Source organism: Oncorhynchus gorbuscha, linkage group LG04, assembly GCF_021184085.1.
Source record: "Oncorhynchus gorbuscha isolate QuinsamMale2020 ecotype Even-year linkage group LG04, OgorEven_v1.0, whole genome shotgun sequence".
Classification (NCBI taxonomy): Eukaryota; Metazoa; Chordata; class Actinopteri; order Salmoniformes; family Salmonidae; genus Oncorhynchus; species Oncorhynchus gorbuscha.
In genome coordinates, this window is record NC_060176.1 from 69,406,420 (window position 1) to 69,550,598 (window position 144,179).

Sequence of the window (144,179 nt, forward strand, 5' to 3'; positions counted from 1 at the left end):
CTTTTATTTCTTATTTCTCATGCAAGCATTTCACTGTACTTGTGCATGTGACCATAAACTTGAACTTGAACTAGCACACAACTATAAAATGGCCTTTAGGTAACATCTATCCCATATGAAAGAGGAGAATGAGGAGAACGAAATACATTATAGTAAGCAACCTATGAGGGAGAGGAGCGGCCAGGGGGGATCCAGAGGTCAAGGCTTAAATGGCTGAGGTCAGAGGGTCATGACCCCCTGTCTGGGGATCCCTTAGATCACTGAAAGGTTGTTGAACATGTGTACTCAGAATGGGAGATGAATTGGGATAGAGACAAGTGTAGGTTTTTTTCGGGGGGAGTTTGGCCATCGGATGTGGGCTGTGAACATGGACAATTGCTGTGTTAATCAAACCTGAATATGTTGGAAGTCCTAATTATTGAGTGGTTATTTTGATAAATACAGGACACCCCAACAATATGTTTGTTTTCAGAATTTAAAACAATATCATTTAGATGTGGTAATGTCTTGTAGCCACTCCCCTACCTAAGTGTTGTCAGCCCAGACTGGTGTTGGTGCTGCATGGTGCTGGTGCTATGTCAAGGCCCTGTCTGTGTCCAAGCAGGTAGGGGCTCAGGCCCGGCCAGGTTAGCGCAGCGCACCGCTCTCTCAGCAGGCAGATTAGAACACGTCCCCCCGCAACCCGCTTTCATCTACGGCCAGCTCTCCAGCAGAGCACAGACATGAGACAGATCAGCTTTCTAGATTTTTCCTCACCCCATCCTCCTCCTCCCTCTACCTCTGCTCACACAGAGAGGATAGAGAGCTGAGGCGCGCGGGGACAAACCTGGCGCCGTGAAAAAGGAGGAGGAGGAGAATCAGGGGTGGAGAAGGAGAGAGAAAAGAGAGAAAAGGAGAAGCGTGCATTGTGCTTTTCAAACGGATGGTAAATGATTTGGTGGGATTAGTTGACAATTATACGGTGGGGTTTAATCAATTGGGCCCATTCACAGTGTGGAGAGGGCTGATCCTGCAGTACAAAGGGTCTGGCCGTAGGGGGGGCGGTACCTGAGAAAGCACTGGCCTGGTGTAAGTAGCATGGGGCACACTCCCCTCTCTCACACGGCATAGGAGCATATGGCCCCGCTCTGAATTTATTAGCTGGCGGATTAAAGGCAATCCCAGAGCCCTAAGGGCCCCCCTCCTAAAACCTCGTCACCCCCAGGAGTAGGGTTGACTGACAGGGGACATTGTGTGAGGTACCCAGCTTGTCCCAACCCTTACTTACCCTGTCACATGCTCCTGTTTGATGAGGTTATTTGGAGGAGAAACCTGGTTCTGACCAACCATCTACATCAGTGGTCACCGACCTTTTCCTAGTCAAGATTACTTTCTGAGCCAAAATGCAAGTCGAGAGCTACCGCTCAGATATACTTTTAATGTTACTTAAAAAATGTAAGCCTATGCAACATTAACCTATTAAAAACAGTACTGTAGCAATAAGGTTTGTGTAGTTGGCTATTGGCCCAACACATTATCACTGCATATTGGCTTTGCTTGAATTGCCTTGCCAATGCATTGTTGTTCGGACCAATTCAAAAAATATACATATTCCAAATTTGAGGTAGGCTATATGATCAGATGTGAGCATACATTCAAATAATTCGCTTTTTTATTTTAATTTTACTGGGCTGAAGGTGCCTGCAACTGATGGTCAGTCTCGGTGGAGGGAGAGAGCAGCAGACTGAGGGTCCGCCTCTCAGCATCCCTCCTCTCTCTCTTTCCTCCACTGACACTGACCAAAAAGGGACACCGTCTTCCAGCTGATGGCATTATTTCTGCCTCATGCACAAATTCATGTTGTTACTCATATGAACAGAGAAAGTGAAATATTCCTTGATATTAAAAACGAAACAAGCCCCTAACAATAATAGCGCAAGCTTATAGATCCACTTTCCTACACATTAATTGCTGCTGCAGTGCTTGTTGTAGCACTGAGTGGAAATAGGAAGAACGCGCTTTTTATGGCTTCTAAAAGTGCTGAATACAAAGTGTTGACAGTTCTGAGTAAAAACTGAAACACAGTCATAAAATCAGCAGCTCTTTGCTGTTTTCGTTGACATTCTCTCTAGTCATGGTTTTAAAAGTTTTGAAATCTCACAGTATGAACTTTGCTTTCTTGTACGCCTGCTATGTTACTGCAGACACGTTAATCTAAGACATCTGATTGGCCAGCGGTAGGCTTATAGTGCACTTGATTTGCTCTCCTGCCCCGCCGGGAAGGCAAAGTTTGTACCTCCAGACACATGAAACAGTTCAAAATGGGAACACTTCTCCTACCAGTCACACAGGGCAGCTGAATCGGCCAACAGCGTGAGACGAATAATAAAAGAACAGGAACGCAAAGCTACATCCATCATGTCTGAGGACTTTGTTTTGTGTTCTAAATGTCTCATTTATTCATACAAAACCTAGAGTTTGTACTGTATTTCAACCTTTTTCTTAAAAACATGTTGTACCTAGAGATTTTATGCTGAGAGGACTAAGTGCACCTGAATGTGCCCACTGATTATCCCTCTGGATATGAGGGCTAATTAACATCTCATTGCTGCTCACCAGGCCTGCTCAACATGGGGACTGCAAGTAGAGAAAAGGCCTAGTGGCCATGGGGTTGATTATAGGGCCATTATGCACCGTTGTATTCAGTGACTAGCTGAGTAAGGAATTAAGAGCTTGATGGGAGCAGGGAGGGGCTTGGTGCTGGAGGGAGTGTGGGTCTGTGTAGCAGTGTAGCAGTGTAGGGTCTCTGACAGGAGCTTTAGCTGAGGGAGGTCACCCGGTAGCCCCTGCCTGGCCTGTCTGAGTATTCATGGGGAGATTTGGTGAGAGGGGAGCCTCCTCTCTAAGACCTCATTTGATCTGGAGAGTGGCAGGTGATCCTCCGGGTCTTTTTATGTGGCACCACGGGGGTCCTTGACCCTGGCAACCTCCCTTACCTGGTGCCTGTCAGCACACCTCATTAAGGGGGAACAGAGGGGCTAATACAGCCTTCGGTGCCCACCCATAGTGGAGCTACACCCGGTCTCACAGGGTACAGAGTCACTGGGTCAGCTACACACTGTGACGGTGGGGATTCTTGGGACCTACTCTGCTAATCCCCTCACACACTGTGCAGACCCAGAAGTCAAGGCAGAGCAGAGAATGCCATCCTCTTGGTTCTTAAAACAGGATTACAGGCCCAGCAGGGGTGGGTCTTCAGGAGCCAGGACTCACGTCGGAGACCACAGATAGATCATACCTAAGACTACAGACAGGACCTTAAAAAGGGACAGAGGTGCTCAGCCATCTCCTCCATCTCCTGAGACCACTGACCTCTAATACATGACCCACCACAGCCCCACAAGACTGACGGCCAGTCACACCTTTTTCAAAGCGTCCATTTTGGGGCCGTCTCTGCTAATGTCTAGAATCCTGTGCCTGTGTCTTATGGTTGGTTACCTCCGGGTGTTTGTTCACTTCCAAGAAAAAGGGCTCGTTAGTCGAGCACTGAGCGGTTGATTTTTAATGAGAGGGGAATTTCTCTTCCCTCACCCCCTTTTTCTCAACAGGTGCTCTCTCTATATCTTATCTTTAAAACCCCTCGCTGGTGTTCATGTGTCTCGTCATTGCGAAGTGAGCAACGGCTCCTTAGAGAGGCTGGTGTCTTTGAGCGCCATTGATAAATGCTCTTTGAGGACAGGAGAGAGGCAACAACACTTTACATACAAAGCAAAGAAACCCTGTTTTCTACACAAACAGTAATGCCATGGAAGAAAATTGCCTTGGTGGCAGTTCATATTAATGGATGTAAATGGCCCCCTAATGGTCAAGTCTTTTCTCTCACAATCCACCGCCAACCACCTGGGCTCAATCAGTTGCTTGTGTGTTTTGCATATCACCACCGTCTTTCTTGACACTACCTCACCTTTCCAAACACTTCGGGAATTCAGTATCGTTAAAAGCATTTCTCATGACAAAATTTGCCACGATATGGGTTATGCTAGCTATTTCAAGAATTAATAAAACATTTATAAACATGGCATGGCAGATGCATTCAAATCATATCTTAAAAGTTATTATCTTTAAAATGTCAAATGTAGGCTAGATATTTTATTCCTCATTGGAATTGATGGTCAGCAGCATGCCTAATAAGACATAGCTGAAAATGGCCTTGGATATGCTTACAATGATTGCAATGCTAAACCTTTTGCCCACTGTAGTGCATTTAGCTTAATGGGAGTGGATGATCATAATGATAACCATTGGCAGAGTTTGAATACATCCACACACGTTAACATAACAGAGTAGCTTAATGCTAAACTTTTGGTTAATTTGGCTGCATTTGCTGCCATCAACGGCTTAAACCTGGCAAGAATCCATCTCTCTTGTCATAGTTCTCTCTCTCTTGCTAACTATCAGAGCCCAGTCAAATCGAGTTAGCTGGTCAAATCTGGTTAACCTCTCTTTAGCGTCGACCACACTTTTAATTCAGAGCCTCATTTCATCAGCACCATGCCCGGACGTGTCGGCATGCCAACACTGACGTTCCTGACCGCGGCTCTGATCCGTATCTGGCAGGGTCAGCCCGGATCAGGATAACGGCCCAGTTTTTGGGCCATAGGATGTGGGTATGTGATGAGGAGAGGAGTCACTGACACTCCTGACACTCCTTCACTGTGACATGTGTGTTCAGAGGTCCCCACGCCCTGTCGTCCCCCCCTCTGTGTCACTTTGGCTGTCACTGGGGGTGGATTGTGTGACAGTGTATCCCTGTTTGTGCTCCCAGGGAGTGGGGTGGAGGGGGTGGCAAGGGCCATGTCCTGGCTGCCAGTCACTCCATACAGGGTTGGGCCTGATGGAAACACACACACTCCCCCACCTCCACCATATCATCCTCTCTTCACCACCTCCTGCCCCAAGTCACTCTGTGATAGGTCTAACCTCAGGCTCTCCCATTACTCAAAGTCCACCTCAGCTGGTGACCAAATATGTGCATGACCAGACACGTGCCAAAAGACAACAAGGACGGACATACACAAGTGTACGAGTGAGTGCCCGCACGCATGCACACACACCGTTATCTCACCGAAAGCCTGTTGGCTACCGCACCAGTCCATTTCCATTGGAGAAAAATGTCGTAGTCAGGTACATTCAGGGAGCACATGAAGGAGAGATACTTATTCTCTCTGATGTTGATACTCTCTCTACTGTTGCCTTAGGGCACCTTCACCTCAGCAGGGACTAATAGCAAATCAAAGCATAAAGGGGCTCATATAAGGCTTTAAGGCTATGCAATAAGCACTGGCTTAACTCACCGTGACACACAACAAGCACGACTACTGTCAAACCTTCAGACTACAACTCATACAACATTCTTTTGATACAGCCATGGCTTCCATACATTATGTATATGTATACAAATTAACTTCACATCCACCACAATGGCTTTAGAATGAAGAATATCTTGCCTCAGCGGCCTGTAAATTCCTTTGAGACATGACCAATGCAAAAGTCACTCACAACACTAAACCTGAGCTGATTTGGCTGAAAATTGTTAAAGCATGGGTATATACGTAGAATGTATGCACACATGACTGTAAGTCGCTTTGGATAAAAGCGTCTGCTAAATGGCATATATTATTATTATTATTATTATTATATAGGATGTACACATTGGAGCTTGATTTACACTTAATTAGTGAGGGAAATTAATGTATTTCTGATTCATCTAGATTTTCCTGTTTCATATTTTGCTAATTACTATGATAAAGACACAGGCACAACGGTGGCAGCCAGGTCACCCACGATACAAGTCAGTATTCGACATCCTTCCATGTCTGAGGACGGTGGGAGATGACGTTGAAACGGGTCACTAGGGGCAACAGTGAGCGTTGTTACCTTCAAGTAACCTTCAGTTAGTGCTAAATACGGCTGCTAGAATCCTGACTAGAACCAAAACATTTGATCATATTACTCCAGTGCTAGCCTCTCTACACTGGCTTCCTGTCAAAGCAAGGGTTGATTTCAAGGTTTTACTGCTAACCTACAAAGCATTACATGGGCTTGCTCCTACCTATCTCTCTGATTTGGTCCTGCCGTACATACCTACACGTACGCTACGGTCACAAGACGCAGGCCTCCTAATTCTCCCTAGAATTTCTAAGCAAACAGCTGTAGGCAGGGCTTTCTCCTATAGAGCTCCATTTTTATGGAACGGTCTGCCTACCCATGTCAGAGACGCAAACTCGGTCTCAACCTTTAAGTCTTTACTGAAGACTCATCTCTTCAGTGGGTCATATGATTGAGTGTAGTCTGGCCCAGGAGTGGGAAGGTGAACGGAAAGGCTCTGGAGCAACGAACCGCCCTTGCTGTCTCTGCCTGGCCGGTTCCCCTCTTTCCACTGGGATTCTCTGCCTCTAACCCTATTACAGGGGCTGAGTCACTGGCTTACTGGGGCTCTCTCATGCCGTCCCTGGAGGGGGTGCGTCACCTGAGTGGGTTGATTCACTGTTGTGGTCATCCTGTCTGGGTTGGCCCCCCCCCCTGGGTTGTGCCGTGGCGGAGATCTTTGTGGGCTATACTCAGCCTTGTCTCAGGATGGTAAGTTGGTGGTTGAAGATTTCCCTCTAGTGGTGTGGGGGCTGTGCTTTGGCAAAGTGGGTGGGGTTATATCCTTTCTGTTTGGCCCTGTCCGGGGGTGTCCTCGGATGGGGACACAGTGTCTCCTGACCCCTCCTGTCTCAGCCTCCAGTATTTATCCTGCAGTAGTTTGTGTCAGGGGGCTAGGGTCAGTTTGTTATATCTGGAGTACTTCTCCTGTCCTATTCGGTGTCCTGTGTGAATCTAAGTGTGCGTTCTCTAATTCTCTCCTTCTTTCTTTCTCTCTCTCGGAGGACCTGAGCCCTAGGACCATGCCCCAGGACTACCTGACATGATGACTCCTTGCTGTCCCCAGTCCACCTGACTGTGCTGCTGCTCCAGTTTCAACTGTTCTGCCTTATTATTATTCGACCATGCTGGTCATTTATGAACATTTGAACATCTTGGCCATGTTCTGTTATAATCTCCAGGACTGGCCACCCCACATAGCCTGGTTCCTCTCTAGGTTTCTTCTTCTAGGGAGTTTTTCCTAGCCACCGTGCTTCTACACCTGCATTGCTTGCTGTTTGGGGTTTTAGGCTGGGTTTCTGTACAGCACTTTGAGATATCAGCTGATGTAAGAAGGGCTATATAAATAAATAAATACATTTGAAGTAGGTTTCTGTTTTGCTAGGGCGTTGTGGATGGGCATGGTGGATGGGTGTAAGCATCTGCCTCTGGTTAATGCTTAAACTTAGCCTTAAACATTTCAAAATTTGGTGTTTGGAAGAACTTCTAAATGTGAAGTTTGAGAAACATGGATGAATGTCTAATTCTGATGTGAGACTGTGTGAGCTAGTTGAATGTATATCTGTCTCTTGTGCGAAAGGTTGCATGTTTGAATCCAGTGACAGAATGTTGTTTTAGAGATTTTGTTTTAAGCCTAAACTTATCCCTAACCTTATGATTTGATAGATAATGCCTAAACTTAACCCTAACCTTAAGATTTGGTAGTTAATGCCTAAACTTAACCCTAACCTTAAAAATTCAGAGTTATTGCCTAAACGTATTAACCTGAAACACTTTGAAATTTGACATTTGTAAGAACACGGATGAACGTCCAATTTTGACATGAGTGTGAGAGCTAGTTTGATGTGTATCTGTCTCTTAATGCTGTATTGTTCTACTCCTCTTCATAAATACATTGTGGGTGGGTGGATATTTGTATAACACCCATGTGTAAAGATGTGTAAATGTGTATATGCACGTATGTGATCAATGGTGATTAATTCAAGCATACCACCACAAATAATGGTAACTAGGGTTGTAGAATTCGGGGAACATTCAATAAATTTCAAGGGTCTTCCCAAAATCCCGGTTGAAGGATTAACAGAATTTATTGGAAAAATTGGGAATTTATTGAAAGTTCCCGGAATTCTACAACCATAATGCAAACACACATTGTCTTACATCCTGTTCATTGAGTTAACATAAGTAGCTCCAACCTGAATCAATGCAAATACCACAATCAATTATAGTCTTTAAAATAACTGGAGGCTACTGATGCTGCAGGTGTGAGTCATGCATGCAGAGAGACAGCGTCAGGCGACCTGTGAGTCTCAACAACATGAGTGGGTGGAAGAGGAGCAGAGGGTAGATAGTTACAGTGTCTGGGAGGCTCCAAGGCCTTGGTGTAGGTGTAAGTCTCTGAGCGCGCACGTGTGTGTGTGTGTGTGTGTGTGTGTGTGTGTGTGTGTGTGTGTGTGTGTGTGTGTGTGTGTGTGTGTGTGTGTGTGTGTGTGTGTGTGTGTGTGTGTGTGTGTGTGTGTGTGTGTGTGTGTGTGTGTGTGTGTGTTGTGTGTGTGTGTGTGGTTGCGTGTGTGTGTGTGTGTGTGTGTGTGTGTGTGTGTGTTGAATTAAGCGAGCTGCAGGGTCTGAGTGTAGGTGTGGTACCCTAACTCTTCTCTGATAACTGCGTAGGTTGTGTTAAATACACTTCAGCCACATCCCACAGCCACTTTACCATACAAGATTTCGCCTGAGGGGCCTCTTTCTCTGACTCTCCCCCCATCTATCTCCCTCCTTCACCTCATTTTCAAACACGTACATTTCCTCTGAAGGAGGATGCCTAACCCCTTTCAATAGTACATCTTTCCTTTCCACACTTTATTTTGCAATACAGTATGTTGCATTCCTTTGCAGCCTAGTGCCATTGTGAAAAATACAGGAATCCACTAAATGGAGGAAACATCCTCTAGTGGGATTGTCTATTATTTACAATATTATCACGCCAAAGGTAAAGCTAGTTAATATTCAATTATCTATAAGATGTCCATCCAAATAATGTCTAGTGAAATGAAACTAACTTCAATGTATTTCCTAACAGCATAATTAAGATATTGGTTAATAATTAGTAATGATGTGATCAAACTATTACAAAAGCACACACAGACAAATCATAGTCCCATTACATGTATTGATTATAATTCACATTATTCATATTGATCCAGTAATTGAGATGTAGGCCAATGTTAGGCCAATGTTAGGCCAATGTTAGGCCAATGTTAGGCCAATGTTAGGCCAATGTTAGGCCAATGTTAGGCCAATGTTAGGCCAATGCACATCGGCTTCTGTTGTTGGAATAGGGAAGGAGCTATTTCATTGTTGAAAATGTTCACTCGTAGGCTACAGCACAAATTACCAGGTTTTCATTATAGCATTTTAACTCTGCATATTATCAATCCAGATACACATTGTAGTAATGCATGAAATAACTGGTATGATTTTATCATTTTGTAAAAGCCATTTTAGCATTTAAATTGATGAGTGATGCAACATAAAATTCAAAAACAAAGATTGTGTGCAATAAAGGGAGAGATCTGCTATAGCACAGAATGTGATGGATGCGATCAGCAGATAGAATAAGGTGGTTTTGATCAGGAATTTTTGTCAGGATAATTGTCAGGATTCACTGTTTGGAAGATGACTGACAAAAGGAACAATTTGACACTGGTATTTGTTGGGGAAACATGAATATCTGTCAAACCTCCGTCAAACAAAGAAATGTAATATTTATGGATTTTTGAGGGATCTCTCTCTACACACACACACACACACACACACACACACACACACACACACACACACACACACACACACACACACACACACACACACACACACACACACACACACACACACACACACACACACACACACACACACACACACACACACACACACACACACCCTTGTTAATAGCCACATTATTGTTAATTTATTGTGTATTTGTTTTTCCTTTAGTTTATTTGGCAAATGTTTACTGGTTGGTTAAGAGCTTCTAAGTAAGCATTTAACTGTTTTACTATTGTATTCGGTGCATGTGACAAGTAAAATGTTATTTGATATTGATTCAGATATTCACAAATATGCTAAATGCGAACTTTCTGCATAAATGTATTAACATGTAAAAATGCTTGTTTACATAACAATGACAAGTGTCCTCTAAAGTCATCTCCTCATAACGTGAGTTTCATCAAAGCAACACCATATGGTGTCTAAGATCATCTTAATTCTGATCCTAAAAGGAGGCAAATACAAAAATCACACATTTCGCTGAAATTAAATTGAAAGGATGCAGCCACTGAATATAATCTCCAGTATGTATTCAGATTCAGATCCTTCTCTATTCCCTTTAGTGGCAAAGAGAGAAAAACACACCAGAACCTGAACATTCTTCAGTTGAGTTAGATGAATGACAATTTGCAAATGTTGCTAATTTTACAGTATCAGCCCAACTGGAGAGCTGCTCACTTTCAGAAATCATTCATTACAGAAGCTGATTAAAAGGTATCATTTAAATGTGAAATCACTTTTTAGATTTTTGCCTATATATGGCAACCAATGACAACCTCTATGGTAAATCTTATCAAATTAAAGCTCAGCAATCGTTTACCCTTGGCTTCACTTATTCATCGCTATTTCCTAAACTTGCACTTTCTCTTGGTATCCAGCAAACAATGAACGTGTGCATTTGAGAGTGTTGCATAAAAACACAGGATTACAAAAATACTAACTGAGCAGACGGATTCATCTTTTAAAATGTATTTACAGACAAATTAAAGTCTTCCTGTGAATTTGTTATTTTTCAGGCTATATACACCCCGTTGTCTATAGAAACATTGTGTGTGACATTGGATTGTGAGAAATTATCTACATAATAATGAAAAAATAAATACATATATATCTAAAAGAAAGAAACTACAGTGAGAAACTACTCTTTTCCTGAGCGGGGGGTGGGGGTCATTCTTGTTTAGGGGGTTCTGGCACAGGGTTTTTGTTGGTTTTAGTTTTTCACCCTCAATCAATACCTAACAGGAAGAGCATTAATCAGGTTTTTCATGTGGCGGTACAAGAGGTGGGCCGGAGTATTGTCCACAATTGAAAGGCTGGCCGGAGGGCCGTCCTCTGGCGTTTCTTTACATTCACCTGCTGGGCCCTATTCGGAGAGAAAGGGACAGGGGAAATGAATAAAGACCACAGGCAAAAGGGTCCGTTAGACGGGACTGTGGTTTAATGAAGGGCTACTTGTAAATCTCCATAGTGGCCCACAGTGATGGCTGTTTGTACATCTATGAAAGCTTCCCTCTCTCTTTCCCATGGCTATTCAGACACACAGAGGACCTGAGACAAGACCAACAGGGCTGCCCATAACATAACTATGAGCTAATGATATGCTACTCTAATGTGTGGGAGAGAGAGAGAGAGAGAGAGAGAGAGAGAGAGAGAGAGAGAGAGAGAGAGAGAGGGGGGAGAGGTGGGTGTCTAGGGGGAGTGAGAGATAGATCAATGGTTAATTGACAAATAGAAAGACATATTTCTGATCTAAAGTGTCAAACCTATTCTTATCATACTGTGATACTTTAACATAAATATGTGTAGGTTTTCATGACATTCATAGCAGACATATGGATTGATGTAAGCTATAAGCTTCCTAATTTCTGCATGGTCATTATTAACTTCTATGTTATCCATAACCATATACACCCCACACTGGAGAAATGTTCCAGTAAAAGTTGACAAATGCGTCCTTGCATTCCTTTACAAAGAGTATTGTCCAAAGCATCAGGCACCCACACAACAGTACTGTGACACCATCTAGTGGTTATGAAATGTAATGTAGTTATCACTAACGCTGGGTGACATTTGCCTTTGTGGAGGTGCATTATCACACATGCACACACAAACAACAGGAAGTTGGTGGGACCTTAATTGGGGAGGACAGGCTTGTGGTAATGGCCGCAGTGGAATGTGGTGGAATGGTATCAAATACATCAAACACATGGTTTGCATGGTTTCCATCTGTTTGATGTCATTCTATTTGCTCCATTCCAGCCATTATTATGAGCTGTCCTCCCCTCAGCATCCTCCACTGACACAAACACACACACACTTTTAATGAATTACTGACTGGCTGAATACCCGTGGCACGAAATATGATGCCAAGTTTTCAAACTACCGGCAGTTTCTTTGAGAAGATATATAAAGCGATCTGTGCATTTGAACAACACTATATATACACCTATTTCAGTTTTGAACAGATTCGTCATGAATGAACTAGTGCACCTGAGAGACGCAACAAGTATGTAGATGCAAGATTTGAAAACACATGATCTAATTATATACAGTGCATTGAAAAAGTATTTCCCCCTTCCTGATTTCTTATTTCTTTTGCACATTTGTCACATTTAAATGCTTCAGATCAAACACATTTTTATATTACACAAAGATAACCCAAGTAAACACAAAATGCAGTTTTTAAGTGATCATTTGATTTCTTAAGGGAAAAAGCTATCCAAACCTTCATGGCCCTATGTGAAAAAGAAATTGCCCCCTAAACTAATAACTGGTTGTGCCACCCTCAGCAGCAACAACTGCAATCAAGCATTTGCGATAACTGGCAATGAGTCTTTCACATTGCTGTGGAAGAATTTTGGCCCACTATTCTTTGCAGAATTGTTTTAATTCAGCCACATTGGAGGGTTTTCGAGCTGATGGTCAGACATTCTCCTTCAGGATCTTTTGGTAAAGAGCAGAATTCATGGTTCCATCAATCACACCAAGTCATCCAGGTCCTGAAGCAGCAAACCAGCCCCAGACCATCCCACTACCATCACCATATTTGACTCTTCGTATGTTCTTTTTCTAAAATGCTAAATTAAAATGCTAAATTACTTTTACGCCAGATGTAATGGGACGCACACCTCCCAAAAAGTTCAACTTTTGTCTTGTCAGTCCACAGAATATTTCCACAAAAGTCTTGGGGATCATCAAGCATTTTTGTTTTGCCAAAAGTGAGACAAGCCTTTATGTTCTTTTTGGTCAGCAGTGGTTTTTGCCTTGGAACTTTGCCATGGATGCCATTTTTACCCAGTCTCTTTCTTAAGGTTGAGTCATGAACACTGACCTTAACTGTTGTTGTGGGTTCTTTTGTGACCTCTTGGATGAGTTGTCGCTGCGCTCTTGGGGTAATTTTGGTAGGCCGGCCACTCTTAGGAAGGTTCACCACTGTTCCAAATTTTCTCATTTGTGGATAATGGCTCTCATCGTGGTTCGCTGGAGTCCCAAAGCTTTAGAAATGGCTTTGTAACCCTTTCCAGACTGATAGATGTCAATTACTTTGTTTCTCATCTGTTCCTGGATTTCTTTAGATTGTGGCTTGATGTCTTGCTTTTTGAGATCTTTTGGCCTACGTCACTTTGTCAGACAGGTTCAATTTACGTGATTTCTTGATTCAACAGATCTGGCAGTAATCAGGCCTGGGTGTGGCTAGTGAAATTGAACTCAACTTTCCAAAAATGTGATTAACCACAGTAAATTCATGATTTAACAAGGGGGGGGGGCAATTACTTTGTCACATAGGGCCATGAAGGTTCGGATAGCTTTTTTCCCTTAATAAATAAAATGATCACTTAACAACTGCATTTTGTGTTTACTTGGGGTTTACTCTTTGTGTAATATTAAAATTTGTTTGATGATTTGAAACATATGACAAATGTGCAAAAAGAAAACGAAATCAGGAACGGGGTAATACTGTCTCACAGCACTGTATATAGCTAGCTAACATAGTGTCACAAAGCATGATGCACAAGCCAGTTAACTTTCATTCTGTAATAACTCCATATTTCTGAGTCAGACACTAGTTTAGAAAGACTTGAAAATTGGCATGGGAGCTAACTAGCTAGCAAGCTACCAGCTAGCTATACCTAGTTTCTTATCAAACGTGGATAAATGAATCACATGACCAAATAATCTACCAAACTATTTCTCAATGTTTCTCAAAATTACTGTAGCTGGCTAGTTAATTTGATCATGATAAAATTGGACATGCTTTTTTGTCCTACCAGCTCCCCAAGAAGGTTCTAGCTAGTGTAACCATCTGTCCCTTGAGTCTTGTGGGTGTATACTGAACAAAAATATAAACGCAACATGTAAAGTGTTGGTCCCATGTTTCATGAGCTGAAATAAAAGATTCCAGAAATGTTCCATAAGCACAAAAAGCTTATTTCTCTCACATTTACACACAAATGTGTTTACATTCCAGTTAGTGAGCATTTCTCATTTGCCAAGATAATCCATCCACCTGACAGGTGTGGCATATCATGAAGCTGATTAAACAGCATTATCATTACGCATGTGCTCCTTGTGCTGGGGACAATAAATGGCCACTCCAACATGTGCAGTTTTGTCACACAACACAATGCCACAGATGTCTCACGTCTTGAGGGAGAGTAAAATTGGCATACTGACTCCAGGAAAGTCCACTAGAGCTGTTGCCAGAAAATGTCATGTTAATTTCTCTACCATTTCTCAACGTTGTTTTAGAGAATTTGGCAATATGTCCGACGAGCCTCACAACCGCAGACCACGTGAACCACGACAACCCAGGACTTCCAAATCCGGCTTCCTCACCTGCGGGATCATCTGAGACCAGCCATCTGGACAGCTAATCAAACTGTGAGTTTGCACAACGGAAGAATTGTTCCACAAACATTTAGAAACCGTCTCAGGGAAGCTCATCTACATGCTCATCGTCCTCACCAGGGTCTTGACCTGACTGCAGTTTGACCTCACAACCGACTTCAGTTGGCAAATGCTCACCTTGATGGCCAAGTGGAGAAGTGTGCTCTTCACGGATGAATCCCGGTTTCAATTGTGCCAGGCAGATGGCAGACAATGTTCATGGCATCGTGAGGGTGAGTGATTGCTGATGTCACCATTGTGATCAGAGTGCCCCTTGGTGGTTGTAGGGTTATGACAAGGGCAGGCATGAGCTACAGAAAACCAACACAGTTGCATTTTATCGATGGCAATTTGAATGCACAGCGATACCGTGACGAGATCCATTCATCCGCCATCATCACCTCATGTGTCAGCATGATAATGCACGACCCAATGTTGCAAGGATCTGTAAACAATTCCTAGAAGTTGAACATTTACCAGGTCTTCCTTGGTCTGCATACTCACCAGACACGTCACCCATTGAGCATGTGTAGGATGCTCTGGATGAACGTGTGCGACAGCGTGTTCCAGTACCCGCCAATATCCAGCAACTTCGCACGGCCATTGAAGAGGAGTGGGACAACCTTCCACAGGCCACAATCAACAGCCTGAACATCTCTATGCGAAAGGAGATGTGTCACACTATATGAGGCAAATGGTGGTCACAGTTTTCTGATCCATGCCCATACCTTTTTAAGGTATCCCAAATCAAATCAAAGTTTATTTGTCAAGTGCGCCGAATACAACAGGCGTAGACTTTACAGTGAACTGCTTACTTGCAGGCTCTAACCAATAGTGCAAAAAATGTGTTAGGTGAACAATAGGTAAGTAAAGAAATAAAACAACAGTATAAGGACAGGCTATTTACAGTAGCGAGGCTATAAAAGTAGAGAGGCTACATACAGACACTGGTTAGTCAGGCTGATTGAGGAAGTATTTACATGTAGATATGGTTAAAGTGACCATGCATATATGATGAACAGAGAGTGGCAGTAGCGTGAAAGAGGGGTTGGCGGGTGGTGTGTGGTGGGTGGTGGGTGGCGGGACACAAGGCAGATAGCCCGGTTAGCCAATGTGCGGGAGCACTGTTTGGTAGGCCCAATTGAGGTAGTATGTGCATGAATGTATAGTTAAAGTGACACTGCATATCTGTGACCAACAGATGCATGTTGCTATTCCCAGTCATGAAATCCATAGATTAGGGCCTAATGAATTTATTTAAATTGACTGATTTCCTTATATGAACTGAAACTCAGTAAAATCAGAAATTGTTGCATGTTGCGTTTATATTTTTGTTCCGTGTAGTTGTCTGGTTTATCAGGTCCCAGGCTCCCATGACTGTTATGATTATTTATTTACAAGTTAATTAAAATTATGTTTTTGCTTTCACGCCATCTGTACCTAATAGAGCAGATCTGGTCTGACATGCGGAAGTGGCGTCTGGCGCAAGACACTCATTGGGAGGGAGACTAGAGCAGACCCAGAAGTTCTGACTGAATGGACGCACAATTGAGCACCCAAGGATGATCCATTTACTTTGTGCTGTTATAATTTATACTATGAAATCCAGCGATTTCATTGGGGCAGTTCCTCCTCATAGCAAATAGCTGGCAAAACAATCCAAGCAATGTTCGCAAGATGTGCTATGCACCCACAGAGGCAGAATTGCTGCTGCTGACTGTCACTGACTGGCAGAGTAGTAACCAAACAGCTTGTTTTGAACAACAAAATTTTTTTTAACAGGAAATTGTACACATTTACCACACTTTTATGAGCATTTAAAACATAATATATGAATTACATACATGTAGTAACCAAAAAAGTGTTAAACAAATCTAAATATATTTGTTATTCTTCAAAGTAGCCACCCTTTACCTTGATGACAGCTTTGAACAGTCTTGACATTCTCTCAACCAGCTTCACCTGGAATGCTTTTCCAACAGTCTTGAAGGAGTTCCCACATATGCTGAGCACTTGTTGGCTGCTTTTCCTTCCCTCTGCGGTCCAACTCATCCTAAACCATCTCAATTGGGTTGAGGTCGGGTGATTGTGGAGGCCAGGTGATCTGATGCAGCACTTCATCACTCTCCTTCTTCAGCCTGGATGTCTGTGCTGGTTAAGTGTGCTTTGAATTCTAAACCAATCACAAACAGTGTCACCAGCAAACCATCCTCACACCATCAGACCAAAGGACAGACTTCCACCGGTCTAATGTCCATTGCTCGTGTTTCTTGGCCCAAGCAAGTCTCTTCTTCTTATTGGTGTCCTTTAGTAGTGTTTTTTTGCAGCAAGTCAACCTTGAAGGCCTCATTCATGCAGTCTCTTCTTAACAGTTGATGTTGAGATGTGTCTGTTACTTGAACTATGTGATGCATTGATTTGGGCTGCAATCTGAGGTGCAGTTAATTCTAATGAACTTATCCTTTGTAGTAGAGGTAACTCTGGGTCTTCCTTTCCTGTGGCGGTCCTCAATAGAGAGTTTCATCATAGTGCTTGATGGTTTTTGAGACTGCATTTGAAGAAACATCCAAAGTTCTTGACATTTTCCAGATTGATTGACCTTCATGTCTTAAAGTAATGCTGGACTGTTGTTTCTCATTGCTTATTTGAGCTGTTCTTGACATAATATGGACTTGGTCTTTTACCAAATAAGGCAATCTTCTGTATACCACCCCTACCTTGTCACAACACAACTGATTGGCTGAAACACAAGGAAAGAAATTCCACAAATTAACAAGACACACCTGTCAATTGAAATGCATTCCAGGTGTGTACCTCATGAAGCTGGTTGAGAGAATGCCAAGAGTGTGCAAAGCTGTCATCAAGATAGAGGGTGGCTATTTGAAAGAATCTCAAATATAAAATACATTTTGATTTGTTTAACACTTCTTTGGTTACTACATGATTTCATGGGTTATTCATAGTTTTGATGTCTTCACTGTTATTCTAAAATGTAGAAAATAGTAAAAAAAATAAAGTAAAAAACCCTTGAATGAGTAGGTGTGTCCAAACTTTTGATTGGTACTGTATAGATAGATATATATATATTTTAACCCCCTAGTGTCGATGTCCGCCTCAGAGAAAATCGAATTAGCATAATAAAAAAATCCACCTTGAAATCGTCTGTTTAAAATAGAAATACTGTATCCGCAAGGGCTCAATCTCTGGCTGCTCAATCCACCGCATCCGCCAATGTCAGACCACGAGACGAGAAAGTATGTTGTGTCCGAACGGTTTGGCCTACAAACTATGTATGACCACTATATTCAAAGATGAGACTCTCACGAAAACGTACATGCCGGTTGTTTTGATCAAGGACGCTCGCTCAAGCTTCACTAGACCAGCCGGTACCAGTTTTAAAAAATATGTAAGTATGTATGGAAATAGTTTAGTGTGAAAATAATGTGTTCAATATTTGGAAAAATAATGATAATTATAATTTACTGATATTTCTTATATATATCTCAGATATAGTACACACTTCAAAACAAACTTCCTATAGGCTAATAGCAGTAAGGCCAAATTCAATATTTAATCAAATAATTTATTTTTTATTTTTTTATCCCGTAATGGTGTCTGTCGTAAGATTCTAAATCAAAGAGCTAAATGTCTTTGTAATGACCACCTTAAAACAATTCACCAATCACAAGTGTGGCAGTGCCCCAATGGGCGGGCACTACTTACAGGATCAAATAGCATACCATTTAAGGGAAAACGCTCCTCAATACGCAGAAACAAAGCCTTTGCTATTGAGCGTGCACGCGGTGTGAGAATGAGTACTGCCTAACTTCATGTATCAATGTAGCCTACAAAATGCAGAAATAATGTGTAACATACATTTTTCTACATGTAGAAGTAGGCCAATAACAACTGAATTGTCTCAAATATGGTCAAATCAATCTGTGATACCCTGGAATTGTTTGAACCAAATCAAGCAATTAAGCAGAGCATTGTTGAATTGGACTTTAAGAGGACATATAATTGGTGGACCTATTAGTGTCATAGGTTAATTCAAGTTGTCTTTGTAGTTAGTGAAAGGGATAGGCCTACTTTCAAAGCCTACAATAATATGGCATATGCACATACCTTATTTTTATTTAAATAATTCATTCATTAATTTATTCCCTCATTCCCAGATGATCGGAACAAAAATGATGACAATTATGCTTCAGTGTGCTCTTTTTGGAAATTAATATCATTCTAAATCCCTGCATGAGCAACAGACCTCAGATAGAAGCATTCAATTAAAAACGAATCTAATAAAATATGCATTGTATTATATGCCAGTTTAATAGACCATATGCTTAACTTGGTCCCAGGATATCATATGCTGTTGTTTAACTTGTCTCAGTCTTTTTAGGTGTTCACGAAAAGGTTAGGACTTCCATTTGTAACATTTATCAAATAAAATCGCCAAACTTCTAGTGTTTTTAAAACAATTCAAGTGTTCTATTAACGTAGCATTTGTCAGGGGAAACAGGGAACTGGTGGCTTTGATGGCTGATTCTTTTTCTTGAAGTCCCTGGAAGCCTTCATACGTGTTCAGTGGGGAATCGTCACTGACAATGTAATGCTTTCAGATGTGAGGGAGAGGTTATTTTCAGATGTGAGGGAGAGGTTATTTTCAGATGTGAGGGAGAGGTTATTTTCAGATGTGAGGGAGAGGTTATTTTCAGATGTGAGGGAGAGGTTATTTTCAGATGTGAGGGAGAGGTTATTTTCAGATGTGAGGGAGAGAGTATTTTTCCAATCAATCAATTTTTCCAATCAACACCCAGCTTCTAAACCTAGACTAAAAAACCTGACTAGAGACTCGGGGTAGTCTATACCCTCCATTTACAATATTATAAAATACTGTAACCTAAATATTGAAAACAAATGCATGTATGTCATGTCTTAGATTAGCCTAAATATTTAAAACTGATAGTATTAGGACATGCCTAATACTAGTCTTTTATTTTTTGCAAAAATAAATCTAAGCTTCACCACATGGAATACAGCAATTACAATATCAGACAGAAGTACCCTACACTACAGACCAGTGGAGGCTGGTGGGAGGAGCAAAAGGAGGACGGGCTCTTTGTAATGGCTGGAATGGAATTAATGGAACGCTATCAAACAGATCAAACATTTGGAAACCACATGTTTGACTCCGTTCCATTAATTACATTCCAGTCATTACAATGAGGCCATCCTCCTATAGCTCCTCCCACCAGCCTCCACTGCTACAGACACATGGAACACATATGGCTTGTTAATTGCCGGGAATTTGAAGTATTGATATGTCATAGCAATAAGGCTATACAAATGATTCTCATGACAATTCAAATAAGGATAACAAAATGTAGCTCTAACAAAAGGTTTTGCTTTATATTAATATGCGTGTAGATATGCAGATAAGGATGTCAGGATAAGCCTGCAGCAGGCCTACTCTACCTGGCATAGGTGGGGGATCAATCATCGCTATGCGTAATTAATAGGCTAATCAGGTACTGTAATTCATCAACCAAACAATATCTTAACACAGAAACTGCTCTATTCGAACACTTGCATACCGAGGTTTTCAAATAATATATTTCTGAATAGATTTTCTCTGCACTTCTCTGCACTTGGATATGCCCTTCACGGTTTGGCTATTCCTATTGTCTTCAAGCCAAGTAGCCTATATCCCGACTCAATCTCCATTCCAGTACTCACTACTCATCTACAAGAGGATCCTAATCAAGATGCCTATATTTATTTTGAATCAAAATAGTGAAGAAAACAAAACCACAAGGAAAAGGACATAGGTTGCATAGCCTACCTATACTCTATCTTCATTCAGTCAACCTTGTGGCTCTTCCCAATGGATCCTCTCCATATCACTCGCACGCACGCACGCACGCACGCACACACACACACACACACACACACACACACACACACACACACACACACACACAAAGAACACTGCACAAGCAGGTCGTACATTACTCAAGCATTAGGCTTGGGCGGTATACCACCTTTACATTTGTTCACAAACATTATTTTGAGAATGTTTACAAATACCACATGGTGCAAACATGGTGGCGATCAACTGTTGAGCAGCACAGGAGAGATGATTAAGTTACGCTTGAAATTCATGACTAATGTGTGCCAGCTAAATATCTTTTAACTATAAGTTTGCTTCAGCTATGCATTTGGTTTGCTAACTTGCAGATACCGCCCAATCCTATCAAGCAACAGCCTACATGCATCCATGTTGTGAAATGGGCTGGCTATTTGGAAAGGTGGGGACATGGCACTTTGATATAAAGGGTAATTTGGGAGACTGTAGGGGCTGTGTACTGTGAAGGATTGGACTGTAGGGGCTGTGTACTGTGAAGGATTGGACTGTAGGGGCGGTGTACTGTGAAGGATTGGACTGCAGGGGCGGTGTACTGTGAAGGATTGGACTGCAGGGGCTGTGTACTGTGAAGGATTGGACTGTAGGGGCTGTGTACTGTGAAGGATTGGACTGCACGGGCGGTGTACTGTGAAGGATTGGACTGCAGGGGCTGTGTACTGTGAAGGATTGGACTGTAGGGGCTGTGTACTGTGAAGGATTGGACTGCAGGGGCTGTGTACTGTGAAGGATTGGACTGCAGGGGCTGTGTACTGTGAAGGATTGGACTGCAGGGGCTGTGTACTGTGAAGGATTGGACTGTAGGGGCTGTGTACTGTGAAGGATTGGACTGCACGGGCGGTGTACTGTGAAGGATTGGACTGCAGGGGCTGTGTACTGTGAAGGATTGGACTGCAGGGGCTGTGTACTGTGAAGGATTGGACTGCAGGGGCTGTGTACTGTGAAGGATTGGACTGCAGGGGCTGTGTACTGTGAAGGACTGGACTGTAGGGGCTGTGTACTGTGAAGGATTGGACTGCAGGGGATGTGTACTGTGAAGGATTGGACTGTAGGGGCTGTGTACTGTGAATGATTGGGCTGTGTACTGTGAAGGATTAATTACAGGGGCTGTGTACTGTGAAGGATTGGACTGTAGGGGCTGTGTACTGTGAAGGATTGGACTGTAGGGGATGTATACTGTGCAGGATGTGACTGCAGGGGCTGTGTACTATAAAGGATTGGACTGCAGGGGCTGTGTACTGTGAAGGATTGGACTGCAGGGGCTGTGTACTGTGAAGGATTGGACTGCAGGGGCTGTGTACTGTGAAGGATTGGACTGCAGGGGCTGTGTACCGTAAAGGATTGGACTGCAGGGGCTGTGTACCGTGAAGGATTGGACTGCAGGGGCTGTGTACTGTGAAGGATTGGACTACATCTTTCTCCACTTTTCACTCGGGATGGAGAAGGTCTGAGTGACAGAACACAATATGGGCTTCAGCCTGTGTTCACACACACACACACACACACACACACACACACACACACACACACACACACACACACACACACACACACACACACACACACACACACACCTTGAATCATGGTCTCTTACGCAAACATTTCTAGTTGGTCTACAGCTAACATTCACACACTTATGGCTCCATTCAAGAACAAAAGCAGAAACATTGCCATAGCGAATTAGTCTTCCGGGTGAATGTGTTGAAAAATTCCATCCAATAAATTCTCCATTTGTATATCTGAGAGGGGATTCTTGAGTGCACACCAAACCATTGTCAACCAAGGATGACTCTATTAGACTTCTATTAGACTGTAGCCCATGTGATTTCAGCAAACCCTCAAAGTCAGTCTTTTGATTGAATCCTGAAATGAGTTGAAATGTGTGAAATATCCTGCCAATAGGTTGACAAGAAAAGGCTGGCTTAGGGCTTCTTAACATTCCCTTTAGGATGTGAAAATAAAAGACTGGCCTTGGGGTTCTTAACATTCCCTTTAGGATGTGAAAATAAAAGACTGGCCTTGGGGTTCTTAACATTCCCTTTAGGATGTGAAAATAAAATACTGGCCTTGGGGTTCTTAACATTCCCTTTAGGATGTGAAAATAAAAGACTGGCCTTGGGGTTCTTAACATTCCCTTTAGGATGTGAAAATAAAAGACTGGCCTTGGGGTGCTTAACATTCCCTTTAGGATGTGAAAATGAAATACTGGCCTTGGGGTTCTTAACATTCCCTTTAGGATGTGAAAATAAAAGACTGGCCTTGCATTCCCTTTAGGATGTGAAAATGAAATACTGGCCTTGGGGTTCTTAACATTCCCTTTAGGATGTGAAAATAAAAGACTGGCCTTGGGGTGTTTAACATTCCCTTTAGGATGTGAAAATAAAAGACTGGCCTTGGGGTTCTTAGCATTCCCGTTTGGATGTGAAAATAAAAGTGTGTGTGTGTGTGTGTGTGTGTGTGTGTGTGTGTGTGTGTGTGTGTGTGTGTGTGTGTGTGTGTGTGTGTGTGTGTGTGTGTGTGTGTGTGTGTGTGTGTGTGTGTGTGTGTGTGTGTGTGTGTGTGTGTGTGTGTGTGTGTGTGTGTACAGCCTGTGTGCGTGTTCTGTATCGCAATAAATTTGAGGAAATTAAAAGCCAGCTATTAATTCTGCTATGTTGGATGGAGATATGGATGGATGGATGGATGGATGGATGGATGGATGGATGGATGGATAGATGGATGCATGTGTGCACCTATGCACCTCACACAAAGTCGGCCTGTGTTCCTCATTTAGTTACTGTACAGCTGGGGAGCTGGCACACAGCGTATTCAAATGTCTCTGGATTTGAATGGAGAGGAGGTAGACACAAAGCTCAATTAGGGAGAGGGGTGGAGGGGGAGTGGTGGCTGTCTGAGGGGGAGGGGAGAGAGGGTGTTTAATGCCAAACTGGCTGGCTGGAGAAACATACACACTCAGACACAGAGATACACATATGCATTACGCACAAACACACACAGCCACTCATGGTCACCATGGCAACTACTGCATCAATGGTGAGTGTGGAAATTAAAAAGGGGTGGGTATCATGGGGAGCAATAATTAATATTCACATGAAGGGAATTTAAATAAGGAAAATAAGGAATTAAATTAGTGTGTCTAAGGATTAGGAATTGATACATACTATACACAAAGCATAATTTCATACCAATCTCAAACAAAATGGTATATCATATTCTGCCTCAATGACCACTACACATAATTGAATTGCATCCAATAATTCTGAGGAAAATGAAGGACAACCATGTAAACTACAACAACAAACCCAAAGATAGGAACTCATCCTTTCCGTCTGCACTCTCATCATCATCATCATCATCAACCTGCTCAAATCCTGGTCCATAATAAATGCAGAATTCATCACTGCCACCACCACAATCATCCCCACCATCATCATCACCACCACCATCATCATCACCATAACCATCATCACCACCTCCACCACCACCATCATCATCCTCACCACCTTTACCACCACCATCATTACCACCACCATCATCATCACCACAACCATCATCACCACCACCATCATCACAACCATCATCACCACCACCACAACCATCATCACCACCACCATCATCACAACCATCACCACCTCCACCACCACCATCATCACCACCTCCACCATCATCATCCTCACCACCTTTACCATCACCATAACCATCATTACCACCACCATCATTACCACCACCATCATCACAACCATCATCACCACCACCACAACCATCATCACCACCACCATCATCACAACCATCACAACCTCCACCACCACCATCATCACCACCTCCACCATCATCATCCTCACCACCTTTTACCATCACCATAACCATCATTACCACCACCATCATTCCTGTAAAATGTTTCCTCATAATAACCCTAACACTGACTGGGTCCACAACATGAGGCTGATTGGTCGAGTATAGGTAGCTAGACTACCCTTTGAACATGGTAACCACCTTACAGAGGACATGTAGCTTGTTTAGAGAACACTTAGAGCTTCTCCATGCATAAAGAATAAAAAACAGTAGGCTAGTAGTTGACGTGCTCATTTCAATCATATAAAACATATATTCAATTTAAATAGATATCCTTTAGGCTCTGGTATTCAGTTTTGTGGTATATATAATGCTAGTAAAATATGTATGAATCAATCATTCGGATAGCAATATTCACTACAATCAAATCACGATGACAAGATCACAAAAGCAGCATCACACTAAAGTATAGCCAACAAGGCACTACCCATTCCCCACTATCATTGCTATGTCGTCAGTTGACACTCAAATTTGTGCTAAAATAGTATCTCATTCTCTATGTGAGACTCTGGAACCAGCACTGTCACTGCCTCAAGCTTTTTATATGAAGAAATGTTTTTACATCATGCAGCACAGGCGAGAGCAAACGCAGTTCATTTCCCACTAAATGAGAGTAACTCAATCAGGGTATTGCTCAGATCATTTGGCTGATGTGGTGATGCCAAAGCAACCCTGCTTGATTTCCCACCACACAGTCTGTCAGAACACATAGATACTGCCTTTAGTCACACAGACAGTAATATGTAGAAGACTCTCGCTCGCTCTCTGTCTCTCTCACACACAGTTTTATGGTATAATGCTAGTAAAAATATGTCAATTTATCCCTGTGATACACACACACACACACACACACACACACACACACACACACACACACACACACACACACACACACACACACACACACACACACACACACACACACACACACACACACACACACACACACACACACACACACACACACACACACACACCCTCCTGTCAGTCAATGTGTGTATTAATGATTTTGTTGCACAAAAATAAGTTACACACAATTAGAATACAAATAGGGAAACTAGGCATCACGATGTTAGCAATAGGAAATTGTATAGATGTATGCTATATGACTTGACACAAAACAGAGAGTAAGCTCATCATTGTTGTTTAGTCTGCTAAAATGTTAAATGCAAATGTTCCTCTAATTTCTCACTGCGGAATCGTGCTTGAATAGGGTAATGCAACCTAAACGCATAGCTGCATGTTATCAAAAACAGAACAACCACCTTTAAGTGAACACGGACACACACTTGCGCGGGCGCACACACATGCACGGACATACGCACACAATAGACTATAAAACGCTGCTACGGGCTCATCAATAATGCATTGCACTTCATGTTTATGCAATACACAGGGGGGGAGCAGTGGGTGTAGTAGATACAAGCTCCCTACATATCACGCCATACTAAAACCATATCTGTAAATAAAACGCTCAAACGTTAAAGTTTGAATATTTACCGCCGATTGAGAGCGCGTGCAAGAGTGATGAAGATAGAAAAGTGAGTTTCACATAGGCCTACCTGTTAAAGCATTTCCTTTGATTTGGTTTATGCAGGCTTTAAGGCTTCATGATAACACCGCACACACGATATACAACTGTAGTGCCATGGTGATATGTAAATGATTGGCTCTCGCTGAAGGCAAGTACATTTATTATTCGTAAATTACTAATGTTTATGCAAATGATGGTGTACGGAATGACTGAGTAGAGTGGGGGTTGGGTTAACCTTTCATTCTATTATAGTAAACATTTTATTTAAATTGCTGATTTTCCTCTTTCAATGCATACCTTTCTCAGATACAATCAAATGAACCAGTTTTGCATATATTGCTTTGACTGACTATAGGCTAATTGATTTCCGTTTTATGTTTAGTCTATAGCCTATAATTTCAGTTGGGAAGGATCTGACAAATAAGCAAATAAAATTGTTCTCCAAAAGAGCAAGACTAGGCATCCTCAAAAGAAAATAAAGTAAAATGGAACATTTATTGGAATAATAAAAACGAATCACTATGTGCTGATAGACAGTGCCTAACAACAACTAACCAATCCTCTTAGCTGATGCTAAGTTTTTGCCCAATTGAATAGCCTACCACTGGGTATGTTAAGTTCTACTTTAGCCAAGAATATAGTTTTTGTATGTATCCACACCTACCAATCTTTACATTTCTACCATTCTTCTTGGCTTCTCTCTCTCTCTCTCTCTCTCTCTCTCTCTCTCTCTCTCTCTCTCTCTCTCTCTCTCTCTCTCTCTCTCTCTCTCTCTCTCTCTCTCTCTCTCTCTCTCTCTCTCTGTGTCCTTTACAAAAAAAGATTGCAGTTTTGAAACTACAGTAAAAGTGCTGTCACTGCAGTCGACTGTGGTATTTTGGACGCAGTTATTGCAGAATAACTGCAGTGTACAGCAGGTACACAGCTAAATTACTGCAGGTACACAGCTAAATTACTGCAGGTACACAGCTAAATTACTGCAGGTACGCAGCTAAATTACAGCAGGTACACAGCTCAATTACTGCAGGTACACAGCTAAATTACAGCAGGTACACAGCTAAATTACAGCAGGTACACAGCTAAATTACAGCAGGTACACAGCTAAATTACTGCAGGTACGCAGCTAAATTACTGCAGGTACACAGCTAAATTACTGCAGGTACGCAGCTAAATTACTGCAGGTACACAGCTAAATTACTGCAGGTACACAGCTAAATTACTGCAGGTACGCAGCTAAATTACAGCAGGTACGCAGCTAAATTACTGCAGGTACACAGCTCAATTACTGCAGGTACACAGCTCAATTACTGCAGGTACACAGCTCAATTACTGCAGGTACACAGCTCAATTACTGCAGGTACACAGCTCAATTACTGCAGGTACACAGCTCAATTACTGCAGGTACACAGCTCAATTACTGCAGGTACACAGCTCAATTACTGCAGGTACACCGCTAAATTACTGCAGGTACACCGCTAAATTACTGCAGGTACACAGCTAAATTACTGCAGGTACACAGCTAAATTACTGCAGGTACACAGCTAAATTACTGAGAGAGAGAGACAGGGTAAGGTTTAAGAGGACTGCTCTAGATGTAACATAGTAAATCAGGCACACTCCAATTAGTATGGTACTGTATGTTAAGTTTGGTATGGAATGTATTCATTTGTGGACGTCCATCATCCATTTTGTACAATATGTTGCAAATTACAATTTGTTTGATATGTTACGAATTACAATTCATATGATATGTTTAGAATTTGAAAAATGTTGTGGCTAACGTTAGCTGGGGCAAGGTGGCCAGTGGTGGAAAAAGTGCCCAACTGTCATACTTGAGTGAAAGTAAAGATACCTTAATAGAAAATGACTCAAGTAAAAGTCACCCAGTAAAAGTCTACAAGTATTTGGTTTTAAATATACTTAAGTATCAAAAGTAAATGTCATTGAAAAAATGCACTAAAATATCAAAGGTATACGAGAGGCGGGCACACTGCAACACTCAGACATAATTTACAAACGAAGCATGTGTTTAGTGAGTACGCCAGATCAGAGGCAGTAGGAATTACCAGGCATGTTCTCTTGATAAGTGTGTGAATTTGACCATTTTCCTGTCCAGCTAAACATTCAAAATGTAATAAGTACTTTTGGGTGTCAGGGAAAATGTATGGAGTAAAAAGTACATTATTTTCTTTAGGAATGTTGTGAAGTAAAAGTTGACAAAAAATATAAATAGTAAAGTACAGATACCCCCAAAAAACTACTTAAGTAGTACTTTAAAGTAGTTTTACTTAAGTACTTTACATCACTGTGGGTGGCTAACACTTGCATTAGCAAGGTGGCTAATGTTACCTAGGCAGCTAACATTAGCTAGGCTATGTGTTAGGGCTAAGGGTCAGGGGAAGGGTTAGCTAACATGCTAAGTAGTTGCTAAGTTGCTAATTGGCTAAGATGCGAAAGTTGTCCATGATGAGATTCGAACACATCTTCCAATGTGGTTGCTCAGTGGGAGGGATGTCCTTTCTTCCAGCTTCTGTCATTCTGTGCGTATTATTTTTGTTTTATTTATTCATAATATAAAATGTTCAATAACTTACCTACATTAGACATGTCTAACAAAACTAAACTAAGGTTTAAACAAGAAAATACTTGTAAAGGTTGTTTTTGGTGGAAGAAGGTGAGGACCAAGGTGCAGCGTGGTATGTGTCCATGTTCTTTCAATGAACATGGAAATAACAAAAACAAAGAGAACGACCGAAAACAGTTCTGACTGGTGCAGCCACACAACAGAAAACACAAAACAATCACCCACGAAACACAATGGAAAACAGGCTACCTAAATATGGTTCTCAATCAGGGACAACGATTGACAGATGCCTCTGAGAACCATACCAGGCCAAAACACAGAAATAGCATATCATAGAAAAACTAACATAGACAACCCACCCAACTCACGCCCTGACCATACTAAAACAAAGACAAAAGAACTAAGGTCAGAACGTGACAATACTAAATACATACAAAAAATATATTTTTTATGTAAATAACAAAAAATATCTCAAATAAAAATATATTTTTTAAAAGAATGACAATTCTCGTGTAATTGTATACACTCAGACAAAAATCTCATTATACTGATTCAGGAAGATGTTATTATTATTTGTAACAAGATGATTAAGTTCAATCAAAAAAAATGTAATTTTGTAATAGAATTCTGGAATTTTTGTTTGTGTATAAAGCAACAATAATAATAAAAGGCACAAGAATGTCAATGGTGTTGCTATCATTGCAATAGTAACATATCCTTCATGTCAAAACCATGGGTAGTGTTCAAAAAGGTAAATCATTATTCTGCAAGGTTTTCACAAAAATCTATCACAGTTTTTACATTCATAGAACAAGTGAGTCAGATTCTGTTTAGCAGAAAACGCAGATATCATCAACAGCCACAAATTGGGAAACATAGAATTACATGGATATATCTTATGTTGAATCTTAAAGTGCAATTCCTTAAATTTGTTTGGTAAAAAATATTTGTATGGCATCAACCAAGCTTTTTTTCCAGACAATGTCCTGATTGAGTGGTGTCTTACTCTTTAAAATACATTACACAAATTCTTGATATTTGAGAATGTAACTGAAATAACTTGAAAAATATGTATTTATTCTTAAAATACTATACGTGCTTTATATACTGTAATTATGTGGATAACAGGGTGGACAATACCAGGGTGGTCATTTTGAGAAGAAATGTGCAACTATGCTCCAAGTGATTGTGATGAAGCTAGGATAATGGCTGCCACTTGAAAAGGAATTTGCATTGTTTGACAAATATATTTTGAAATTATGAAATTCGATTAACGTCTTTTGTAATTTTGCTTAACAGGGTGGACATCTTATGCTTTCCCACATCTTAACACCAACATATAATGAAAATGTAATGGTATGAAATCTTGATACTCACCAGGTTCACCACAGTTGTTTTCCCGCAACGGAAGTGACGTAATTTCCTGTTTGTGATCTCATTGTAGAAAATATACAGTTGTGCAAAAAAGTATTTAGTCAGCCACCAATTGTGCAAGTTCTCCCACTTAAAAAGATGAGAGAGGCCTGTAATTTTCATCATAGGTACACTTCAACAATGACAGACAAAATTAGAAGAAAAAAATCCAGAAAATCACATTGTAGGATTTTTTAATGAATTTATTTGCAAATTATGGTGGAAAATAAGTATTTGGTCAATAACAAAAGTTTATCGCAATACTTTGTTATATACCCTTGGTTGGCAATGACAGAGGTCAAACATTTTCTGTAAGTTTTCACAAGGTTTTCACACACTGTTGCTGGTATTTTGGCCCATTCCTCCATGCAGATCTCTAGAGCATTTAAAAAAATTTTTTACCTTTATTTAACCAGGCAAGTCAGTTAAGAACATATTCTTATTTTCAATGACGGCCTGGGAACAGTGGGTTAACTGCCTGTTCAGGGGCAGAACGACAGATTTGAACCTTGTCGGCTCGGGGGTTTGAACTCGCAACCTTCCGGTTACTAGTCCAACGCTCTAACCACTAGGCTACGCTGCCGCCCCAACCACTAGGCTACGCTGCCGCCCCAGTGATGTTTTGGGGCTGTTGCTGGGCAACATGGACTTTCAACTCCCTCCAAAGATTTTCTATGGGGTTGAGATCTGGAGACTGGCAAGGCCACTCCAGGACCTTGAAATGCTTCTTACGAAGCCACTCCTTCGTTGCCCGGGCGGTGTGTTTGGGATCATCGTCATGCTGAAAGACCCAGCCACGTTTCATCTTCAATGCCCTTGCTGATGGAAGGAGGTTTTCACTCAAAATTTCACGATACATGGCCCCATTCATTTTTTCCTTTACACGGATCAGTCGTCCTGGTCCCTTTGCAGAAAAACAGCCCCAAAGCATGATGTTTCCACCCCCATGCTTCACAATAGGTATGGTGTTCTTTGGATGCAACTCAGCATTCTTTGTCCTCCAAACACGACGGGTTGAGCTTTTACCAAAAAGTTATATTTTGGGTATATAGCAAAGTATTGATATAAACTTTTGTTATTGACAAAATACTTATTTTCCACCATAATTTGCAAATAAATTCATTAAAAATCCGTGATTTTCTGGATTTTTTTCATTTTTTTTCTGTAATAGTTGACGTGTACCTATGATGAAATTTACTACAGGCCTCTCTCATCTTTTTAAGTGGGAGAACTTGCACAATTGGTGGCTGACTAAATAGTTTTTTGCCCCACTGTACTACCCACCACTGCGACCTGTACGGTGGGAATCGAGCGATTTTTGCAATTCGTTCCAGTCACAGGCAGCAGAGAACTGGAATGAAAGGCGGCCAAATAAGGGGTTGGCTTTAGGGATGATCAGTGAGATACAACTGATGAAGGGCGTGCTACGGATGGGTGTTGCCATTGTGACCAGTGAACTGAGATAAGGCGGAGCTTTACCTAGCATGGACTTGTAGATGACCTGGAGCCAGTGGGTCTGGCGACGAATATGTAGCGAGGGCCTGCCGACTAGAGCATACAAGTCGCAGTGGTGGGTGGTATAAGGTGCTTTAGTGACAAAACGGATGGCACTGTGATAAACTGCATCCAGTTTGCTGAGTAGAGTGTTGGAAGCAATTTTGTAGATGACATCGCCGAAGTCGAGGATCGGTAGGATAGTCAGTTTTACTAGGGTAAGTTTGGCGGCGTGAGTGAAGGAGGCTTTTTTGCGGAATAGAAAGCCGACTCTTGATTTGATTTTCGATTGGAGATGTTTGATATGAGTCTGGAAGGAGAGTTTACAGCCTAGCCAGACACCTAGGTACTTATAGATGTCCACATATTCAAGGTTGGAACCATCCAGGGTGGTGATGCTGGTCAGGCGTGCGGGTGCAGGCAGCGAATGGTTGAAAAGCATGCATTTGGTTTTACTAGCGTTTAAGAGCAGTTGGAGGCCACAGAAGGAGTGTTGTATGGCATTGAAGCTCGTTTGGAGGTTAGATAGCACAGTGTCCAAGGACGGGCCGGAAGTATATAGAATGGTGTCATCTGCGTAGAGGTGGATCAGGGAATCGCCCGCAGCAAGAGCAACATCATTGATATATACAGAAAAAAGAGTCGGCCCGAGGATTGAACCCTGTGGCACCCCCACAGAGACTGCCAGAGGACCGGACAGCATGCCGTCCGATTTGACACACTGAACTCTGTCTGCAAAGTAATTGGTGAACCAGGCAAGGTAGTAATCCCAAAAACCGAGGCTACTGAGTCTGCCGATAAGAATATGGTGATTGACCGAGTCGAAAGCCTTGGCAAGGTCGATGAAGACTGCTGCACAGTACTGTCTTTTATCGATGGTGGTTATGATATCTTTTAGTACCTTGAGCGTGGCTGAGGTGCACCCGTGACCGGCTCGGAAACCAGATTGCACAGCGGAGAAGGTACGGTGGGATTCGAGATGGTCAGTGACCTGTTTGTTGACTTGACTTTCGAAGACGTTAGATAGGCAGGGCAGGATGGATATAGGTCTGTAACAGTTTGGGTCCAGGGTGTCTCCCCCTTTAAAGAGGGGGATGACTGTGGCAGCTTTCCAATCCTTGGGGATCTCAGACGATATGAAAGAGAGGTTGAACAGGCTGGTAATAGGGGTTGCGATAGTGGCGGCGGATAGTTTCAGAAATAGAGGGTCCAGATTGTCAAGCCCAGCTGATTTGTACGGGTCCAGGTTTTGCAGCTCTTTCAGAACATCTGCTCTCTGGATTTGGGTAAGGGAGAACCTGGAGAGGCTTGGGCGAGTAGCTGCGGGGAGGCCGGGGCTGTTGGCCGAGGTTGGAGTAGCCAGGCGGACACCTTCAGCTGCGGAGACTTTGTAATGCAGGTTTGATAGTTATATTTTCAATAATGAATGGTTGGCTGTTATGTGACAATTGGGTCAAAAGCTATTTTATTATTTGTGGTAGATGGCCAAGGAAGTTGCACAAAACTTCCCCAACATCCCCTCCCATGGAGCAACTGCGAAAATAAATGGCTGAGGATATACTAAAAATGTCTGGTATGTAATGACATTTAATTCAAAGTAAATGTAAATTCTTTATTTTTATGTAGTTGTGTGGGACAGCAATATGTTCAGTTCATGCCTATGATTTCAGAGTTCAACAAAGCCAACAACTGCTTCATGTGTGCCACTGATAAAGAACCTGGATGTGGCCCAAAGACTGACTTGGTTAATAAGTTTATTTAACATGTTTATAATCGTTTGACAACAGTGACTGCATGTAACACAATTCATGATGTAACACGATGGATGACTAATTTGTCATTCATCAAACTGCATTTATATTTGATATTATTTATAACGTGTTACTCTTTGTTTTGTTTTGATTGAATGTTTTGCATGCCAACGCTGGTTCCATGTGCTGTTCCTAGGAATGAAGACTGAACAGAAAGAACAGAAACTGGGAGTGCTGTTTTTGTTGTTGAAATGTATGCTATACCCCATCCACACTAAAGAGGCTCTGAAATGTACATCAAACAGGGATACAGATAAAGTTAACACTGCGAAATCTTTCATAATTATTTGAAGTTAAGTGTCTGACATGTTTGAAAAGATTAAAGGTCTACAATTTCTGTTTAATTTGTCAATATAACATTTTTATTCATTGGTTTACTGGCCACCATGACTGTGGTTACATGTTCAGTATATGTATTGACCAGCAAACCCACTGCAGCCTACCTCACTAGCTCACTCTCCAGCCCTGCTTTGGACAATGAATAGCATGACTCCCGTACTTTGCCCTTTTCCTTTATGGTTGATATTAACGACGAAAGGAGATATTATCTGTCTCTCTCCTATTGTGTACCGCTGGAAAATAAGTACTTAGAACTACCAATTATTATAGATAAATATTAAAGAAAAGGGTAAACACAACACTGGACTGAACCCCCTAATTGTCAAACGAATATTAATGTACAACAATATAGAATATACATGACGAGAGGTTAATTCCACTGCACGCTTCTTAGGTGTGTAATTGACATGATCAAGTAGCTATTGATATCTGAAACGATGAAAAATGTACGATACACTGTGTGATTTTACAGTACAACAACAAGAGTGCGCACTATAGAAGGATAGTGGACATTCTGAACCTTGTTTGAAGTCATTAGGTCACATGACCAAGGAGCTATTACAATTTAAATTCTTGAAAAATTCATGTCAAATCTTGTGAGATGAAAATGGACAAACTAAAGGGTGTGCAATATGGAAGGGTAGTCAGTGGACATTCTGAACCTAGTTTGAATTCATTATGTCACATGGCCAAAGAGCTATTGAAATTTTACATTTTGAAAAATGTATGTAAAACGTGTGACATGAAAATAGACAAACTAAAGGGTAGGCAATGTTTAGGCCCACTCATTGGACATTCTGAACCATGTTTGAAGTCACTAGGTCACATGACCAAGGAGCTATTGAAATTCTAAATTTTACAAATTAATTTAAAATCTTGTGAGATAAAAATTGACAAACTAAAGGGTGTGCAATATAGAAGGGTGGTCAGTGGACATTCTGAACCTGGTTTGAAGTCAGGTCACATGACCAAGGAGCTATTGAAATTTGAATGTAAAAAAAGTGTGTACTTTGTTTACGCCCCCTAACTAATTCAACGAGGAATACAACATGCTGCTCACATTTCCACATATTTATTAGCTTTGGAAAGCTAATTAATGTCCAAATCGTGAAAATAAGACCTGTGCAATGTTGTGCGCTATTTTTCCAATATCATGACACTTATTTGGAGTCTGTGGCTCAAGTGGTTTGAAAGTGCGAATATCCTACTTGAAACTGTTTTTTTTTTACCTCGGTGAATTAAGATTATTTTAGAGCTACCATGCATTTGGGAGACCCAGCCCAGTTTGCTTCATTGAACTATCTAATAACGGTTTCAATTTTACAGGCAATGTACTGTCCCATGCTATTTTTGGTGGCTAAAGAATTTGCTAGCTTGCTAGGTAACTTACCTTGAACATATCATGTCTGGTGTCAGTATCTTCGATTCAATGACATCCCGACAACCTACATGTTCTGTTATGTGCAGAGCTTTACCATGTTTCACAATAGGTCACAGAGAAAGTTCTGGACATTCGACAATGAAGAAAGTATGAAACTGAGATATGAACCCAACTGGGAAATATTGCAACAAAATGCTCACCAGTGGGAAGGTAAAATATTTTGTAGCATGTTACATTACATGTGATAATGAGTCACAGTGTCTAGTTTTTTTTAACTACAACTTTATGATTATATTTGCCACCTCCCAACGTTGTCGTCTCTCATCCTTTCCTTTATCCCTTCCTTTAAAAAGCCTGGGGTTAGTGACTCTCATGAGGAGGACGTCCTCTTCAGGCACTACGAGAAGAGACTGCTTGACTTCTGTAATGCTTTCAAGCCTGTGATGCCCAAGTCTGTTGTGGTATGTATTTTGTAAAGGTACACCTCATCACTCATGGAAATATACTGCATGTAAACTGAGAGAATCTGTAGGGACTGAATGGGATGCATAGGATGAGGCAGCAGTAGTTCCGGTGTTTGTCATCACTGGTTATTTGGACTAATCAAGATTTTGCAGTTGTTGGCATCTTTTGAATGTTTAAACAGAAGGAGACATTATGCCCATAACTTGCAAAGAGAGAAGGTCTCCATCTCTTCTCTTAACATGGACCCAGAACTTAATTGAGCAGCTGACCAATTATGTGAGCCTTTAGTTCTCAGTTAACAGACATTAGGGTACACCGTAAATCCGACCTAACCAGTTTTATGTAAGAGATTAACATTGCAATCATCAACAGGGTACAGCCATCATGTATTTCCGGAGATTTTACCTGAACAACTCACTAATGGAATACCACCCCTAGAACAATCATGCGAGTGAGTAGTCAAGGGCTTGATTTTGACTAGTACTCCTATATTGTTATATTAAGAAATACAGTATATAGGCTCCTCTGATTACTTCTATTCAGGTAGCTACAGATACACTTGATTTCTGAACTAACCTCCATGTCTCTCTCCTCATGCTCTCTTCACAACTTTTCCTTCCTCTGCTCTATTGTTTTGCTAACTTCCCACTCTTTTCATCCTACCTCTTCCCTGGCTTACCTCTTTTTTTCTCTTTCAGGCTGACCTGTGCCTACCTGTCCTGTAGGTGGATGACTTTAACGTGTCCAGCACCCAGTTTGTGGGGGATCTTGTGCAAGAGTGCGGCCGGACAGGAGGGCTCTGGAGCAGATCTTGGAGTATGTGCTCCTTCTCATTCAGCAGCTCAACTTCCACCTGGTGCTACACACCATTTACACTGATGGAGGGCCTGCTCATAGACCTCAAGGTGGGTGGATGGAAATGGAGATACTTACCAGGTCATTGAAGCTCAGTAGATACAGCAGATGAACATAACCTAATGAAGTGTGTTGCTGAGATTTAATGACCGATTTTGCAGACTTGTAGGTGTGTTAAATCTGTACGAATAGAAAACCAAGCAGGTTAGGCTTCAGATAACAGCCCTGTATTGGTGACCTTTACCTCAGACAAGACACCCTCTTCTGGAGAACCCAGTCTCTGAGGAAGAGTGCTGATGACTTCCTGACTCGGGCTACCCTGACGGACACTGGCCTGCTGTTTCCCCCATCTGAGATCGCCATGACGGCCATCCTGAACAGTGCGTCGCAGGCCGGCCTCAGCATGGAGAGGTAGGCCAGCACCAGGGCTCTGTTCTAGACAAGAGCATGGCCCCGTTTCAGAGGATAAGGGCTGAAATGGAATGAAGTCCTAGCCAACATGGCCTCGAGGACTGCAAGTGGCAACTAACATACTTTCATAGTGTATTGTAAAGCAGGGTAGTAATTCTCACGTTTTCATTCAATGCAGTAATCTATTAAGTTTCAAAATAGTTTTGTTTTCCACTTTGTTATAGCTATCTGACAGAATGTATGGGACTGAAGGAGGACAAAGAGACTCTCTTAAAGATGTACGATGCGATGATTCCAATTCCAACCACAAGGTGGAAAGCTTGATCAAAGTTGACTGCAAATCAAAATTATACAAATGCTTTTCATGGTGTTTCACAGACAATAATTTTCTTTTTACACAGGGATAAAAACTCATGAAGAAGCATGAATTTCTGAAACAAGAGGTGAATGCTTACAAAATGAAGCTTTATTAATTTTTTTACTTTAGTTTGGTAAATATATTCTTAACTCTTCTTGAACTGCACTGTTGGTTAAGGGCTTGTAAGTAAGCATTTCATGGTAAAGTCTACACTTGTATTCGGCGCATGTGACAAATAAAGTTTGATTTGGAGAGGGCCCATGCTGACTTTGGCACAAACGCCAACGTGTATGTTTGTAAACACGGAGTATACAAAACATGCTCTTTCCATGACATAGCCTGACCAGGTGAATCCAACTGAAAGCTAGGATCTCTTATTGATGTCACTTGTTAAATCCACTTCAATCAGTGTAGCTGAAGGGTAGGAGACAGGATTGAGACAGGATTTAACATAAAGATGTTAGAGTTGAGACATGGATTGTGTATGTGTGCCATGGATTGTGTATGTGTGCCATGAATTGGCAAGACAAAAGATTTAAGTGCCTTTGAACGGAGGTATAGTAGTAGGTTTGTGTCAAGAACTACAACGCTGCTGGGTTTTTCCACACTCAACAGTTTCTTGTGTGTATCAAGAATGGTCCACCAACCAAAGGACATCCAGCCAACTGTGGGAATCATTGTAGCCAACATGGGCCAGCAGCCCTGTGGAACGCTTTCGACACCTTGTAGAGTCCATGACCTGACGATTGAGGCTGTTCTGAGGGGCAAAAGGGGGTGCAACTCAATATTAGGAAGGTGTTCCTCATGTTTGATATACTCAGTGTATTGAGTTAATGAATGAATCTGTCGGTTACAAACACATGCATTTGTTGCATTGCGCAAAAAGAGTGTATACTTACATGGGTGCACTACCACACAACTGGGGAGGTAGAAATGATCAGCTGACTTGAGTAACATGTTCATTTTGTGTGATAGGAATGGCTGTCAGGTAAGGAGAAGATATTCTGTTAAAGACCACTTCAGAGTAAATAGACTTGCACAAATGAAGCAATCCCTTTTGCCAAACATACTAACAGTTTTATTTAGCCAGGTCAAACAAGTGTATCTAAGATGCAAAAGATTCACAGTTCTGTCTATCAGGTAGAAAAATCTAAAATGAACACATCCACTATATGAAATGAAGAGGAAGCAGAACAGTTACATTTGTACATTTTGAAGAGGGGAGTTGTGTCACCCATATCGATAGTCTAGTCTATAAACACTTGAGTCAGGTCTGTGTAATCTTCAGTGCATCTAAACTGAGAAACTACAGGTTATCGGCTCCAAGTCTCTGACTTTGAGCTGTTTGGAAAAGCAGACGATGGTTGAACAAAATCAACTAGTTCTCATCCAAATGACAGGGTGGTGAATCTGGGCGTGGCCTGCACAGAAGTTCTCTGTATGATCTTGGTTAGTGTATCGCCAAGGAAGGTGGGTTAGTGAGGGTTACATTGAAGTTGCAATTATATGAAAGCTTCTGTTGATGAGCCCAGGCTTAAAAGGGAAGATTTCCTCAGTTCCTTTAGTTTCTCAGGCCCAGACATCAGGTTAGTTTCACAGGTTACATTCACAGGTTACAAATAGGTCCTACAAACTGTTAAGCTATGATACAAATATGAACCTATAGTACAACTCCATTTAGCAGTCATACACAAACACTGGTTTTGTCATATAAGCCTAAGTGTATCCTATCAACAGGTAAAGCAGCTTATAAAATATATAGCTAGTAGCTTCAGTGATGTGTATATGTACATACACACTGCTCAAAACAATAAAGGGAACACTTAAACAACACAATGTAACTCCAAGTCAATCCCACTTCTGTGAAATCAAACTGTCCACTTAGGAAGCAACACTGATTGACAATAAATTTCACATGCTGTTGTGTAAATGGAATAGACAACAGGTGGAAATTATAGGCAATTAGCAAGACTCCCCCAATAAAGGAGTGGTTCTGCAGGTGGTGACCACAAATCACTTCTCAGTTCCTATGCTTCCTGGCTGATGTTTTGGGCACTTTTGAATGCTGGCAGTGCTTTCACTCTAGTGGTAGCATGAGACGGTGTCTACAACCCACACAAGTGGCTCAGGTAGTGCAGCTCATCCAGGATGAGCTGTGGCAAGAAGTTTTGCTGTGTCTGTCAGCGTAGTGTCCAGAGCATGGAGGCGCTACCAGGAGACAGGCCAGTACATCAGGAGACGTGGAGGAGGCCGTAGGAGGGCAATAACCCAGCAGCAGGACCGCTACCTCCACCTTTGTGCAAGGAGGAGCACTGCCAGAGCCCTGTAAAATAACCTCCAGCAGGCCATAAATGTGCATGTGTCTGCTCAAACGGTCAGAAACAGACTCCATGAGGGTGGTATGAAGGCCCGACGTCCACATGTGGGAGTTGTGCTTACAGCCCAACACCGTGCAGGACGTTTGACATTTCCCAGAGAACACCAAAATTGGCAAATTCGCCACTGGCGCCCTGTGCTCTTCACAGATGAAAGCAGGTTCACACTGAGCACATGTGACAGACGTGACAGAGTCTGGAGACGCCGTGGAGAACGTTCTGCTGCCTGCAACATCCTCCAGCATGACCGGTTTGGCAGTGGGTCAGTCATGGTGTGGGGTGGCATTTCTTTGGTGGGCCGTACAGCCCTCCATGTGCTCTCCAGAGGTAGCCTGACTGCCATTAGGTACCGAGATGAGATCCTCAGACCCCTTGTGAGATATATGCTGGTGCGGTTGGCCCTGGGTTCCTCCTAATGCAAGACAATGCTAGGCCTCATGTGGCTGGAGTGTGTCAGCAGTTCCTGCAAGAGGAAGGCATTGTTGCTATGGCCTGGCCCGCCCGTTCCCCAGACCTGAATCCAATTGAGCACATCATGTCTCGCTCCATCTACCAACGCCACGTTGCACCACAGACTGTCCAGGAGTTGGCGGATGCTTTAGTCCAGGTCTGGGAGATCCCTCAGGAGACCATCCGCCACCTCATCAGGAGCATGCCCAGGCGTTGTCGGGAGGTCATACAGGCACGTGGAGGCCACACACACTACTGAGCCTCATTTTGACTTGTTTTAAGGACATTACATCAGAGTTGGATCAGCCTGTAGTGTGGTTTTCCACTTTAATTTTGAGTGTGACTCCAAATCCAGACCTCCATGGGTTGATAAATTTGATTTCCATTGATAATTTGTGATTTTGTTGTCAGCACATTCAACTATGTAAAGAAATGTATTTAATAAGAATATTTCATTAATTCTGATCTAGGATGTTATTTTAGTGTTCCCTTTATTTTTTTGAGCAGTGTATATACACATACAGTACCAGTCAAAAGTTGACACACCTACTCATTCCAGGATTCTTTATTTTTCCTGTTTTCTACAATGTAGAATAATAGTGAAGACAAACTATGAAATAACACAAATGGAATCATGTAGTAAGCAAAAATAGTGTTCAACAAATCAAAATGTATGTTATTCTTCCAAGTAGCCACCCTTTTCCTTGACTCTTGGCATTCTCTCAACCAGCTTGAGTTAGTCACCTGGCATGCATTTCAATTAACAGGTGTGCCTTGTAAAACATTAATTTAAGGAATTTCTTTCCTTCTTAATGCGTTTGAGACAATCAGCTGTGTTGTGACAGGGTAGATATGGTATACAGAAGATGGTCTTTTAAAATAGGGCTAAAGCCAAATTATGGCAAGAACATCTCAAATAAGCAAAGAGAAACGACAGTCCTTCATTACTTTGACACATGAAGGTCAGTCAATCCGGAAAATGTCAAGAACTTTGAAAGTTTCATCAACTACAGTCGCAAAAACCATCAAGCTCTAATGAAATTGGCTCTCATGAGGACCGCCGGAAAACCCAGTTACCTTGGCTACAGCGGATACGTTCATTTGAGTTAACTGCACCTCAGATTGCAGCCCAAATAACTGCTTCACAGAGTTCAAGTAACAGAAACACATCACAAAATGAACTGTGCAGGAGGAGACTGAGTGAATCAGGCATTCATGGTCGAATTGCTAAAAAGAAACCACACCTAAAGGACACCAATAAGAAGACTTGCTTGGGTCAAGAAACATGAGCAATGGACATTAGATGGGGGACATCTGTCCTCTGGTTGGATGAGTCCAAATTTGAGATTTTTGGTTCCAACCGCTGTGTCTTTGTCAGACACAGAGTAGGTGAACGGATGATCTCCAGCGTGAAGCATCGAGGAAGTGGTGTGGGGGTGCATTGCTGGTGACGCTGTCAGTGATTTATTTAGAATTCAAGGCACAATTAACCAGCATGGCTACCACAGCATTCTGCAGCGATACGCCATCCCATCTGGTTTGCACTTAGTGGGACTATAATTTTTTTTTCAACAGAACAATGACCAAACACATCTCCAGGCTGTGTAAGGGCTATTTGACCAGAGAGTGATGGAGTGCTGCATCAGCTGACCTTGCCTCCAATTGAGATGGTTTGGACCGCAGAGTGAAGGAAAAGCAGCCAACAAGTGCTCAGCATATGTGCGAACTCCTTCAAGATGGTTGGAAAAGCATTCCAGTTGTAGTTGGTTGAGAGAATGCCAAAGGTGTGCAAAGCAGTCATAAAGGTGACTACTTTGAAAATATTTGTTTAACACTTTAGTTACTACACGATTCCATGTGTTAGTTCATAGTTTAGGTGTCTTCACTATTCAACAATGTAGAAAATAGTGAAAACAAAGAAAACCCTTGAATGAGTAGGTGTCCAAACTTTTGACGGGTACTGTGTGTGTGTGTGTGTGTGTGTGTGTGTGTGTGTGTGTGTGTGTGTATATGCCAGTGTGGACTGTAAGCGGCCATTGTGGATAGGAAGAGGTTGGGTTGTAAAATCAAGTGAAGTAGTGGTGTGTAGAAAGGGAGTTAAGGCTTTCTTGGATCGGTGCTACATTAGATTTCCCTGAAGGTCGTTGTTATCGCTACGGTGCTTTGGCTAGCCCCTGACCCAAGGTCCTTCAGGAAGGTTCCACTGTTGACAAGGAGGCTAAATGTGTAGGGACCAAGGGTTCAAGTCAGGACAAAGGCCAAGGCAGTCAACATACAGGAGATAGTCCAGTTTATAGTTCTCTGTAAGCTATGTAACTCTGCCATGTAGGCCAAGTCTTCAAAGTGTCCTCTTGTCTGATTTGGCCCTCAAGCTTGGATAATGTTCAGGTTAGCATTAGGTAAGGAGTTACTCATTATTTCACCAGTGTCTGTTCAAGGGCTTTGGGACTGGCAAGAGATTCCCAGATCCAGTCAGTCACGTTCCCATTGCAGGACTCAGTCGGCCATAATGGATCATAATGTCCAGAAAGCTCAATACAAAACCACCTAGCTTTTCGGTCCAGCGCTCCATGCCAGTACATGGCTGACTGACTGACCTCGTCCCATTGGTAAAAATCACATTACCTGGATGATGGCAGCCAATGCCATGATGGTGCACTCAGTCCTGCAAGACAAAGTGCACACTGTTGAGGACTGTACATCAGTTACATCTTAATGCCATTTATTGACCATGCCACCATAACCCCTTCCACATCCATCCTGCTATGAACTCTGGTCGGTCACGTCACAGTGTTCACCATGGAGCTGTCATGACAGATGTACACTAGACAACGGGGGGGGGGGAGAGATGTGCATGACTTGAAGGGATGATCATGAGGTGCAAACAAGGAAAGAGGTTCTTAAAAACATATTCCAGCAGACTTAACTCCATGATTGACATTGCTTCAGTCCAGTCAGTTAAAGCCTACAGCTTACACAGGTCAACAATACTACATATACCACCTGATTGTGCACTGACATCAGAAAAAGTACAAATATATATTTTCAATCATTTTTACAGGTAAAGAAAGGATACGAGGATGATCATGTAGTGAAAGAGCCCCAGATGACAGAAGTGAGTCAAAACCACTTCACATTTTTGCTACCAGTGCCTCATGATTTACAGGTCATTAAATAGCTATGTTTAATAGGAGCGGACTGATGAAGATCTGGATGACCTATGAATGACGCAAACAATGTTTTTGTTTTTCACCCAACCCCCTGTTGTCACTGAAGGACTGTCAGCAATACTGGCCAATAGTCTCACAGGTCTACCCAATGTGTGCAAGATTCAACAACGAGAGAGGATTTAGATATTGTATTATCTTTGAGGCCATACATGATGCTTTTTCAAAAGGTCTCGTCTTCTGTAAGATACATGTTTTATTGGGTGTCAACTTTGAAATGCAAATGTGTTTTTAAATTACTTATGTAGTAAAAATGTGTATATTCCATGGGCATAACATCACTAGGCTCGGAGCACAGTGAAACTGTCAACATTCATTTGCCATACTTTAATACCCATTTTTGAAAAGTTATGATACAAGGCTGCTCTTAAATCTCAAACCTGGGTTTCTAGGTCATAACACAGAGCAGACAGCCCTGAAGGCACTTTAACAATCACTAATTACCTGGGGAAGAACGACTCCATTATCTACTTTACAAAACAACTTTAATAGGTGCATGCATGTCTGATACAATCTGTACTATTCAAAGATTTACTGCTGTAAACATTAACTTTTTGTATTTATTCTGCATCTTGTCTGGCATTGAGAAGTTAAGGAAGAGTGAACCAAACAATCAAAATGTGATACAATTGGAATAAAAAAAAATATTGAAAAAAAAGTTAACTATATACTCATGATTCCAGCAAGATTTGTTTTTAATAGATAAAATAAACATACTTTCTGCAAGAATCTCCAGACAAAAATACAGAGAAAGAACCCCCAAATACTGGAGACAAATAGAAACGCTAGTTTCAGCACTTTGTGGACATTGTCACAACCATAACAGTAAAAAGCATTACAGGGTTGACTGTAGCTTCTTCATGTCAGTTGACTTTCCTCATATTGAGCAGGGAGATAGATATACTTTGGCAACCTGTGCTGTGTGGAAAAACATGTCTTGGGCATGTGAAGCTTTACTTTGAAATAAAATCTTTGACCCTCTTGATGAAGGGGAATGATACGCATACATGTACCCAAGTCACAGAATCATGAACACTGTTTTCAGAAGAAAAAAACACATTCACTGTGCATACAGCAGTCTGGTGCAAGTTGAGTTTTTTTTGTTTTGTTTAGGTACTGCGTTGGTTCGGTTTTCTGCTGCTTTCATTGCATAGCTCTCCTGGCATGGGCAATGTGGTGGGTGGGACTGTTGTAGGAGGAGATAGGAGATGGGAGATGGAGGGGTGCCATGGTAATGATTGGAACATGCTGGGTCAGGTCCCCTGTGTGTCTCTGTGCAGGGAGACAAAGGGAGAGAGCAAGAGAGAGAGGAGGAGTGCTGTACTACCTGTTGCTGTTGGACATGGCATAGTGATCTTGTTTCTGCTGAAGGAGCTCAGTGATGGCCAGCAGCTTTTTCAGCACGTGCTACAAAGAGAGTAAACAAGCGAGACAGAGCCATGGTTTACAAATCACGACGACATGGCATGTTTCTGTTACTACTGTCATATTAAAAGGGGAAATCAGCAGTTGTACCAATAAAGTGTACACTCTGCCCGTTTTGCTAAAAAGCAGAGGGATAGCCTGGAGAAATGTAACCACTAAAATTCAGACACGGATACAAGGAATGACCATCCGTGATAACATGGTTAAAACTATAATGTTGATTTGAGGCTATATAGTGTTTGTTTACATTTGCCTCGTTTACACACATTGGAGTGAAATAAGCTTGTTTTGTGTTCTGATGGGGTATGACAGTTGAACTAAACTCATGAGGAATGTGTAAGTTACGATTCCGCTCTTGCCGAGGGTGATTCCTTGATCCACCTCTATGTAGATGACACCATTCTGTATATATCTGGCCCTTCTTTGGACACTTAAATCTCCAAACGAGCTTCAATGCCATACAACACCACTTCCGTGGCCTCCAACTGCTCTTAAATGCAAGTAAAACTAAATGCATGCTCTTCAACTGATCGCTGCCTGCACCCGCCTGCCCGACTAGCATCACTACTCTGGACGGTTCTGACTTAGAATATGTGGACAACTACAAATACCTAGGTGCCTGGCTAGACTGTAAACTCCCCTTCCGCACTCATATTAAGCATCTCCAATCGGCTTCCTATTTCACATCAAAGCCTCCTTCACTCACGCTGCCAAACATACCCTCATAAAACTGACTATCCTACCGATCCTCGACTTCGGCAATTTCATTTACAAAATAGCCTCCACTCTACTCATCAAACTGGATGCAGCCCATTACAGTGCCATCCGTTTTGTCACCAAAGCCACATACAGTGCCTTGCGAAAGTATTCGGCCCCCTTGAACTTTGCGACCTTTTGCCACATTTCAGGCTTCAAACAAAGATATAAAACTGTATTTTTTTTGTGAAGAATCAACAACAAGTGGGACACAATCATGAAGTAGAAACAACATTTATTGGATATTTCAAACCTTTTTAACAAATCAAAAACTGAAAAATTGGGCGTGCAAAATTATTCAGCCCCCTTAAGTTAATACTTTGTAGTGCCACCTTTTGTTGTGATTACAGCTGTAAGTAGCTTGGGGTACGTCTATCAGTTTTGCACATCGAGAGACTGACATTTTTTCCCATTCCTCCTTGCAAAACAGCTCGAGCTCAGTGAGGTTGGATGGAGAGCATTTGTGAACAGCAGTTCAGTTCTTTCCACAGATTCTCGATTGGATTCAGGTCTGGACTTTGACTTGGCCATTCTAACACCTGGATATGTTTATTTTTTAACCATTCCATTGTAGTCTTGTTGGAAGACAAATCTCCGCCCCAGTCTCAGGTCCTTTGCAGACTCCATCAGGTTCTCTTCCAGAAAGGTCCTGTATTTGGCTCCATCCATCTTCCCATCAATTTTAACCATCTTCCCTGTCCCTGCTGAAGAAAAGCAGGCCCAAACCATGATGCTGCCACCACCATGTTTGACAGTGGGGATGGTGTGTTCAGGGCGATGAGCTGTGTTGCTTTTACGCCAAACATAAGTTCAATTTTGGTTTCATCTGACCAGAGCACCGTCTTCCACATGTTTGGTGTGTCTCCCAGGTGGTTTGTGGCAAACTTTAAACAACACGTTTTATGGATATCTTTAAGAAATGGCTTTCTTCTTGCCACTCTTCCATAAAGGCCAGATTTGTGCAATATACGACTGATTGTTATCCTATGAACAGAGTCTCCCACCTCAGCTGTAGATCTCTGCAGTTCATCCAGAGTGATCATGGGCCTCTTGGCTGCATCTCTGATCAGTCTTCTCCTTGTATGAGCTGAAAGTTTAGAGGGACGGCCAGGTCTTGGTAGATTTGCAGTGGTCTGATACTCCTTCCATTTCAATAGTATCGCTTGCACAGTGCTCCTTGGGATGTTTAAAGCTTGGGAAATCTTTTTGTATCCAAATCCGGCTTTAAACTTCTTCACAACAGTATCTCGGACCTGCCTGGTGTGTTCCTTGTTCTTCATGATGCTCTCTGCGCTTTTAACGGACCTGAGACTACCACAGTGCAGGTGCATTTATACGGAGACTTGATTACACACAGGTGGATTGTATTTATCATCATTAGTCATTTAGGTCAACATTGGATCATTCAGTGATCCTCACTGAACTTCTGGAGAGAGTTTGCTGCACTGAAAGTAAAGGGGCTGAATACTTTTGCACGCCCAATTTTTCAGTTTTTGATTTGTTAAAAAAGTTTGAAATATCCAATAAATGTCGTTCCACTTCATGATTTTGTCCCACTTGTTGTTGATTCTTCACAAAAAAATACAGTTTTATATCTTTATGTTTGAAGCCTGAAATGTGGCAAAAGGTCGCAAAGTTCAAGGGGGCCGAATACTTTCACAAGGCACTGTATACTACCCACCACTATGACCTGTATGCTCTCGCTACATATTCGTCGCCAGACGAGTTCAAACAGGTGCAGTTAATACAGTTAATGAGTGGAGAACAGGAGGGCTTCTTAAAGAAAAACTAACAGGTCTGTGAGAGCCGGAATTCTTACTGGTTGGTAGGTGATCACATTCTTATGTCATGCAATAAAATGCAAATGACTTACTTAAAAATCATACAATGTGATTTTCTGGATTTTTGTTTTAGATTCTGTCTCTCACAGTTGAAGTGTACCTATGATAAATTACAGACCTCTACATGCTTTGTAAGTAGGAAAACCTGCAAAATCGGGAGTGTATCAAACACTTATTCTCCCCACTGTATCTCCCTCACTAACTTTAAGCATCAGCTATCTGTGCAGCTTACCGATCACTGCAGCTGTACACAGCCCATCTGTAAATAGCCCATCCAACTACATACATCATCCCCATAGTTTTATTACATTTTTTGCACACCAGTATTTCTACTTGCACATCTATCACTCCAGTGTTAATTTGCTAAATTGTCATTACTATGGCCTATTTATTGCCTTAACCCCTTACGCCATTTGCACACACTGTACAGACTTAAATTTTGTTATTGACGTCACACTGCTTTGCTTTATCTTGGCCAGGTTGCAGTTATAAATGAGAACTTGTTCTAAACTGGCCTACCTGGTTAATAAAAGGTCGAGAAAAACAATTCAAGAATCTATTTAATTGAGAAATCCCAAAATGGGTGAAACAGATTGTCCCTAACATAGACGTTCTAGCCTTTCAATCACTGGTTAAATACACTACATGAGCAAAAGTATGTGGACACCTGTCGAACATCTATTCCAAAATCATGGGCATTAATATGGAGTTGGCCCCCACTTTGCTGCTATTATAGCCTGCACTCTTCTGGGAAGGCTTTCCACTAGATGTTGTGACTTGATTTCATTCAGCCACAAGAGCATTAGTGAGGTTGGGCAGTGATGTTGGGCGATTAGGCTCATCTCAGTCAGCGTTCCAATTCATCCCAAAGGTGTTCGATGGGATTGAGGTCAGGGCTCTGTGCAGGCCAGTCAAGTTCTTCCACACATCTTTTAGATGTCATTGTATGCTGTTGCGTTAAGATTTCCTTTCACTGGAACTAAGGGGCCTAGCCCAAACCATGAAAAGCAGCCCCAGACCACCTCCAAACTTTACAGTTGGCACTACGCATACCAGGCAGGCAGCGTGCTCCTGGCATTTGCCAAATCCAGATTAGTCTGTTGGACTGCCTGATGGTGAAGTATGATTCATCATGCCGGAGAACACATTTCCACTGCTCCAGAGTCCAATGGCAGCAAACTTTACCCCACTCCAGCTTGGTATTGCGCATGGGGATCTTAGGCTTGTGTGCAGCTGCGTGGCCATGGAAACCCATTTCACGAAGCTCCTGACAAACAGTTCTTGTGCTGACGTTGCTTCCAAAGGCAGTTTGGAACTTGGTAGTGAGTGTTGCAACCGAGAACAGACAATTCTTATGCGCTACGCACTCGGTAGTCCCGTTCTGTAAGCATGTGTGGCCTACCACTTCGCAGCTGAAAAGTTGTTGCTCCTAAACGTCTCCACTTGACAACAACAGCACTTACAGTTGGCTAACTGACTTGTTGCAAAGGCGGCATTCTATGGCGGTGCCATATTGAAAGTCACTGAGCTTGAAAGTAAGGCCATTCTACCGCCAATGTCTATGGAGATTGCAAGGCTGTGTGCTCGATTCTATACACCTGCCAGCAACGGGGGTGGTTGAAATAGCCAAATCCACTCATTTGAAGGGGTGTCCACATACCTTTGTATATATAGTGTACATATCTACCTCGATCACTCCAATATCCCTGCACATTGTAAATATGGTATTGGAACTGACCCTGTATATAGCTTCTTCCTTTCTCGTGTTCTTATTTCTATTTCTCATGTGTTTTTATTCTACCCTGCTATTTGTAGTAATGATGATTCATGATAATGATTACTGCATTGTTGGGTTTTCAGCTTGCAAAAGCTTGCAAGAAAGGCATTTCACTGTTCTAGTGCATGTGACATTGAAACTTTACACACCTGCTGTGCTCCCCTCTCGTTGCTCAAGGTGCGGAGGTCGTCTGAGTGTGAGACACAGATCTCATGCAGGGCAGCAAGGTCACGGGACAGGTCTGTCCTAAAGTGCTCTGTAGCTTCAGGGAGGTCAGGGACATTCTAGAAAGGACACAAATGCACGCACATTAATGTCGTCCCTAGACATTGAGAGAGAATTGCTATGACGTCTACAAGTACCTAAGAGTTCCAATGATGTCTAAAGGAAATGAAAACAGGTAACCTACACCCAACTCATCCAAAAACATGATCATCCTATGTTTGTTGTTTTTGATGAAGGGGTTCACTCCCTCCATGTAGGGCTCCTGGATTGAAAAGAGGAACACTCCATTAATTTCTGACATACAGATGGTAGAGTTATGAATGGGCGAGTGTGTTTTGCATGGCCCCATGTCCTGGGTAGGTGGAGATTTCACTTGAGCCCAATGGAATCGTCTGAAATGTACAAACTCCAGCCCCCACGCCATGCCTAATAAACTCTCCCAATATTATAACTACTGTTCCGTGAACCAGATACAACACAAAGCTGTGAAGGATTACACTTTGGTTTGCCTGTGCTTAGATGACACAGGGATAGAAACGTCCCCACACTGAAAAGCGTAGGAGCTTTAAGGAGGTCTTACCTTAGCACCAAACTCCACCAGGTTAGCCAGGTTCTGGACAGACTTGGCAACCAGAGTGAGGGTACGTCCCGCTGTTGCAGAGGGAGGGTCTACACAAAAAAAACAATTGAACACACGGATATTAAGTAATGTATGGACATCATACGGTTAATTCCAAGCTAAGCAATAATCAATTTCGTTTGGATATGTATACCAAACGCTCTAACAAAAGGTATTTGGACATAAATAATGGACATTTTCGAACAAAACAAATATTTATTGTGGACCTGGGATTCCTGGAGTGCTTTCTGATGTAGATCATCAAAGGTAAGGGAATATTTATCATGTAATTTCTTGTTTATGTTGATGCCATCTTAGCGGCTGTGGTGTTTTTACTTTTGAGCGCCGTCTCAGATTATTGCATGCGTTTCTTTTTCCGTAAAGTTAAAAAATCTGACACAGTGGTTGCATTAAGGAGAGGTATATCTATAATTCCATGTGTATGTATTATCATCTACATTTATGATGAGTATTTCTGTTGAATGATGTGGCTGTGCAAAATCACTTGGATGTTTTTGGAACTAGCGAATCTAACACACCAATGTAAACTCAAAGATTTTTTTTATATAAATATGAACTTTATCAAACAAAACATGCATGTATTGTGTAACATGAAGTCCTATGAGTGTCATCTGATGAAGATAATTCAAGGTTAGTGATTAATTTTATCTTTGTTTCTGGTTGTTGTGAATGCTATATTTAGCTGGAAAATGGCTGTGCTTATTGTGGTTTGGTTGAGACTTAACATACGGTAATCGTTTGTAGTGCTTTCGCTGAAAAGCCTATTTGAAATCGGACACTTGTGGGATTAACCACGAAAATAGCTTTAAAATGATAAGACACATGTATGTATGTTTTAGGAATTTTAATTATGAGATTTGTGGTTTGAATTTGGCGCCCTCTATTTTCACTGGTAGTTGTCATATCGATCCCGGGAAATCGGGATTGCAGCCATAACAGGTTAAGCTCACCAGTGATGATGTTGAACATTCTTGGGTTGAGGATGGCAGGACAGATCAGTCTCAGGAACACAAAGCCACTGGAATAGCCAAACAAGAAATCAGTACTTCAAATCAAAATTGTATTCATCACATGTAGAACTTTGTTAAAATGTTCCCAATAGAGCTCCCCCTTGACCAAGGGCTTCACCATTCCAATTCTATGCGATGCCTATACATGAGGATTTCAGATCGCAAAGTAGAGTTATGGTGTCTATACATTTACATTTAAGTCATTTAGCAGACGCTCTTAGTTAGTTACCTGACCACCCGGGTTCTCATAGTGGTGTTGGGCCATTTCTGCTGCACTGACTTCTGTAGACACCCATAGATATATCGTAGAGTTCTGAAAGGGTCAATGAGAGAGAAAATGTGAATACTGGAATGTGACTTAAATATACTTTATATAAACCTCAAACTACCCTTTGGAGCTACTTTCATGTTTTCAGTTAATTTGTTGGTTTGTCCGATGACATAATAAATTGATTGTACAACAGAAGAACGTCATAATATAAGGTTCAAACTATGGAAATGGTTTCTTACTGGCAGTGTATATTTTACTGGCGGTGGGTGGTGGTACTCTAACCCAATGTTACTTTTCCCTAACCTCAAACTATACCCAACCTTATTCTGACCCTCATTCCAAAACCTAACGTAAGTGATTTCGACCCCTATGCCTAAACTTAAGTTTGTGTTCTGCTGGTCGAATATACACTTCCTTACTTATTAGGGTTGGGCCGATGAACGATGTCATCGGGTGTCGACAATGATTGACAGCCATCATCGATGGGGACATCATCGTCGATGACAGATGAAAGCCTATTTACACTTGACAAAGCAGAACAGTACAGACACAGTGAAATGTTTTAATTCTAGTCAAATGATCAACTGGGATTGATTCGTCTTTTTGATAGTCCAAATAAATGAGTCACGATCGACGATATGACTAAAGTTCGTATATCACCCAACCCTAATATCACATGTGGATGGTTCCCGTGTTAGTTTGTTGGTATATGCACCGTGGACGTGGTGTGTGTGCTTACGGGGGTAGGATCTCAGCCGCCATGAAGATCTTCTCCACCAGCTCAGACAGGATTAGGAGGAGGTGGGCCAGATTCAGATGCACATCCTCGTTCTTCTCCAGTTTGGAGGGGTTCAGCTAGAGGGAGGGAGAAAGAGATGTTTCATCATAGACATACACTGAGTGTACAAAACATTATGAACACCTGCTCTTTCTATGACAGACTGACCAGGTGAAAGCTATGATCCCTTACTGACGTCACTTGTTAAATCCACTTCAAAATCAGTGTAAATGAAGGGAAGGAAAGGTTTGAGGCTGTTCTGATGCAGAAGGCCTCTTCTTTCACTAGAGTAGGATTTGATGTTGAAAGCAACTGTACAAGATCAATGTTAAATGTCACAGTGTGTAATGCCCTCTGTCCCAGAAGAGAGATTCAGAGTCCTGCGGGATCACAACAGAAACTGGGGAATGCCAAGCAGGAACCAAACTTGAATCTGTGTCATGAGTTACTGTTTTGTCTTCTGGGTAGCCAAAGTACTAATATGATGTTACAAATGCAGAGTGCTCCATTCCACTCAGGAGATAACATGAATAAATAGCTGGGTTGGAGCCCACACGCTTCTCAGCTGAAAGAGTTGTGACTAACGTAACTTTACAGATGTTGCCCAAACTATTTGACAAGCCAAAACAGATACAGTAGTGGAGCTTGGGCTAAACAAAAACAAGGCTACCTCTAAGTATGAAAAGCCTTTCTGCATAAATAGAAAGTGTGTGTTTACCTCGCAGGACTGCTTGCTCTCCATGATCTTGAGGATTGTATCTTTGAGGGCGTGGTGGACGAAGGGTGTGGCCGTGGCCTTCATGTACTGCTCCATCAGCGTGCTTGCCAGAGTGGTCGCTCGGAACAGGGTTGTTGCCTCGTCTGGGAAACGTCAGAGAGAGCGGACTTCTCGTCAGCCAACGGTGTGAGTGTCTGTCATAACTTTCATGTTGAAATCATACTAACACAATCTGCCTCCAAGCATCTACAAATGGAGATACTTCAGGATGATAAAGACCCAGCCAAAGGGAAATGCTATGTCACTAAAATAGAATGATGTCGCTAGAACAATATTCATCTCAATACCCTCCATGTTGATCTCTCGGTCATTGAGTGTCCTGAGTAAGGGGGCCTCTGTCTTCTCGTGTCTGAAGATGCGCAGCAGGATGCTGGCCAGCAGGGTGCGGTCCTGCCCACACACATGGGCCAGAGCATAGATCACATGGAACTCCTTCAGCAGGATCAGCTAAGGGACACGGACAGACAGACCGAAGGACAAACTAGGGTCAGTCGCACGATGTAAAAACAAGTGGGCAATCATTTTCCACTTATCTTTCCCAGGACACGTACTCTGCACATCACAATACACTATGTAACCAACTGCTGATCCTTGTTTTGGATGTCACACTGAGTATGTGTATTAAATCAAATTGTATTGGTCACATACACATATTTAGCAGATGTTATTTCAGGTGTAGTGAAATGCTGGTGTTTCTAACTCCAACAGTGCAGTAGTATCTAAAAATTCAAAAAACACAAGCCTAAGAAAGAAAATTGAATTAAGAAATATATAAATATTAGCTTGAGCAATAGAGTGGCATTGACTAACAAAGTAGAATAGAATACAGTACATATGAGATGAGTAAAGCAGTATGTAAACATTATTATAGGGACTAGTGTTCCATTATCAAAGTGGCCAGTGATTCCAAGTCTATGTAGATAAGGCAGCAGGGTTGTGTAACCAGGTAACTGCAAATCCTTGTTTTGGATGTCTCACTGAGTGTGTGCTGGAAACGAGCCTTATGTTTCACCTGCGATAACATCTGCAAAACTGTGTACACAACCAATAAACTTTGATTTGACTTAATCCTACATTGATGAAATCATGAATCATCTTCATTAGTAGGGTATGTCTGACCTCTTTGAACTCACTGTACTCCTCCTCAGGCATGATTTTCTCCATGGAGTAGCGGGCTCGGACCCTCAGAGAGCCCGGCTCGATGCCCTTCAGAGGCACGTGGGAGCTCAGAGGGAACCACTCGTCTATCATCTGGCCCTTCTGTAGGCGGCTCAGCTGGCAACGCATGAACACTGAGGCAGAGGGAGAGAGAGATGAAGATTGAGTGGAACACAGGGGCACTAACACACTGCCGCAAGTCATTTCTCATATCGATACGGAATGGGATTATAAAAGGAGAGGGTTTGAGATGGCTAGTCCAAGTAGAACGGTGACTCACAGATGTCACTTTCTTTGCTCTTCTTTGTCTTATTGCTCAGGCTGATTTCAAACCTGTTGATTTCACTCGACAAGTCACTGAGGGGAATACAAAAAATGTCGGTCAATGTAAGGAACCCAAACATGATAGCTAATCATTGTATCAATGCAATATTATGGACATATTACTAAGTGCAGTGAGAAGTTATGGTATAAGTTAAAGTATATGGAAGCCAAATACAAATGTCCATTTCACACTAAATTGCCATTGAATGGAGTTGTAATTGGGACTGACTCAAAGATGAACTCTTCTGTGAAGACGGGGTTCTGACCCTCTCGGGGGTGGGTCTTGGCCACCTGCACATTGTTCAGGTAGATGTTGCAGTAGGGGTTGGTGAAGTGCTTCACAGGCAGCTTGTGGGCCTCCTCCACATACAGGACTAGGCTGCTCACCTGATGGGACACACACAGTCAGGGTTTCTGATGCCTCAGCTGGCTGGAGAAAGGTGCATGGAACACCACAGTAGCGGGTTTGAATCTCGCATTGGGTCACATACAAGCCACTTTGGATAATGGCATAATATCAAATGAACATATTGGTAAACAATCTAAAAAAAAAAAAAGATGATTGATGCATAGGGTTTGTTCTTTGGGAAGTTGAGGCCCAACTTGCATTTCAAGATTCAATACCTGTATTGCCAAATCAAACAAATGTGTTATGAAATTGATATACTATGCATACATGTGGCAAATGCATTTTCTGAAATGCACAATGCAAACAGCATTTGACTGGAATTGCCAGTGTTTGTACCTGTCGGAGCCTCTTGTTGGGAGTGGGCTGGGTGGGTTTCCTAAGGTTACTGCAGAACGTGTGCAGACATTTCATCCAGTCCTACAGAGAGGAAAGAACACTGTAATACTAAAGAAAGGTGTGATTGGGACAGAACATCCAGACAGACAAACAAAGAGGGATCGGTACAAACCTGTGCCTGTTCAGGAGTCTCGCCAGCGAAGTAGAATATGTACTGTTCCTCACTAAAGTGCTGGACCACAACTTGGAAACAGTTTGGTCTGCAAACAGGAAAGCCAGGCATTACTGAACAAGTACGTGCCCAATCGAATGTATCCAATTGATCAAATTCAGACTGCGGAGAACTAAGTACAAAACTCAGCACAACAACAACAAAACACATTTGACATTTTGCTCTTATCCAGAGTGAATTACAATTAATGCATTCATCTTAAGAGAGCTAGCTGGGACAACCACATATCAGTTGTAGTAAGTACATTTTCCCTCTGTAAAGTAGCTATTGTTATTTTGCAGTGATACGTTCCTGTCAATGTCCACTCAGATCAACGTGCGTCTCACCTGCCAAACAGACTGTCGTGCACACCGTACACGGAACACACACTCAGGTCAATCAGACCTTTGGGTTTGGTGGCTCTCTTCTCACTCTCAAAGTAGATGAGCTGGGCGTCGTTCCCCTCCAGGATGAAGTAGAGGTTCTTCCACCGCTTACCTTTGCCTGGAGATGGTGAGAGGGTTAGGGAGGATAGGAGAAGACGTCAAGGCAATTTCCAAATTCTCTCTCATCTGCCTGCACTTCCTCAAGTTTATGGAGGAGTTTACACCATATTTAACACACTAGTCCTTTCCTTTTAAATATGGGGGGGGTGGTATACCAGTGACCACTTCAGGGAGGAGTAAGAGTAATGGAAACAGGCTACGGTCTAGATTACATTTGCAGACATTTGAGGTTCCATTCTCTGTAGAAAAATCAAGAGTAAAAACATATTGGTACCTTTGTTACCAACTCAGTGGCCTTGCGGTTAGTGTCTGCCCTGAGATTGAAAGGTTGTAAGCAGAGTCATACCAAAAAAACGGGACCTGATGATTCTCTACTTGGCACTCAGCATAGTACCCGAAAGGTTGCAAGTTCAAATCCCCGAGCTGACAAGGTACAAAATCTGTCGTTCTGCCCCTGAACAGGCAGTTAACCCACTGTTCCTAGGCAGTCATTGAAAATAAGAATTTGTTCTTAACCGACTTGCCTAGTAAAATTAAAATTGGGGGTAAAGCTAGACTAAAGGATAGACTAGAGTCTTGTCCATGGGGTATACTTGTACATCAAGATGCCTCACGTTTTAGAAACAGGCTCCTGTCCTATGACCCGTTCCGGTTTGCAAGCAAAGGCTATTACAAGGCTAATTACAGTTGAAGATTCAGAAGTTTACATACAACTTAGACAAGCACATTTAAACTCAGTTTCACAATTTGACATTTAATCCTAGTAAAAATGCCCCGTCTTAGGATCACCACTTCATTTTAAGAATGTGAAATGTCAGAATAATAGTAGAGATTTATTTCAGCTTTTATTTCTTTCATCACATTCTCAGTGGGTCAGAAGTTTACATGCACTCAATTAGTATTTGGTAGCATTGCCTTTACATTGTTTAACTTGGGTCAAACACTTCAGGTAGCCTTCCACAAGCTTCCCACAATAAGTTGGGTGAATTTTGGCCCAGTCCTCCTGACGTAACTGTCAGGTTCGTATGCTTCCTTGCTCACACGCTTTTTCAGTTCTGCCCACAAATTTTCTATAGGATTGAGGTCAGGGCTTTGCAATGGCTACTTCGATACCTTGCCTTTGTTGTCCTTAAGCCATTTTGCCACAACTCTAGAAGTATGCTTGGGGTCATTGTCCATTTGGAAGACCCATTTGCAACCAAGCTTTAACTTCCTGACTGATGTCTTGAGATGTTGCTTCAATAATATCCACATAATTTTTCTTCCTCATGACGCCATCTATTTTGTGAAGTGCACCGGTCCCTCCAGCATTAAAACACCCCCACAACATGATGCTGCCACCCCTGTGCTTTACGGTTGGGATGGTGTTCTTTGGCTTGCAAGTCACCCCCCTTTTTCCTCCAAACATAACAATGGTCATTATGGCCAAACAGTTCTATTTTTGTTTCATCCGACCAGAGGACATTTCTCCAAAAAGTACGATCTTTGTCCCCATGTGCAGTTGCAAACCGTAGTCCGGCTTTTATGGCAGTTTTGGAGCAGTGGCTTCTTCCTTGCTGAGCGGCCTTTCAGGTTATGTCGATACAGGACTCGTTTTACTGTGGATATAGATATATTTGTATCTGTTTCCTCCAGCATCTTCACAAGGTCCTTTGCTGTTGTTCTGGGATTGATTTGCACTTTCCATACCAAAGTACATTTATCTCTGGGAGACAAAACGCCTCTCCTTCCTGAGCGGTATGACGGCTGCGTGGTCCCATGGTGTTTAAACAATAGTACGCAGTCATCTTCAGGTGTTTGGAAATTGCCCCCAAGGATGAACCAGACTTGGGGGTCTACAATTGTTTTTCCTGAGGTCTTGGCTGATTTCTTTAGATATTCCCATGATGTCAAGCAAATAGGCACTGAGTTTGAAGGTAGGCCTTGAAATACATCCACAGGTATATTGACGTCAATTAGCCTATCAGAAGCTTCTAAAGCCATGACATAATTTTCTGGAATTTTCCAAGCTGTTTAAAGGCACAGCATCTTGATTGCTTGCATCAATGCCTGGTACGGCAATTGCTCGGCCTCCATCCGCAAGGCACGACAGAGGGTAGTGCGTACGGCCCAGTACATCACTGGGGCTAAGCTGCCTGCCATCCAGGACCTCTACACCAGGCAGTGTCAGAGGTAGGCCCTAAAAATGGTCAAAGACCCCAGCCATAAATTGTTCTCTCTACTACCGCATGGCAAGCAGTACCAGGGTGCCAAGTCTAGGACAAAAAGGCTTCTCAACAGTTTTTACCCCGAAGCCATAAGACTCCTGAACAGGTAATCAAATGGCTACCTGGACTATTTGCAATGTGTGCCCCCCAAACCCCTCTTTACGCTGGTGCTACTCTGTTTATCATCTATGCATAGTCACTTTAACTATACATTCATGTACATACTACCTCAATTTGGCAGACCAACCAGTGCTCCCGCACATTGGCTAACCGGGCTATCTGCATTGTGTCCCGCCACCCCCTCTTTTACACTACTGCTACTCTCTGTTCATCACATATGCATAGTCACTTTAACCATTTCTACATGTACATATTCAAATCAGCCATACAAACCGGTGTCTGTATGTACTTTGCTACTGTATATAGCCTCTCTTTTTACTGTTGTTTTATTTCTTTACTTACCCATTGTTCACCTAATACCTTCTTTGCACTATTGGTTAGAGCCTGTAAGTAAGCATTTCAATGTTGTATTCGGTATTCGTGACAAATAAACTTTGATTTGACTTAGTGCATGTGAACTTCTGACCCACTGGAATTGTGATGCAGTGAATTATAAGTATAATAATCTGTAAATTACTTGTGTCATGCACAAAGTAGATGTCCTAACCGACTTGCAAAACTATAGTTTGTTAAGAAATTTGTGGAGTGGTTGAAAAACGAGTTAGTGACTACAAGCTAAGAATGTAAACTTCCGACTTCAACTGTACCTTTGTTGAATAGGAGGTAGCCTTTCTTGACAATGTTTTTGTAGAACGCATCTTTCGTTTTCCGTCTGATAGTGTTATAGATCTCCTTGCCGTCCACCAACTCTGAGAGCACTTGTTCCTGGTGCTGAAATACAAACATGAATGTCAATAAAACAACACAATTAAATTAAATACATGTAAATCTATAGCCTTCTCAAAGTGATATGATTAGGGGTCGCACAACTATGGAGGTCACTGAACTCAGCCTTACCTGCACCGAAACAGCATCTTTCAGGTTGTAGCCCTCTACAATCTGCTCCTTCTTATAATGGTCCACAACGTCATCAACACTGTCAAAGAGAGAGAGATAGAAAGAGAAGAGACTGAGCACAGCAGTTATTTCTACTGACCAGCAGTGACCATCATAACACTTCAGACTTAATAGTATTTAGTACTTTCTGTATAAGCTACATTTCTATGTGGGACTGTAAACTTGGATATCACAACCTCTTTATACAATTATAGTTATTTTCTATTCTATTGAATGCCTGCCTCATGGTTGATGGTTACTGCACTGGGAGACAGTATGAGCCCCCGTCACACATACCTGTTGTAGTACCTCCCCCCCATCATGTACTGATTGTTGGGGGTGGGGCATATCTTAAACCTTTGGATGTTCTCATTAGTGCGAAAAAACAGTGAGTAATCCCCGGGTGTGTTGTCTGACGGCCGGACCAGGAAGCTGCACACTTGACCAACTAAATGAAAGAGAGCGAGAGAAACTCACTGATATTGTTGGCATTAACGTGTTTAGTATTGATGTTTTACTACCAATACATTATCGGAACATATATTTCGGCAACAGAACATTTTGTTGATAACAAGCGCACATAGAAATGGGAATGTAACCCCCACTGTGCAGAGAGAGTATACCCATCATCAGAAGGTTATAGTGAGGATCATGTAATATGTAAAGTGTAGTGGTACCTGTCATCAGAAGGTTATAGGGAGGATCATGTAATATGTAAAGTGTAGTGGTACCTGTCATCAGAAGGTTATAGGCCTCCTGTTTGCTGATCTTGCCGTGATACCAGCTAAAGACAGGATGGACCATTGGAGAGTGTAGAGGGAAAGAAAACCGACAGATCAATATGTGCTGGGTTAAAAAGGGGCAGTGAGGGGTTTCAGAAGGGTCGGATCAGTCTAGGATGATGAATCACAACTTGATAGATCCTGTTGGACTTGGTCAATTGTGACATCAGATAGCAAACTTAGTCTGAATTAATTAACTGAAAAAATACATACAATTGATGCTTGATTTGTGAAATGTATTTTTCACATTCTACAGTCAGTCTTCGGGAGGCTGGCAAACAAAATAAACACACCTAGATATACAGCCGGATTGTGTTTGTATCAGAGTCACAAACTACATCAGACTTCACTGAGCCGCATGGATGCAAACATGGACTATCTCAATGTCACTAACGACGTATGCTGTATACACTAGAGGTCGACCGATTATGATTTTTCAACGCTGATACCGATTATTGGAGGACCAAAAAAGCCGATACCGAATTAAAATCGGCCGATTTTTTTATATTTTATTTGCAATAATGACAATTACAACAATACTGAATGAACACTTATTTTAACTTCATATAGTACATCAATAAAATCAATTTAGCCTCAAATAAATAATGAAACGTGTTCAATTTGGTTTAAATAATGCAAAAACAAAGTGTTGGAGAAGAAAGTAAAAGTGCAATATGTGCCATGTAAGAAAGCTAACGTTTAAGTTCCTTGCTCAGAGCATGAGAACATATGAAAGCTGGTGGTTCCTTTTAAAATGAGTCTTCAATATTCCCAAGTAAGAAGTTTTAGGTCGTAATTATTATAGGACTATTTCCCTCTATACCATTTGTACCATGCGCTAACTAGCTAGCCATTTCACTTCGGTTACACCAGCCTTATCTCGGGAGTTGATAGGCTTGAAGTCATAAACAGTGCAATGCTTGACACACAACAAAGAGCTGCTGGCAAAACACAAAGAAAGTGCTGTTTGAATGAATGTTTACATGCCTGCTTCTGCCTACCACCGCTCAGTTAGATACTTAGATGCTTCTATGCCCAGTCAGATTATATGCAACGCAGGACACGCAAGATAATATCTATTACCATCATCAACCATGTGCAGTTAACTAGTGATTATGATTGATTGATTTTATAAGATAAGTTTAATGCTAGCTAGCAACTTACCCTGGCTTACTGCATTAGCGTAACAGGCAGTCTTCTTGTGGAGTGCAACGAGAGAGAGGCAGGTCGTTATAGCGTTGGACTAGTTAACTGTAAGGTTGCCAGATTGGATCCCCCGAGCTAACAGGGTGAAAATCTGTCATTCTGCCCCTGAACGAGGCAGTTAACCCACCATTCCCAGGCAGTCATTGAAAATAAGAATGTGTTCTTAACTGACTTAGCTAGTTAAATAAATAAAACATAAAAAATAATAAAAAAAAACGGCCAAATCGGTGCCCAAAAATACAGATTTCCAATTGTTATGAAAACTTGAAATCGGCCCCAACTTAAAATCGGCAATTCCGATTAAAATCGGTCGACCTCTCGTATACACCACACTCCCCTTCACAACAGGAAAACATGTGTTGGATAGAAGATATTGTAACCATGGGTTGCGTGCAGAGGCAGCCAGAAGGTGGGGATATAATGAACTTCCAATGATATTTTTAGATAGCCTATGAGCCATTTTAACAAATGAAGCTCTCCTATTGAGTTGATGTTCTCTGTGTGTGCGCATGTGTGTGCGCGTGTGTGTGTGTGTGTGTGTGGGGGGGGGGGGGGTTGGATAGTATGGCCACCTAGGAGAATAAAAATAAACTTACACTTTGCCCTCATGTGGGTCCTCCTCCCTTCCCTGAAAACAAGAACAATGTCAGTTCAACCAATCAGTGGAGCAGTTATGACAAATTTAAAAGACAGAAAATAATTTATAAAATGGCTACCATAGCCACCTGGGTTAATTTTAAAAAATTTAACGTTTAAAAAAAAAAAAAGGTTGAAGGCGTTTTCAAACGGCAAACCACAACAGTTTCCCAAATGGTACCATATTTACTTTAGTAGTGCACAACATAGTGTACCGTTTGGGGCACAATGAATGGTGTCTGGTTAGGGCTGAACTTAAGCTTTTAACTCACCACCTCCTCCACTAGATCCTCTACAATGAGGCCCTGCTCCTCTGTCCTCACGTTGGTCACCCACATCCAGCCGTCATCCAGTTCATTGTGAACGATAAACATGTCCCCTTTCAGGAAGCTGACGGACAGGAGGGGAGGAACAGGTCAATGTTTTGCTACACATGTACTTACACTTGTCTCCTTTTCCACAAAAAATAACACTGTTTTCCTCAATAATGATTGTCTATTTAGTTAATTAAGAGATCTAAAGGCTGTGGGGGTTCCTTGAGGCTTTACAGCTAATCGCCGACTGAACTAGTATGTGGACACCCCTTTAAATGAGTGTATTCGGCCATTTCAGTCACACCTGTCAGGTGTATAGAAATGGAGCACACATCCATGCAATCTCCATAGACAAACATTGGCTGTAGAATGACTGAAGAACTCAGACATTCAACGTGGCACAGTCATTAGATCCCACCTTTCCAACAAGTCAGTTTGTCAAATTTCTGCCCTGCTAGAGCTTCCTTGGTCAACTGTAGGTGCTGTTATTGTGAAATGGAAACATCTAGGAGCAACAACGGCTCAGCCGCAAAGTGGTAGGCCACGCAAGCTCACAGAGCGAGTGCTGAAGCATCTGCAAGCAACGTCAGCACAAGAACTGTTCGTCAAGAGCTTCATGAAATGGGTTCCCATGGCCGAGCATGAATCACGCTCCACCATCTGGTAGACAGACAAATCTGAGTTTGGCGAATGCCAGGAGAACTACCTGCCCAAATGCATGGTGGCAACTATAAAGTTTGGTGGCTATTTCTCATGGGTCGGGCTAAGTCTCTTTGTTCTAGTGAAGGGAAATCTTAAAGCAACAGCATACAATGACATTCTAGACATTTCTGTGCTTCCAACTTTGTGGCAACAGTTTAGGGCAGGCTCTTTCCTGCTTTAGCATGACTATGCCCCCCGTGCACAAAGTAAGGTCCACACAGAAGTGGTTTGTCAAGATCGGTGGAAAAACTTGACTGGCCTACACAGAGCCCTGACCTCAACCCCATCGAACACCTTAGGGATGAATTGGAATGCTGACTGCGAGCCAGGTCTAATCGCACAATATCAGTGCCTGACCTCACTAATGCGCATGGCTAAATGGAAGCAAGTCCCTGCAGCAGTGTTTGGGTGTAGTAGCACCAATTCACCACAAGGTGTCTCCTTTAAGCTACACACCACTGTAAAGAAAGATAGCTGACTGGATAGAACCATGCAAAGACTGAGCTAGCAGTATCTCTGTGTTAAGGCTTGGATTCAGAAAGACGTTTCTCATGATCTGACAAAGAATAGCCAGACTCACCTGTTAGTGTGCTGGGTCTTGCTAAATGACAGGGAGAGGTCTGTTTTTGTATTATTTGGATGATGTGCTTGTCAGTCCTCTCCAACAAGGCACTCACATTCCATAAAATGTGTCTTTGTAGGTTTTACCTGATCTCATCGGTCTCTGGCACTTTGGTGTATGGAAGAATGGCTCTCACTCGCCTCCTGTCCTCTACAGGCTACACACAAGCACAGACAGACACAAGCACACTATTAAAAAACTGCACTATTAACCAATGCTTCCAATAAAATCTTCAAACCCTCCCCTCTCATTAGTATTTTCCTGGCTTCTCGCTCTCTCGAGATGGTTATGAAATATGGCCTGGGGTGTAGGGGAAGTTGGGACAGATATCTCCCAGATACAGTGTCTTCAGAAAGTATTCATACCACTTGCCTTGTTCCACATTTTGTTGTGTTACAGCCTGAAAACATTTTTTATTAAAATAAGATTTTTTCCTCTCTCACTATGACTGTGGATTTCTGCCCACTTGTCAAAACATGCACAATGTCTAATCTGGCCATATTTTAAAATGTTGTATTTTCCTTTTGCATTTAGCCATTTCTTTCTAGAAGCATTATACTGAACTACTATATTATTCTACAGCTCCTTTGTTAGCAGTAAGCTACTGTTTATAGTTCATGCCCAGTTTGGTAGGAAAATGTTTGTATGGAAAGATTTGTATAAAATTGGTTCCACACATAAATGTGGTTATTTTCCTGTCTCTAGCCTACTAGAGTGAAATGTTATTTGCATTTATTTTTTTAGTATTACTTTAGTGCTTTGTTGCAAACAGGATGCATATTTTGGAATACTTTTTATTCTGTACAGGCTTCCTTTTCACTGTCAATTAGGTTAGTATTGTGGAGTAACTACAATATGGTTGATCCATCCTCAGTTCTATCACAGCCATTAAACTCGGTTTTAAAGTCACCATTGGCCTCATGGTAAAATCCCTGAGCGGTATCATAACTGAGTTAGGAAGGACACTTGTATCTTTGTAGTGACTGGGTGTATGGATAGCCCATCCAAAGTGTAAATAATAACTTCACCATGCTCAAAGGGATGTTCAATGTCTGCTTTTTAAATGTTTACCAGATCTTTACCTTTTAACTAGGCTAGTGAGTTAAGAACAAATTCTTATTTACAATGATGCCCTACCAAAAGGTCTCCTGCGTGGACAGGGGCTGGGATTATTAAAAAATAAGACAAAAACACATCACGACAAGAGAGACAACACTACATAAAGAGAGACCTAAGACAACAACCCAGCATGGTAGCAACACCACATGGTAGCAACACAAAACATGGTACACACATTATTGGTTACAGACAACAGCACAAAGGGCAAGAAATGATAGAAAACAATACACCACGTGAAGTAGCCACAACTGTTAGGTTACCAATTGGTGCCCTTTTTTGCAAGGCATTGAAAAACCTCCCTGGTCTTTATATATAATAATAATAATAATATAATAATAATAATATATAATAATTATATTATAATTAGGGTTGGATCTGTGTTTGAAATTCCTTGCTCGACTGGGGGGCCTTACAGATAATCGCGTGGGTGGGGTATAGAGATGAGGTAGTCAAAAATAAAATGTTAAGAGTGAGTCAACTTATTTAAGTTATGCAAATGTTTACTCCTAAACTTATTTAGGCTTGCCATAACAAAGAGGTTGAATACTGATTGACCCAAGACATTTACGTAAACATTTCTAAAAACATAATTCTACTTTGACATTATTGGGTGTGGTGTAGGCCAGTGACCCCCCCCAAAAATCTAAATTTAATACATTTTAAATCCAGCCTATAACTACTAAATGTTAAGTCAAGGGGTGTTAACACTTTGAAGGCACTGTACACTGGGTATGTAGGGGGGGGAAAAAAGTCTTACCTCAGTTTCTACTCTTGAGTGTAATGGAATCTTACCTCTGGGGGAGCCACGGGTGATAGCAGCTTTTCACCTTTCAGCAGGCAAGACACATAGCTGTAATAACCAATCAGGTCCGACAGGGACGAGAACCGGCGCCCGCCAATGTAATAGTCTCCACACATGGCGATTATCCTGTAAACATGCACAGATACACAGAGCACAATATCAAATTGATTCACTAAGCAAAATGTGCTGTGTGCAGAAAATATTAAGTATGAAAATAAAGGCCTAAATTCAATTGTCAGTTTGAACAATTAAAATCAGCAGAAATAAGTGTGCTACACTTTCCACAAATTCTACTCAAACCATCAAAAAGTACAAGAGCAGAACAGCACAGTGCTAAAATGAGTTCCAGTTGCCCTGGGATCTGTGAAACAAAAAGGAGAACAGATGCATTAAACTATCATGACTCAACTGATTATAGTCGGGTGTGAAATTACTCAAGTAATGATGACAATGGCATGATTAAAGTCTTGGCGAGCCAGCTAACAGTGGGGAGCCTAGAATAATCCTTCAGTCGCATCCCATCTGTTGAGCAAATCTCTGTCTGACTAATGTACAGTAGATTAGACACCATTCAAGGACATCTTCCCATGGTTAGGCTATTGTTTAACCTTGCCTTCCTAATACCATTCCACAAGGGTTTCCAGCATCAACGCTATCAATGTCTCTAAAGAAATGCTGTGAATGAGATGCCATCATTTCCCCATTCAGTCGTCTATTGAAATGCTTGGTGTTGATCTGGTCCAGGGGCGGGTGATGTCATGAATGCAGGCCGGGCCTTATCGACAGATATATCGAACTGGAATGAACACAGTTGAATGTACAGTGCACACACCCTGAAGGTATTAATAAATATGCAATTTAGCAAACGCTTTTATCCAAAGCGACTTGCATACATTTTACGTATGGGTCGTCCCGGAAATTTAACCCACTACCCTGGCGTTACAAGTGCTATGCTCTACCAAATGAGCTACAAAAGGACCCCACAGTATTGTGGACACAGAGCCAAGATAGGGCAGACAGAACTGCTATTTGTGGATGGCTGCATGCATGTTCTGACTAACATCACTCTCACAGCCATCCAAAGCACTGGAGACACCCAGAAAACTTCACACCAGGAGTGCTGTGAAAAGGTCGTTACTTCTCCACATTTCAGTAGATCCGAGTGGGTAGTGTTGTCAGGGGCTAATGTCTGATGGAGACACAATACTAAGATAAGAGGGTGGTGTTTTTTTAAAACACCTTTATTTAACTAGGCAAGTCCGTTAAGAACAAATTCTTATTTACAATGACGGCCTAACAGGGAACAGCGGGTTAACTGCCTTGTTCAGGGGCAGAACAGATTTTTACCTTGTCAGCTTGGGAATTAAATCCAGCACCCTTTCGGGTTACAGGCCAAACGCTCTAACCACTAGGCTACCTGAATCCCAAAAGGTAATGAGGGGATGGAGGTAATGTCCTGCCTGCTGGTAATTGGAAGCATGGTTGCCGGGCCGTCCACCCATGCACCCCTCTGTCAAAGACAAGTCTCACCTTCACCCACACACTTGCCCCAAAGGAGCCTGCAATGGGATCCTGAATGTTATGTCTAACATCTGCATTGGCTCACTTTCTGTTCTGTGATGCAGGCTGTTAGAGACATGGTGGCTAAGGCTATAAACTTAGACTCAGTGGTTTGTGCAGTATTCATAGTGTCTGTATCTGTAACCCACAGGGATAGGTCAAGGGATAGTGGTTCATTTCTTGTTTGGGTCTCGAGCTGAAAAAGTTAAAGAACCATGGGACTACAAAAAAAGGTTTGTAGCCCACGATATACAGGTCATGGAGACTTCTGTGTCTGTGCGATTGACCTGCGTCATGACTAATGCATTGTGAATTAATTAACTCTTGTGTGTGTGTGCGTGCGCATGCTTTGACTTACCTGAAATGGTTGACCACGCTGGTCAAGCTGAGGAAGGACAGGACAAAGGAGCCGGGACGGCGGTCACTCTCCCTGATGAGGTAGCTGCCAGAAGTCTTGGCCTGCCGCAACCGCTCCTCAGCAATGGTCCGGTCCAGCTTCCCATGGTACCACCTAAAACAAAGGGAGGGAGGGAGGGACGGGCATCGTCAACCTTGGATACCTAGGCCTACATGTACACCATTTTGCCCTCTATTCAGCTTGCAATATTACACTTTTTTTCTCTCTCTGGGAGACATTGTCAACACTAAGGCTGTGTTCTATGAAGCATACCACCTGAGAGAACTCGAGCGGGGAGGGACATACACACGGTAACACACAAAGTCTTTATGTAGGCTTGTTGCACAGCGTGACATTAGCCAGAATGTGATTCAAACACTTTTTTATTCAAAAACAAAAGTGGAACACTTTTCTGTGATGCAAAAATAATCTTCCTAATAGCTGTGCAAGTTCAAATTTGGTTCACTTTGTAAAACAATATCACTGAATTTATGATTAACTGTGCTGCAGTGTCATTCATAAATTGACTTACCACATTCATCCACTCCATTGTTCACCCCATCCATCATTAGCTTAGGCTATTCCATTCAGTCACATGAACGCTTTCAGTTCCCAACATCTCAAACCATTCTCAGTTTGTTACAGTCATCCGCTCCCACACATACTCAATGGAGTCACATATTCAATGAACATTTTACTCATTGGTCCATCATTAGTAATCCTTCAGTGGTTAACACTCATTCATCAAAGTCTCCTAAAAATAAAATAAGGTCTGAATCAAGAGTTTTATAAATTAGACCATTTCTTTACTAATCCTCATTCATAAAACCCTAACAACCACACAGGGATTCTTTGTGACTGATTCAAGGCAAACAAATAGGCCTAGCCTGCTGCTCAAAATAACCCTGTACTCGGCTGGGTCTGTTATGTTATAGTCTTGACTTGGGACTAGGCTTTGTTTTGGGGTTCTTGGTCTCGCAGAGATCGTAGTATACGGCCTTACTCTTGGACTTGATAGAATGCTCGTCTAGTCTACATAAAACTAGATAAGACTAAAATGCCAGCAAACTATGCTAGCCAAAACAAGGAGGGATCACCACTATTCATGTTATGCGTTTAAAAGACACCACTGAGTTGAGTGTCTAGGACTCTAGGGTCAATTCTCAAGTCAACAGCGAGTGTGAGAATAACATTACATTGACAACTTCTGAAATATTAAGCTAGTAAGAAACTGCACCAAGATTTTACCCTCTAGTCTACCTATATAGAGCAGGCAATAAAACAGGCGTGAGGAGATTGGAACGGAGCGTAAATGACAAAAGCTTTTTAAGCTTCAGCCGCACCATTAAAAGCAGGCTGCTTTTTTAGTCAAACAGAAGCTTTTCTACCACTGGTTAAAGTTTCACAGGTCACAGACTTAACGTTCCCGCCAGATGGGTGAAACATTTACACATTGGCCCAGATTTTGGGCTAACACCACAGAACAGGGGGGAGATGAATGGGTTGTCACAGTTATTTTCAAACAAGACTAAGTGCTCCCATCTGGTTTAGAGGAGCAGGGGTATGCGATTAAAAAAAAAAAAAAAATTATGATAGCGATGAAGTCTGGTGTGGGGGTAGGTGTGCTGTGGATGGGGGAAAAGGCCAGTGGCGCTCCTGGGAGGGGGTTAAGAGACTGGCAGGCTAAAGGTTTTGTTTGATGGAGAGACTGAGGAAGACAGATGTGAGAAGTGAGAGTATGATTGAGAGACTGCTAAATAGTTGACATATCTGGATTGACCCTTTTTGCACTAACTCCTTTGACTCATCACATACTCTGCTGCTACTGTTTATTATCGATCCTGTTGCCTAGTCACTTTACCTCTACCTATATGTACATATCTACCTCAATTAACTCGTACTGGTACCCCGTCATGTATATAGGGGCATGGATACATCAGTCAGCATGGAGACTGACTATAGTACAATGCCTACAAAAAGTGGGGTGGAAGATGCATGTTGGCCTGAACCAACAGTATTGCTGTTGAATTGGATGTTCAGGTCTTCACTTAGCATCGTTCCAACATCTGCCTAAACTAAAAAGGTGTATATATTGAAAAGATGGGTTTATCAAGTGTCTAAGCAGGCCTAAGCCTACTGTAAATTTCAAACTCTGAAAGAACTGCTGAAATTGATTCATGATTATTCTCATTTCAAATGCATCTTTCCTAGTATATAGAGAACCATATTATTCACCCAACATTTGCATAGAGCAAATATCCTCCCCGTCTCGATCTGAAACAACGACAACACAATAACAGCAGAGGAAAGAGTCTGATCCAGGGGTGAGTCATTTGGTGTTTGCCTATGCACACGGTCTGCTTTGTAGCTCGGGGTCAAAGAATATCAGCACAACCGGGGTTGTGATTCCACTAAAGACGCAGCAGCTCCAGGCTTTTTTCCTCTCCATCTCCACTGTTGGTCACAGTTGTTCCTTTCATTATTTATTTATCCAGCAACTATTAACCCCTCAGCCTGTAAAGGGAACAACACACGGCTTGCCAACACATGCATTACCTGCACCATGAGATATGTGCACAGAGCATCCTCTCATCATCATATTTTACAGGCCAGAAGACAGCGGGGGTTCCATTCGGAGGAAGCAGAGCACGAGAGCTGTGCATGGATTGACTTCCTTATTAAACCTTCCAGTGAGGATAGGGTCAAAGGATTGCTCTATAAAAAAGGTCCACAGTAATCTCAGTGCTGCTGTGCAGATTCACAGGGAGTGGAGTGTTAATGCTAAGGCAGGTGGGTTCCTACAGTGAAACTCCCCATGACTGTGTGTCTTTCTTCCTGAGCGGAGCTGTACTGGCCAGCTGTGGCTTGGACAGACGTCCAGGTTTGCGAAACTACATTGTAGCTGCACTGGAGAGAATTGAATTGCCTTAGATCAGAACTGTCTGTATAGCTGTTATAGTCACGATGGTGGCTGTGTGAGTAGAAAGAGATGGCTGATTAGCCTAGGGGCCATGGTGTGAATGTTTTTTTGGGCTAATTTTCTTGCATACATTCTAAAAGTGCAACTATTGCAAATATTAGATTATTATTGAATAATTTCAGTGTTCCTTTTTATAGTGTTAGACCGATGCTTGTCATTTTTCATTGCAACACCAGGCATAAGTGTTCCACTCCCACCACGTCTGAAACCGCTTGTGTGCGTAAGTTTAGTCATTGAGAGATGAGCGCGTAGAAACACTTTCCATTTGCCATACTTAAAATTAAAAATGTCTATAAATATTCCACCGACCTATGTGCAGTAACCAGCTAGAAGTTACTCAAGCTACTGAATAGTTCTTTTCAAAGCAACAAAAGCATGGAAACTAAGCAATGTTTTATCAAAATTAAGTTGTTACACCCTATGACAATGCAGTCCTCACTAATGTATAAGCTTATTTTTTATATAGGTGTAAGTTAGAGCGTTATGGGGGAGGCCGGGGTTAGCCAGGGTGTTGTGATGAATGGGGTATGAACATAAACCATGACAGCAGCGATAGGACACGCTGGTTTTATCAGCCTGAGGAATGCCTCGTTGTGTCAGTGCATGAATCAAGAGCAGCACAATGAAGCTCTGCTCTGGCTGTTCCTACTGGCAGCTACTAGTTTAACCCTTAAGCACTACTCTTAAAAAAAAAGCCTAAAAGGCTGCTCTGTATCCTACATACTGTGCACTAAAAGAACAAACTAAACTTGTCAACAATAAAACTGACTGGTCATGCAAACACGACTGTCCTTCACCTAATAGGCTAGGTAAAAAGCAAAACAAACCTCCACCCACCCACACAGTGGAAGCAGGCACTCTCCTCGCAGAGTCTAGGCACCTCTTTCTCACAGGAAGCACAGGTACAGGGAGTTACATCACATGACAGCAGGCAACAGAGGCTCCTTCACTTCAACAACATGATAGAAGAGGGCCTCCATTTCCAGCATGTGACATATGCAGCTGGCACGAAGTGAAAAAGCAAGACTAATTTAATGAAAAGTCAGAAATTCTCACCGCTCATGAGAAAGAGAGTTGGGTAGATTTAGTGTTGAGGACTAGATGGTAGGCTCCTATCTGAAACCCACAGAGAGCTTCACACAGCATAGTGCGGGCAGACAGTTAGTGGCTGCTGTAATGACGTGTCTTGACAGTTTCGGAAGGAAACATAGCAAGCAAATTATTTAAAATCCTCCGTTTGAGTCAGTGTGTATCGCATAGCCAGTACGCTACAGTGTATCCTGAGAGGATTAACCAATACAAAATGTTTTTTCCCCCTCAACTAGCTGAGTGAATAATAACAGTTTTCACCTATGAAACCAATGTGCAAGAGTATTCAGGGCAATATGAACAAGCTGAAACCCTGCAATTCTCTCAAAAGTATTTCTGAAATCTATATAGAGCAAACAGACTATTGCATTAGATTTGCTGACGTTCACCATAGCAATTTTCAGACCATTCAGAGTGTTCCATTTGGACTGACAACCTGTGGAAGGGTTTCTGCCACAGGAGGCTACAGGCTGAGAACTGTAATTTTTCATTAAAAAACTACCTCCCTCCGGAGCTACTGAGATGGTGTCTAGTCACATGCAGCTTTAGTGAGGCACATCAAGGTTCACCTCCGACTAAATGTTTTAGGTGTAGACCGACCTAGCTTATATTTTCACATCAAATATGGCCATGTAAAAACACTAGCATTTAGGCTACCCGATTTCATTAGACGACTCACTGAAAACATTATTTGGCAGGACCAATGTGAGATTTCTCTACAGATATTACACAATGATATTATTTGTAGTTCAAAATAGCCACTTTGAAGGAAGAGGTTTCAAAATTATTTTTTGGGGAAAGTATTTCACAGCTTTAACCCTCAAATTGTGCCAAGGGAAACAAGCCAATAGCCTATCTATATACCATGTACTGTCTTTTCCCTTTCACCAGGCTCCTCAAATCAAATTGATGAATCAGAAATGCATCTGTGTTTGAGCATTCAGGACATGACCTCTGGTTAGCCCTGGACAGATGGAGTGGAGGGCAGGAAGAAGAGAGGGACAGGGACGAGACCTCTCGATTTCCAAGGGCTACATCTCTAGGGCTGAGAGGGCAGACTCAGCTTGTTAATGTTCGATTGAGGAATTACCATTTCTCTCTGGCTCTAGTTCTCGTGTGCATTCCCTCTCCTGTTTTTCCCCCTTCCTCCTCTCACAATGGATGCCACCATGCTAAAATATCTCAGAAGATGTCAAGTCACTCCTTATCAGCGTCAACAAGTAATGAAACTGCACCACTTTAGATCAGCGATGCGCCTCAGCTGAGCTGCCAGCGGTCATGAGGGGAAATGAGCCAATCACGCTTTCCCCCCACGAATGGGATTGTCCTCCTTAACTGCTACACACAAGGTCTAGCAAACATATAGCCTAGAGCTGAGCAAAATGCCTGCGATAAGTGATTAATATGGTCAGTGTCAATAATATTTGGTTTATCATCCAATCTCTAACATTGCCTATTTCAATTTATATTAAACTTCAACTGTTTTCTTTAGTGGTCATCAATTTGAGTTAGGAGTTTGCTTTATTCCAATGTAAAAGTTTTGCATGTGCAATTTTCTAAAAAACAAAAATGTGATATTTGGAACCATATTCAAATGAGATGGGGATAATGTAGCTTGTCATAATATGAATGAAGACTAGAAAAACTCAAAGGAGGATCAGGTTGTAAGTACAGGAGGAGAACCGAGGGAACATATGCTACATCATTATATAGATCACAATTTGTCTACATCAATGGAGCAAATTAATGGGGACTCCAACAATCGATCAATGAAATATAGAATCATAGCATTAACTCACCCAAACAAAAAGCAAAGCCTTACAAATTATATTTAGGGGAATAAGGTATGGGTAATTCCAAGAACCCTACTCTGTCTGGTAGAGATGAATAACAAAGAGATTGTGCATAATCATGCACCTCAGTCTCCTGTCCTACCAGCCTGTTAGGAAAGTAAGGAGGGCTGGATGGCTAGGTGCCACACTTACGCGGAGTTCGCTCTCTGCTGCATCTCCTGGTCTGTCCCGCTCTCTCACAAGGAGTTCCCGCTCCACTGATGCTGATTGTTCTGCTGCCGAGGAAAACATTGAGTTGGAGTGACTAGGGTCTGAGTGCTCTGGTGCGGAAAGCAATGCAAACACAACTCTAAATCCATCTGTGCCATGCTATGAACCTGCCGCCCAGGTAATGTAATCTCCGTACTCTAGGGTCAGTAAGCAGCAAGCAAAGGAGGAAGACTGCTACTGGAATGGACCTCACATAATATGCTGGAAGTGATTTAAAAAAAATATTCTGATCAGTTGTCCAGTTTCCTTAATCGTCTAAACACTGAGGGAAGAGGTTTGTCTTACAGGATGAAGAGGCTGAGTCAGTCTGCTGTTTCAAGCCAAGCAGAAAGGATGAATCTCTCTCCATTTCCCTCGCTCTCTGGAGCCTAAAATAAAGCCACGCATCATGAGCACGCAGCCTATAGGTTTAATGAGAAGTGGGGCAGTGGGGGTAAGGAGTGGTATCACACGAGTGAGGTTGCATGGCAACAACACACATAATCCCATGACCTCTGGGTGCTTATGTGAACGGCTTACATACAACCACACCTGAAGCTAGCGGTGTGCATGGTTCAAAACACACTCACCCTGAAATTCTGTATTGGTTACAAAACCCGGGATTATTAAGGTAAACGTACAAAACACCACAGCTTCAAAACACTGCATGGATTTATGCACTAACCAGACCCTTCAACTTGTCTAACCAATTTTTTTTGTTTTTACTTTCCAGTGGGGAAAAAGGGAGCAGCTGTGAAAATGCTCTATTTTTCTTCACTCGTGGAATGTCACAGCTTGCTACCCTCAGTCAGAGCGAGAGTGTGACAGCACACGGACTTGTTTGACGCACACTAGGGATGGGCATTTGAAATTAGTGATATTTTTGGGATATATTCAGATAATTGAAATACATGTGTTTTAAAGAAGAAGAAAAACTGGGGGGGGTGGGTAAACTTCAATGGAGAATTGCTCCTGTAACTCGAGAGCCGATCTGCTGAAACAAGCAAAGTGCAGCACAGGGGTGGGGGGGGGTGGGGCGAGAGAGGAGTAGGGGCCGGTGTGTGGCATGGAAGTAGAGTGCCCGTCTTGACTGCATCAAATCATTGACTTTCCTAGTTAAATAAAGGTTAAACAAAAATAAAATCGTAAAGCTACAGTAGCCAGCTAAGTTAACCAGCTAGCTAGCTAAAGTAGCAAGGCTATTTTGCTGCACTCCCCAGCCAATGTCGACAATGTCTACAACAACTCCAGCCTACTCCTCATTTAGCCAACTTAACTACAATTTAAAATTCCATTTTGTATTTATTAGAAATCTCCCACTTCACTTGCACAGGGATCTTCTGACTATATCGCTGTTTTGATTGGCCGACAACACAGCTACACGTATGAAACGTATGTAGGTAACCAGCATGCGTTTCATGATTTATTTTTATGCACACTAGGCTTGGACAATATCCAGATTTTCATATTGTCATACCGTCCTCAGTAATACCGTAATCGCACACACGGGGCGCTAAAAAGGCCCCCAAAAAAGCCCCTCGGGCCTCAATTACCAGAATGCTAACAAAATTGGCACAAACTAATAGCAACATCAGATTCGGTTAGTTAAATGCTAACTAGCGAAAACAGAACTAGAAAAACGCAACATGTAAAGCATTGGTCCCATGTTTCATAAGATGAAATAAAGTATTTTAGAAATGTTCCATATGCACAAAAAGTTTCTCTCAAATTTGGTGCACAAAGTATTTACATCCCTGTTAGGTGAGCATTTATCCTTTGCCAAGAATTCATCCACCTGACAGGTGTGGCATATCAAGGAGCTGAATAAACAGCATGATCATTATACAAGTTGACCTTGTACTGGGGACTATAGAAGGCCACTAAAGTGTTCAGTTGTGTTACACAACAATGCCACAGATGTCTCAAGTTGAGGGATCGTGCAATTAGCATGCGGCCTGCAGGAATGTCCATCAGAGCTGTTGCCAGGGGATTTAATGTTCATTTCTCTACCATAAACAATGGTGAAGGCGGCTTCTTGACCTGCGGGATCGTCTGAGGCCAGTCATCCGGACACCTGATGAAACTGGGTTTGCACAACCAAAGAATTTCTGCATAAACTGTCAAACAGTATCAGGGAAGCTCATATGCGTGCTCGTTATCCTCACCAGGGTCTTGATCTGACTGGAGTTCGGCATCGTAACAGACTTCAGAGGGCAAATGCTCACCTTTGATAGCCGATGGCACGCTGGAGAGGGTGCTCTTCACAGATTAATCCCAGTTTCAACTGTACCAGGCAGGTGGCAGACAGCGTGTATGGCGTCATGTGGGCGAGCTGTTTGCTTATGTCATGGTTGTGAACAAAGTGCACAATTATGGTTGTTGTCCTGGCAGTGTGGCCTCCTCCCTATAGGCTACCTAATCATTGTCGGTGATCAGGCCTACCACTGATGTGTCATCAGCGAACTTAATGGTGTTGGAGTCGTGTTTGGCCACGCAGTCGTGGGTGAATAGGGAATACAGGAGGTGAACAGGGAATACAGGAGGGGACTAAGCTCGCACCCCTGAGGGGCCCCAGTGTTGAAGATCAGTGTGGCAGATGTGTTACCTACCCTTACCAACTGGGGGTGGCCCATCAGGTAGTACAGGATCCAGTTGCAGAGGGAGGTGTTTAGTCCCAGGGTCCTTAGCTTCGTGATGATCTTTGTGGGCACTATGGTGTTGAACGTTGAGCTGTCAATGAACAGCATTCTCATATAGGTGTTCCTTTTGTCCAGGTGGGAAAGGGCAGTGTGGAGTGTGATTGAAATTGTGTCATCTCTGGATCTGTTGGGGCGGTATGCGAATTGGAGTGGGTCTAGGGTTTCCGGGATGAAGGTGTTTATGTGAGTCATGACCAGCCTTTCAAAGCACTTCATGGTTACCGACATGAGTGCTACGGAGTGGTCGTCATTTAGGTAGGTCATCTTTGCTTTATTGGGCACAAGGACTATGGTGGTCTGTTTGAAACATCTGGTTATTACAGACTTGGTCAGGGAGAGGTTGAAAATGTCAGTTGGTCCGCGCATGCTCAGAGTACACTTCCTGGTAATCTGTCTGGCCCCGCAACCTTGTGAATGTTGACCTGTTTAAAGGTCTTGCTCACATTGCCTATGGAGAGGGTGATCAGACAGTCATCCGGATCATATCAAGCAGTATAGTCTTGAACACACCGCCCATAGTCAACTATCAACTTTTAATTTCCAGCAAGGGACATTTGTTTTTTTACTCACATTAATTCACACAACATACATTGCCATAATTGTCACTAATTGACACTGGTGGAGGGTGAAGTCTTTAGAGCCCAGTCTGAATGTTGCCCCATATCCATCACAGTGCTAATGGTTGCTAATCAGATTAGCTGGAATAACACAAACCTACCCAGAGCTTTTGACCCATTTATATCAGCGGGCTATTAGAGTTCCAAGGGCTTTGCTCCTCCTACAATTACTAGTAATCATGTCCCATCTGATTTAATTGACAATGGGCTACTGAGGGAAGAACACCCTGAGGATTGTTCTCTCGCTCTCAAACTCAGAGGAAGTGTTTCAGTGTAGTCATACGTTTGATTAGTCATAGCTAGGTAAAATATTCAGTAGCTAAATGTGTTTGTTCTGAAAAGGAAGGATAAAAAATAAAATCCTACTGTAGAATGCCTGAAGATCCTGTGGAGGCCACAATGAGAAGCTCAGAAGTCTTGAAAACAGGATGCAGGAGATAAAAAGGCAGGCCAGTGTGGGTATGGAGGGGCATGACAGAACATTGCATAACATGCAGAAAATGCATGGAAACTGTATGCCTTATCAATGCAGTGTTTGACCAAATATGAACATTACCATTATTGCACTGATGTATGCGTTTAGTTTGCAAGACAAAAAACATAAGACAAAAACATAAGAATGTAACTACAACCGAGAGGACTGTCAATCACCATCCCGGGCATTTAGTTTTAGACTGGTGTCTTGTGGCTTTTCAGCATTGCAGCAATTTCAAAAGCTTAGGCCAAGGAAATTAGGCTACATTAATAAGGTTCTCATAGACCCAAGCTAATTCTAATTGTTTGGATCACCCCGCAGCAAATCTGTGTAATTACTGAGACGTTAATTTTTTTTAAAGTGTGTATTGTTATAAAAAACTGTAGTATTTGGCTCTAAAGATAAGCGGCTGCGTCTCAGCAAAGGGATAGGTATGTACCTTTATCCTCGTGCAATTAGGAATTCCACCAGTGCCAACTTTCAAAAAGGCAATTAGGAAGCGTGGGTGCTCAATTAGCACTTCACAAAGAGACATTTTCATGACCAACTGCTTATCTGGTGGGGGGGGGGGGGTTTATGACTAAATCCTCTAATCTTCGTGGAAACAGAATCAGCAGCTTGTTTCGAGGTACCCTGTTTGTTTTAGCTCAGGCACTGGGCTGGCGTGAATGAGTCTGCTGCTGGTTGCGTTGCTCTCCCTCTCCATGGCATTCTACAAAGTTCTAAGTTAAGCACCTCTAAATGAACATGAGAATTAAAGACTACAGCTTCTGACAGTCTCCAGGGATGATGAACCTATGCTGCAAATACCAGGTCACCTCAGAAGTGGCCTTCTATGATAACATTTTAGCAAGACATTCTCCAGTGAAGTAGGCCAGGTATTGTATTTACTCATCACCAGCAATACTGGTAAAAATGTAGGCTATTGGGCCTAGCCTACATGAGTTTTCAAATGTGTTTATTAAGATACCACACAATGGGTTGATTTAACCTCACCAAAAGTGTGTTAAGTTCACTGACTCTTGGGCTATGCACAGTGTACTTGACTGACTGCCTTTAGAATCAGACTACCTATCATCCATGGGACGGCACCACTGCTTCAGACAGTCACCCTGCCAAGGCTCCAGTCGACAGCCCTCTGTCACAGTGGATCACTGCCACATGTGGAGGAGACACGCATCTTAATTGGGTCATCATTTAAACTGTCCTCAAGGGTGGTCCATTAGGCTCCCAGGGAAGTAAGGGTATGCAGCTCTGAGTGTGACATTGTAAAGTGTCACCTATGGACTTGTGTGTCGATGGTGTGTGCATTCCAATTAGCGAATTAAAGCATTAGCTAAAATGTATTAGGGCCTCAACTATAATGTGTCAATGAAACTGCTATATTTCACTCTGTAGTGGATCTGTGATGATAGGCTTCATTGAAAATAAATATAAAATCACTCAATAGGAAAAATGACTTGATACGAAACTGTTTTGTTCTGGTATTTGGTGTTATATATGACAAGATGAGGTGGGGTAATTTGTAACCACTGGCACAGCATCTCACACCACATGCTAGTTTGCAGCAGCCAGGTCACCGCAGCTCAACCAACACACACCATATTAAGATATACAATACCAGATAAAGAAGAGGAACTTGTGTTGCATCAGACTCCAATCGTGTGAAATGTCTCACATCGAGTCAGTGCAGTGGACTGATGAGTGGCTGGTTAATATATATATATTGTGTATTTATTAAACACCTCACTACCCAGGTTTCCATCCAACCATGTCATGCAGATTAATTACCTGACTAGGGCTCCAAATACAAGTTAGGAACACCAGAAAATACCTATTTAAAAATATCATTTTTAATTGATATACAGCCTTTATTGGGCCTATGTCAATTAGTTACTTTTGAAGCAGGCTGTGCCCTAGAACCTAATAACTGTAAATAGTACATAACTGGTGCTAAGCTGCCTGCCATCCAGGACCTCTACACCAGGCAGTGTCAGAGGAAGGCCCTAAGAATTGTCAACGACCCCAGCCATAGACTGTTCTCTCTACTACCGCATGGCAAGCGGTAGCGGAGCACCAACTCTAGGACAAAAAGACTTCTCAACAGCTTTTACCCCCAAGCCATAAGACTCCTGAACAGGTAATCAAATGGCTACCCAGACTATTCGTATCATGCGTGTATCCCCTCAACCCCTCTTTTACACTGCTGCTACTACTACTCGGTTTATATATATGTAGGTATGGTAATCACTTTAACCATACCTACCACGTACATACTACCTCAATTTGCCCGACTAACCGGTGCCAGTATAAAGCCTCGCTGTTATCCTTCACTGTTTTTTATTTTATTTACTTATCTATTGTTCACCTAATACCTTTTTTTTTTACTTAAATTGCACTGTTGGTTAGGGCCTGTAAGGAAGAATTTCACTGTAAGATTGTATTCGGCGCACCTGACAAATAAACTTTGATTTGAAATACATTAGTTTATTAGGAAAGGTAAATTGTTAATATGAATACCTGTCACAGAAATTAGGAAGTCATTTGTGGAATATTAGGGTTTCTATATTATGTAAAAATAACTATTTTCCTATTGAGATACATTACATAGAAAAAATGTAAATGTCAGGTTTGTGATGGGAACGCATTTTATATTCATGTCTATGATCATTGGTCTCCGGAAGAACAAGCTATACCTTTTGCTTTCTTTCTGTGCCCCCAAATGTTTGCATATGCTGGTAAATGTACCAGGTTGTTAGCTAGCCAGCCAGCCAATGAGGTAACATAACTGAACAAAGTATAAAAAAACAGTTAACGACACGCAAGTAGTTTTAGAACAGCACACATGGATAATGAATATATTGAATCTGCACTTTTTTTTCTAGTGCACTCAGAGAAAAAAAATAATGAAGAAACAGCAAAGCCTTATTAACAACAATTATAAAATCTGAGATTTTACAGTAAACCCAAAATAAAACTCCTGGTCGCACAGCAAAATATTTAGTAAAAGAAAAATTGGTTGCACTATATATCTGACGTATTAAACAAGACTGGGCTGATGGAAACAAGAAATGTCAGTACAATTTAATAAAATGTCGACAGAATGTTGTCCTTCAACATAGGTGGGCTCTTTTAGTTAATTAGGTGAGAAATGGCATTGGGAATGCCTTAATGCTCAAATATTGATATAATAACCATCATATTAAGGTAAACTTGGAGTCACGTGAAGATATGTTGTCAGGTCCTCCCACTAAAGATGAAATAAGTTATGAGTCCCTTCACAGGGTGATGAAAGTCCACAGTGATGAGCATGATGCTCCTTTCCAATAGAGGAAATTATTTTGGTGACACGATGATCAGCTGCCATTTGACAAATCAAAATTCTCACTTATCATAATAATTCCCGATGTAGGTTAGCCTACCGGTACTATTTGAGAGCTGTTTGGCTAGAACATATGTGCCAAGACCAGAGTGCATATACGCTATTTAACACAACAGTTTGTGACAAAACTAAAATAGGTAGTGTTGAAAATGCAATGGAAACACATTGAACTTTAGATTTTTATTCAGGACATAACTTACGCAACAAAAGTATTTTCTATGCACTAAATCATAGCGCAATGCTTTATATCCGCAACAAGTCAGTTTGGTGGAAACACACCACTGGTGGGAAAGTGCTTTTTTTTTTAATGCAGATTTTAGAATAAGTGCATGAAAATCTGTCACCAATTGGATGGAAACCTAGACATTGTGGAAAACGGGGGGTGATAAGAGGTGGGGATCCATAAGAGGTGATTTCACACTCCAGACCCAGTTATTTCGATATCTCACAGCGTGAGGCCAGAAATGATAAAGCTCAGCACTTCACTAATGAGACTGACAAAAGCGAGTGCCACACACACACTACAAAGATATATAGGCTAATATGATTGTGTAGGGAAACCCAATATGTTTAATCCCCCACAATGGATAGTCTGCGATGATTACTGCAGCAACACTGACACAAAAGCCTGCAGCAGCAGACATTGGCTACCCTTACTCAGGAGCGGGATGTGAGAGGAATTATTATTCCATTAGAAAACATTTCCATTGAATATGGTTATGACCACATGATTGTGTGGTTAAAATTGAAAACCCTAATTTGTGGCCAGAACAATGAATATAAAAACATTTATTGACAAGTGCTGGATAGATTTCAAATCTGCTACACCTGCCGCATTACAATGATTCTGGGAATTACAGTATCAGTCAAAAGTTCAGACACACCTACTCAAGGGTTTTTCTTTATTTGTACTATTTTCTACATTGTAGAAAAGTGAAGACATCAAACTATGAAATAACACATACGGAATCATGTAGTAATCATTTTTTAAAGTGTAAAAAACGAATCAAACTATTTTTTTTCTATTTGAGATTATTCAAAGTAGCCACCCTTGCATTGATGACAGCTTTGCACACTCTTAGCATTCTCTCAACCGGCAACACCTGGAATGCTTTTCCAACAGTCTTGAAGGAGTTCCCACATTTTCCTTCACTCTACAGTCCAACTCATCTCATACCATCTCAATTGGGTTGAGGTTGGGTGATTGTGGAGGCCAGGTCATCTGATGCAGCATTCCATCACTCTCCTTGGTCAAATAGCTCTTACACAGCCTGGAGGTGTGTTGGGTCATTGTCCTGTTGAAAAACAAATGATAGCCCAAACCAGATGGGATACCGCTGCAGAATGCTGTGGTAGCCATACTGGTTAAGTGTGCCTTGAATTCTAAATAAATCACTGACTGTCACCAGAAAAGCACCCCCACACCATCACCCCTCTTCCTCCATGCTTCACAGTGGGAACCAAACATGCGGAGATCATCCGTTCATCTACTCTGCGTCTCCCAAAGACAAATTTGGACTCATCCGACCAAAGCACAGATTTCCCCCGTCTAATGTCCACTCTTGTTTATTGGCCCAAGTATGCATCTTCTTATTAGTGTCCTTTAGTAGAGGTATCTCTGCAGCAATTTGACCATGAAGGCCTGATTCACACAGTCTCCTCTGAACAGTTGAGATATCTCTGTTGCTTGAACTCTAAAGCATTTATTTGGGCTGCAATTTCTGAGGCTGGTATCTAATGAACTTATCCTCTGCAGCAAAGGTAACTCTGGGTCTTCCTTTCCTGTGGCAGTCCTCATGAGAGCCAGTTTCATCATAGCACTTGATGGTTTTTGCAACTGCATTTGAAAAAATGAAATGTTCCAGATTGACTGACCTCCATGTCTTACATTAATGATGGACTGTTGTTTCTTTTTGCTTATTTGAGCCATCTTCTGTATACCAACCCAACCGTACCTTGTCACAACACAACTGACTGGCTCGAACGCATTAAGGAAAGAAATTCCACAAATTAACAAGGCACACCTGTTGATTGAAATGCATTCCAGGTGAAGCTGGTTGAGAGAATGCCAAGCGTGTGCAAAGCTGTCATCATGGCTCGCTACTTTGAAGAATCTCAAATCTAGTTTGATTTGTTTAACACTTTTTTGGTTACTACCGGATTCCATGCATGTAATTTCATAGTTTTGGTGTCTTCACTATTATTCTAAAATGTAGAAAGTTTCTTTTTTTAAAGAAAAACCCCTTGAATGTGTAGGTGTCCAAACCTTTGACTTGTACCATATATTGCATTCATATTTGTATACAAACAAACTGGCTGAGTTGGGAGAATAATCTAACCTGTAGGTAATGTAAATATTTCTCTACATGATGAGATATGGAAATTGTTTTCAGGATAGGTTCATGCATTATTCACTACATGGCTAGATTGATGATCAACATCCTGAACCCCCTCATTCAATTTGACTGCCTACCTGCCATTTGGGGAATGTTATAAAACTGCAGTATTCAATCATTTGAATAGATACTAGAGCACTGGTGGTGGATGCATCAGGAAGGAAATATACCCAGGACGGTTCAATAAAACCCTCTTTTAGATGGTTAGCTAGGTGTCAATGAACAATAGAACAATTTGAGTGAATATGAAAAGTCCTTACTGGTTAGTGGGCGGCGCTGAGAGCGGGAAGACCACCTCCTCTTCCTCGTATTCTGGTCCATCCTGCATCTCGCTTTCATCCACAGTGCCGAGTCCCCCGTAGCCTGTGGGGAGCAGAGGTGGTGGTGGTAGTGGGGGGAAGACACTGGGCCCGTCTGGACCCAACGAGGTGGGTGATATCCGGCTGACGGGCCCCTCTGAGGTGGGGGAGTAGCACACACCGCCAATGGTCCCTGAGCTTGTTCCTTGACAAATTGCGTGTCCACCACCACCATTCCCTGTAGCGGACAAGACTGGTCCGGTAATATCTCCTCCAGAACCGGGGTAAATCATACTCATATCAGGGAGGGCCTCCGGGGAGGTGTTCGACTGGTAGCGGGAGTTTGGTGCTGATCGCTGGCCAAAATCAGTGACCCGCACTCTGGTCTGATTGGGATAAAACGGAAAGTGGGCCGTCTCGGGGCCTCCGCCGCCTGCCACCCCTGTCGAGACAGAGCCCGTGTCTTCACTACTGGCCTCCGCAGCTATCATTTTAAGGAAAATGTGTAGAGGGGAATATGTCAAGAAGGGAACCTGCCCTCCCCCTCTAGTCTTGAAGCACTCCTTCACTGTTCGGGTTATTAAAAGCACCACCAAAGTTTATTGGAAAACAACACGTTTAGTCAGCTAGCTTAGCTAACGTTAGTCGCTAGCAAAACGCTACTGTAGCTAGCGAACACCGCTCACTCACTAGCTAACTAACTAACGTTAGCTACTGCAGAGACACTTGATGAGTTCTGGCTAAGTCTTCATTGTTTCATGAATTTAAAGTTCAGTGAGAATTGATGTTTTGAAAATAACGTTTAAATACCTTAAGGGAGAAGCAGATGTCGCATTTATTTCCTTTTTTTCCTTGTCCTGACTGCTCCTTCGGCAGCCAGCAGCCCACTTGTCAGGGAGTGTTGTTTTATTGTCACTGCCTGTGTTAAATCCCGTATTTTTGCTTTTGTTGTTTTGTTCCTACGGAGTTCCCAAACGGCCTCCTCTGACACCTGAGCCTCTGGTGGACTTAATTTACCCAATGTAGCCCAGCAGGTGAGAAAATTACAGCAATTCTTTCTTGCGTAACTTCTCTTTTCTTTCTCGATTACGGGGCTGGTGGCTTGCTGCCGCCGATGTTCGCTCGCTCCCTCCCTCTCTCTCTTTCTCCCCCTCCCTCTTCTCGCTTGGCGCGTGCTAACTCACGCGCAGGCCCAGCCAAGCGAGTACCGAGTAAAACCACGACACGAGCTTCACCCATGATATCTGGCATTGTATCCTATCGGTGGTCAAGAAATCTGAAAGAGGTAGTTGTACTATTCAATTTACTCTATTATATTCCGTTTTTATTCCATAGAATAGTTTGTTTTCAGGAGGAAATTATTTTCCACCCGCTTATATCAAACAAACCAACCAACCAACATAGGCAATAATTAAGCAATAAGGCCCGAGTGGGTGTGGTATATGGCCAATATACCACGGCTAAGGGCTGTTCTTCGCACGACGCAACGCGGATTATCACAAACCCCCGATGTGCCTTATCGCTATTATAAACTGTTTACAAATGTAATTAGAGCAGTAAAAATAAGCGTTTTGTCATACCTCTGATATACCACGGCTGTCAGTCAACCAGCATTCAGGACTCGAACCACCCAGTTTATAAATGAAATGTAGGCCTACTGGTATTTCTATTTTATTTAACCCTTATTTCACCAGGTAAATGGACTGAGAACACATTCTCATTTACAGAGACGACCTGGGGAATAGTTACAGGGGAGAGGAGGGGAAGCCTAGTCTTTTCAATAAGACATTTTGTCAGAAGTATCCCCCCAAATCTATAAATGATTAATATCTCAAAATCTAGAAATTATTCATATATTTGTATTTATTATTATTGTTATTATTATTATTGCCTTCTGATTTGAAACACAACCAAGCTAGCACATTTGGTTCATTGGAAGTTGTGGGAACGTACGTTTTTGGATTCTCATTGGTTCTGGGAACGAAGCCATACGTTTCCTGATCGATAAAACTGATTTTTTTTAAACGTTCTGAGAACGAAAGTAAAAATGTAGCCTCTTATGGGAACTTTCATTTTTAGGTTGTAGGGAGTTTCTGAGAACGTTTTACTATGGTTTCTTTCCTGGGAAGTTTTATTAACATAATTAAGTAATTATTATAATTATTAAGATAATTTTTTCATATATTATTTGAAGATAATTAAATAACATTCTCAGAACATTCTCTAAATGTTGTTGTTACGTTCCCCAGTTTATGTGTTGTAGTTTGTGTATTTGCATGTGTTTATTTCAAGAAATGGCTTCCTGAAATCCCTCAAGCAGCTGATTGGTCGACTCCAGGGCTAATTGGAGAGCTGACCCAGCCCCCTCGTCAAGACAGCTGTCTCCAATTACCCATTCCTTCAGAAGCTATATAAAAGCCAGTGTTCTGTTCAGGAGGGAGAGATTTTCTGGGAGGTCATTGCAAAGATTTTTTTGCTAGAGGTAGATTTTTGCTAGAGGTAGATTTTTGCTAGAGGTAGATTTTTGCTAGAGGTAGATTTTTGCTAGAGAGGTAGATTTTTGCTAGAGGTAGATTTTTGCTAGAGGTAGATTTTTGCTAGAGGTAGATTTTTGCTAGAGGTAGATTTTTGCTAGAGGTAGATTTTTGCTAGAGGTAGATTTTTGCTAGAGGTAGATTTTTGCTAGAGGTAGATTTTTGCTAGAGGTAGATTTTTGCTAGAGGTAGATTTTTGCTAGAGGTAGATTTTTGCTAGAGGTAGATTTTTGCTAGAGGTAGATTTTTGCTAGAGGTAGATTTTTGCTAGAGGTAGATTTTTGCTAGAGGTAGATTTTTTGCTAGAGGTAGATTTTTTGCTAGAGGTAGATTTTTTGCTAGAGGTAGATTTTTTGCTAGAGGTAGATTTTTTGCTAGAGGTAGATTTTTTGCTAGAGGTAGATTTTTTGCTAGAGGTAGATTTTTTGCTAGAGGTAGATTTTTGCTAGAGGTAGATTTTTTGCTAGAGGTAGATTTTTTGCTAGAGGTCATTGCAGAGATTTTGCTGGAGGTAGATTTTTTGCTAGAGGTCATTGCAGAGATTTTGCTGGAGGTAGATTTTTTGCTAGAAGTCATTGCAGAGATTTTGCTGGAGGTAGATTTTTTGCTAGAGGTCATTGCAGAGATTTTGCTGGAGGTAGATTTTGCGAGAGGAGATTTGCTGGGAGGTCATTGCAGAGAGTTGGTATGTTTTGTGAGTTTGTTACTCAGAGCTTATTTGATGTCCTTTGTTAGTTTGTTTGTGAAAATTGTTTAATATTCTGTTTCATTTGTTCCCAGGGGGGGAAGGGGAAGGCACCTAGGGAGTGCTTAGGCAAGAGGCCCGCGGGCATACATATACCCGTAGCATATTCGCTGTCTAGGCACACTAGGTAAGACCTGGGCGGACCACCCCCAGGTATTTTGGTTAGGGCACCAGGTGGTGCTAAATTAGGTAAGTAGTGGGTAGGCAGGTAAGATAGGAGAGGGGGTGCTTTGAGATTTACTTTCTTTGCTTTGGTTCCGTCCAGCCCATTTTCCCCATATTACCGTGTGAAGGAATAAAGTCCTTGTAAACGGTACCACATTCTGCCTGCTGTCATTCTTACTTGCACCTACAGTCCATACCTTTTTCACTTCACGGAGAGTTTAGTTGTAGCAGGGTATTGCGTTCCCTCTTCATAGAGGCGTGCGTAACAGTTTTATTTGTATTTTTGTATTTATTAACAATCCCCATTAGCTGCTGCCAAGGCAGCAGATACTCCTCCTGGGGTCCAGCAACATTAAGGAAGTTGTATACACAATTTAAAATATTACAACACATTACATTTTATAACCCTTTACCCAATACATGTAGTGTGTTCCCTCAGGCCACTACTCCACTATCACATATTTACAATACAACATCCATGTGTACATGTGTGTAGAGTGTGTCTTATCATGACTGTGTTCAGTCTCCGCTGTTCCATAAGTTGTATTTTTTTCAGTTTTTTTTACATCTGATTCTACTGCTTGCATCAGTTACCTGATGTGGAATAGAGTTCCTTGTAGCCATGGCTCTATGTAGTACTGTGCGCATCCCATAGTCTGGACTTGAGGATTGTGAAGAGAACTTTGGTAGCATATCTTGTTGTTCCCAAACTTTTTATAGTCCTGTACCCCTTCAAACATTTAACCTCCAGCTGGGAACCCTTTCTAGCACCAGGTTCAGTGCACTCTCAAATGTTGTTTTTTGCCATCATTGTAAGCCTGCCACACACACTATAATGATACATTTATTAAACATAAGAATGAGTGAGTTTTTGTCACATCCTGGCTTTGTGGGAGGTGACAAGCTCTTATAGGACCAGGGCACAAATAATCAATAATTTTGCTATTTATTTGGCCATCTTACATATACAACTTTATTTGTTCATCGAAAATGTTGAATAACTCACCTCAGGTAAATGAGAAGGGTGTGCTTGAAAGGATACACAACTCTGCAAGGTTGGGTTGTATTGGAGAGAGTCTCAGTCTTAAATCATTTTCCACACACAGTCTGTGCCTGTATTTAGTTTTCATGCTATTGAGTGCCGAGAATCCACTCTTACATAGGTACGTGGTTGCAAAGGGCATCCGTGTCTTAACAGTGCGACGTGCCAAGGCAGGATACTCTGAACGCAGCCTCAATCCAGAAATCTGGCAGTGGCTTCTGATTAAATTACATTTTACTGAACTGCTTGTTGCAATTTTGATGAGGCTCTCTTGTTCAGATATCGGTAAGTGGACTGGAGGCAGGGCATGAAAGGGATAACGAATCCAGTTGTTTGTGTCATCCGCTTCGGAAAAGTACCTGCGTAATTGCGCACCCAACTCACTCAGGTGCTTTGCTATATCACCTTTGACATTGTCCGTAAGCTTGAGTTCATTTGCACACAAAAAAAATAATGTAATGATGGATAGACCTGTGTGTTGTCCTTGTTAATGCAGACAGAGAAGAGCTCCAACTTCTTAATCATAGCCTCAATTTTGTCCCGCACATTGAATAAATATGATTTTTTTCTCAATTTCCGCCTGAATGACGTGCCCAAGGTAAATTGCCTGTTGCTCAGGCCCTGAAGCCAGGATATATATATAATTGGTACCACTGGAAAGAAAACAATTTGAGGTTTGCAGAAATGTTAAAATAACGCAGGAGAATATAACAAAATAGATATGGTAGGAGAAAATCCATAGGAAAAAAAATCAACCAGATTATCTTTGTTGAGAGACCATCTTCTTAGAATGTCAAGTGTAAGGTCATATTGAAAATTAGCTCCCTGGATGCAATTCCTATGGCTTCCACAAGTTGTCAGCAGTCTATGTTTAAGGTTTCAGGCTTGTAACTTCAAAAGCGAATAAGGAATATCAGTTTTAGTACAGGGACACACCTGCTAAAATCGGTTTCCTATTGAACATACCTTGTTCTCTAAGAAATATTATAGTTTGATTACATTTTAGGGTATCTGTGGAGTAAATAGAAACTTATTTTGATTTGTGGAAACAAAGTTTAGGGGTAGATTTTTGGATTCCTTTCTCTGCATGTTTTTTTTTTTCACCTTTATTTAACCAGGTAGGCTAGTTGAGAACAGGTTCTCATTTGCAACTGCGACCTGGCCAAGATAAAGCATAGCAGTGTGAACAGACAACACAGAGTTACACATGGAGTAAACTATTAACAAGTCAATAACACAGAGAAAAAAAGGGGAGTCTATATACAATGTGTGCAAAAGGCATGAGGAGGTAGGCGAATAATTACAATATTGCAGATTAACACTGAAGTGATAAATGATCATGTACAGGTAGAGATATTGGTGTGCAAAAGAGCAGAAAAGTAAATAAATAAAAACTGTGGGGATGAGGTAGGTGAAAATGGGTGTGCTATTTACCAATAGATTATGTACAGCTGCAGCGATCGGTTAGCTGCTCAGCTAACTGATGTTTGAAGTTGGTGAGGGAGATAAAAGTCTCCAACTTCAGCGATTTTTGCAATTCGTTCCAGTCACAGGCAGCAGAGTACTGGAACGAAAGGCGGCCGAATGAGGTGTTGGCTTTAGGGATGATCAATGAGATACACCTGCTGGAGCGCGTGCTACGGATGGGTGTTGCCATCGTGACCAGTGAGCTGAGATAAGGCGGAGCTTTGCCTAGCATGGCCTTGTAGATGACCTGAAGCCATGTTGAACGAGTGGATTACTCAACTCGATGGCGCCAACTAAACATACTTTTTGGGATATAAAGAAAGATTTTATCTATCAAAATGACACTATGTTTTAGCTGGGACCCTTTGGATGACAAATCAGAGGAAAATATTCAAAAAGTAAGTGAATATTTAATCGCTATTTGTGAATTTATGAAACTTGTGCCGGTGGAAAAATATTTTGATGTGGGGTGCCGTCCTCAAACAATCGCATGGCATGTTTTTGCTGTAATAGTTACTGTAAATCAGAAAGTGCAGTTAGATTAACAATAACAAGCTTTCAACCGATATAAGACACTTATATGTACCTACATTTTTAATATCCATAATTTTAAGATTATCTATTTGAATTGCGCTCCCTCCAGTTTCACCGCTAGCGGGACACCTATCCCAAAAAGGATAAAGTTGCTGAGAGTCCCTGTAATCCTAGATTCAGATCATTCAGGTGAGAAAAAAAATTACCCAGATAGGCCAGTCATGTGAGAAACTCGTCATCGTGTCAGACAAGTGTACCCAAGTGGCGTCGGGAGCAACTGCTTGCATGCGCGTTACCACTCCACTACGTCTTCCTGTCATGGCTTTTGCGCCATCAGTACAGATACCAACACATCTTGACCACCAAAGTCCATTTGATGTCACAAAGCTGTCCAGTACTTTAAACCTCTTGGAACACTAGGGGCAGTATTTCATTTTTGGATGAAAAAACGTTCCCGTTTTAAACAAGATATTTTGTGATGAAAAGATGCTCGACTATGCATATAATTGACAGCTTTGGAATGAAAACACTCTGACGTTTCCAAAACTGCAAAGATATTATCTGTGAGTGCCACAGAACTGATGCTACACTTTCTGCCGTTTCCCCAAGGTGTCTGCAGCATTGTGACGTGTTTGTAGGCATATCATTTGAAGATTGGCCATAAGAGACTACATTTACCAGGTGTCCGCCCGGTGTCCTTTGTCGAAATTGGTGCGTAATCTTCAGCTGCAAGCATTCTTCCATGTGATTCAGAGGAGAGAGCAGACTTCCATGAACGATATATCATCGAAGAGATATGTGAAAAACACCTTGAGGATTGATTCTAAACAACGTTTACCATGTTTCAGTCGATATTATGGAGTTAATTTGGAAAAAAGTTTGGCGTTTTGATGACTGAATTTTTGTTTTTTTTTGGTAGCCAAACATGACGAACAAAACGGAGCGATTTCTCCTACACAAAGAATCTTTCAGGAAAAACTGAACATTTGCTATCTAACTGAGAGTCTCCTCATTGAAAACATCCGAAGTTCTTCAAAGGTAAATTATTTTATTTGAATGCTTTTCTTGTTTTTGTGAAAATGTTGCCCGGTGAATATTACGCTAAATGCTACGCTAGCTATCAATAATCTTACACAAATGCTTGTTTTGCTATGGTTGAAAAGCATATTTTGAAAATCTGAGATGACAGTGTTGTTAACAAAAGGCTAAGCTTGAGAGCTAATATATTTATTTCATTTCATTTGCGATGTTCATGAATAGTTAACGTTGTGTTATGCTAATGAGCTTGCGGGGATAATTACACTCCTGGATACAGGTTTATTTCGTAGCCAAATGTGATGAACAAAACGGAGCGATTTGTCCTAAACAAATAATATTTTTGGAAAAACTGCACATTTGCTATCTAACTGAGAGTCTCCTCATTGAAAACATCTGAAGTTCTTCAAAGGTAAATTATTTTATTTGAATGCTTTTCTTGTTTTTGTGAAAATGTTGCCCGCTGAATGCTACGCTAAATGCTACACAAGCTATCAATAATCTTACACAAATGCTTGTTTTGCTATGGTTGAAAAACATATTTTGAAAATCTGAGATGACAGTGTTGTTAACAAAAGGCTAACCTTGAGAGCTAGCATATTTATTTCATTTCATTTGCGATTTTCATGAATAGTTAACGTTGCGTTATGGTAATGAGCTTGAGGCTGTATTCACGATCCCGGACGGCTAGAATCAAGAGGTTAAAAACATATCCTTTCCCTTTCTCCTGGTTTGCAGAAGAGGATGTCTTCCTTTCTTGACCCCATAAACATAGTGGACATACACCAGGAGCTGTGCCAGATCTGTTGACTCATTCAGCTGTAATGCATAGAATTCACTGACTTATATGCGAAGCAGTAATTCTTTCAAAACATCTCCTACCATGTCACTGATGCGAAGTTTGATGAAGACATGTTTGTATAGTTTTTTTTTGTTGCTTTTTCCCCAAGCATTGTCCCAGCCATATCCTCGGCAGCAGGAAGAATTAAGTCCTCCACAATAGTATGGGACTTGCCTGTCCTAGCCACTCAGTAGCTCACCATATAAGACACTTCTAGCCCGTCTTATTAATGGTGTCTCTTGCTTTTATACATGTCTTACTACTCGAAGGTCGTCTTTATTCTCCCTCCAAAAAGTCCCGTGGATTATTTTTCAAATATGCATGTTTTGTTTCTAAATGTCTGCACAAGATAGTACTTTTGCACATATAACACACTGTGGCTGAGGAAAAGCACTACTCCCAATATAAGTTAACCCCAAATCAATGTAGTTCTCATCATATTTGCGCCTCTTCGGTGGTCCAACGTCCCTGTCTGTTGTTCGGTGCTTTCCCAGGTAAGGGGGCAGTAGCTCTTTGGCTGCATCAGATTCACAACTGTCAGTGTCAATGCTAGCTGGGCTAACAACAAATGTAGAATTACTGATGCTAGCTTTGCATGTGTTCGTGGAAGCAGAACAACTTGTGTCGTCGACAGGTGCATGTGTAGTACTGCTGGTAGTTTTCGAGCAAACTGAATGAGCAGCAGCTACGTTTGGCTACATACGGACCGTTAGTGGAATTCCCACGAGAGAGTAACGGTTTATGTGATTGGATGTTCATTATTTGACTAGGCTTCCTGTATTTGACATTGTATTGTTATTTCCCTGAACACTAGATGGTTTAATGTCATTTTTGACATTGAAACGAGGCTACTCAGGCGAGAATAAAACCTCACCCAAATGATTAGCCCCGATGGAAAATATAGATGGACTGTTTGAAAATCTGAAGAATTGTAATTTTTTTGAAAAACATTTTTTAAACGTATTATAAAAAGTGAATCACATTTTTATTTGACGTACTCCCTACGGCATTGCGCGAACCCCTGGGGGTAGTCATTGTCTCCTCCACTTTGAGCCATGAGAGATGTACACGCATGTTATTAACATTAGCTCACCGTGTGCATTTAAGGGCCAGCCTTGCTTCCCTGTTCTGAGCCATTTGTAATTTTCCGAGGTCCCTCTTCATGGCACCAGACCATACGACTGAACAGTAGTTCTGGTGCGACAAAACTAGAGCCTGTATGACCTGACTTGTTGATAGTGTTGTTAAAAAGGCAGAGCAGTGCTTTATTATGGACAAACTTCTCCCCATCTTAGCTACTGTTGTATCAACATGTTTTGACCATGACCGTTTCCAATCCAGCTTTACTCCAAGCAGTTTAATCACTTCAACTTGCTCGATTTCCACATTATTGATTACAATATTTAATTGAGGTTTAGGGTTTAGAAACTAACTTCAGCTTTTTGTTAAGTTTTGCAGTGATTTCACTCACTGTAGTAGCTGATGTGTATAGTGTTGAGTCATCCAGACACACAGGCTTTACTCAAAGGCCGGTGGAATGTCATTAGTACAGACTGAAAAAAGTAAGGTACCTAGACAGCTGCCCTGGGGAATTCCTGATTCTACATGGATTATGCTGAAGAGGCTTCCATTAAAGAATGCCCTCTGTGTTCTGTTAGACAGGTAACTCCTTTTCCACAATATAGCAGGGGTTGTAAAGCCATAACACATACATTTTTCCAACAGCAGACTATGATCGCTAATGTCAAAAGCCGCACTGAAATCTAACAAAACAGCCCCCACAATCTTTTCATCATCCAGTTTTTCTCAGCCAAACATCAGTCATCAAGTACCATGCTTGTTGAATGCCCTTCCCTATAAGCATGCTGGAAGTCTGGTTGTCAATTTGTTTACAGTAAAATAGCATTGTATCTGGTCAAACACAACTTTTTCAAAAAGTTTATTAAGGGTTGGTAACAGAGCGATTGGTCTGCTACTTGAGCCAGTAAAGGGGGCGTTTACTCTTACTGTGTAGCAGAATTACTTTAGCTTCCCTCCAGTCCTAAGGGCACACTTTCTAGTAGGCTTAGATTGAAGATATGGCAAATAGGAGACATAATATCGTCCACTATTACCCTCAGTAATTTTCCATCCAAGTTTTCACTTCTTCCACATACACTTTACAGAAGAAACAATTGCAATGCTTGTCTTTCATAGTTTGATCAGTTATAGTTCGATGTGTATTGTCAGCATTTGTTGCTGGCATGTCATGTCTAAGTTTGCTAAGAAATCATTAAAAGTAATTGTCAATATCAGTGGGTTTTGTGATGATTCAATGAATGATGGAGCTGAGTTTGCCTTTTTGCCCAACATTTCATCTAAGGTTCTGCAAAGCTTTTTACTATCATTCTTTATGTAATTTATCTTTGTTTCATAGTAAAGTTTCTTCTTTTTATTCAGTTTAGTCACATGACTTTTCATTTTGCAGACCTGCACAAGTCTCCTAGCCAGTTATGGAGAACTAAAAGTCTGCTGAACGTTCAATGCCAAGATTTCGGGAGGGCACAGGGACAGATATTATGGGGTGTTTGTTGGTGTCAAGCAGAGACCCAATCAGTTCTTTAAAAAAATGTATTTCAACTTTTTATTCAGGAACTGAGACATTTCTCACCATTGAACTGCCCAATACAATGGCCAGAGAAGGAGATGGAGAAATCCACCCATTCCTACCCCTCACGCAATTAGTTCAATCTTTCACGGGCCCACGAGAAGTAGGATAGCATACACCCTGTGCTGCCAGTGATAGGTCCAGACCTCCCACAGCAGGCAATGTTCTGTCAGATCCAGAGAGGGAAAGGAGCCAAACTCAATGATGACGCCATTGCTGGAGTCAGCGTAGTTGGAGTCAGCACAACCGTCGCAGGCACAGGCTGTCCTAGTGATGAAGGCTCAGGTACAGTAGATCAGGCACCAGTGCAGCGAAGCTATTCCTTATGTCAATCTGCTCTGAATCTCTTGCAGACACTGAATCCGCTTAGCAGCATGCTGCTGCCTTCAGTTTCCACAACTTGTGACATGGGACCTGCGCTGATTGGAACAATCCTCTTGCTGATCTCCACCTACTACACTACAAGTTGGAGGAGGAGAAGCAGATGGAGACAACTTCGTTGGCAGACAAGTTCCAGGTAGCACAGGCCATTCGGATAGGGACAGATGACAAGGAAGGGATACATCCATCAGGCCCGAGCGGCGACCAGCCAAAGGGGTTGAGAACGAGAAAGTTACAAATATGTTTTCCCCATAAGTTTGTGCAGAATTGAAATTTGCTCTCTAAGGATAGCCACCTCATTTCTGTAATCCTCTGCAAGCAAACAATTGTCACATTGGAACTCTGGATTGTCAACCCTGTCCCGGACAAGAGGGTAATTAACACAGCTTTTACAGCGCTGGAAGTGTTTGTTAGCTATTCCAGGTGAAGCGAGCTCCATTGCAACCTTGCTGGGTAGTTGGTAGCAGATGTTAACACAAACATGAAAACAAAATAAAAAGTTTATAAACAACTGGCCGAAACAGCAGGTCGATGCACAGGAGGCATCTGAGTTTGTGAATGTTTTAACAGAAATGTCAAGGTTATTTGGAGGTTTTTGAGTAACTTCCTTAAAACTTTCACTGAATGTTTCAATAAGACTTTTTAAATGCACTGCTTTAATAACTGTTTTGAACTCGAAGCACAGATAGGACACATGGAAATTAATTTGCTTAGGCATTAGTATGCAAACACATATTTTTTTGTAACACAACGTCAGTGAGATGAAAAGCTATGGGCCCTGTTTCAGAAAACTCAGTGGACTCACAGTTGAAGGAAACTCTGGGGTTTCGGTTTCAGAAAGCAAATTCAGATGAACTCCGAGTCAGTGTTACTATGGCAACACACTCTGTAAAGTTAACCTGCTCGCTGGCAGGTTGTCTTCAACTAACCCAGAGTTTCTCCTCTTTAGCTGAAGCCTGCAGACTGAAGAAGGTGTCAGACATGGCGTGTCATTTCTTGAAGAGCCAGTTGATATTGAAGCACAAATACTCCGCAGAGTAATGTGACTTGCACTGAAGCGTTTACTGTACACATTTGTGGTGTTCCCAAGTCACAGACCCACACGACACAAAGAGTTCTAGGTATCAGTCTAAGCAATAATTTATTTAGTATGAAGCTTTGGGACTTGAAGCACTAATCAGTTAATTTGATATATTTTAGGGTTTCCCCGGTGTGATTGGCTGCATAGATGGCACTCATATTCCTACCACAGCTCCTTCAGTAAATGAAGGAGATTATGTGAATAGGAAGTCTTTCCACATCATTAATGTGCAGGTAGGCCTCAATAGTAGCCTTAAGTATTCCAAATGAAATATACTTCACAATACAGCTACGACAACTAATTAGTTTTCTGCACTGTGAAGATCATATGTGATGCAGCCTATATCATCAGCAATGTGGAAGCAAAGTGGCCTGGGTATGACTCGCACATTTTTGTGAGTGTACACTGACCGCTAGATTTGCCCATGGTGAGTTATACATCTGTTTCCTATTATAATCAATATTTTGTTTCCTCCTATTGCAACTGAAAATGTAAACTTGTATGATCATAGGAGAGTTTGATGGTTACCTGCTCAGTGACAGAGGGTACCCCTGCCAGCCCTTTTCCTGACCCCTTACCCTGATCCTGAGCCCATCCTGCAGCAACGTTATAACTTGGCTCACTGCAGGACACGAGCCAGGGTAGAGATGACCATTTGGATGCTCAAGGCCCAGTTCCAGTTCCTTCGTAGGCTCAGGGTCACCCCACTAGCCTGTTCAACCTCTCTTTCGTGTAGTCTGAGATTCCCAAAGAATGGAAAGCAGCTGCGGTCATCCCCCTCTTCAAAGGGGGGGACACTCTTGACCCAAACTGCTACAGACCTATATCTATCCTACCCTGCCTTTCTAAGGTCTTCGAAAGCCAAGTCAACAAACAGATTACCGACCATTTCGAATCCCACCATACCTTCTCCGCTATGCAATCTGGTTTCAGAGTTGGTCATGGGTGCACCTCAGCCACGCTCAAGGTCCTAAATGATATCTTAACCGCCATCGATAAGAAACAATACTGTGCAGCCGTATTTATTGACCTGGCCAAAGCTTTGGACTCTGTCAATCACCACATCCTCATCAGCAGACTCGATAGCCTTGGTTTCTCAAATGATTGCCTCGCCTGGTTCACCAACTATTTCTCTGATAGAGTTCAGTGTGTCAAATCGGAGGGCCTGTTGTCCGGGCCTCTGGCAGTCAATTCTTGGACCGACTCTCTTCTCTGTATAAATCAATGATGTCGCTCTTGCTGATGGGGAGTCTCTGATCCACCTCTACGCAGACGACACCATTCTGTATACTTCTGGCCCTTCTTTGGACTCTGTTAACAACCCTCCAGACGAGCTTCAATGCCATACAACACTCCTTGTGTGGCCTCCAATTGCTCTTAAATACAAGTAAAACTAAATGCATGCTCTTCAACCGATCGCTGCCTGCACCTGCCCGCCCGTCCAACATCACTACTCTGGACGGTTCTGTCTTAGAATATGTGGACAACTACAAATACCTAGGTGTCTGGTTAGACTGTAAACTCTCCTTCCAGACTCACATTCAGCATCTCCAATCCAAAGTAAAATCTAGAATTGGGTTCCTATTTCGCAACAAAGCCTCCTTCACTCATGTTGCCAAACATACCCTTGTAAAACTGACCATCCTACCGATCCTTGACGACGTCATTTACAAAATAGCCTCCAATACCCTACTCAATAAATTGGATGCAGTCTATCACATTGCCATCTGTTTTGTCACCAAAGCCCCATATACTACCCACCACTGCGAACTGTACGCTCTCGTTGGCTGGCCCTCGCTTCATACTCGTCGCCACACCCACTGGCTCCAGGTCATCTACAAGACCCTGCTAGGTAAAGTCCCCCCTTATCTCACCTCACTGGTCACCATAGCAGCACCCACCTGTAGCACGCGCTCCAGCAGGTATATCTCTCTGGTCACCCCCAAAACCAATTTTTTCCTTTTCCGCCTTGCCTTCCAGTTCTCTGCTGCCAATGACTGGAACGAACTGCAAAAAAATCTCTGAAACTGGAAACACTTATCCCCCTCACTAGCTTTAAGCACCAGCTGTCAGAGCAGCTCACATATTACGGCACCTGTACATAGCCCAAACTACTACCTCTCCCCTACTGTATTTATTTAGCTCCTTTGCACCCCCATTATTTCTCTACTTTGCACATTCTTCCACTGCAAATCTACCATTCCAGTGTTTATTTTTTTACTTGCTATATTGTATTTACTTCGCCACCATGGCCTTTTTTTTGCCTTTACCTCCCTTATCTCACCTCATTTGCTCACATTGTATATAGACTCAATTTTTCTACTGTATGTTTATTTTACGCCATGTGTAACTTGTGTCGAACTGCTTTGCTTTATCTTGGCCAGGTCGCAATTGTAAATGAGAACTTGTTCTCAACTTGCCTACCTGGTTAAATAAAGGTGAAATAAAATAATACATTTAAAAAAGGGTGTGTGACATGTTGTGGAGAATCACACATTAGAGAACAATGTCCTACTCAGTGAATGATCCTGACCACCCCGCTGACGCACGAGATGGAAGAGCAGTCAGAGGCACAATATGCTGCCATCATTTCTGATTGACCCATCACCTCCCCAGTGTCAAATAAAGACAGTATTCCTTTTTATGAAGTCTTATTTATTTTCTGCAAGTACAAATGCAGGACAGTAGTTAATATGTTTTATGTTGTTCAAACATAAAACTGATTTTCCAGCAGTTGTATTTCTATTTTTATCTTTTGCATCTGCAGCCTTGTGGTCAATTTCTAGATTTCATTTTTCAATTTGTTTCTCTAAGTACACCTTGCACAGTGGTTTCACACGGAGCTATAGGAACACAAAAAATGACATTAAGTTTCACAGTGCCAGGTCTACTTGGGTTCATTGTAAGTCATGGGCCAATGCTGAACAACATCTTACTGAGGTAAGTTGAACCATGGAGGTGGATGGACCCTCTTCATTGTAATTTACAGAATTGCTCTGTTAGAGAAAAATAAGGTGCAAGTTCAAATATGGTAGAACACTATCAACAGTTAGCTGTTATTTAAGGTGTAAACCTCAATAGGCCTCACTGTATTTTCCCCCTCTTTGTTGCAGCTGACAAGGTGTCTTCATCATCCTCCTGTAATGAAAATGAACCATTTTGGGGTTGTACTATAACCCATTATCTCCTGACCCCTCCTGTCTCAGCCTCCAGTATTTATGCTGCAGTAGTTTATGTGTCGGGGGGCTAGGGTCAGTTTGTTATATCTGGAGTACTTCTCCTGTCCTATTCGGTGTCCTGTGTGAATCTAAGTGTGCGTTCTCTAATTCTCTCCTCTCCTTCTTTCTCTCTCTCGGAGGACCTGAGCCCTAGGACCATGCCCCAGGACTACCTGACATGATGACTCCTTGCTGTCCCCAGTCCACCTGGCCGTGCTGCTGCTCCAGTTTAAACTGTTCTGCCTTATTATTATTCGACCATGCTGGTCATTTATGAACACTTTAACATCTTGGCCATGTTCTGTTATAATCTCCACCCGGCACAGCCAGAAGAGGACTGGCCACCCCACATAGCCTGGTTCCTCTCTAGGTTTCTTCCTAGGTTTTGGCCTTTCTAGGGAGTTTTTCCTAGCCACCGTGCTTCTACACCTGCATTGCTTGCTGTTTGGGATTTTAGGCTGGGTTTCTGTACAGCACTTTGAGATATCAGCTGATGTACGAAGGGCTATATAAATAAATTTTATTTCATTTTGATTTGATTATGAAAAATCTGGGGAGTATTAAGAGTACTTAAAACTGCATGGAGGTCAGTTACGGCAGAAGGCTCCAGACATTACACCATCAGTAACTGGTAGATGATTAGACAGTTAAATAATAACTTTACCCAGAAGTGCCCCACCTAATTTGAATTTAGTTTTTACAGCAGTGTGCAGGCCACATCAATTTTGTAACACTGAGTCACCTTAAAATGGATTATGATATCTGAAGGACAACTAAGAATCTGAAAAGGTAACAGCAGTCAATTGCAAAGAACTCAGTGTGTCAAGTTGTCTAAGATGGGTGGGAGCGTCACTGAGGTAACACTGGCAAAAGGATGAATGTACATATACCGTTAATTTGAATAACTAACCTTTTATGTAGGCCTTTCTAGGGGGGTGGTTGGGTCAGATGAGCTTCCTCTAGAGACGCCTTCAGCAATAGGTCACCCACTGTTTTGATTGAGGGCCCCCACTGGTTTTTCATCCCTCAGCCTTTTTTGTATTGGCAATAATGGAGGTCAAATCTGTCCAGTAAGCACACATTTGGAGACTTGTATGTATAAAAGGCATTTAGGTGTTACTTTTAACTAGACAATATTAAATACTTGGTGTTGGGATGGCTGAAAATTTTACTTTTTTTTGCTTAGAAAATTTCACTAACTACTTAAATATATCACATGTTGAATGTAATCTCTAAATGCTGTTTAATTCGGTTTGCTACGCTAAACATCAATTGCTTGTAATGAAATTACACCTTACCTGTTTGAAGGAAATTTTTATATTTCATATTCAGTTTCTGCCAAGTACATGTTGTGCCTGTTGGGTTGCACCTGCATAAATGTTAACACACACACACTATAAATGTTGAATAAGTGGAACACTCGAGATAAATTTAAAAAATCAATGAACACTCACGCATTGACTCGGTCAGCAATTTTCTGCCACGCCAGCTCACATTCTTTTTCTGCTGCTACTGTATTGTTTTTTTCTTAAATATATACTCATATTCCGCATACACATTCATTAATATATTCAAGCTTCAAGATCACTTTTTGTGCGACCTGACCAAATTCGCATAGAAATGTGTATCAAAAATGTGTGATCTGTCATCGAAAGCCAGTCTTAGAAGTGGTAGATCTGTTCTATGTAAGCAATTTCATGCTTAAATTTAGTTTTTTAGTCTTTTACTTTCAGTTTTGAACTCCAGCTTCAAACAGCTAAAAATACACATGTCACATAAACTATTAGAATTTTAGAAACCTGGAAATGGCAGGGTGATTTCTGCATGGTATATGGTATTTTTACCTAGATAGAGGATAGAGAGAGTTGTGTTGAAGCTGAGAATGGAATGTATCTGTCCTTAAATTATTTTTTAGAACGTTCTTTGAACGTTACTATTGTTTTATTGTCTTCTGAGAACGGAATTTATGTTTTTAAATAATATTCTTAGAATGTTCTCTGAATGTTACTCAAGTTTTCTGAAATTCCCACAGAAGAATGTTCTCTGAACATTTTGAGAGCATGACTATATATTGAATCATGAGGAAACCAGTAGAAAAAGTTTTGCAGAAGTACTAACATTCCCACAGAAGAACGTTTCTTAACATCTGAATGCAAAATAACCATAGGACAAACACACTCTCACCAAGCTCTAAGAAACATATGGTTCTCAGAATGTTATGTGCTTGCTGGTTATGGTTCATGTGATATGAGGGATGATGGTCTTTACAAAAATCAGTAACATTGCTATCATGCTTTATGGCAGTTGTATCTGTTGAGCTTGAGGATTCTTTTTTGAATTTGCTTTGATATTGTGTTCCTCATCTCTCCTTAAAAAAATCTGCCATCTTAGTGAGTTTCTCTTTCATTGTTTTTGACAATTTGAGCTTCCCCATTCACTTTGACCATGCCTGGGTGGATGTTTCCCGATTTGACTAACAAAGCATAAATGTAATGTAGTCATGGGAACCGGGAAGCTGCTGCCTGTGCCTCTGTGTGTCATCTCATTTAACCCGTGCTTTGATCTGATAGTACTGCAAACTCCCCCTCTAGTCATCCTTCTAATGACCATGTCAATACACATTAGCTAAATGTCTGAGTACCATGTCGTTTAGGTTATGGCCATCCACTTAATTACGTAGGCCTGAACATTAGGCATCAAAAACATGCTCTATCTAAAAAATGTATTTGACAAACCCTGCTGTTAAGGTTCAGACACCACATTTTCAGTCCTCAATGTCTGACGTGATTATGTTTACTGCCATCATCTAGACAATGTTTTGTTTCAAATAACCCCTCAGCAGCAACTAGGCTAGTCCACCATACTTTCTCAGACACTAGGCTGTTTTATCAATTTAACTTTAGAGTGCCGTAGATCTGTAGAAGCATAGAGGAGCTAAAAGGCCAAGTGTGATTAATTTTGACAGGAAGTGCAGGCCAGGTGTGAGGTGACATCGAATACCTTTCTCACTCGCTCGGCGGGATGTGATTGGCCTAGTGGCATACACTGTGCGACGGCCACATGCTAAGTTGGAGGAAGTTGCCTCAAGACATTGATCTTAGGGCAGTTTTGTGTCTTTCTCCCAAATGGTTAAGAATAGGATTTGGGTAGGTAAGCTGTTCTTTAATCTGCAACTTTTACCCGGAGTGACAGGCTTCAGAAGTGGGCGGTGGCCTCCTGTGGCGCTCCTCTCACCACTTCCTGTTGTGCCTTCTGGGTTTCTGTCTACCATGACCTTTCTTCCCACCACCACAATGTTGCTGCTCTGTCTGAGAGCTACTGACACACATACAGCATTATGCATGTCTTGGTGTCACCACTCTTTTCATTGCTAAAGGTTCATTGCTAAAGGTTTTCTCTCTCTTTGACTCAATTTCTCTGTATCCCTCGTTCTCCCATCTCTCATTCCCCCTCAGAGAGAGAGAGCGAGAGAGAGTAAGTACTGGGTGACATTTTTTGGATAAATGTCTTTTGGTCTGATGAAACAAAAATAGAACTGTTTGGCCATGATGACCATCGTTATTTTTGGAGGAAAAAGGGGGGTGCTTGCAAGCCGAAGAACACCATCCCAACCCTGATGCACGGGGGTGGCATCATCATGTTGGGGGGTGCTTTGCTGCAGGAGGGACTGGTGCACTTTACAAAATAGACGGCATCAAGAGGATGGAAAATTATGTGGCTATATTAAAGCAACATTTCAAGACATCAGTCAGGAAATTAAAGCTTGTTCGCAAATGGGTCTTGCAAATGGACAATGACTCCAAGCATACTTCCAAAATTGTGGTAAAATGGCTTAAAGACAAGAAAGTCAATGTATTGGAGTGGCCATCACAAAGACCTGACCTCAATCCTATAGAACATTTGTGGGCAGAACTGAAAAGTGTGTGCGAGCAAGCAGGCCTATAAACCTGACTCAGCTACACAAGCTCAGGAGGAATGGGCCAAAATTCCCCAAATGTATTGTGGGATGCTTGTGGAAGGCTACCTGAAATGTTTGACTCAAGTTAAACAATTTAAAGGCAATGCTACCAAGTGCTGTCTCGTCCCCTGCCGTCTAGCCCCCTGCCATCTCGCCCCCTGCTGTCTAGCCCCCTGGAGTCTAGTCCCCTGCTGTCTAGCCCCCTGCTGTCTCGTCCCCTGCTGTCTCGTCCCCTGCTGTCTCGTCCCCTGCTGTCTAGCCCCCCTGCTGTCTCGTCCCCTGCTGCCTCGCCCCCTGCTGTCTCGTCCACTGCTGTCTAGCCCCCTGCTGCCTCGTTTCCTGCTGTCTAGCCTCCTGCTGTCTCGCCCACTGTTGTCTAGCCCCCTGCTGTCTCATCCCCTGCTGTCTCGTCCCCTACTGTCTAGCCCCCTGCTGTCTAGCCCCCTGCTGTCTAGCCCCCTGCTGTCTCGGCCCCTGCTGTCTCGCCCCCTGGAGTCTAGTCGCCTGCTGTGTCGCCCCCTGCTGTCTCGTCCCCTGCTGTCTCGTCCCCTTCTGTCTCGCCACCTATTGTCTAGCCCACTGCTGTCTAGCCCCCTGCTGTCTCGTTTCCTGCTGTCTAGCCCAGTGATAGCCCCCTGCTGTCTAGCCCAGTGCTAGTCCCCTGCTGTCTAGCCCCCTGTTTTCTAGCCCCCTGAGTTCTCCCGCCTGCTGTATAGCCCCCCTGAGTTCTAGCCCCCTGCTGTCTCCCAGTGCTGTCTAGCCCCCTGCTGTCTATCCCCCTGCTTTCTCCCAGTGCTGTCTATCCCCGTGCTGTCTCACCTCCTGTTGTCTATCCCAATGTGTCTACCCCCCCTTCTGTATCCCAGTGCTGTCTAGCCCTCTGCTGTCTCACCCCCTGCTGTCTCACCACCTGCTGTCTCACCCACTGCTGTCTTGCCCTCTGCCGTCTAGACCCCTGCCGACTCGCCCCCTACCGTCTTGCCCCCTGCCGTCTCGCCCCTGCTGTCTAGCCCGCTGCTGTCTCACCCCCTATTGTCGAGCCCCCTGCTCTCTAGCTCCCTGCTGTCTCGCCCCTGTTGTCCAGCCCCCTGCTGTCTCGTCCCCTGTTGTTTAGCCCCCTGCTGTCTCGCACCCTGCTGTCTCGCCCCCTGCTGTCTCATCTTTTTTTTTCACCTTTATTTAACCAGGTAGGCAAGTTGAGAACAAGTTCTCATTTACAATTGCGACCTGGCCAAGATAAAGCAAAGCAGTTCGACAGATACAACGGCACAGAGTTACACATGGAGTAAAACAAACATACAGTCAATAATACAGTATAAACAAGTCTATGTACGATGTGAGCAAATGAGGTGAGAAGGGAGGTAAAGGCAAAAAGGCCATGGTGGCAAAGTAAATACAATATAGCAAGTAAAACACTGGAATGGTAGTTTTGCAATGGAAGAATGTGCAAAGTAGAAATAAGAATAATGGGGTGCAAAGGAGCAAAATAAATAAATTAATTAAATACAGTTGGGAAAGAGGTAGTTGTTTGGGCTAAATTATAGGTGGGCTATGTACAGGTGCAGTAATCTGTGAGCTGCTCTGACAGTTGGTGCTTAAAGCTAGTGAGGGAGATAAGTGTTTCCAGTTTCAGAGATTTTTGTAGTTCGTTCCAGTCATTGGCAGCAGAGAACTGGAAGGAGAGGCGGCCAAAGAAATAATTGGTTTTGGGGGTGACTAGAGAGCATCTCCCTGGAGCGTGTGCTACAGGTGGGAGATGCTATGGTGACCAGCGAGCTGAGATAAGGGGGTACTTTGCCTAGCAGGGTCTTGTAGATGACATGGAGCCAGTGGGTTTGGCGACGAGTATGAAGCGAGGGCCAGCCAACGAGATCGTACAGGTCGCAATGGTGGGTAGTATATGGGGCTTTGGTGACAAAACGGATCGCACTGTGATAGACTGCATCCAATTTGTTGAGTAGGGTATTGGAGACTATTTTGTAAATGACATCGCCAAAGTCGAGGATTGGTAGGATGGTCAGTTTTACAAGGGTATGTTTGGCAGCATGAGTGAAGGATGCTTTGTTGCGAAATAGGAAGCCAATTCTAGATTTAACTTTGGATTGGAGATGTTTGATATGGGTCTGGAAGGAGAGTTTACAGTCTAACCAGACACCTAAGTATTTGTAGTTGTCCACGTAATTTAAGTCAGAGCCGTCCAGAGTAGTGATGTTGGACAGGCGGGTAGGTGCAGGTAGCGATCGGTTGAAGAGCATGCATTTAGTTTGACTTGTATTTAAGAGCAATTGGAGGCCACGGAAGGATAGTTGTATGGCATTGAAGCTTGCCTGGAGGGTTGTTAAAACAGTGTCCAATGAAGGGCCGGAAGTATACAGAATGGTGTCGTCTGCGTAAAGGTGGATCAGGGACTCACCAGCAGCAAGAGCGACCTCATTGATGTATACAGAGAAGAGAGTCGGTCCAAGAATTGAACCCTGTGGCACCCCCATAGAGACTGCCAGAGGTCCGGACAGCAGACCCTCCGATTTGACACACTGAACTCTATCAGAGAAGTAGTTGGTGAACCAGGCTGTCGAGTCTGCCGATGAGGATGTGGTGGTTGACAGAGTTGAAAGCCTTGGCCAGATCAATGAATACGGCTGCACAGTAATGTTTCTTATCGATGGCGGTTAAGATATCGTTTAGGACCTTGAGCGTGGCTGAGGTGCACCCATGACCAGCTCTGAAACCAGATTGCATAGCAGAGAAGGTATGGTGAGATTCGAAATGGTCGGTAATCTGTTTGTTGACTTGGCTTTCGAAGACCTTAGAAAGGCATGGTAGGATAGATATAGGTCTGTAGCAGTTTGGGTCAAGAGTGTCCCCCCCTTTGAAGAGGGGGATGACCGCAGCTGCTTTCCAATCTTTGGGAATCTCAGACGACACGAAAGAGAGGTTGAACAGGCTAGTAATAGGGGTGGCAACAATTTCGGCAGATAATTTTAGAAAGAAAGGGTCCAGATTGTCTAACCCGGCTGATTTGTAGGGGTCCAGATTGTTCAGCTCTTTCAGAACATCAGCTGAATGGATTTGGGAGAAGGAGAAATGGGGAAGGCTTGGGTGAGTTGCTGTTGGGGGTGCAGTGCTGTTGACCGGGGTAGGAGTAGCCAGGTGGAAAGCATGGCCAGCCGTAGAAAAATGCTTATTGAAATTCTCAATTATGGTGGATTTATCAGTGGTGACAGTGTTTCCTATCTTCAGTGCAGTGGGCAGCTGGGAGGAGGTGTTCTTATTCTCCATGGACTTTACAGTGTCCCAGAACCTTTTTGAGTTAGTGTTGCAGGAAGCAAATTTCTGCTTGAAAAAGCTAGCCTTGGCTTTTCTAACTGCCTGTGTATAACGGTTTCTAGCTTCCCTGAACAGCTGCATATCACGGGGGCTGTTCGATGCTAATGCAGAACGCCATAGGATGTTTTTGTGTTGGTTAAGGGCAGTCAGGTCTGGGGAGAACCAAGGGCTATATCTGTTCCTGGTTCTAAATTTCTTGAATGGGGCATGTTTATTTAAGATGGTTAGGAAGGCATTTAAAAAAAATATCCAGGCATCCTCTATTGACGGGATGAGATCAATATCCTTCCAGGATACCCCGGCCAGGTCGATTAGAAAGGCCTTCTCGCTGAAGTGTTTCAGGGAGCGTTTTACAGTGATGAGTGGAGGTCGTTTGAACGCTGACCCATTACGGATGCAGGCAATGAGGCAGTGATCGCTGAGATCTTGGTTGAAGACAGCAGAGGTGTATTTAGAGGGGAAGTTGGTTAGGATGATATCTATGAGGGTGCCCGTGTTTAAGGCTTTGGGGGGGGGGGGGGGGGGAGTACCTGGTAGGTTCATTGATAATTTGAGTGAGATTGAGGGCATCAAGTTTAGATTGTGGGATGGCTGGGGTGTTAAGCATGTTCCAGTTTAGGTCGCCTAGCAGCACAAGCTCTGAAGATAGATGGGGGGCAATCAGTTCACATATGGTGTCCAGAGCACAGCTGGGGGCAGAGGGTGGTCTATAGCAGGCGGCAACGGTGAGAGACTTGTTTTTAGAGAGGTGGATTTTTAAAAGTAGAAGTTCAAATTGTTTGGGTACAGACCTGGATAGTAGGACAGAACTCTGCAGGCTATCTTTGCAGTAGATTGCAACACCGCCCCCTTTGGCAATTCTATCTTGTCAGAAAATATTGTTTATTTTGGAATAAAAATTTCAGAATTTTTGGTGGTCTTCCTAAGCCAGGATTGAGACACAGCTAGAACATCCGGGTTGGCAGAGTGTGCTAAAAGCAGTGAATAGAACAAACTTAGGGAGGAGGCTTCTAATGTTAAAATGCATGAAACCAAGGCTATTACTGTCATGTTTTGTCTTATTTTGTCTTGTCATTTTGCTTTTCCCTCTGTTCGTTTTCCCCCTGCTGGTCTTTTTAGGTTCGTTCCCCTCTTTCTCTCTTCCTCCCTCTCTCTCTTCTCTCTATCGCTCCATTCCTGCTCCCAGCTGTTCCTATTCCCCTAATCAATCATTTAGTCTTCCCACACCTGTTCCCTATCTTTCCCCCTGATTAGAGTCCCTATTTCTCCCCTTGTTTTCCGTTTCTGCCCTGTCGGATCCTTGTCTATTGTTCACCGTGCTGTGTCTGTGTATCGCCCTGTCGTGTCGTGTTTCCCTCAGATGCTGCGTGGTGAGCAGGTGTCTGAGTCTGCTACGTTCAAGTGCCTTCCCGAGGCAACCTGCAGTTCATGATCGAGTCTCCAGTCTGTTCTCGTCATTACGAGTGGAATTATGCTGTATGATTGTAGATTTACTTTACTGGATTAAAGACTCTGTTTTCGCCAAGTCGCTTTTGGGTCCTCATTCACCTGCATAACAGAAGGATCCGACCAAGAATGGACCCAGCGACTATGGATTCTCTCTACTCTACTCTCGAGTTCCAGGGAGCGATGCTCGGCAGACACGAGCAGGAATTGTCTGCTGCTCGGCATGCCGTTGAGACCCTGGCCGCTCAGGTCTCCGACCTCTCAGGACAGTATCAGAGTCTTCGTCTCGTGTCACCAGCTACTTCCGGTTCTTCCGAGCCTCCGGAACCTAGGGTTAATAACCCACCATGTTATTCTGGGCAGCCCACTGAGTGCCGCTCCTTTCTCACCCAGTGTGATATAGTGTTCTCTCTCCAACCCAACACATACTCAAGAGAGAGAGCTCGGATTGCCTACGTCATATCACTCCTTACTGGTCGGGCTCGGCAGTGGGGCACAGCTATCTGGGAGGCAAGCGCTGAGTGTACTAACAATTATCTGAACTTTAAAGAGGAGATGATAAGGGTTTTTGATCGCTCAGTTTTTGGGAAAGAAGCTTCCTGGTCCCTGTCTTCCCTATGTCAAGGTAATCGATCCATAACGGATTACTCTATAGAGTTTCGCACTCTTGCTGCCTCCAGTAACTGGAACGAGCAGGCGTTGCTCGCTCGTTTTCTGGAGGGACTCCACGCTAAGGTTAAGGATGAGATTCTCTCTCGGGAGGTTCCATCCAGCGTGGATTCTTTGATTGAACTCGCTATTCGCATTGAACGACGGGTAGATCTTCGTCACCGAGCTCATAGAAGAGAGCTCGCGTTAACTGTGTCTCCCCTCTCTCCGACACTACCGTCTTTCCCCACTGACTCAGGTGTTGAGCCCATGCAGCTGGGGGGTATTCGCATCTCGACTAAGGAGAGGGAACGGAGAATCACTAACCGCCTCTGTCTCTATTGCGGTTCCGCTGGTCATTTTGTCATTTCATGTCCAGTTAAAGGCCAGAGCTCATCAGTAAGCGGAGGGCGACTGATAAGCGCTACTAGACGGTCCTCTCCGTCAAGTACCTGTACTACCTTACCGGTCCATCTACGCTGGACCGGATCGGCAGCTTCCTGCAGTGCATTAATAGACTCTGGGGCAGAGGGCTGTTTTATGGACGAAGCCTGGGCGCGGGAACATGACATTCCTCTCAGACAGTTAGGGAGCCCACGGTCATGTTTGCCTTGGATGGTAGTCCTCTCCCCAGTATATTATATGAAACACTACCTTTAACCCTCACTGTATCTGGTAACCATAGTGAGACCATTTCTTTTTTGATTTTTTGTTCACCTTTTACACCTGTTGTTTTGGGTCATCCCTGGCTAGTGTGTCATAATCCTTCTTTTGATTGGTCTAGTAATTCTATCCTTTCCTGGAACGTTTCTTGTCATGTGACGTGTTTAATGTCTGCTATTTCTCCTGTTTGTTCTGTCCCCTCTTCTCAGGAGGAACCTGGTGATTTGACAGGAGTGCCGGAGGAATATCATGGTCTGCGCACGGTCTTCAGTCGGTCCAGAACCAACTCCCTTCCTCCTCACCGGTCGTATGATTGTTGTTCTGATCTCTTCAAGAAGCGTTTTGCATCCGCTCCTATCCTTGTTGCACCTGACGTCACTAAACAGTTTATTGTTGAGGTTGACGCGTCGGGGGTGGGCGTGGGAGCCATTCTGTCCCAGCGCTCCGATACTGACGATGGGGTCCACCCTTGTGCGTATTTTTCTCATCGCCTGTCACCGTCGGAACGTAACTATGATGTGGCTAACCGCGAACTGCTCGCCATCCGTTTAGCCCTAGGCAAATGGCGACAGTGGTTGGAGGGGGCGACCGTTCCTTTTGTCGTTTGGACTGACCAAAAGAACCTTGAGTACATCCGTTATGCCAAACGACTGAATGCGCGTCATGCTCGTTGGGCGTTGTTTTTCGCTCGTTTCGAGTTCGTTATTTCTTATTGCCCGGGTACTAAGAACACCAAGCCTCATGCTTTATCCCGTCTCTTTAGTTCTTCTGTGGCTTCTACCGATCCCGAGGGATCCTTCCTGTTGGGCTTGTTGTCGGGTTGACTGTCTGGGGAATTGAGAGACAGGTTAAGCAAGCACTCACGCACACTGCGTCGCCGCGCGCTTGTCCTAGTAACCTTCTTTTCGTTCCTGTTTCTACTCGTCTGGCTGTTCTTCAGTGGGCTCACTCTGCCAAGTTAGCTGGCCATCCCGGCGTTCGGGGTACGCTTGCTTCTATTCGCCAGCGGTTTTGGTGGCCTACTCAGGAGCGTGACACGCGCCGTTTCGTGGCTGCGTGTTCAGACTGCGCGCAGAAGAAGTCTGGTAATTTTTTTTCTGCTTCTGCTCCTGGTCTTGCTGGGTCTCAGTCTGTTCCCTGCCATCGCATCTCTCCTGTTCTTGTTCCTGCCCTTGCTGTGTCTCAGTCTGTCCCTAGTTGTTACTCTCCTGGCCTGTTTGGTCCTGTTTGCTCTAAAGCTTTCAGTTCTCTACCCGTGTCTCATTTTTTTTTTTTTTTAGAGTAGTACCCTAGTTTCCCTTTTTATCGTTTTTCGTTACGGTCCTGAGGAGAGGAGTTGGGTTCTTTCTCGGGACGTGCTGGACCGTTTGTGATCTATGATTTCCTCCGTTGCCGCCAGTGTTCCTCCTCGAGAGCGCCAGGAGGCGCTCGGTGAGTGGGGGTACTGTCATGTTTTGTCTTATTTTGTCTTGTCATTTTGCTTTTCCCTCTGTTCGTTTTCCCCCTGCTGGTCTTTTTTAGGTTCGTTCCCCTCTTTCTCTCTTCCTCCCTCTCTCTCTTCTCTCTATCGCTCCGTTCCTGCTCCCAGCTGTTCCTATTCCCCTAATCAATCATTTAGTCTTCCCACACCTGTTCCCTATCTTTCCCCCTGATTAGAGTCCCTATTTCTCCCCTTGTTTTCCGTTTCTGCCCTGTCGGATCCTTGTCTATTGTTCACCGTGCTGTGTCTGTGTATCGCCCTGTCGTGTCGTGTTTCCCTCAGATGCTGCGTGGTGAGCAGGTGTCTGAGTCTGCTACGTTCAAGTGCCTTCCCGAGGCAACCTGCAGTTCATGATCGAGTCTCCAGTCTGTTCTCGTCATTACGAGTGGAATTATGCTGTATGATTGTAGATTTACTTTACTGGATTAAAGACTCTGTTTTCGCCAAGTCGCTTTTGGGTCCTCATTCACCTGCATAACAATTACGGTTACAGAAGTCCTCAAAAGAGAGCGCCTGGGGAATAGGAGTGGAGCTAGGCACTGCAGGGCCTGGATTCACCTCTACATCGCCAGAGGAACATAGGAGGAGAAGAATAAGGGTACGGCTAAAAGCAATAAGAATTGGTCGTCTATAACGTCTGGAACAGAGAGTAAAAGGAGGTTTCTGGGGGCGATAAAATAGCATCAAGGTATAATGTACAGACAAAGGTATGGTAGGATGTGAATACAGTGGAGGTAAACCTAGGTATTGAGTGAAGAGCGAGATATTGTCTCTAGAAACATCATTGAAACCAGGAGATGTCATTGCATGTGTGGGTGGTGGAACTAATAAATTGGATAAGGTATAGTGAGCAGGACTAGAGGCTCTACAGTGAAATAAGCCAATAAACACTAACCAGAACAGCAATGGACAAGACATATTGACATTAAGGAGAGGCATCCTTAGTCGAGTGATCAAAAGGGTCCAGTGAGTGGAGTGGTTGGTTTGGGGGTCACGGCGATTTAGACAGCTAGCCAGGACATCGGTACCAAGCTAGCATAGGATGGAGGTCTATTGTTAGCCACCTCATGCGTTCCGTCAGTAGATTAGTGGGGTTCTGTGTGGTAGAGGGGATTAGTCCAAATCACACAAAAAACATAATAATAATTAAAATATATATATATATAAAAAAATAAAAAAACAATAGATATAGTTATAGAGGCCCAAGAAGAAACATAATAATAATAAAAATAAATAAATTGTCCGATTGTCTATTCTGAGAGCAGCCGGTAAGACAGCTAACGGTTAGCAGGCCGCAGATGGGTGTTCAGGTAACGTTGCGACGGAGGAGCCAGCCAGATCTCCTTCGGGTAGATAACGTCAGCAGTCCAGTTGTGAAGGCCCGGTGGGGCTCCGCGTAGGCAGTAAAAACGGGTCCGGATAGGTGACTGCAGCCCAGGAGTGATTGACGGAGCTCAGGAGTGATTGACGGAGCTGGCTAGCTCCGGAGTAATTGATGTTTGCTCCGGAATCGACGAGAGCAGATAGACACACGGATAGCAGCTAGCTAGCTGGGAGATCCGGGAATGAATGTCCAGAGAGCAGTTGAAATCCAAGGACATGGAGAGAAAAATTGGTCCGGTATGTTCCGTTCCGAGCCGCGCTGCGCCGTACAAAACTGGCGATAGATTTTCGAGCTAAAGGATAGCTGATGACCACAAACCGTGGTTAGCTGAATACTAACGATTTGCCAGTAAAGAAGCTAACTAGCTTCTGAACTAGCTTCTGATTAGCTTCTAGCTAGCTCCTGGCTAGCTTCTGGTTAGTTTCTGGCTAGCTTCTTGGAGTTTCTGGCTAGCTCCTGGCTAGCTTCTTGGAGGATTGCAGATTTGAGGTAAATAATACTTATTTATAAATATAAATTGGTGAGGCGGGTTGCAGGAGAGTGTTATGAAGATGAGTTGATGGAAAATAAAAATAAAATGTATGTGAAAAAAAGTTGTAAATATACAGGACACGACAAGACGAGGACAAAAGACGTCTGAACTGCTATGCCATCTCAGGGAAAATAGTCCTCTGTTGTCTAGTCCCCTGCTGTCTCGTCCCCTGTTGTCTAGCCCCCTGCTGTCTCGCACCCTGCTGTCTCACCCCCTGCTGTCTCACCCCCTGCTGTCTCGTCCCCTGCTGTCTCGTCCCCTGCTGTCTCGTCCCCTGCTGTCTATCCCCTGCTGTCTCACCCCCTGCTGTCTCGTCCCCTGCTGTCTATCCCCTGTTGTCTCTTCCCCCTGCTGTCTCGTCCCCAGCTGTCTTGTCCTTTGCTGTCTCGTCCCCTGCTGTCTCGTCCCCTGCTGTCTATCCCCCTGCTGTCTCGTCCCCTGCTGTCTCACCCCTGCTGTCTCAGCCCCTGCTGTCTATCCCCCTGCTGTCTATCCCCCTGCTGTCTCACCCCCTGCTGTCTATCCCCCTGCTGTCTCACCCCCTGCTGTCTTTCCCCCTGCTGTCTCACCCCCCTGCTGTCTATCCCCCTGCTGTCTCACCCCCTGCTGTCTATCCTCCTGCTGTCTATCCCCCTGCTGTCTATCCCCCTGCTGTCGAATCCCCTGCTGTCGAATCCCCTGCTGTCTTGTCCCCTGCTGTCTCATCCCCTGCTGTCTCATCCCCTGCTATCTAGCCCCCTGCTGTCTAGCCCCCTGCTGTCTATCCCCCTGCTCTCTATCCCCCTGCTGTCTCGTCCCCTGCTGTCTCACCCCTGCTGTCTATCCCCCTGCTGTCTCGTCCCCTGCTGTCTCACCCCCTGCTGTCTCACCCCCTGCTGTCTATCCCCCTGCTATCTATCCCCCTGCTGTCTTGTCCCCTGCTGTCTCATCCCCTGCTATCTAGCCCCTGCTGTCTCGTTTCCTGCTGTCTAGCCCAGGGGCTGTCTATCCCCCTGCTGTCTATCCCCCTGCTGTCTATCCCCCTGCTGTCTCGTCCCCTGCTGTCTCACCCCCTGCTGTCTCACCCCTGCTGTCTCACCCCTGCTGTCTATCCCCCTGCTGTCGAATCCCCTGCTGTCGAATCCCCTGCTGTCCTGTCCCCTGCTGTCTCATCCCCTGCTATCTAGCCCCCTGCTGTCTAGCCCCCTGCTGTCTCGCCCACTGCTGTCTCGCCCTCTGGTGTCTCCCCCTGCTGTCTAGTCCCTTGCTGTCTCGCCCCCTGCTGTCTACCCCCTGCTTTCTAGCGTCCTGCTGTCTCGCCCCCTGCTGTCTCACCCACTGCTGTCTAGCCTCCTGCTTTCTAGCCCCCTGCTGTCTCGCCCCCTGCTGTCTCACCCACTGCTGTCTCGCCCCCTGCTGTCTAAGCCCTCTGCTGTCTAGCCCCCTGCTGTCTCGCCCCCTGCTGTCTAGCCCCATGCTGTCTCGCCCCCTGCTTGCTGATCTAATGCTGATACCATCCACTTATTTTCTTATACTCCCATTCCTCTGAAAGACTGCTAGCGTGGGAAATGGCTCCAGACACGGCCACTGAGAGGGTTTGGACGTTCACGGCCACCTTCTCCTCCCATGGGTCAACTAGGGAGACCTGAATGTGTTCATGAGTAAAGAAGGCATCGGTTTTGTCTTCCCTCTGTAACACAGAAGGCCAGTGAACTGTAAACCCGACAGCTTGATTTGACAAGCCCCCATGTAGAAGCCAGACAATTTTCTGATGCACGCACACACGTACACACGCACAACAAATAGATGCTTTAATGGACAACAAAGCCCCATGTATTTGTGGCTTGCGCTTTGGCTAATGCTCCAGCAAACATGGTGAGACCTGGCAGCCCCCAGGCCACCATGTGTAGTTTGGCCTGGTTTGGTGGTGTTATCTGGGGTAGCATAATCAGGATTTCCTATACCTGTGCCTGTGTGGTTGTGTCCTGTAGAGCTTCCCAGGTTGAAGATAATTAGATTCCAGTCAGGATCTGGCTAATCACCTTTCCCTGGAAGACAGACTGTGTGGAAGAGGACAAACACCTGCTAAGAAGTGGAGAACTCTCCACTCATTCTCACTGATGGATAGAAGAACTCATGAGTTAAAACCTGGAAGGGGTTAGTAGAGACTGAGAGAGCAGGGTGGTTAGATTCTGACAGGCAGCCAGAGGGTATGTGAAGGAGTGCGAGAGCAGACAGAGTTACCGTTCTGCTCTGTTTCACAGGAACTGGGTTGTCAGATGTGAATGGGCACTGATTTGAGAGTAGCAGGAGCTTGACAGTGTAGAGATTTTATCATTCATATTCAACACTGTATCAGAAGGCTTCATTCAGCAGACCTCTCCATTAAAGACATTTTGAAGCACCATTCAAGGTTGATTTCCATGGAATGGTCTCAATAGTAGCTACTACCAAGCAAAACATCCCTGGGATGATCCAGCTGGTGCATGGCAGAACTCAGTTAAGACTGGCAACATTCTGACATTCATCAAACACTCTCTGGCATGTCTCTGACATCCTTCATGTCTGTTTTAAGTGCCTAGGTAAGTGGTGGACATCTGAAGGGGAATCCTCTATACACACATTGACACATCGTCTCCAAGCCTCTGGACCGCTGTCCGTGCCTTATCCTCTCTAAATGAATGGGGGGCACCGGCACCAGGACTCTGAATAATTCAGTCCATTAGCATAACACTTTAACAGAGACTGAGTGACGCACGAGGGTTGGCGTGAGAGAGGGTTTTTAGGGAGGAAACGACTTGGTTCTTCAACATTACTGTCCAGGGACCTATAAAAACGTGCCATGTCCAATGTTAACCGCCTGCTTAAAAATAAATGCTATGTGCACTTTCGATTACAGAATGAAGGAGTGCTATGAAACTTTAATCAGTAGGCTAGTCCTCCACCGACAAATGCATATGGATGAGTTCCTTCAATGTGTGTGCTGAAGAAGATCGTGCAAGGACAGATGGACGTGTTCCAGAAGCATGCGCGTGCGCACACACACACAAACACACACACACAATGGCTCTCCGTCATGCATCCATAGCATTACATCTTACCTTCACATCCTGTTTGATCATTTTTATCTTCATTGTTCATTGCCAAGACTGCTTATGTTACCTAGCGAAAGCAGAAAGCAGAAAAGTATACTCAGTTAATACTCTACTACTGTATTCTCTACTACTGTACTCTCTACAAAACTCCACTACTGTATTCTCTACAACACTTTACTACTGTACTCTACTACTGTATTCTCTACTACTGTACTTTCTACTACTGTACTCTACTACTGAACTCTCTAGTACACTCTACTACTGTTCGCTCTTCTACACCCTACTACTGTATTCTACTACTGTACTCTACTACTGAACTCGACTACTGTACCTTCTACTACTGTACTCTCTAGTACACTCTACTACTGTTCGCTCTTCTACACCCTACTACTGTATTCTACTACTGTACTCTCTAGTACACTCTACTACTGTTCGCTCTTCTACACTCTACTACTGTACCTGCTACTACTGTGCTCTCTTCTACACTCTACTACTGTATTCTACTACTGTACTCTCTACTACACTTTACTACTGTACTCTACTACTGAACTCTACTACTGTACCTTCTACTACTGTACTCTCTAGTACACTCTACTACTGTTCGCTCTTCTACACCCTACTACCGTATTCTACTACTGTACTCTCTACTACACTCTACTACTGTACTCTTTAGTACACCCAACTACTCTACTCTCCACTACTGTATTCTACTACTGTACTCTCTACTACAGTACTCTACTACTCTACTCTCTACTACACTCTACTACTGTATTCTACTACTGTACTCTCTGCTACTGTATTCTCTACAACACTTTACTACTGTACTCTCTACTACACTTCACTACTGTATTCTCTACTACTGTATTCTCTACTACTGTACTCTCTACTACTCTATTCTACTACTGTACTCTACTACTGTACTCCCTACTACTGTACTATACTACTGTAATATACTACTGTACACTCTACTACTGTAATCACTACTATACTATTCTACTGTACTCTCTAATACTGTAGTCTCTACTGCACTCTACTACTGTACCTGCTACTACTGTGCTCTCTTCTATACTCTACTACTGTATTCTACTACTGTACTCTCTACTACAGTACTCTCTACTACACTCTACTACTGTATTCTACTACTGTACTCTCTACTACTGTACTCTCTAGTACACTCAACTACTCTACTTTCCACTACTGTATTCTACTACTGTACTCTACTACTGCACTCTCTAGTACACTCAACTACTCTACTCTGCACTACTGTATTCTACTACTGTACTCTCTACTTCATTCTACTACTATACTCTCTACTACACTCTACTACTGTATTCTACTACTGTACTCTCTGTATTCTACCACTGTACTCCCTGCTAATGTACTCCCTACTACTGTACTCAACTACTGTACTCTACTACTGTATTCTCTACAACACTCCTTTACTGTACTCTCTACTACACTTTACTAATGTACTCTACTTCTGTATTCTCTACAACTGTATTCTCTACAACACTTTACTACTGTACTCTACTACTGTACTCTACTACTGTACCTGCTACTACTGTACTCTCTAGTACACTCTACTACTGTTCTCTCTTCTACACTCTACTACTGTATTCTACTACTGTACTCTCTACTACTGTACTCTCTAGTATACTCAACTACTCTACTCGCCACTACTGTATTCTACTACTTTACTCTCTACTACAATACTCTACTACTGTACTCTCTACTACACTCTACTACTGTATTATACTACTGTACTCTCTGATACTGTACTCTCTACTACACTTCACTACTGTACTCTCTACTACACTTCACTACTGTATTCTCTACTACTGTACTCTCTACTACTGTACCTTCTACTACTGTATTCTCTAGTACACTCTACTACTGTTCGCTCTTCTACACCCTACTACTGTATTCTATTACTGTACTCTCTAATACACTCTACTACTGTACTCTCTAGTACACCCAACTACTCTACTCTCCACTACTGTATTCTACCACTGTACTCAACTACTGTACTCTAGTACTCTGTACTACTGTGCTCTGTAGCTCAGTTGGTAGAGCATGGCGCTTGTAACGCCAGGGTAGTGGGTTCGATTCCCGGGACCACCCATACGTAGAATGTATGCACACATGACTGTAAGTCGCTTTGGATAAAAGCGTCTGCTAAATGGCATATATTATTATTATTATTATATTACTATTCTACTATCTAATACTATATTCTACTAATTTACTCTCTACTACTCTACTCTCTACTACTGTACTATACTACTGTACTCTCTACTACACTCTACTACTGTACTCTTTACTACTGTACTCTCTACTACTGTACACTCCACTACTGTACTTTTTAATACTGTGCTCTTTACTATTGTACTTTCTACTACTGTATTCTACTACTGTACTCTCTACTACACTTTGCTACTGTACTCGCTATTACTGGACTCTACTACTATACTATCTACTTCATTCTACTATTGTATTGTCTACTACTGTACTCTCTACTACACTCTACTACTGTATTCTACTACTTTTATCTCTACTACTGTATTCTACTACTGTACTCTCTACTTCATTCTACTATTGTATTGTCTACTACTGTACTCTCTACTACACTCTACTACCGTATTCTACTACTTTTATCTCTACTACTGTATTCTACTACTGTACTCTCTACTACTCAATCAATCAATTAAATGTATTTGTAAAGAACTTTTTACATCAGCCGATGTCACAAAGTGCTGAATAGAAACCCAGCCTAAAACCCCAAACAGCAAGCAATGAAGATGTAGAAGCACAGTGGCTAGGAAAAACGCCCTAGAAAGGCAGGAACCTAGAGAGGAACCAGGCTCTGAGGGGTGGCCAGTAATCTTCTGGCTGTGCTGGGTGGATATTATAACAGAACATGGCCAAGATGTTCAAACGTTCATAGATGACCAGGAGGGTCAAATAATAATAATAATCAGTGGTTAAAGAGGGTGCAACCGGTCAGCACCTCAGGAGTAAATGTCAGTTGGCTTTTCATAGCCGAGCATTCAGAGTTAGAGACAGCAGGTGCATTAGAGCGAGAGAGTCAAAAAGCAGCAGGTCCGGGACAAGGTAGGACGTCCGGTGAACAGGTCAGGGCTCCATAGCCGCAGGCAGAACATTTGAAACTGGAGCAGCAGCACGACCACATGGACTGGGGACAGCAAGGAGTCATGAGGCCAGGTAGTCCTGAGGCATGGTCCCGGGAGGAGAGGGAGAGAAAGAGAATTAGAGGGAGCATACTTAAATTCATACAGGACACCAGATGAGACAGGATAAATACTCCAAATATAACAGACTGACCCTAGCCCCCCGACACATAAACTACTGCAGCATAAATACTGGAGGATGAGACAGGAGAGGTCAGGAGACACTGTGGCCCCGTCCGACAATACCCCCGGACAGGGCCAACCAGGCAGGATATAACCACACCCACTTTGCCAAAGCACAGCCCCCACAACACTAGAGGCCTCACTTTGCTCACCAGGGGGTGGGAACAGTTCCTTCTGTCCCTCACATGCCTCAACAGCAAGACCTGTGTGTGTGTGTGTGTGTGTGTGTGTGTGTGTGTGTGTGTGTGTGTGTGTGTGTGTGTGTGTGTGTGTGTGTGTGTGTGTGTGTGTGTGTGTGTGTGTGTGTGTGTGTGTGTGTGTGTGTGTGTGTGTGTGTGTGTGTGTGTGAAAGAGAGAAATTAGGAATAAGGGTGTCTGTGACACGTATATGGGCCTGTAAATGTATAGTTTTTAATATACTGTGTACGCGTGTGAGTTCATGAATTTATGAGTGTGTACTATTGTGTGAGTGTGTATTACTGTGTGAGTGTGTACTACTACTGTGTGAGTGTGTACTACTGTGTGAGTGTGTACTACTGTGTGAGTGTGTACTACTGTGAGTGTGTATTACTGTGTGAGTGTGTATTACTGTGTGAGTGTGTACTACTGTGTGAGTGTGTACTACTGTGTGAGTGTGTACTACTGTGTGAGTGTGTATTACTGTGTGAGTGTGTACTACTGTGTGAGTGTGTATTACTGTGTGAGTGTGTACTACTACTGTGTGAGTGTGTACTACTGTGTGAGTGTATTACTGTGTGAGTGTGTACTATTGTGTGAGTGTGTATTACTGTGTGAGTGTGTACTACTGTGTGAGTGTATTACTGTGAGTGTGTATTACTGTGTGAGTGTGTTACTGTGTGAGTGTGTACTACTGTGTGAGTGTGTACTACTGTGTGAGTGTGTATTACTGTGTGAGTGTGTACTACTGTGTGAGTGTGTATTACTGTGTGAGTGTGTACTACTGTTACTGTGTAAGTGTGTACTAATGTGTGATTTGTGTATTACTGTGTGAGGGTGTATAACTGTGTGAGTGTGTATTATTGTGTGAGTGGTCCCCACACTCCTAATTGGGTTGGTGGAAGCCCTCTACTGCTGCTCTATCACAGAGGCCCCGCACTCCTTGTGTCATACAGATATGATTGTGTCGGAGAACGTAAGGCGCAGGCTGCTGCTCCACACCTCCCACAATCCCCTGAGGGGATGGGGGAAGCAGATGGGGATACTTCTGTGTTATTAGTGGATCACCGGTGTGTGTGTGTGTGTGTGTGTGTGTGTGTGTGTGTGTGTGTGTGTGTGTGTGTGTGTGTGTGTGTGTGTGTGTGTGTGTGTGTGTGTGTGTGTGTGTGTGTGTGTGTGTGTGTGTGTGTGTGTGTGTGTGCGCTAGCGTGCATCCAGTGCAAGCGATTAGGCAGAATGTCTCTAATATAAATATGCTTTTTCTGATGGACACCGCAAACCTCTGTTCAGCCATTTTGTCTTCTCCTGACATTCACATTGTAAGTTTCAGTGAGTTTGAGCAGAAGGAATCTTCCTGTAAAGTACACCCACTTTCACTGGGCAGACTGGACAGCTGTTTCTCTTTTTTGGGAAGGGGGTTGGCGGGAGGATTGCAGCTGCTACTCGATGGCACATATGGGCAGCAGGGTGGTTGGACCGGGTAGAGGGGGAGGCACATGGCTCCCCCAGTCAGTCACCCCTATGAGAGGGACGACAGATTGGAGGAACTGGGCTGAGGTCCACTAGGCATCTGCTTCAGCGTGTGGTACGAAAGAGGACACTGTCCAAATACAGAAAGAGAGAGCAAAAGAGAAAAAGGAAGAGAGGTTGTGACAGCAGAGGAGGCTGTTTTACAGTCAGACAGAGCCGCACTAGGCAGAACAAGGCCTGTTACAGTTAAAGTTGGAAGTTTACATACACCTTAGACAAATACATTCAAACTCAGTTTTTTTTTGTGTGTTTTTATTTATTTTTACAATTCCTGATATTTAATCCAAGTAAAAAGGATCTGTCTTCCGTCAGTTCGGATCACCACTTTATTTTAAGAATGTGAGATGTCAGAATAATAGTAGAGAGAATTATTTATTTCAGTTTTTATTTCATTCATCACATCCCCAGTGGGTCAGAAGTTTACATACACTACAATAGTATTTGGTAGCATTGCCTTTAAATTGTTTAACTTGGGTCAAACGTTTCGGGTAGCCTTCCACAAGCTTCCCATAATAAGTTGGGAGAATTTTGGCTCATTCCTCCTGACAGAGCTGGTGCAACTGAGTCAGGTTTGTAGGCCTCCTTGCTCGCACACGCTTTTTCAGTTCTGCCCACAAATGTTCTATAGGATTGAGATCAGGGTTTGGTGATGGCCACTCCAATACTTTGACTTACTTGTCCTTAAGACATTTTGCCACAACTTTGGAAGTATGCTTGGGGTCATTGTTAATTTGGAAGACCCATTTGCGACCAAGCTTGAACTTCCTGACTGATGTAAATTAGCCTATCAGAAGCTTCTAAAGCCATGACATCATTTTCTGGAATTTTCCAAGCTGTTTAAAGGCACAGTCAACTTAGTGTATGTAAACTTCTGACCAACTTTAATTGTGATACAGTAAATTATAAATGAAATAATATGTCTGTCAACAATTGCTGGACAAATTACTTGTGTCATGCACGAAGTAGATGTCCTAAACGACTTGAAAAAACTAAAGTTTGTTAACAAGACATTTGTGGAGTGGTTGAAAAACACATTTTAATGACTCCAACTAAAGTGTATGTAAACTTCCGACTTCAACTGTTTACAGACATTGTGCCTTTAAACAGCTTGGAAAATTCCAGAAAAGTATGTCATGGCTTTAGAAGCTTCTGATAAGCTAATTGACATAATTTGAGTCAAATGGAGGTGTAGGAAAACGGAAACCACACACTGCTCTTGATAATATCACAGATCTTTGTATCGGCCACACGGCCTTCGTCAGAGCTTTTGGGATTGTTTGAAAGTTGCACCATTATGTGGACCTGGCCCCACCCACATCCGTTCTACACATCGAAGGAGGGTGGAGGCAAAGGCAAAATAAATAAGTGCTACCAAATATAACAATATGCATTTCATAAATATGACAAAATTGTATAAATAATGTGTATTAAACACGTCTGTAAATGAGGACATAGCAAGTTTTCATTAGTCATAGCGTACATCATACGAAAAACGGCAGAATAATCTACAAGAGACAAATATTTCACGTTCAAATTCACAACATAACATACATAGGCATTTCATCATTACGTCCTTTAGGAAATAATGTCTGGAGGGTGAAAATCCCAAAACATTCTCTTTTACTCAGAGTATTATTAATATCTCCTCCCCTGTCTCTATGCCACAAAATATAAAGGTGGAAATGTCATGCTTCAGGTCATTGAAAAGTACAGCGACTGGATAATCCCTGTCATTTCTCCTGATTGAACTTTTATGTTCACTAATTCTCTGTTTGAGAGAGCGGGTGGTTTTACCAACATAACAGAGCCCACATGGGCATTTAATAATGTAAATTACATGGGTGGTGGAACACGTAATAATGTCATTTATTTGGAACCGTTTTCCTGTGTGTGGGTGGCAGAAATATTCACACTTTATCATGTTGTTGCACTGTACGCATCCTCTGCATTCATAGCTACCATTTGGTAGAGGGCGTAAAAGAGCTTGGCTAATTGTATTTTGTGGCTGGCAGTTGGCATGGACCAATTTATCGCGTAAATTGCGACCTCTCCTATACACAATACGTGGTGGATATTTATATTAAGCTGGCAAAGCAGGGTCCTATGATAAAATATGTCAGTGTTTCTTGACCACACCTCCCACTTTTCTCAAATTCAAAGTATATGTAGTTGTGAACATTACAGAGTGTTCTTTGGCTTTAGCGGGTCTTTTTTGTAGCAGTTCATCTCGTGTTTTTTCCCCATTGCCAAATGAAGAGCTTCATCCACACATTGTGAGGGATAGCCTCTTCTTAGAAACCTCATGTGCATCTCCACTGCTGTTTCTAGATAATCCTCTGTGGAGTCAGTGGCATATACGGCGCAGTCTGAAAAACGGGCTTCTTGGAAGTCCTCTTTTTAATGGCTCAGTGTGGAAGCTGTCACTCTGTAATAGAGTATTTCTGTCCGTTTATTTTCTGTACAGAGTTGTAAACAGGGTTCCATTTGATTTCTCAATCCACATATCGAGATAGTGAACACGCTGAGTGTCACGTTCAATAGTGAATTTGAGATTTGGGTCAGTGCCATAAAATCTGACAATTCTTCTTCAGTTCCTTCCCATATACAATAAATGTTGTCAATATATCGATACCCCTTCAGGACTTTGTTAAAAAATGGATTCTCGTTTACATTATTAACAAAACGTTCTTCAAAAAGACCCATAGAGAAGTTAGCATAACTCGGAGCGAATGTAGAGACCATCGATGTTCCATTCGTTTGTAGGTCGTATTCATCATCAAACCTGGAATAGTTGTACGTCAAAACATATTCAGCCAGCTCTAGAATGCAGTTTGTTGGTGGATATTCATTAGTATCTCTGTCTCCCAAATAGTGTGCTAGTGCTGCCAGCCCCCCCACATGGGGAATGCTGGTATATAGACTCTCGACATCTAATGTGACCAGAATACAGTCTTCTTTTAAACCCGTAATTGTCAAATGGAGGTGTACCTGTGGGTGTATTTCAAGGCCTACCTTCAAACTCAGTGCCTCTTTGCTTGACATTATGGGAAAATCAAAAGAAATCAGCCAAGACCTCAGGAAAACAATTGTAGATCTCTACAAGTCTGGTTCATCCTTGGTAGCAATTTCCAAACGCCTGAAAATATCACATTCATCTGTACAAACAATAGTATGCAAGTATAAACACATGGGACCACGCAGCCGTCATACCGCTCAGGAAGGAGACGCGTTCTGTCTCCTGGAGATGAACGCACTTTGGTGTGAAAAGTGCAAATCAATCCCAGAGCAACAGCAAAGGACCTTGTGAAGATGAAAAGAAGAAAAATGTACAAAAGTATCTATATACACAGTAAAACAAGTCCTATATCGACATAACCTGAAAGGCCGCTCAGCAAGGAAGGAGCAACTGCTTCAAACCGCCATAAAAAAGCCAGACTAAGGTTTGCTACTGCACATGGGGACAAAGATTGTACATTTTGGAGAAATGTCCTCTGGTCTAATGAAGCAAAAATAGAACTGTTTGGCCATAATGACCATCTTTATGTTTGGAGGAAAATGGGGAATCTTGCAAGCCGAAGAACACCATCCCAACCCGTAAAGCACTGGAGTGTCAGTATCATGTTGTGGGGATGCTTTGCTGCAGGAGGGACTGGTGCACTTAACAAAATAGATGGCATCATGAGGAGGAAAAATATGTGGATATATTGAAGCAACATCTCAAGACATCAGTGTTGAAGCTTGGTCGGAAATGGTTCTTCCAAATGGACAATGACTCCAAGCATACTTCCAAAGTTGTGGCGAAATGGCTTAAGGACAACAAAGTCAAGGTATTGGAGTGGCCATCACAAAGCCCTGACCTCAATTCTATAGACATTTTGTGGGAAGAACTGAAAAAGCGTGTGGGAGCAAGGAGGCTCCGTTACACCAGCTCTGTCGGGAGGAATGGGCCAAAATTCACCCAACTTATTGTGGGAAGCTTGTGGGAAGGCTACCCAAAACGTTTGACCCAAGTAACACAATTTAAAGGCAATGCTAACAAATTCTAATTGAGTGTATGTAAACTTCTGACCCACTGGGAATTTTGATGAAAGAAATAAAACCTGAAATAAATCACTCTCTCTACTATTATTCGGACATTTCACATTCTCAAAATAAAGTGGTGATCCTAACTGACCGAAGACAGAGATTTTTTTCTAAGATTAAATGTCAGGAATTGTGTAAAAACTGAGTTTAAATGTATTTAACTAAGGTGTATGTAAACTTTCGACTTCAACTGTAGCTGCAATAACAGAAATTTAGACTTTTTCATGTAGATTCAGAATCAATTATTGTGTTGAGGATTTCAGTTTCACTTGACAACAGCCCTGCATGTATGCATTCTTCAGGTCATTGTAAACTGCCTGGCTGTTTATGGCAACCTATGATGTCTGCTATTTTTTTGTCAAAGCATCACAGACTATATATAGACAGAAACACCACAATGAACATCCCAGACCATCAATGAGAACAGCCTATAGTCAGACAGAAACACCACAATGAACATCCCAGACCATCAGTGAGAACAGACTATATATAGACAGAAGGTCCACAATGAACATCCCAGACCATCAGTGAGAACAGCCTATAGGCAGACAGAAACACCACAATGAACATCCCAGACCATCAGTGAGAACAGACTATATATAGACAGAAGGTCCACAATGAACATCCCAGACCATCAATGAGAACAGACTATATATAGACAGAAGGTCCACAATGAACATCCCAGACCATCAATGAGAACAGCCTATAGTCAGACAGAAACACCACAATGAACATCCCAGACCATCAGTGAAAACAGACTATAGGCAGACAGAAGGACCACAATGAACATCCCAGACCATCAGTGAGAACAGACTATAGGCAGACAGAAACACCACAATGAACATCCCAGACCATCAGTGAGAACAGACTATAGGCAGACAGTCTCCTGAATCTCATGTATCCTTCACACAGTTATTTGAGTCTCTTTCGGTTTCGCACCAGCTAACGTAACATGTGAATGTCTTTAGAGGGCTGCATAGATAACAAGATAAATTAGATAATGTAATTTAACCCCACTAACAGCCACTCGCACATAACACCAGCTTATTATGAGAGTAATCACACTAAAAAGAGAGGTGTCAAAGCAAATTACACGTGTGAGCATAGTTAATGAAGCTTCATTGGAAGGATCGTGTGAACATCGTTAATGAACGTTCATTGGGAAGGATCGTGTGAACGTGGTTAATGAAGGTTCATTGGAAGGATCGTGTGAACATGGTTAATGAACGTTCATTGGAAGGATCCTGTGAACATGGTTAATGAACGTTCATTGGGAAGTATCGTGTGAACGTGGTTAATGAAGGTTCATTGGAAGGATCGTGTGAACATGGTTAATGAACGTTCATTGGGAAGGATCGTGTGAACGTGGTTAATGAAGGTTCATTGGAAGGATCGTGTGAACATGGTTAATGAACGTTCATTGGAAGGATTCTGTGAACATGGTTAATGAACGTTCATTGGGAAGGATCGTGTGAACATGGTTAATGAACGTTCATTGGAAGGATCGTGTGAACATGGTTAATGAACGTTCATTGGGAAGGATCGTGTGAACATGGTTAATGAACGTTCATTGGGAAGAATCGTGTGAACATGGTTAATGAACGTTCATTGGAAGGATCGTGTGAACATGGTTAATGAACGTTCATTGGAAGGATTGTGTGAACATGGTTAATGAACGTTCATTGGAAGGATCGTGTGAACATGGTTAATGAACGTTCATTGGAAGGATCGTGTGAACATGGTTAATGAACGTTCATTGGAAGGATCGTGTGAACATGGTTAATGAACGTTCATTGGAAGGATTGTGTGAACATGGTTAATGAACGTTCATTGGAAGGATCGTGTGAACATGGTTAATGAACGTTCATTGGAAGGATCGTGTGAACATGGTTAATGAACGTTCATTGGGAAGGATCGTGTGAACATGGTTAATGAACGTTCATTGGGAAGAATCGTGTGAACATGGTTAATGAACGTTCATTGGAAGGATCGTGTGAACATGGTTAATGAAGGTTTATTGGGAAGGATCGTGTGAACATGGTTAATGAAGGTTCATTGGGAAGGATCGTGTGAACGTGGTTAATGAACATTCATTGGGAAGGATCGTGTGAACATGGTTAATGAACGTTCATTGGGAAGGATCGTTTGAGCATGGTTAATGAACGTTCATTGGGAAGGATCGTTTGAGCATGGTTAATGGAGTTTCATTGGGAATGATCGTTTGAGCATGGTTAATGGAGTTTCATTGGGAAGGATCGTTTGAGCATGGTTAATGAACGTTCATTGGGGAGGATCGTGTGAACATGGTTAATGGAGTTTCATTGGAAAGGATCGTGTGAACGTGGTTAATGAACGTTCATTGGGAAGGATCGTTAAGGGGTTTGGGGATAGTAATTTCTGTCTGTTTGTATGAATATGTAAGCAAGGCTTTCATGTTTCATGCACTTCAGTGCGCCTCCACAGCCCAGTACGTCCTGTGCTAGCTCCCCGCACTCACCACTCGGTGGTTGTCATCTGTTCGGTACCAGTTGTGCCGGAACCATGCACCAGACTTACTGTGACGGTCCACAGTCCGGAACCTCCTGTGATGGTCCACAGTCTGGAACCTCCTGTGACGGTCCACAGTCCGGGACCTCATGCGACGGTCCACAGTCCGGAACATCCAGCTCCAGGGCAGGAGCCTCCCTCTGCGCCGGTGCTCAGTCCAGGCACGGCGTCCAGTCCAGCTCCAATGCCAGAATCTTCCTCTGCGCCGGTGCTCAGTCCAGGCACGTCGTCCAGTCCCGCTCCATGGCAGGAGCCTCCCTCTGCGCCGGTGCTCAGTCCATGCACGTCGTCCAGTCGCGCTCCATGGCAGGAGCCTCCCTCTGCGCCGGTGCTCAGTCCAGGCACGTCGTCCAGTCCCGCTCCATGGCAGGAGCCTCCCTCTGCGCCGGTGCTCAGTCCATGCACGGCGTCCAGTCCCGCTCCATGGCAGCAGCCTCCCTCTGCGCCGGTGCTCAGTCCATGCACGTCGTTCAGTCCCGCTCCATGGCAGGAGCCTCCCTCTGCGCCGGTGCTCAGTCCATGCACGTCGTCCAGTCCCGCTCCATGGCAGGAGCCTCCCTCTGCGCCGGTGCCCAGTCCAGGCACGGCGTCCAGTCCCGCTCCAGGGCCGGAGATTTCCTCTGCGCCGGTGCCCAGTCCGGGCACGGCGTTCTACCCGGCTCCATGGCTAGTCACACTAGTCACCAGTCACTAGACACTAGTCACCCCCCCTTCCCTGCCCAGTTGGTTTCAGGTTTTGCGGCCGGAGTCCGCACCTTACTGACATGCCCTGACCATAGAGAGCCTTTTAATTCTTTATTTTCGTTAGGTCGGGGTGTGACTTGGGGGGGGGGATGTTCCTATCTATGTGTTTTATTTCTATGTTGGCCTGGTATGGTGCCCAATTAGGCAGCCATTTCCCCACTGTTTTGTGGGATCTTGTTTTGAGTTAGTGCATGTAGCACCTCTGATGTTACGGTTCGTTGTTTGTTTCCTTTTGTTTTGTAAGTTTCACACAAATAAACATGTGGGACTCAGAGCCCCTGCGCCTTGGTCCGTCTCTCCACACAACCGTGACAATTACCCTGTACTTAGACTGTACTCCAGGTTACTTAAGGTTAGGGTTATGATGGCTGAAGTAGAGAAGAATGCATGTATGCTTAGTATTTATGTTTGAAGATGTTTATAATTGTAAGAGTGTGTGTGCGTGCGTAGGTGCTGTATGTATATATGTATTTCCTCTGATATTTAGCATGGCGGCATGTCTTATAAACTACCCTGTTTGAAAATGCTGTTGTCCAGATGGACTCTTATGGGAAGTCAGAGCACTCAAGCACGAATAGAATGATATCTGATACCAATCCATAGCCAAACAGACTACTCTCCCATCTAATGGAGTAAAGCAATAAGCCACTGAACTAGTCAGATGCAAGCTTTATGGATTAGCTTTCCACTGATTTTTACTATTTTGCCGTGACCCAACTGTCCGAGGGTATCTCAGGGGGAGTTGGGATATACAAAAAACACTTTCTAATTCACACATGTCCCTTAATACACACTTGAATATGTGTGAAATAGGACAAATATAAAATAGAAGCACTCACCAAATTATTGTTTATTATTATCATTATTTCGAGGTACTAAATATGATTTTCACACTGAAACTTTCAGAGTTAAGTACTGTGCATGGCTTTCCATCTTTGACTTGTATTACAACCCAATTTGATTCCTCATGTAGGATCAATATGTGGCAGAAACACACACACACACACACACACACACACACACACACACACACACACACACACACACACACACACACACACACACACACACACACACACACACACACACACACACACACACACACACACACACACACACACACACACACACACACACACACACACACACACACACACACACACACACACACACACACTTGAGGTTGATGGCATTATCAGATGATATCACCCTGGCATCGCTAGTCAGGGCGGTTCCTCTTCCCGTCTGGAGATGCCATGGGAGATGGACAGCAGCACTATGGGGGCTAATGACAGGGGTCATTATGAAAAGCACTTCCTGCTAAATGTTTACTATGCACAAATATCAGCACTGATATTGTTGATTCATTCACAGAAAGAGCAAGATCGAGAGGGAGAGAGGGAGCATTTGTCCTAGCAGGCCCAGAGCAAAAATGTATCATCTTATATGTAGCTCACATATGACAGAGAAAATGATGACCCCTCTGAGATGCAGCAAACGGTGACTCGTGGTCGATACAGTTTCAATGAGGCTATTGCATTCATCAGGAGCAGCTGACAACAGGAGCCGGCCTGCTTCACCACCCAGTCAATTAGGAGGCTCTGCGAGCAACAATTGTGACATCATCCCCCACAACAGGCTGATGATGTCATGATGTCATCTCCCCTGTGCTCAGACATCTCAGCACGAGTCAATGGCTTCTCACTGGTCAAGGGAGCAACTATCCCTCCTTCTTTCCTTTCTCTCTCTCATTTCTTCTGAACACATCTTTCTAAATCTCCGTTTCTCTCCCTCTCTCCTTCCATTTCTCTCTCCATCCCCTCTACCTCTCCACACACACACCTCCCATCTTCCCCTCAACTCTCTTTTCCCTCCAGTCCCCTCTGGCCACAGTGCAATGTGCATTGCAATCTGCGGCCCATCCACCTCCTGCCCCCACTACCTCTACCTCCTGCCCCTACCTCTCCCTCCTGCTTTTAGGCCCTTGTGTTTTATTCATGACCTCCATATGGCTCCTGTCAAGTCACATCAGGTCCACAGGAAGGCAGAGTGTAAATAATGGAGAGTCCCCAAAGAGATGTTCAACGCTGGCCATCCCAGCTCTCCGGCACACTCTCTTGTAGAGGGGGACGGAAGCAACACTCTCCCTCTGTCTCTCTCTTTCTCGCTCTCTTTCTTTCTTTCTCTCCCTCTCTGCCCATCTCTCTCTCTTTCAGTCCCCCTTTTCTCTCTCCCCCTCTCCCCCTTTCTCTTGTTCTCTCGTTTTCTCTCCCCCTTTCTCTTGTTCTCTCTCCTCCATTCTCTCTTTCTCTCTCTCTCTCTTTCTCATTCTCTTTCTCGCTCTCTCTCGTTCTCTCTACACCTCTCTCTCTCTACACCCCTCTCTCTCTCTCTCTCTCTCTCTCTCTCTCTCTCTCTCTCTCTCTCTCTCTTTCTCTCTCTCTCTCTCTCTCTCTCTCTCTCTCTCTCTCTCTCTCTCCTCATTTTCTCTCTTCTCCCATTGTCTCGTTCTCTCTACCCCCTCTCTTTCTCTCTCTTCTCTGATTCTTTCTACCCCCTCTCTTATCTTGTTCTCTCGTTCTCTTCACCCCCTCTCTCTCGTTCTCTCTCTCTCGTTCTCTCTCTCTCATTTTCTCTCTCTCTCTACCCCTCTCTCTCCCATTCTCTCTCTCATTTTCTCTCTCTCTCTACCCCTCTCTCTCCCATTCTCTCTCTTCCCTCGTTCTCTCTACCCCCTCTCTTTCTCTCTCCTCTCTCCTCTCTACCCCCCCCCTCTCTCTCTCTCTCTCTCTCTCTCTCTCTCTCTCTCTCTCTCTCTCTCTCTCTCTCTCTCTCTCTTCTCTCATTCTCTCTACCCCTCTCTCTCTCTTCTCTCGTTCTCTCTACTCCCTCTCTCTCTCGTTCTCTCTAACCCTCTCTCTCTCTCGTTCTCTCTAACTCTCTCTCGTTCTCTCTACCCCCCTACTCTCGTTCTCTCCACCCCCTCTCTTTCTCTCTCATGCTCTTGTTCTATAATATATAGAGTGAAGGTTAACCTGGGATGTGTAGACATAACGAAATCCCCTTATATAAGATGATTGTGGGCCTATAAAATACCTACTGTGTTACATCTCTGTGTACATCTTTTCACTGTCTCAGATCTCGTATAGAGTAATGGCTGTGTCTGTAGAAGGCAGGTAGCCTAGAGGATTAAGAGGCGAGCTAGCAACTGGAGGGTTGCTGGTATTAAATCGCAGGTGCCACCGCTTGCCGTTGTGCCCTTGAGCAAGGCACTTAACCCCCAACAACAACTGCTCCATGGGTGCTGTAGTATGGCAGTCCCACACTCTAACCTGATCTTAAGCTTCTCTCTCTCTCTCTCTCTCGGCATGTGATAATACGGTCCTGTGTGTCACAATCTAAATCAGCAGACACATGTTGTGTGCAGACATGCACTAATTCCCACACCAGAGACACACACACACTGACACACATCTGTTTGTGTCACATTCTGGATCTATGTCACGTGTATAATACACACACATCCACAAACATTGGAAAGTAGCTGAAATATAACGTTGCATATAAAACACGATCTCTTGCATACATTAGATAAAGTAATGCCATGCCATGTCATAAACTAAAAAAATCTGCTTATTGTGTCATTGTCAACACACATAGCTTAATGTATTCACTATACTAGTTTTATTTTTTAGAGGTGTTTTTAAATGATAGTTTTTGCACAAAAGAAAACAAGTAATAGACAACAGTACAGATAAATAATAAAATAAAACAATGTGCAGGTTGGAAGCCCAAGGGTTTATTTATAAAAAAACACAACACAAAAAAACAATATTCATTGCAAAAATATGTTTTGGTTTTTTAAAACAGATAACAAAACCTACCATTTATAAATGTATAAATTAATTGATCAGTAATCATGTTTTGTTTAAATGTGTGTGGGCATGTGACTGTGTGAGAGTTAGGCTATATGGAGGAGATTACTGAGTAGCTTGGTTCATCAGGCTGACACCCAGCTTGAAGTTATTGAATGATGATGATTCAAGACTACGGTACCGTTGTATCTAGTATAAAGTCAGGAAGCAAGCCTGATGAACCAAACCACCAATCTTTCTGATGATACTAACAGATTTCATCACTTTGCTGCAGACAAATTGAATATGATCTTTCCAGGATACCTTTTCATAAACTAAAACTCAGAGGAATCTAGTACATTTGTCTTGTCCATTCCCACCAATTGAGATTATTTTTTACATTTAAAAAAATATATATATATATTTTTATAATATTTCTTATTCTTACTAGTGAATACAATAAAGTTAGATTTTTTTTGTTGACTTAAAGATAATTTGTTTATCTGGAACCATTCAGAAAATTTGTCCATAACTGTGTTGGCTTCCTTAATAACTGAATAAAATGATTGTGTGATGAAATCAAATTGGTATCATCAGCGAAGAGAATGGGAAGCACAGTAACACATGTCTATAACACTCTATAACACTTCAAATAACCATTAATACTGTACTGCACCGCAACTGATGTAATGACCACGACCCATAAATCCAATTAGTGTAACATCCAGCCATCACCAGAATCTTAAACATAGATAACCTTTTAGTATTCTAGTGACAAGATCAGTGGCAGGGGTGCTGTGAAGGAGCAGTCCATCAATGACAGTCTATGGGATCCAACATTAAGACACCTAATGAAATTCATAGATCAATGTTTTTTTCCTTCTCGACTAGCACATGGGGAAATCAGGCCAGGGCTGAGGAGTGTGTGACCCCCCCCCCCCTTCCATCCCCACAGCGTGGCCCAGGAGACAAACACTAACCTGATGATGAAGTGGTTGTAGTGCATTGTGAACTAGTCCCCTTGGTCTTGAGGGAGGAGGAGTTTTGTGCCTCCAGATGTTTGTGTTGCGCACTAATCCAATATGGAAGGAAGTCGGGACAGGATCCTCATCGCTCACTCTAAGAATCCTCCATTGTCAATTTGCAGGGGCTCAGACAAGTTAATGGCCTACTAGACATATGATATACCGTACAGACTACATCATGAATCCAATGATGTAATGTACAGACGGGTTAGCCAATAATGTATAGAGTGAAGGTTAACCTGTGATGTGTAGACATAACGAAATCCCCTTATATAAGAAGATTGTTGGCCTATAATATACCGACTGTGGGAAATGTCTGTGTATATCTTTTCACTGTCTCAGATCTCTGTACAGAGTAATGGATGTATTTGTAGAAGGCAGGTAGCCTAGCGGATTAAGAGGCGAGCCAGAAACTGGAGGGTTGCCAGCTCAAATCCCTGGTCTGAAAGTAAAATAATCTGCTGGGAAGTGAGCTGGCAACCGGAGGGTTGCTTGTATTAAATCGCAGATGCCATCGCTTGCCGTTGTGCCCTTGAGCAAGGCACTTAACCCCCCACAACAACCTGATCTTAAGCTTAATGAATGGAACTCCCTTCTGAGCAGTTGTCAAAATATATAATGTGTGTGTGCATAGCCTCCAGGGGCACACATTCCCTGTAGCCCCCTGACACATCCACTACATGACCAAAGGTATGTGGACACCTGCTCAGCGAACATCTCATTCCAAAATCATGGGCATTCATTTTTTATTTAACTAGGCAAATCAGTTAATAACATGACCAAACCCTAACACGGACGACGCTGTGCCAATTGTGTGCCGCCCTATGCAACTCCCAATCACGGTCAGTTGTGATACAGCCTGGAATCGAACCAGGGTCTGTAGTGATGCCTCTAGCCCTGAGATGCAGTGCCTTAGACCGCTGCGCCACTTGGGAGGGCAAGTTCCATGTAGAACTTCATGTGGAGTTGGTCCCCCCTTTGCTGCTATAACAGCCTCCACTCTTCTGGGAAGACTTTACACTAGATGTTGGAACATTGCTGAGGGGACTTGCATCCATTCAGCCTCAAGATCATTAGTGTGGTAGGGCACTGATGTTGGGTGATTAGCCCAAAGGTGTTCGATGAGGTTGAGGTCAGGGCTCATTGCAGACCAGTCGTTTTTTCACACCGATCTCAAAAAACATGTCTGTATGGACCTTTCTTTGTGCACAGGGACATTGTCATGTTGAAACAGGAAAGGGCCTTACTCAAACTGTAGAAAGCACAGAATTATCTAGAATGTCATTGTATACTGTAGCGTTAAGATGGAACTAATGGGCCTGAACCATGAAAAACAGCCCCAGACCATTATTCCTCCACCACCAAACTTTACAGTTGGCACCATGCATTGGGGCAGCTAGCGTTTTCCTGGCATCCGCCAAACCCAGATTCGTCCGTTGGACTGACAGATTGTGAAGCGTGATTCATAACTCCAGAGAACGTGTTTCCGCTGCTCCAGAGTCCAATGGCGGCGAGCATTACACTACTCCAGCTGACGCTTGGCATTGCTCATGGTGACCTTAGGTTTGTGTGTGGCTGCTTGGCCATGGAAACCCTTCTCATTAAGCTCCTGACGGACGGTTCTTGAGCTGACGTTTCTGCCAGAGGTAGTTTGGAATTCGGTTGCAACTGTGTTGCAAATGAGGACAGATTATTTTTATGCACTATGCGCTTCAGTACTCAGCAGTCTTGTTCTGTGAGCTTGTGTGGCCTATCACATCCCGGCTGAGCCATTGTTGCTCCTAGACGTCTCCACTTCACAATAACAGCACTTACAATTGACCGGGGCAGCTCTAGCAGGGTAGAAATTTGACGAACTGACTTGTTGGAAAGGAGGCATCCTATGACTGTGCCACTTTTAAAGTCACTGAGCTCTTCAGTAAGGCCACTGTCAATGTTTGTCTATGGAGATTGCATTTTTTGAATCAGCTGTGTAGCGGTACTGCAAACTTTACACATCAATATCATAGAGTACACTCATAGAAAAAAAGGGTTCTAAAAGGGTTCTTTGGTTGTCCCCTAGGAAAACCCTTTTTGCTTCCAGGTAGAACTCTTTTGGGTTCCATGTAGAACCCCCTGTGTAAAGGGTTTACCTGGAACCAAAAATGGTTCTTCAAAGGGTTCTCCTATGGGGACAGCCAAAGAACCCTTTAGGTTCTAAATGGTACCTTTTTTTCTAAGAGTGTATGTTGATGTTCCCGCTGGGGCCACCCATTCAAAACCCATTCAAAACCCATTCAAAACCCATTCAAAACATGTATGCACGCATAACTGTCACTATCGATATAATTGGCAGCTAAATGGCATACATTGTTATTAAATTATTATTTATTTTATATGATATAATGATATAATTTATGTTAATTTGTCATGGTTTGTCAAATTAAGTTTATACATGGCAACAAACCATCTCTTATTTTTCTCATTAAGTTCTCAAACAACATTATTTAGATCATGTCTTGTTTGAGATGTCCATCTGTTTAGTTAATTAAGTAAGGATAATTACATCCAAGTATGAATAATGTAAGTTGATTTTAGCTTAACACAGATTAGATTGAAGAACCTTCCGGACAACATGGAGCTAACGGGTGAACATACTTTCTTACAGGAGCAAAATAAGATTAAATATGCGTTGTGCTTAATTGTGATGAAGTTATACCTCAACAGAACGGCTCCCATTGGTAAGAAGACTAACAGACAAATGAGATGTGGTGGTTGTGTATTAGCTGGAATAATCATTATGGGTTAGACACCACTGTGAGAAATATTTCCACTGCAGGTGGGAAAATAGGACAAGCCATTATGAGACCACAGGCTGAATATTCATCAGGATACCCATGGAAGAGTTTCAACAACTAAGTTTTTTTTCAAACCATCTCATTGAGTTCATGTGTTAACCCTCAGATAGAGGAGACATCTCCAGCCAACAACAGGCATCATCATGTCTGATGACTACAAAGCTTTTCTCTGGTAGTATTACACTGAATAAGTTGAAAGATGAAAGATTAGGGAAACAAACAAATAAACCAACTATAGAGGTTGTAAACCAGCTTGTTAATGAAACTGTACTGATGTGATTCTCAGACTGGGGCAGGCGATTTTGACCTCACATAATGATGTTTGGACATTTCTAAATTTGAATGCTCTTTTCGCAAGTTCCTTTCTTAACTGAGGTTAGGGGCACTTTTTAGACGCGTGTGGAAATTGCACTGCAATTAGAGAGCTCTCTCTCTCTCTCTCTCTCTCTCTCTCTCTCTCTCTCTCTCTCTCTCTCTCTCTCTCTCTCTCTCTCTCTCTCTCTCTCTCTATCTTTCTCTTTCTCTTTCTAACCCTCAAGTGATTTTGTCGGCCTTGAAGTTGGAATACTTCCAGCTTCCCTGTGGTCCTGTAGCTCAGTTGGTAGAGCATGGCGCTTGTAACGCCAGGGAAGTGGGTTCAATCCCCGGGACCACCCATACGTAGAATGTATGCACACATGACTGTAAGTCGCTTTGGATAAAAGCGTCTGCTAAATGGCATATATTATTATTATTATTATATTATTAAACGATTGCATTAATTATTTTAAAAAAAATGATGGTTCCCCTCCAAGCACCCCCAAATGTAATGATGTAAAGCGGAATTGAGACATTCCATTAAATCCTGCTAGTGTTCTGTACATGAATTAAGGGAAATCCCTGATGTGGCTTTTGGCTTTTTGTCTTCAAAGAGGATGAAGGTTTGCTTCCGGATCAGCAGGTATGGTTTTGTCATTACTGACTAGACAGGAACTATTTTTATCCACCCTTTCCCAGTGTCTTCCAAAATTACAGTGCAGTCTCAGTGCTATGATGGGGTCTAAAACCAGACTGAAGCATTTCGTATACATTGTTTGTCTATAGGAAGGCAGTGAGTTGCTGCGCAACAGACTTTTCTAAACATTTTGAGAGGAATGGAAGATTCGATATAGGCCGATAGTTTTTTATATTTTCTGGGTCAAGGTTTGTCTTTTTCAAGAGAGGCTTTATTACTGCCACTTTTAGTGAGTTTGGTACACATCCGGTGGATAGGGAGCTGGTTATTATGTTCAACACAGGAGGGCCAAGCACAGGAAGCAGCTCTTTCAGTAGTTTAGTCGGAATAGGGTCCAGTATGCAGCTTGAAGGTTTCGAGGCCATGATTATTTTCATCATTGTGTCAAGAGATATAGTACTAAAATACTTGAGTATCTCTCTTGATCCTAGGTCCTGGAAGAGTTGTGCAGACTCAGGACAACTGAGCTTTGAAGGAATACGCAGATTTAAAGAGGAGTCCGTAATTTCATATTTTCCACAAAGAAGTTCATGAATTTATTACTGCTGAAGTGAAAGCCATCCTAACTTGGGGAATGCCGCTTTTTAGTTAGCTTTGCGACAGTATCAAAAATACATTTCGGATTGTTCTTATTTTCCTCAATTAAGTTGAAAAAATAGGATGATCGAGCAGCAGTAAGGGCTCTTCGATACTGCACGGCCCTCTCTTTCCAAGCTTGTCGGAAGACTTCCAGTTTGGTGTGACGCCATTTCCGTTCCAATTTTCTAGGAAAATAGATATGGGACATCAAGTCAAATTTGTCTAGCCCTGGCTCTTCTCCTTGGCCTAGTTACCTCTCTGACCTTTTTCATTGGTGTCCATATTAATATCATAGTAACACACATACTGTATATTCCTGCTCTGTCATCTCAAGAGAGCCACAGACAAATATACTTCCAGCACCAGGAAATATGCTTAATGATACGTAGACAATTGGACTTTCAGAAGCCAGTCTCTAGTGTCCCGTGACAGGTTAATCCAGACTCTCTGGTCTGGAACACTGTCATTTTGTCTTCTTCCGTTCTTTCTCTTTCTCTCATTAGCGTTTCTTTCCGTACATCCTCAAGCCAGGGGCATCCAAGAGCCTCTTTATCAGAGGCCACAATGGCCATAATGAGTATAAGAGTTCTGCATTCAGCTGTGGAGCCCCAGGGCCTGTTGCTTTTCCAAGCTGAGCTTCCTATCTGGTCCTATTTAGTGAGTTGAAAAAAAGGCACAATGCACATCAACAAATAAGCAAACAGCATGCTATTCTTAGGAGGCCAGGGGACGGCCTGTTGCTAGGGACAGGAACATTCTGTGGGCTCCGTTTCTTTCTGTTGAGATCTAATATGACTCAATAGAGTAGTATGTAGTACATACTAATGGTATAGCTGCAAATAGTAATATAAATATAATAATATAAATATAATAAAGGCCTATGTCATGTCTAAGGCCAATGGAAAGGATTCCTCACTAAGGCCATAGAACCAGAGGTGTAGGAGTGGAAAAGTGACTCTGCAGATGAGTGTCTTTCCTTATATCCCAACATCATAATCTCTGTTATCATGTGTTCAATTTCTATGTGATGTACTGTCAAAGGACCGGGAGTCTCGAAAATGGAGGAATAGTGTGTTTATAGTACCCTCTTGAGGTCAGATGTTGTAATGCACCTAATTTAGCCATCCTCAGAGAGCTCCTGGATGGAGACGTGAATGGGGAAACAACCGAAGGTATATCCAATTTTTTTTTAACCCGACAAAATAGCATTTCACTCTGATAATGGTACTTCAATGTATAATATTAAAGAACAAATATTTCACTTCACAAGAACAACATTATTCTGATCTGTATGAGTGCCAGTTGTAATCTGGTTATTAAATATTTCAATCAATTACTTGTGTTTGTGTTGAGTTCTTATAGAAACCTCAATTTGCAGAGAGCAGGAAGACAGACAATGCTGACGTGAAGCCATTAATGGAAACAGTACACAGTTGTGTATGTGCGTGACACTGTCACAAAGACCACGTTGATGGGATACATGTCATCCTCAGTGACAACAGTCATAATGGTGACAGTGTGTGTGCCACAGTGCTTCTGGCCTGTACAAACAAGCACTTGTTGTAATTTGTTGTGTTGCTCATTCACAGTATATAATAGCCATAAATAAAGGGCCGCTGGAAGAAAGAAAAGACATGTACACACACACGCACGCACACGCACACGCGCGCACACACACACACACACACACACACACACACACACACACACACACACACACACACACACACACACACACACACACACACACACACACACACACACACACACACACACACACACACACACACGCAGAATATGTATAATTACCAATGTACTGTACTTCATAACAACTTTCTTTTCACCTCACAATATTGCACAACATAGTTTGTCCAACAGAGGTCACTATAACATCAGGGAAGAGAAACACTCGGCCCTGCGAATATGGTTAGTGCTATCCGGGAACCTTGGGACGTCGCTACCCTACACCTTAACCCGAACCTTAACCCCTACCCTTAACCTAATCCTAACCATTTTAAATATCAACTTCAATTGGATAGGAATGTCCCAAGGATCAGGATATATATCTTTTGTTTATCACTACGGCAATAGCTTCCAGGAACTACACAATATTTACCTCTTACAGTTATTCATAAGATAAGGAAAAAACAACAATATGTACATAACACTGCACATAACACAGTTTTTGTCCTGAAACCTTTATGGAAAGACCCATACACTATGTGCCTCTCACATCCATTTATTATAACAATACTTTGATACAAGTTGGATCTTCATCAAGGTGAACAGCTTGACAGGCATACATCCCCTACTGCTCATAGGACAAATATAAGCACCCACCGAATTATTATTATTATTATCACACAGCAAAACCCATCAGCGACAGTCTGAATTTGTTGTTGAGAAGGCAAGCATTTTTCAATCACAATCTTGATACAATGTCGCAAAAAGGATTAATCAACAACGTTCACTCATCCCAAACCAATGTGAACAACCACATCTGACACGTTACCTATATACGTCTTCTTTACTTACTACAGAAAACACATCCATTTCTAAGGTAAGTATTTTATAATTATCATGCCTATGCTGGCCTCTCATGGTCTTTACCTTTGTAATCAAACAAAGCAAGACAATCTCATTGGAGAAGCAATATCAGGACTGAAGCAAATACCAAACCATTCCTAGCCCAGCTTTAGGTACACAGGCGTGATGTTCTCACCACTGGGGAACGATGAGAGAAAAAAGGACAGAAATTACTACCCCTTCAGTTGACTGGTCCAGGCCTGCCCGTATCCCCACAGCCAGCATGGAGTGGCAAGCTCCGCAGCCGGAAATAAAGGTCATTTTACAAATGCTTAATTAAATGACAAATGTTATTTATGATTCCTTGACACAGGAAACCTTTCCTGGGCCACTGAACTGGGAAGTGTTGGTGCTGGTGGTCTCTCTCTCTCTTTCTATCACTCTCTAACACTCTCCACTATCTGCTATTCCCATAGTTTCCTGTCCTCCCCTGTTCTGCCTCCCCATTCCCCCGTCTCTCTCTCTCTCTCTCTCTCTCTCTCTCTCTCTCTCTCTCTCTCTCTCTCTCTCTCTCTCTCTCTCTCTCTCTCTCTCTCTCTCTCTCTCTCTCTCTCTCTCTCTCTCTCTCTCTCTCTCTCTCTCTCTCTCTCTCTCTCTCTCATATGTTGTGCTGAGTTGTGTGTCTGGAAAACACTGGGGACTTAGAGCAATGATTCATCTGTTTCATTAAAGAGCTGAGTGTGCAGGGCTGAACGCTCGCTGCTCCAGCCTGTGCCAGGGTTCTCGAACACTGCTCCAGATGACTCACAACTGTCCCAGCCTCCACCAGCCCACTGCCCGTGACCCTGCAACCTTCTGAAGGGAGTGATACATCGAGTGGGAAAATTGGATGGACACAGCTAAGGTCAGGTGAAATTCCTAGGTATAGTTTATCAGCTGGATAAAATGTTAATCATACACTTTCAGATGGGGGGTGGAGTGGTTGCTTTCATGCCAGTCGGGAACAAGTAGATAAATCTGTTCACATTTGCAGGAAAACACAGCACTTCATCAAACCCTGACCAGTCCTATGCATTTCACCTCTGTACTTTATCTCTGAAATAAAAAGGCAAGACTTCAGTTCTTTCTTTCTTTCTTTCTGATGTTCTTTCCCTCAGTAGTTTTACTCAATGAGAACCAGCCCCTTGTGATTGATTGATATTATATTGAACTGCCTGTTGTTTCAGCACCATTGAGTCTAGGCAGAGTTGCAAACCAAGATTACAACAATGATTGTATTTACATTTTTTTTTATAGAAGGTGCTGTAATAACTGAAGTTCTGTGTCGGGTTCATGCGGCGTGTTTCGTGCCATTAGCCGCACTCAGAAAGACGAATTGGATGCATTATCACCCGTCGAATGTTCATTATTATTGGTATAATGAAGTGGCTTGTGTTTGTGGCGCTCCTGAAATTGATTATGTTGTACATCACACCGTTCAGGGGATGATGCTTTTTCCACAACCCCACAAGTCATTTTTGGGACTGCTTGGCGGTTATTAATGTCTTTGTGTGATGTGGAGCTGAAACGGCCGTGGCTGCTCTGCTTGGATATGACGGGCCACAAAGACGTCGGCTTGAGTGTGGTGGCTTCCTGTTCAATCATCTGTAGACCATTAGACATAGACGGTTGGATTCTTCCCACATGTTGCATAGGAAGAAGGTATAACCACTAGCCTCTCTAACAAGTGAAGTGCCACTTGTCTTCTGGAAAAGGATCAGATTACACAACCAGACTGAAACTATGCATCAAGCAAATCTGGGTTCATTGTGAGTAGGGAAAGAGATGGTCAAGTATGTCAATGAATCCATTTCAGATTCTTATTCCCCTATTCCACTGTCTTGCAAGGCACACTGTAAACATAGCGCAGGCTTACTCTCAACCAGAAAGGTTTTTGCTGGAAATACAATAATTACACAATAACACATTCTATTGTAACACAAACTGTTCTGTAACATGTAACAAAAATAAGTGCATTCACAACCACCTCAAAAGCTAATTAGGAGTGCATTTTATTATTGGAAACAGGTTACCAAGTCAATTCACATGCCATGGACAGTGACGACCCGTCATTCAGGGCAGAGCTGTTTAGCTTAAAATATATATATATATACTTTGTTGCATTTTTTGCATGTTATTTGGGCATTATTACATGTCACATAACAGTTTGCAAACAATGTGAAAAAAAAATATTTATTGAGTTAATAAAGCCGCATACAAACATGGTCTCCTTTATGCTTCTTAAGTAATGCAGCTCCGAAACGCAGGTGTTTCAGCCTAACTAAGTGCTTTCTGTGGTGGAGGGGCAGCCAGCGGAAAATACAGAGCGCAGGAGTTTGTCATCTCCTCTAGTTGTGCTGTGATTGGCTCAGTGTTCTGTCACTCATGGGGACACTACGTCACTGCAAAATCTACAGGGAGAGCTACAAAGTTCAAGCCCCCTTGTACGCTGCTATAGATTTACATTAGAGGTGCCCATCCAAGAAGGCTCAAGGTCATTGGCCACAGATAAAATGACATCAAATCACGTTACATCTACCTTAGCTTTGATTGGACTAATCATGTCAACATCATACTTTCAAAATCTTAGCTAGCAAGCTAGACAAGCAGTCATCATGAATCGCAGCGACAATCTACTGGCAAATCCTTTTCAATCCTTGTCATATGAAGAGAAATTATAGATAAAATGTGTCGTTGCTCATGAGCCATTGGACAAACATTACACAACAAGTTGGAAATCGCAAATTCAATAATGAGTGGTTGGGAAGGAATCAGTGGCTAACTGTAAACGTTGCAAAGCAATCACTATTTTGCTTCCCCTGCTTGGTATTTGTTGGACAGGGTGTGTGGTCCGATTCTGGGTTTAAGGTTCTCTTTTCCAAGCTTAAAAGGATAAACATTCACATACAACACCATGGGCCACAAAAGGTTGAATACATTGGCCAGGCTGTCAATCCAGAATGATTCTGCCGGGTATAAAACAACTGGAAACTCTTAACTGGGAAATGTCAGACTTCCAAGACAACTGGGAACTCAGAAAAAAACGAGCTTCGACTGGGAAAATACGTTTTGAACGGTCATCCAACTGGGAATTCCAAGTTGGGAAGACCTGGAGATCACTGACATCACAATTAGATTTATTTTCATTTTTATCCAAGTTCCCAGTTGTCTTGAAAGCACCAGAAATCCAGAGAATGACAGACAAAGTTTCATGACAAACCTTGTCCACCTTCCTGTTCAAGTGAGTACAGCACAACGGTGAGTCCAAAAATGTATTGTATGCTGCTGCATAAATGATGTAATATGCCCAGGAGATATGTATTTGATTTTTTATTTATTTCACCTTTATTTAACCAGGTAGGCCTGTTGAGAACAAGTTCTTATTTACAACTGCGATCTGGCTAAGATAAAACAAAGCAGTGCGACAAAAACAACAACACAGAGTTACACATAAACAAACGTACAGTCAATAACACAATAGAAACATCTATGTACAGTGTGTGCAAATGTAGAAGAGTAGGGAGGTAAGGCAATAAACAGGCCATAGAGCGAAATAATTACAATTTAGCAAATTAACATTCAAGTGCTAGATGTGCAGATGATGATGTGCAAGTAGAGATACTGGGGTGCAAAAGAGCAAGAGGATAAGTAACAATATGGGGATGAGGTAGTTGGGTGTGTTATTTACAGATTGGCTGTGTACAGGTACAGTGATCGGTAAGCTTCACTGACAGCTGATGGTTAAAGTTAGAGATGGAGATATAAGACTCCAGCTTCCGTGATTTTTGCAATTCGTTCCAGTCATTGGCAGCAGAGAACTGGAAGGAAAGGCAGCCAAAGGAAGTGTTGGCTTTGGGGATGACCAGTGAAATATACCTGCTACAGCGCGTGCTATGGGTGGGTGTTGTTATGGTGACAAGTGGGCTGAGATAAGGCAGAGCTTTACCTAGCAAATACTTATAGATAACCTGGAGCCAGTGGGTTTGGAGACGAATATGTATTGAGGGTCAGCCAACGAGAGCATACAGGTCGCAGTGGTGGGTAGTATATGGGGCTTTGGTGACAAAATGGATGGCACTGTGATAGACTACATCCAATTTGCTGACTAGAGTGTTGGTGGCTATTTTGTAAATGACACCGCCAAAGTCAAGGATTGGTAGGATAGTCAGTTTTATGAGGGTATGTTAGTCAGCATGAGTGAAGGAGGCTTTGTTGCGAAGTAGGAAGCCAATTCTACATTTAATTTTGGATTGGAGATGCTTAATGTGAGTCTGGAAGGAGAGTTTACAGTCTAACCAGACACCTAGGTATTTGTAATTGTCTACATATTCCAAGTCAGAACTGTCCAGAGTAGTGATGCTAGTCAGGTGGGAGGGTGCGGGAAGAGCATGTACTTAGTTTTACTAGCCTTTAAAAGCAGTTGGAGGCCACGGAAGGAGTGTTGTATGGCATTGAAGCTCATTTGGAGGTTTGTTAGCACAGTGTCCAAAGAAGGGCCAGATGTATACAGGATGGTGTTGTCTGCATAGATGTGGATAAGAGAATCACCAACAGCAATAGCGACATCATTGATATACAGAGAATTGTCGGCCTGAGAATTGAACCCTGTGGCACCCCCATAGAGACTTCCAGAGGTCCGGACAACAACCCTTCCGATTTGACATACTGAACTCTATCAGAGAAGTAGTTGGTGAACCAGGCAAGTCAGTCATTTGAGAAGCCAACGCTATTGAGTCTGCCGATAAGAATGCTG

At 42.7% G+C, this 144,179-nt stretch overlaps 2 protein-coding genes, 1 long non-coding RNA gene and 1 pseudogene across 3 annotated transcripts; 2 read left to right on the forward strand and 2 right to left on the reverse strand.

The window, feature by feature from the left end:
• Positions 1 to 35,045: 35,045 nt before the first annotated feature.
• Positions 35,046 to 43,510, forward strand: LOC124033044 (annotated as a pseudogene).
• A 49-nt stretch (positions 43,511 to 43,559) lies between these two features.
• LOC124034590 (ras GTPase-activating protein 1-like) lies at positions 43,560 to 84,068 on the reverse strand. The gene is made up of 27 exons (XM_046347989.1): positions 82,880 to 84,068; positions 66,901 to 67,053; positions 64,973 to 65,108; positions 63,148 to 63,218; positions 61,696 to 61,813; positions 61,384 to 61,415; positions 59,531 to 59,583; positions 59,097 to 59,247; positions 58,761 to 58,839; positions 58,511 to 58,634; positions 55,378 to 55,534; positions 54,992 to 55,079; positions 54,820 to 54,900; positions 54,304 to 54,461; positions 54,031 to 54,107; positions 53,712 to 53,884; positions 52,880 to 53,039; positions 52,533 to 52,675; positions 51,776 to 51,891; positions 51,456 to 51,560; positions 50,995 to 51,078; positions 50,706 to 50,773; positions 49,696 to 49,784; positions 49,300 to 49,377; positions 49,040 to 49,174; positions 44,419 to 44,498; positions 43,560 to 44,277 (listed from the first exon to the last, which is right to left on the reverse strand). Exons 1-27 carry the CDS (start codon positions 83,407 to 83,409, stop codon positions 44,235 to 44,237), a joined length of 3,282 nt encoding a protein of 1,093 aa, XP_046203945.1. The 5' UTR covers positions 83,410 to 84,068; the 3' UTR covers positions 43,560 to 44,234.
• Positions 84,069 to 99,577: 15,509 nt separating this feature from the next.
• Positions 99,578 to 100,184, reverse strand: LOC124033405. The gene is made up of 3 exons (XR_006838381.1): positions 100,063 to 100,184; positions 99,907 to 99,977; positions 99,578 to 99,671 (listed from the first exon to the last, which is right to left on the reverse strand). It is a non-coding gene; the product is annotated as an uncharacterized LOC124033405 (long non-coding RNA).
• An 11,244-nt stretch (positions 100,185 to 111,428) lies between these two features.
• LOC124033045 (keratin-associated protein 10-6-like) lies at positions 111,429 to 113,465 on the forward strand. Its single transcript, XM_046344966.1, has 4 exons — positions 111,429 to 111,440; positions 112,227 to 112,863; positions 113,019 to 113,191; positions 113,286 to 113,465. Exons 1-4 carry the CDS (start codon positions 111,429 to 111,431, stop codon positions 113,463 to 113,465), a joined length of 1,002 nt encoding a protein of 333 aa, XP_046200922.1.
• Positions 113,466 to 144,179: the final 30,714 nt, after the last annotated feature.

Excerpts from the sequence above, each read along its gene's own strand:
- LOC124033045 (XM_046344966.1), top strand. Across the intron at positions 112,864-113,018 it reads CCTGCTGTCTCACCCCTGCT|CCCAGGGGCTGTCTATCCCC; the intron begins GTCTATCCCCCT and ends CCTGCTGTCTAG. Across the intron at positions 113,192-113,285 it reads CTGCTGTCCTGTCCCCTGCT|TCCCTTGCTGTCTCGCCCCC; the intron begins GTCTCATCCCCT and ends CCTGCTGTCTAG.
- LOC124034590 (XM_046347989.1), bottom strand. The coding sequence starts at position 83,409 with ATGATAGCTGCGGAGGCCAGTAGTGAAGACACGGGCTCTGTCTCGACA. Across the intron at positions 59,584-61,383 it reads GACCCACATGAGGGCAAAGT|CTGGTATCACGGCAAGATCA; the intron begins GTAAGTTTATTT and ends TCCTGTCTTTAG. Across the intron at positions 55,080-55,377 it reads CACGACAGTCTGTTTGGCAG|ACCAAACTGTTTCCAAGTTG; the intron begins GTGAGACGCACG and ends TCCTGTTTGCAG.